The 142,794-nt window shown below is 44.0% G+C and overlaps 2 protein-coding genes across 4 annotated transcripts; both read left to right on the forward strand.

The window, feature by feature from the left end:
• The first annotated feature begins 24,097 nt into the window (after positions 1-24,097).
• On the forward strand, positions 24,098-55,651 carry IFNGR1 (interferon gamma receptor 1). Of its 2 annotated transcripts, none has more exons than XM_039529368.1 (7): positions 24,098-24,342; positions 44,748-44,862; positions 45,107-45,279; positions 47,590-47,723; positions 50,273-50,450; positions 51,357-51,472; positions 54,406-55,651. In XM_039529368.1, coding segments are annotated over exons 1-7 (1,236 nt in total). In that variant the 5' UTR covers positions 24,098-24,341; the 3' UTR covers positions 54,925-55,651. The 2 variants fall into 2 exon arrangements, with proteins under 2 accessions (XP_039385302.1, XP_039385301.1); XM_039529367.1 differs by lacking the exon at positions 24,098-24,342 and adding an exon at positions 30,058-30,311.
• A 139-nt stretch (positions 55,652-55,790) lies between these two features.
• IL22RA2 (interleukin 22 receptor subunit alpha 2) lies at positions 55,791-86,343 on the forward strand. Of its 2 annotated transcripts, XM_039529369.1 has the most exons (7): positions 55,791-56,030; positions 70,834-70,938; positions 71,739-71,877; positions 73,079-73,257; positions 76,050-76,219; positions 76,822-76,981; positions 85,049-86,343. In XM_039529369.1, exons 1-6 carry the CDS (start codon positions 56,015-56,017, stop codon positions 76,975-76,977), a joined length of 765 nt encoding a protein of 254 aa, XP_039385303.1. In that variant the 5' UTR covers positions 55,791-56,014; the 3' UTR covers positions 76,978-76,981; positions 85,049-86,343. The 2 variants fall into 2 exon arrangements, with proteins under 2 accessions (XP_039385303.1, XP_039385304.1); XM_039529370.1 differs by lacking the exon at positions 70,834-70,938.
• The last annotated feature ends 56,451 nt before the right edge of the window (positions 86,344-142,794 follow it).

Consider the following 142,794-nt stretch of genomic DNA (forward strand, 5'->3'; position numbering starts at 1 on the left):
TTCATTCTATTTACTCTCTCTAGTACAATACAATTATGTATTTTAAAATATTTGAAGTATTTTTCCTTTTTTGCATTGGCTTGTCTTGTAACTTGTTGATTTGTAGCTCCACACAGAAGTATTTCATAGATATTAAAAGCCCAAAGGGACCATTAGATCATGCAACCTGACCTCTTGTATATCAGAGCATACAATTACACCGGTTACCCCCACATAGAACAAAATTAACTTTTGTTTGTCTAATGCATATCTTCAAAAAAGCAGCCAGTCTTGATCTGAAGACATCAAGTGATAGAGAATCCACTACTTGGCTCTATATCTGGCAGCCATGTTTATGAAATATTTTTCTATCAACATTTGGATTTCTATATGTAACAGTTACATATCTGCTCATTCATTTCAACTGCAAATGTACAGCCACTTAGGCATAAGTCATTTTAATATTATACCCTGTTCTTCCACAACTTCTGTCTGTAAAGTGCTTTGAGGTAGTCAACAAATTTAACCCAAGAACAAGGAAGTGAGCATTGTTATGCTCATTTTGTAGATTAGGAAACTGAGAACAGAGAACATAAATGACTTGCTTGAGGTGACAGAGCCATAGGTCTCATGACTCCTCCTGACACCTAGTCCTATGCTTTAGCGACTGTCCATGTTCCCAATATAAAGTAACAAAATAAGTACTAGTTCGATACTTGTTTGTTTATTGCAAAATACACCACACTCCGTACAAATGGATCTAATAAAATCCTCCGTATTAATAAGTGCTACACATCGCTGTCTATGTGAGATACAACCATTGACAACTCTATAAATAGCAAACCTATTTTAAACCGAGGTCATCATTATGAAATGTGTGCTTAGCCTTTTAATTGGAGAACAGCAATTTCAACTGGAATGGGTATCTAGAACAATTGCTTATGAGAAACATGAACCCTAGCCCCCCCAAAACCAAGAGTAGGATTTAAATAAGGGTAAAATCAGCATTTTAAAGAATCCTTATTGAGGTTGCAGGAAAAAAACATCCTGATGTGTAGAAAGAATAGTAAATATGACAGGCGACCAGCTTGGCTTAACAGTGAAATCTTTGCTGATCTTAAACATAAAAAAGAAGCTTACAAGAAGTGGAGGATTGGACAAATGACCAGGAAGGAGTATAAAAATATTGCTCAGGCATGCAGGAGTGAAATCAGGAAGGCCAAATCACACTTGGAGTTGCAGCTAGCAAGGGATGTTAAGAGTAACAAGAAGGGTTTCTTCAAGTATGTTAGCAACAAGAAGAAAGTCAAGGAAAGTGTGGGCCCCTTACTGAATGAGGGAGGCAACCTAGTGACAGAGGATGTGGAAAAAACTAATGTACTCAATGCTTTTTTTAAGTATCAGAGGGGTAGCTGTGTTAGTCTGGATCTGTAAAAGCAGCAAAGAGTCCTGTGGCACCTTATAGACTAACAGACGTATTGGAGCATGAGCTTTCGTGGGTAAATACATGCATGCATCCGACGAAGTGGGTATTCACCCACGAAAGCTCATGCTCCAATATGCCTGTTAGTCTATAAAAGCAGCAAAGAGTCCTGTGGCACCTTAATGATTTTTGCGCCTCTGTCTTCACAAACAAGGTCAGCTCCCAGACTGCTGCACTGGGCAGCACAGTATGGGGAGAAGGTGACCAGTCCTCTGTGGAGAAAGAAGTGGTTCGGGGCTATTTAGAAAAACTGGACGAACACAAGTCCATGGGGCTAGATGCACTGTATCCAAGGGTGCTAAAGGAGTTGGCGGATGTGATTGCAGAGCCATTGGCCATTATCTTTGAAAACTCATGGCAATTGGGGGAGGTCCCAGATGACTGGAAAAAGGCTAATGTAGTTCCCATCTTTAAAAAAGGGAAGGAGGAGGATCCAAGGAACTACAAGCCAGTCAGCCTCACCTCAGTCCCTGGAAAAATCATGGAACAGGTCCTCAAGGAATCAATTCTGAAGCACTTAGAGGAGAGGAAAGTGATCAGGAACAGTCAGCATGGATTCACCAAGGGCAAGTCATGCCTGACTAACCTAATTGCCTCCTATGAGGAGATAAGTGGGTCTGTGGATGAGGGGAAAGCAGTGGATGTGTTATTCCTTGACTTTAGCAAAGCTTTTGATACGGTCTCCCACAGTATTCTTGCCAGCAACTTAAAGAAGTATGGGCTAGATGAATGGACTATAAGGTGGATAGAAAGCTGGCTAGATCGTTGGGCTCAACAGGTAATGATCAATGGCTCCATGTCTAGTTGGCAGCCGGTTTCAAGCAGAGTGCCCTGGGGCTGGTTTTGTTCAATGTCTTTATTAATGATCTGGAGGATGGCATGGACTTCACTCTCAGCAAGTTTGCAGATGACACTAAACCGGGAGGAGTGGTAGATACACTGGCGTGTAGGGATAGGCTACAGAGGGACCTAGACAAATTAGAGGATTGGGCCAAAAGAAACCTGATGAGGTTCAACAAGGACAAGTGCAGAGTCCTACACTTAGAACAGAAGAATCCCATTCACTGTTACAGACTAGGGACCGAATGGCTAGGAAGCAGTTCTTCAGAAAAGGACCTAGCGGTTACAGTGGATGAGAAGCTGGATATGAGTCAGCGTGCCCTTGTTGCCAAGAAGGCTAACTGCATTTTGAGCTGTATAAGTAGGGGCATTGCCAGCAGATCGAGGGACGTGAGCATTCCCCTCTATTTGACATTGGTGAGGCCTCATCTGGAGTACTGTGTCCAGTTTTGGGCCCTGCACTACAAGAAGGATGTGGGAAAATTGGAAAGAGTCCAGTGGAGGGCAACAAAATGATTAGGGGGCTGGAGCACATGACTTATGAGGAGAGGCTGAGGGAAGTGGGATTGTTTAGTCTGCAGAAGAGAAGAATGAGGGGGGATTTGATAGCTGCTTTCAACTACCCGAAAGGGGGTTCCAAAGAGGATGGATCTAGACTGTTCTCAGTGGTAGCAAATGACAGAACAAGGAGTAATGGTCTCAAGTTGCAGTGTGGGACGTTTAGGTTGGATATTAGGAAAAGCTTTTCACTAGGAGGGTGGTGAACCACTGGAATGGGTTACCTAGGGAGGTGGTGGAATCTCCTTCCTTAGATGTTTTAAGGTCAGGCTTGACAAAGCCCTGGCTGGGATGATTTAGTTGGGGATTGGTCCTGCTTTGAGCAGGAGGTTGGACTAGATGACCTCCTGAGGTCCCTTCCAACCCTGATATTCTATGATTCTATGATTTGCAGAAGTTTTCACTCATTGTGTGTGCCTCCTGTGAAGAGGCCAATTGGTGCAAACTGGAAAAAGGTTCATGATTGTGTGTTAACAAATCCTATCAGGCCTGACAAACTCAACACAACACAGCTTTCATGGTCTTCATCCATAAATAGTGTCTTGTTAGGTATCAGATGAAATCTGGCTTCACATTGGTCATTAACATCATTGTAACATGTATGTACTGACAATATTTTAAAAGTTGTCTATATAGTGAAAATACATCCCAAGAGTCTGTATCAAGGTATGAGTCACCAGCAGGGATAGGTTCTCTCAGATCAGGAGCATTTGTCCATCTATGTAATGCACAAATAAATGAAGCAATGTATTGTTTCACAATGGGCATCACATCTCCAGTTTGAACTGAATGCTAACAAAGAACAAACATGTGAAGTCAACAGGCACCAGATTAAACATTAGGGAGTCATCCTGACTCTGGGAACAAAGACAGTGAACTTTGGAAAATATAAATAACAAAAAGTCCATTTATTTCATTTCACTGAAGAACACCCGTGGTGAACATTTTGGTTCCTTGTTTCACTGAAAGCCAGCAAGCCTTGCAGAAAAAGCTTAGGTGACAGACTCTTTGAAACAAGGGATTGTAGCCTATTCAAGTTAAGTTTTAGGCGAATAAAAGCATGTAATATTTGTGTTTGTATTTGTCACCTATTGTTTGTATTACCCTTGCTCACCATCTCTTAAGATCTTAGTCTTCGTTAATAAACTTGTACTTGTTCTCACTATAAATAGATTACAGTGCTATGCTGTTATACTGGAGCTGATCGTTAAACAAACTGGTGTGTGCATGCCAATCCCTTGGGAGCATTGAATCTGGTAATTACTGAGAGTGTCCAAAACAGGGACTGGAGACTACAGAGGGCTGCTTTCAGAGAGACTCCGAGGCTGGGGTGCACCTATTGTTAACCTGCAACGCAAAGTAGGGGCTAGCAGAGGAGAATGCTTGCGTGGCTGAAAGCTGGCAGAGTCAGCACGTCAACACCCAGCTACTACAAGAAAGAGTCCCTCACGCTGGAGGCAGGGCCATAACGGGATGACTCACAGTCTTGGGCACCCTGAGAAAGTGGTCACACTTCCATTTTGGGGTTCAATGGGAATGGAAGGTCTTCAGAGCCTATGAAAATAAGACACAAAGCATCTCAGGTTAAGATAATGCAAAACTTGAGGCACGCAAAAGAGTGAATACTTCTGAAAAATATGGGTGTGTTATAAATATTGCTATAAAACAGGTGCAGTCTCCTCTCTGAACATCTATTCTTTAGCTATTCCCCATAGGGGAAAGGAGATAAAACTTCCCCCGACCCCAGCAGGGTCTTGGCTGCCACAGGTATAAAAAAAGTGATTCTTCATTTGGTATTGTATCTAATTTATCTAATGCCACATCAGAATTTCTAATATGTCACAAGTACATTCAATGAAATGTCTGCATGCAATGTAATAACCACAGGCACTGTATTCCAATACTCTCCAGACAGCCCCCTGATACTTCTCACCTTAGGAACTCTGTAAATTAGTTATGTCTATACTGCCAAAAAAAGGCATGCACTTAATTCAGGTTAGCTAACCCGCAGTTTAAAAAAGCAGAGAAAACACAACTCACTTTTTAAACTTAGGTTAAAGCTGAGCAGAGATCCTGGGGTTGAACGTGAATTGCTAACCTGAGTTAAAAGCCAAGTTAAGAACTTCCTCGCCCTGCCCACCAGAGGCCTCCACATTGACCTATGTCCTATAAACTCCACTGAGGGCCTCTCTTACATATTCCCTTGTTTACACAAAAAACTACATACAACTTTGTATCAAATCAATCAGCTGTCCTTGATTTGCAGCAAAAAAGAAAATATGTGGTGGTATTGCTTAGATAATACACTGTGCACCTTCCTTGAAAATGTGCTGTCCTTTAAGTTATGGTGTTGCAGGAGAGCAAGTCCATTTTTTAAGCTTGTTTCTTATATCTTTGGAAAATGTTTTTGCATATAATCTTAGCCACATAATGGCACTCAGTTACTATTCTGCTGGAAAGGTTATAAATGCCTAGATTAGATAATAATCCTAGTGAATGCCTGGAATAAGAGAATAATCAGTGCTTTTACGTTTCTCAAATATCCGCCATGCAGATATTTGTAAGCAGATTCATCTCATCTGCTCCTGTACTAAAGTTTGATTTTGACTTTCAGTATGGCATATGCAAGTAAATTTGAAGGGAAGTTGACAAATCTGGAAGTCAGAACTACAAGGTTTATTTTGGTCTGTGGATGTTAATGTGCAGATAGGAAGAACCACCAAGTTACCCTGCCAATATAAGTCTTAAGTCACGTGATTCTTATCTATTTCAAGACTATCCTAACATATGCAAACAAGGACAAGCAGAACGAAAGATACTATGTGCATGCCACAATCTCAGACAAACCTAGATTTGCGGTCAGAACACATAACTAAGAAGTTGGGATTTTTGTGAGGGTTTAAGTCCTTATTTTGAGGAACTGATATATTGTTCTCACGATCGAGAACACTTATCCAGCCAATTAAGCTGGTGAGAGTTGAGTCCGTCACCCTTTAAACTGTTGTAAAACTGTATTTAGGTGTAACTGCACATATCACTGATCATGTACACAATACGTGTTATAAGTGCAAATGAACACCACATCAGCAAAAATTCCTCCTTGGGTAAATGGTCTTTTACACTGCTGCATCATCCCATTGGCATGCTACTTCAAAGGTATTTCACATCACATACAAATGATTTGCAGGAAAGTCTTTGCCTTATGCAAACATTGCTTCACTTGTATAATTATTGTTTATCTGTATTACAGTAGAGCCTATAGATCTTATCGGAGGTCATAGGTCCATTCTGATATACATGTAAATAGTAAAAAGTAAGTCAGTATCAGTCTCAAAGAACTTAGCATATAAAGATTAGCATAGTAGCCATTAAAGAGATAAACATTAAAACAGATACTGATATCCAAAAATATGATTAGTATTGTCTCCATGGTTAGTTCTTCTCGCCTCCCCTGTATAACAAGTATTTGTTTCACCCAGATTGCATGCATATTATATATATATATATACACACACACACACACACACAGAGATTTGGTTTGCAAATCATGCCCTTAGTGATGCATGTTATAACAGAAAAAGGACATCCCTATAGAATACATCTATTTCTTCTCCTCTGCAAATTCTCAGACACTCTCCAAACCCTGTATGTGCTGAACATTTCAATTCTACTAATGTCCATCTTTGAATATTACAACTGACCTCTCTGACTCACAGTACCAGCACCATTCTTGCAATCTTTCATTTAAGCCTATGAGCTTTTTAAGATTTGCCCTGTGTTTTAGATACAGGGTGCTTTACACCAGGATGGCAATACGTGTTCCAGTTCTCTCATGAGCAAGCTCAATATACAGAAGTGTCTTTTACAACAAGCCCATTCTTTGGATAATAAAAGCCTGTACTCGATTCTCAAAAAGTCTGGCAAAATAGGGCCAGTGATTCTCACTTAGCTTTCAGAACAGCAGCAAACTTGTTGTTATAGCTTAAGCAAGACATTTCCCTGTCCATCATTTCTGTCTCTATAGTCTTCTTAGGGAAAAAAAGTTTTCACTTGGTCAACTCGGCTCAGACTTTTGCAACGAGTCCAGTCTTTTGCAACGAGTCCAGTCTTTTGGGAATCAAGTACATGATTTAAAATATAATGGGAGAGATTCTGTCACCCATTCAGACCCCTATGCACTGCTGTGTATGGCTTATAAGGGCTGGTAATGTACCATAACCGATCCCTAATGAAAGCACAACATAAGGACACTATAAGAGGCCCTGTGATACCCCTTCACAGCCCTAGGATGGCCTGCTGACAGCAGACTGAGGCAGGGAAGCATGGAAGCTGTGTGATTGAGGGGGTGAAGGGAAAGGGAGGGGAGCAAAGGACATTACTGAGTTCAACAGGGGTTGGGGGACATGACTCCAGGCAGGGAAGAGATATCCCAGCAGTTCCTAATGCTTCTTCTATGGCAGTTCCTGGGTGGCTGGTGCCCCATGCCCTGTGTTTTCCCTCCTGCAGTCCGGGTGTCTTCACCAGGACCCACAGTGGCTGGAAGCTGGTATTGAGCTGGGCTGGCTGGGGACATACACTGTCACCCTACATGGTCCCCACACACTAACCCTGGCCAGCATGGCCCCTACAACTGGCTAAGTGGAAAAAAAAAAGACAGGGAAAGGAAAGTTGTTCCTTCCTGCTCCCTGGTGGCCAACCCAATCCCATGCATCATGGAAATATGCTGGATCCCACTATCCATGAGATATTGGAGGGTTGGAAAACATCAGGGGTTGGGGGCAGAAACATACATCAGCATCTGCAATATTTCCACTGTGAGGGCACTAACCCTCACTACCTCCCTGGATAGAGAGCAGGCCTACAGCACATGGTGCTGCATGAGTTTTGAACTGCAAGTCAGCTCAGCAGAAGCCAGAAGGCAAAGCAGCCAGAAGCTGTTTTGGCCTCTCAAGTAGCCCAGAATCTGGAGGGCACAAGGTTGGCATAAAGCCACCTAGGCTGAACCTGTTGTACTATGCTTCCTGAAGATGAAGCACAGACCTCTAAACATTAGGTACAGTTCTAGGAGTCCTGCTTCCTCACCTATGACCACTGATACACTTGCAGCTTGGAGCTCCTGCTGTGGCCAGATGTGTTTTCACTGGCAAAGAGGGATCCCTTTATGAGAGGAAGTTTATTTCTGGTAATTTTTAGGTCAGGAGGTTTCCCCTGACATTCAGCTCAACTTTTTATTGTTTTGTTGTATTAAAAGAGGAACAATGGAGCATTTAATCTTCCTTCCTATCCTCCCTATTATACCATTGAACTTTGAAAAGAGAAAATATAATCTATACTTGGCCATCTTGTAAGTTATCATTTTGTGTCTGTTGAAGTTTGGCATGTTTGTGAAAGGTGCTTCTCTAAACCCTCAGAAACAGAGGCACTCAAAAACAAGATAGCAGTAGTACAAGTTTTCAGGTTCCAGATTCCATGCCCCAGAAGAGACATGAATCTAGGGTTGAGCATCTCAGTTGTTTCCGTGCCTATTCCACCTTTGGGTTCTCTGCTGGGAATGCCACTGAGGATACCAATTCTGAAAGACTTGGTGTTCATTAGGAACTGGAAAGAAGACCACTAACCATTTATGTAGAAAGACTTATCCAATAGGAACAAGTTTTGGTTACTAAGGGAGGCTGGATCCAAAACAAATTTTACTGTAACAGACAGTCAATTTATAGGCAAGCCACTCATGCCAAAAATTTGAAGTGTGTCCACTGGTTTGAGTGCCTCTGGTTTTTTAGGAGTTGCAAGAGTTCAGCACCTGTGAAATTCAGTTTCAAGGTTTCTCAGACTGGAAGCCAAAGCCTGAGGCAACCAAACCTAGTCAATACTTGAAAGTTTTCCCTTTACTGACTAAAGTAATGTGAATCCTGTCTTCATTGGAATATTCACACTGAAAAAGACTGGTAAAAAAAAATTAATTAAAAAAATCCTTAACCACCAAAAAGCCCTGAAACCCTGGCTTGTTTATGGAAGTGAAGTGAACATGAATGCGGCATGGTAGATGCATTAAGGCCAACATTATACTTGTCACTGCTATTTTGCAATACAAGACTGTTTTCTTTCAATAATGGAACATCTAATTAGAAGTTTTCCCCCAAAACTGGACTTGATGCTTTTTAGGCCCTTGAGACTTAGCAGTTCTTCAGTCTGTGAGCTCTAGACAAATCATTTTGGCAACTGAATGCTTAGTTTGGAAACAGGAAATTACTTACTTGCTGCCTACTGGAAAAGTAGTGAACAAAACAAAAAACGTTGTTAGAATAAGTTACCTTTATCCCTGAAGCTGCTCTCTCTCCCCCCTCTCTGGACAACACCACTCCCCATTTCCCAAATCGGTCTTGTTTATTTAGATAAGCTTGTCAGGGAATGGAATGTCACTATGTATGAAGCCCTGATTCTGGCTGAGGCCTCCAGGTGCTACTGTAATAAAACGATACCTTTTGCTAGATGAGGGAAGCATAGCAGCTTGTGGGTAGGATTTTTCAAAAGTGTCAGCAATGACCTAATCCTGTTGCCACTGAAGTGAACAATAAAACTAATAAAACAACCACTAAGTGTGTTGAGATCTCACCTTACATACTTTTTTTCTTCTACTTATATAGCACTGCAGCTTCCTCCCCATGTGTTTTTCTTTCTAATATTGGAGCTACCTGGCTCCAGTCTATGATCCACAATGCCAAGCCTTGTCTTCACTAGTGCCATCTCAGTTAAAACAAAAAACAGAACCCACATCCCTTATCAATAGGGCTATGGTGGTAAAACATTTTAGTGTAGACCAGGCCTAGAAGAAAAACTTCTCTCATGAAACTGTAGAAATACAGCAAAGAAAGGGTTATAAATTAAGGAAACAGTTTTTCCCACGACATTTCTATCAGTTCCTCATTTCTGCAACACAACAACAACAACAACCCCTTTTATTCCAGTTGAAACAAAGGAGTCCAGGGTAACCGAGTGGCCTATCCCTTTAAGGACCAGGGGGTCTGGGGCCAGCCAACACAGTTTGATTATCAGAAGGTCTCAGATGTTTCTATGAAGGGCTGAGAGAGCTCAGCTGGAGAGCCATTGCCACAGGGTGAAAGGCCTATGCAGCTGCTGTTGGTCAGTGTTTGGTGTTGCTTTGCAAGTTGGAGTTAACAAACCAAGTCCCTGGAAGAGCCTGAAAGAAACATGATGTGGTGCTAGTTTTTCCTGGGCTGGTGAGGGAGTCCACCAGCCTGCATCTGGTAGCGAATGCAGGCATGGGGTCAGCCCCTTAGAGGAAATTGAGGAAATAGAAGAGACAACAAAAACAGCCACAGAAGAGATGGAGTGGAAGTGATAGTGGGCATGGTTTGTCAGATGCCTTCCCTGATATGGGTGTTTTTTTTAGGGGAAGAGATGGTGGACATTCTATACTTGGTGGCAGTGGCCCAGCAGCAACAAGAGGAACCGCAGAAATAGATTCCAGCAGTCCTCTTGCAACTATTGGAAAGCCAAAACCAGCAACAGGAGGCAGAGTTTGCTGTTCAACAGCAGTGACAGGAGGCCCAACATCCGCAACAGGAGCTGTTCCTGAAGCAACGTGCTATAGGGAGTCTTGCTAGTCCTGGGAAGGCTAGTTCAGGCAGGCCTGGCCTGGGGTGGTGAAGTTGGAGCTTTCCTCCACACTTCTGAGTGTGTGCCTAGTGCTGCCAGCTGGTCCTGGTTTGGCACCATGTCTGATGAAAGAGGCCCAAGAGCATACCAAGTCTTCAGCAATGAGCAGCCTGGCTCATAGCCTGAAGTAAAAGCTGCCACTTAGCCAAACAGGACTGACTCCAGAGGCATATTGTCACTGATTCTGGGTTGAGCCATTTCCACTTGGAGTGTTCCTGTGTGTATAAGCTGGGCCAGTTGTTGCAGGACCTTGCTACCCATTGGTTATAACCGAGGGTAACTCTGTTGAGAGAATCATGCACCTGGTAGCTCTGAAACAATTCTTGTGGATCCTGCCTCTGGGAGCCCAAAGCTGGGAAAGGCATTTTTAGCCATCTTCCATGTACGAGGTGTTGCGTTGCATGCGGGCTGGATAAAGCATAATAACCAATATGATTGCAAGCTGAATTGTTTATTATTTATAATGCATTATATTATATAGGCTTTTTTATATTAGCAAATGTTAGACACACTAACATTATATTGCTGCTGATTGGTTTTTTGTTTGATACACATACTTTTATATGATCTAACTCCTCTATTCTTGTTGTCCTGCTGCTATAACTTTCCACCAAGGCAGCATAAAAATAATATAACCCCACACGAGGTACAAGAGAGAATGGAGGCCTACTTGGAGGCCAAGGGAGTTGAATGGCATGCCAGACCAAGAGTGTCCTACTAGGAAAGGCAAGAGGAGAAGATGCCCTGACCTGGGAAGATTGAGGCGGGACTCAAGGGGACAGAATCCTGGGTAGCCCTAGATGGAGTGTTTCAGAAGAACTACCATTCCCCAAACCTACGGGAATTTCCCCTGGGAAATGGCCAGGAAGTCCTGGTAGTAGATTACCAATGCAAAAAACCTGGGCACATTAAGAGTGTTCCTGTAAATGGAGTGCAGCTACATGGGGAACTATTTTAGCCAAGGGGAAAGACTGGAATCCCCTCCTAAGAGTTAATCCTATAACCAGTATGAGTGGCGTATCAGCTAACCATAGAGGAAGGACTCTGAGGTTTGCTTTGGATGTGGGATGGTGGGACACATATTAAAGGGGTGCCCTTTGAAGTCAGGCAGAAGGGTTTCATTCTGGCCCAGTGAGAGGGACTGTACTCAAAGACCAATACACCCAGGTAGGTGGAGTGCTGGGCTGACAAGGCCAGAGTAGAGGTTGTAGTCCAACCTTGCAACCCATAGACTTGAATTGCAAAATGCTTGCAGGAGCAGGATTTGGCTCTGCCCCAGGCAGATATGAGTGCTAAGGAGCAGAAGTTCAGATCTGAGACTGATCAATGTATGATGGGAACCCAGATGTCATCTCAAGGGAAATGGAATATAACATCAGTATGCCTGGGAACAAGTGATAGAAACACTGAAGGAGAGGTGCTACCTACTCTTGATGGTCTGTGAGCTTGAAGAGGAGCTGGAGCACATATGTGCACAGACCTGCAGCTCTGTGGCTGGAGGAGGTTCTGGGGAGAGGAGTGTAACACCATGTGTAACCAAGAAGTCCAGTGTAAGAGTATGCAGCCTGCCCCTTTAAGGACCTGGGGCCAGCCAACTCTGTTCACTTATCAGACATAGAAGGGGTCAGGTGTTCCCTAAAGGGCTGAAAGTTCAGCTGAGGGAGAGCTGCAGGAGGAAAGTTGGCTCCTCTGACTGGCCATGGAGCAGAGGAAGAGGTGCAAAGTAAAAGGCCTCTAGGCCCCTGCAGTCTAGGTTGGCATGGGGAAGAGTTTTGTTATGTATTTACTCTGAGAGGGCCCCGCTAGCCTGCAGATATGTCAAGTCTCACTCATTTGGGAGTGAGACTCAGACATTAGCATGCTATCTCATTCCCATACATTCCTAAGCTTGTCTCATGCTTATGTCTACACTGCAGGTGGGAGCAGCGAGCCTCCCAGCCCAGATGGACAGATTTACACTTGCTGGGCTCAAGCTAGCATGCTAAAAATAGCGGTGTGGCTGTTGCAGTTTGGACAGCAGCTCAGGCTCTGAAGCCCACCCCCAATCCCTTAGGCTTGAGAGCCTGAGCTGCAACATCCATTCTGCTACTTTTAGCACCTAGCCACAGAGACTTGGGCATAGCACTCAGTTTTTCCTGGGTTGGAGTTGTTCAATCATGTTGTGTCAGGTCCTTGAGCCAGTTAGTCCACACAGTGTACAGTACCTGGGCACTTAACTTCATGCATGTTTAAAGGCCTCAACCGAAGCCCCGTGTTAATGACACCCTTTGTCAATGAAACCTAGATGAGGCCCTCTGTGCATGTCTGTACATTTAGGAAATTTTCTATTGTGTGCGCTCAGTATAAAATGTATTAGTCTCATTTGTGAATTCCAGCTTTTACCCAATCAAGCAAATACACAACTATATTCATACCAAGTTTCAAATGTCAGACATTCATCAATAGCCTAACTTAAAAAAGGTGTAGGCAGAATTTTTCACTTAGAGGAAAATGTATTTTTCTTCATCTTACCATAACTCAAAAACAGATGAAGGGTTTTTTATGATGATTTGCTATGCAAAGAAAAATACTTCCAAAGAAAATATTCTTAGCAAGAAGTTACTTTAAAAAAAGCCTCAGTTTATTAGTAATCACATTATATTTTACCAGACTTTCATAATAGATACCTTTATGCAGTAGTCTTAAACATTTCTCTCTCTTTTCTATACCTTTCCTCTTTTATGATTTAGCACACGGTTGCGGGAAATATTTTTCCAGCTCAGTGGAATGACTCTATGGCAGGGGTCGGCAACCTTTCAGAAGTGGTGTGCCAAGTCTTCATTTATTCACTCTGATTTAAGGTTTCGCGTGCCAGTAATACATTTTAACGTTTTTGGAAGGTCTCTTTCCATAAGTCTATAATATATAACTGTAAAATCCTTGGGGCAGCCGGTGTAGGAAGCAATCACTTGAGGCCAGAGAGCAGGCAGCTAACCAAAACCTCCATTTTATTTACAGATATATAACTAAACTATTGTTGTATGTAAAGTAAATAAGCTTTTTAAAATGTTTAAGAAACTTCATTTAAAATTAAATTAAAATGCAGAGCTCCTCGGACCGGTGGCCAGGACCTGGGCAGTGTGAGTGCCACTGAAAATCAGCTTGCGTGCCACCTTCAGCACACGTGCCATAGGTTGCCGACCCCTGCTCTATTGGAACCAGGGTATTATTCTGGTTTCAACGAGTCTACCAACAGATCTACCAACTTCATCTCACAGTCCCTTGCCATCTCTACATAACTTAGGATCTTAAGTCCCTGAGCTACGCAGCTTATTTTCCTTTCTCATTCAAACGTGTATGATGTAGCACACAATGCAGCGTAAGACATGGTTTGGAATTCTTCAGATGGCACTCTGAAGCACACACAACTCAGTCAAACAGGAAACAGACAGTGAAATTCAATCTCTAGGTTATGTTAAGATAGGAAAACATGTGCCACTGATCCAGATAGAAGACCTCCGTATTCAAGATTCCACAACAGCAGTGTTGCTGGACAGAGACATCCAAAAATCGTGAGTCAGCCCACACAGAAATCATGATTTTTTTTAAAAAATAAGTGTTAGGTTCTTGCTATTTGTTTTCTGGGTTTTAGCTTTTCAGTTGTCCTTTTTAAAGCTGTGCAGCCACAAGAGCTAGAAAGTTTTTTGGTTGTTTGTTTTAATTAAAATCTGAAATTCTTGCAATCACTTGACTCCAGGAAGTGAATCTTGGGTTTAAGCAAGTCACCAAATATTGTGAAAAGAACAGGAGGACTTGTGGCACCTAAGTACCACTGGGGTTCTGTACTTCTATCAATGTACTGCTTGTGTCACTTGTGTTCTCATACAGAGCTCTACTTCTCCTTCCCCTCCCAGTGGAGCTATCCTGCAGGACCTAGGTTCCCCAGGGCTGGGTTCCTTCAGCCCCAGAACTGGATGAATACACACACACATATTAACAATATGTGTTAAGCAGCACTTTCAAGCTGCCACCCTTATATGCCCCTGGGCTCAATAGACTGGGCCAAGCAGCACTTTCAACACATGGAGTCCTGAAATTGGGGCTCTTAAACATCAGAGGGGAGCAAGGTTTGTGATCAGAGGGTCGAAATTTAAAACTTTTTTTTGTTGTTGGCCCAATTCCATTCTGTACAAACTGGGCTCATGAAATCCCTTGGAAATGGCAATATGCCCATAGAATTTAAACCAAATTGCTGGCATGAGCTTGTCACAATATGTGCCCTTTAATGGTATTACCCAGTCTGGGGGACCTTGCTGAGTCAGGTCATGTCCAGCTAAAGTCCAGTTCAGCGGTTCCCAGTTCATGAGGAATCATGTGATATTCTTGCTTGCTGGCGTGATCAGAGACAGCTATGGTTCATCTCCAGGTAACGGATGTGTCTGAGTTCCAATGACAATGACAACACATAGGGGCATGGTTGTTCCCCAAACAGCGGAGAAAACCAGGGCTACCCTGCACCTTCCACCACCCATAGAATCCATGCATGTGGCACAGCAATTTTACTTCCTGGGCTCCAGCTGGCAAGCACCTCCAGAGGTTCAGGGGGATCACACGTTCAGCATAGAGTCTGGACGGTATCAGACTCCAGACACTTATGTAGGGTGCTGGTGCACCAGTGGGATGCCATGGCTCGTGTTTGGGACCTGTGAGGGGGCAGAGAAGAGAGAACAAATTCCCACACTCCCCCCATAAATACTGGGAGAATCTGGGACCAATATTACAGCATGAACATGAAGCAGTGACCTACGTGAGGGTGACCATAATAAGTCAAGGCCTTCTCTGGACTTTTTCTGTCTCAGCATTGGGGTAGGCACTGACCAGCCCACTCGATACGTATTTTCCAAGGGCCCAAAGACGTTCCTTCTTGCTGGCCAAAAAGGGTGGCCAACAGGATGGAGAAGACAGTTATAATATTCCTGGAGGGTCCGGTGGTTTATCCTTCCATTCTTTGAGCTGCGAAGAATGAAATAATTTCCACCAGGGTTTCCCATTTTTTCCATTTGGGATTTCTACCTGACAAACACTGGGGCTGTCCCAATTCACAATAGAGCAGCGACCATCCCAGGTGTGTGTAAAGAGCTGCTTAGCAGTGACAGAGGCAGTGTTGGTTTTAGTAAGGATGGCTTCCACCCTCGATCTTTCTAAAACAAAGTCAATGGATTCATACACAGTTGAGAAATTTTGGCAGCTAGAAACTGAACCAAATTTCTCAGCACCTAAGTTGTTGCTTGCTATAGTCAAGGATTCATCCTGAGCTAACTCAGTTAATTCACTTCCACACCCTTCAGTTGCAGCAAACTGCTTGCAAAAGTTACCATGAGGTTTTATTCCTTCAGGAGCTTTTAGGCAACAATCCATTTCCCCCAGAAATTTTATCCTTTCCCTTTTCAGCTATGGGGTGCTCTACAGAAACATCTTTCTGAGCATCTTTCTGGGTTTCAGTCAGGGCTGGATTACCCAGTAAGCAGACTAAGCGCATGCTTAGGGCACCAGCAAAGCAGGGGGCACCAAAAAAAAAAGATTTTTTTTAAAAGTTATTTCAAAAAAAGCATCGAAGCAGTCATCATGGGAAAAATCAGAACTTCGTTAGACTTCCTTACACTCCACTACACACTCGTCCCCCATTTTTCTGTTCTCTTTTTATTACTTATCCCCACCTAAATCAGGGGAGTGTCCTACTAACGTAGATCGAAATAATGCAAGGAAATCAGAGACTGTAACTGATCATCCTACTCCTGGTGGTAAAACAGACATTGTTCTAGAAGGTGTGGATGTGTCAGAGACTGAACCTGCTCATGCTGTAAATAATAGGAGAAAAGATCCTGGTATGTGGATTGATTTCAGTACTAATGATGTAGCTTACTGGATAGACCATGGACCAAATGACTGTCAACACCACACTGGGCCATTTGAGAAATCATGTTGGACTTTTACCGATGGTAAACAAACAAGATATCGTCCCAAAAAATATTTTTCGGCATGAAAGCGAATGGTGAGAAATACACTGGAGAATGGCTACTGTATTCACCATCAACAGGGTCTGTGTACGGTTTTGTTTGCAAACTTTTTGCATATAAACCTTCAACATCCCGGTTTGCTGCAGATGGATTTAGTGGCTGGCGGAATACTGTTTTAATTAAACAACATGAAAATAGCACTACTCACAGAGATTCAGTGTTGACCTATTTAAATCAAAGACAGGACTTTGGATTGACACAAAAATTGGAAGAACAAATTAAAGGGGAGCGTGAATACTGGCAACATGTCTTGCAGCATGTTATAGCCGTTCTTCAAACGTTAGCTGAATGTGGTCTGCTTTTCCGGGGATCAAATGACACATTTGGATCATTGCAGAATGGAAATTTCTTGGGATTGTTGGAGCTTGTGGCTCAGTTTGACCCATTTTTAGCAGGCCATATCTCAAAATATGGGAATGCTGGCAAAGGTAACTCATCATACTTATCAAAGACAATATGTGATGAACTCATTGGGCTAATGAGTGACAAAGTTCGTTCAGCTATTGTGGATGAAATAAGTACTGCTGGGTACTTCAGTTTATCTGTCAACTCTACACCTGATCTTTCACATATTGATCGAGTATTGTACTAAGATATGTGTCTCCCACAGATGGAAAACCAGTTGAACGATTTATAACATTCCTCAATTTGAAAAGCCACACTGGTGAAGAAATGGCAAATGGGCAGTTCTTAAAACATATTTGGGCAATGATCATGTGTTGAAATCTCTTTCGAATACTCGCTGGGAGGCACATGCAGTGGCAATAAGTGCAATTCTGGAGTCCTACTCAAAGATTGTGGATGCATTAGAAAGTATAGCTGAAGACCAATCACAAAAGGGAGAAACTATACGAGAGGCAGAAAACATTGCAATCAAGATGCAAGAACTAGAGTCTGTATTCATGTTGACCATGTGGAATGAAATTTTACAACACTTTTAGCACATAAGTCAAGCTCGCCAAGAAAAAAAATTGGATTTGAAAACATGTGCAGACCTCTATCAATCATTAGCAGACCAATTAGACACTTTGAGGAATGATTTCAAAAGATTTGAAGACATATCAAAAGATATCTTGCCCAATACTAACTACAAAGAAGCCCAGTCCTGCAATGAATCAGGAAAAAACAAGCAAATGATAGCAGTGCAACAGAAACAGCATTGAATCCTAGAGACAAATTTCGCATATCTACTTACTATGCTATAATTGATACACTTGAAGCTCATATGAAGAGGAGAGGTGACGTATACAAAGAAGTATCAAGTAGATTTTCTTTTCTAAACAATATGGACTTATCTGACGAACAATATTCACAAGGTTCCCAAAAGCTAGTTGACTCATACCCTGTTGACTTGAACACGAATCTCTGTGGAGAAGTACAGCAGTTCCACTGGTATATGCGCACAAAGTTTAACGAAACAGGAAAAATTAAATTCAGTCACATTGATCTTCATGACACAATATTGAAAGACTGAATACAATGTGTATTTCCAAATGTAGAGATCGCACTATGTATTTTTGTAACATTGATGATTACTAACTGCTCCGCAGAATGGTCTTTTTCTCAGCTGAAAAGAATGAAAAACCCTGAGAGAACAACAATGTGTCAGGACAGACTTGATTCACTTTCTCTATTGCGTATGGAAATGGACATGCTTCGTCAAGTCAGCTTCAATGAACTTATCCAGAATTTTGCAATAAGAAAATCTATAAAGAAGCTATTTTAATTTCAGCATACATGTAAGTTTTCTGCCATTTCAAAAAATAAAATTTTATTTTACAGTATAGTATAGTTTTTATTTTTAATTACATATGCTGGGCACCATAATCTTTTCAGTGCTTAAGGCCTCTAAAAGTCTTAATCTGGCCCTGGTTTCAGCTGAGTCCAGAACGACTTCTGAGACAACTGACATATCCTTAATCAACATAAGCTGAGATGCACATTCTGTCTGCTCCTCAGACAGAAGATTGGAGATAAACTCTCCCCCAGCAGATAAACTGCCATTCTTAACATTCACAAAGTTTAGAATTTCCTCCCCTTTGTTCCCAGACAGGCATTTGGAGATTGGGGAAGCTCCCTCCATGGGCAAGTCATTACCCCCAACAGATGTAGACTTAGGAAAACTTCCTTTCTGGGTTTTAGTTGAGTCCAAAACCACATCTGGCACAACTAACAAATCCTCAGTCAGCATAAACTGAAGTACTTTCTGCCTGCTCCACAGACAAAACACTGAAGACATTTTCTCCCTCAGCAGTGAAATTGCTTTTTTGACTAGACAAACAGTTTGAACTTCCCTCCCCCTTGTCACAGATCACATGGCCGTTCACAGAAACACCGGGAGAGTGAGATGACTTCCTTAACAGGCAAATTGCCACTCCCAAGAGACAAACCATTGGAGACAGTTCCTCCCTCATACCCACTGAGCTGAACCTGTTTAGTGGTGGGTCTGCCTCCGGGGATCCACTGGGGATTTCTGTTTACTGATGCTCTGGTGTTCACTAGCAATTGGGCTGACATCCCTGGGTCGCCCCCTGTAGCCCTCACAGTGGGTCTCCCCCATATGTCATGCTGAAGTCTTGCGATCAGCTGAGGAGGCCCATGGGGAACTGGGCACCCCTACTGATCATCAGACTCCCTTGAAAGCCTACACTCAGAAGAGGGGGCAGGGATCTGGCTTTGACAGGCAGTGGGCATGGGAGATTCACTCTGTACAGAGGCAGTGGGGGACCTCCCTACATTAACTCCGTTCTCTGCCTGACCTGAGACAAAGCATTAATCAGGATGCTAGTGGCTGGCTATCATATTTTCCCATATCCTCCCCTAAATTCACCAGCTCCTTCCAAAATCATATTGCTAAGGGTCTCCTTGGGTCAGCGCTGTCCAGGGTTGTGGGAGGTAGAGGAATTAGGATTGGGAGGGCAACTGGCAGAGTAAGGACCATTATTTGTAAACGTGATAGCCTGCATGGGCTCTGAGGTAGTTTTTTTGCTGACTTGTCTTTAAGACACCAGTCTCTCGCAGCAAATCTCCTGCCTGTTTGAGTTTTGCCACTAGTTCACCCCAGGTTAGGCGTTCTAAATCCACAGTCCCCATGGTCACTTTTGTCTGAGAATTTAGTCCTGCATAAGTGCTCTGAACTAACTCGTGTCCCTGATACTGGAAAGTGATAATCCCATTCTCTTCTGCCTGGGGTAATGAATCAGAGAGAGCTGCCAGCATTTTCTTTCGAATTAGGTAAGCTTCTGGGGCCTCTCCTAGTTTCTGCTCTTCCGCTATATACAGTTTCTTAAGGGAGGACGCAGGCAGTAATATTTTAAGAGCACTTATCATCCATTCCCGGGGTCCAGTGGCAGTCCGCTCCCAAGAACCTATACCTATGTCTGGAGCATCTGCATCACAAGGAGAGGCGCATAACTGAGCCAACTGGGTTAAGTCCATGTCATCAGCAGAGGAGTACATTTGCCAAACACGGGCCAGCCATGCAACGGCAGTGTCATGGTTCAGTGGCCCCAATCTCTCAGCAATAGCCTTGGCTTGACTAGGAGACCAGCTTACTACATCTGTGACCAGCTCTGTTGTGGGAAAATCGGCTCCTGCAACTATGCGTTTAACTTCCCTTGTGGAAACAGGGGGCAACATTAGGCATGTGTGGCCAATCAGGGTTGAATGGGTTTTTGGGGACAGTATCAGGGGATATCTTTATTTTCCCAGGGGACTCCAAATCATAATCCTCTCTCAACTTTACAGATGTTACCACCCCCTTGTGTGCACTAAGTTGGGCACACAATTTACTAATCTTAGCCTCACACTTCTGATTGTCTGCTGCTGCCTTTGCTGCCCTGTTCTCTTCTGCCAAGAAGCGAGTTACTGCTCTTGCTTCTTCTAACAGAACTTGTGTGTGTGTTAACTATTTCTTATACTGTTCTGCATTCCTACTTGCCTTGTCTCTCTCCTCTTGTATATCTCTAAGTAGTCACCATCCTGAGCTTTTCTGCTATCAATTCACACACCCCTCTTTCTCACATTTGTTCAAATGCTGTTGTAACTGCTTTTTCTCAAGCTCCAGTTCCTGCCTTCCCTTTACCATTTCAACCATGTCCAGACATGTATAAAATAATGCCCATACAGCAGCTGCATCCTTTGCACTACCACGTGGCTTAAACTGGTTGTGCAGTATTGTTCAAAGCTCAGACGAGCTTCAGTCAGGGGATTCTCACCCTTAAAACACCCCATTTCCCAGGGGCATTTCCCCTTCTTCATTACCCATCTCGCTAACTTGTTGGTTTTCTCTTGTCTCAAGCAAGTAGCAAAAAGGTCTTTTTCAGCCATCTTTATTTTCTTATCTCACTAATGATCGCCACCAACAGCTCTTTCACTAGTCACAGTATTGCTCTAAAACCTTTACTTTTAAGGCACAACTCTTAACTACTTAATGCACAGGTCTACAGGTATTATAAGCACAATTCTTACCAGATATTCTATGAGAGAAGGACCTTGCTAAAGGGGCTCGGTCTGAAAAAGGAAAAGAAAGCTTGCTCAGGTCTGTGCCTCAGTTTCTCTACTCCACAGCAACTACTCAACAATTGCCACATGATTAGGATCACATGCTGCCCATGTTTCTCCACCAATTTGTTACCAGATTTGCCCATTACTATGGAGTACGCTCATTTATTAGAGTTACTCTTCTGGGGGAGTTCTGTAATATTATTAATGTACTACTTGTGTTTTCATACCGAGCTCTATTTCTCCCTTCTGCAAGTCCCCTCCCAATGGAGCTATCCTTCAGGACCTAGATTCCCCAGGGCTGGGTTCCTTCAGCCCCAGAACCAGATGAACAGACACACAGCAAGTCTGAGTGGACCAGGTCAATCAGCACTTCCAAGCTGCCATCCTTATATGCTCCTGGGTTCAATAGGCTGGGCCAAGCAGCACTTTCAAGCTACCACCCAGTATGTCACAGGCTCAGCACATCCATATTCCCACCAGGGCCGGTGCAACCTATTAGGCGACCTAGGTGGTCGCCTAGGGCGCTAGGATTTGGGGGGCGGCATTTTCTTCGGCAGCAACTGTGGCGGCCGGATCTTCGGCCGCCCTGGTCACCATCGGCATTTAGGCGGAGGGAGCTGGGGCAGGAGGGTGCAGGGAGGGCCAACTGCAGCAAGAAGGGAGGGGGTGGCAAGCAGGGGAACTCCCCGCCACAGCTCACCCCTGCTCCTGCTCCACCTCCACCCCAAGCACGCCGTCGCCGCTTCACTTCTCCCGCCGCAAGCCTGGGAGGCAGGAGAAGTGAAGCGGCAACGGCATGCTCAGGGTGCAGGCGGAGCAGGAATGAGCTGGGGCACGGGGGATGCGGGGAGCTGCCACAGGGGGGGCACCTCAGGGCAGAGGGGGGGAGCTGCCGTGGGGGGGAAGGGGCGCCTCAGGGCATGGGGCTCGGGGACGGGGGAGGGCGCAAGGTGGAAGTTTTGCCTAGGGCATGAAACATCCTTGGCAACAGCCCTGATCCCCACTTTCATATTACAATCGTACTGGACCCACTTGATGAGCAAACCCCACAGTATTTTTGGGCGCTACAGGGATCTTTAGCTTAAGTAAGAGAAGCATTGCTGCAGAGTAATGGGGAAGCTAAAAATACATCAGAGTAAAGTTCAGCGAGAGAGAAGCAACCAGCTTAACCATAAAAGTTATTTATTGAATAATAGTGATAACTACACAAGGAGGGCTAAACCAACATAACATACCTTATTAAAGGTTAACACCTGAGGTAGAAAAGAAAACAGAGAGGGAGAGGGAAGGATCTCGCCACTCCAGGAAGCTTGAACTGGTCAGAGTTCCCAGGTGATGGTGGTAGGTCAGGGTCCTGAGTGCTGGTGACAGGCAGAGTCCCCAACAAGATCAGTCAGGAGAAGATGAAATCCCCATGAAACTGATGCAGAGTTTGGATCCATGTATCAGAACACTTACTGGAGTGTGAATAGGGTTTTTTTGGTAGGGAAACAACAATGGTTCAAGGGAGAACACCAGATTTGTTTATGGGTAAACTGATGACTCAAGGGTTTTCTTTAGGCTAGACAATAGGAGCTGATCACTCTTGGCTATAGGTGGTGTTCCTTCCAGGGAACTCACAATGCAATTCGGCAGCTTCAGTATTTTGGATATCACTCAAGGATTCATTACTAGAATTGGTCTGATAACTGCTGAGCTAGGTGAGTGCAGATATAGGGTCCTTAACATCTGGAGCAGAGATCCCCCACGATGCAGGGCTTCCCTGCCTTTCTGGTCCCAGCGTTCAGTGCGGTTCTTGTCTTAGAATCTCTGTTCTCCATTCTGAATGCTAATGGAGATGCCTCCCTGTCCCATCTTTGATGCACATGGGGCTAGGGGAGTTGCCTTAATCTTGTCACCCTTGTCAGGGGGGAATCTAGGTGTGTCTCCCACCACCCTTCACTGCTTTCTGAATGTCTTTTCTGATCACTTTTGGTTCAAGCAGAGGCAGGGAGTGGAAGGGGGTGTCCTTTCATGAGTCAGACAGGCTGGATACTGCACCCCAGTTCCCCAAGAAGACAGCACTGACTGGTACCACTGGATAAATAATAATAGTTGACTGTAGTTAAGGTGGAATTGCTAACATGGTTTTAAATACCACTCTTGCTAGTGGTGATATTGCCTGAGGTAGCTCAGGGAATCCAGCCAAGCCACTTTCAGCCATGGTATTTTCCTTTTAATTGAGCCTTCTTAACAGAACACCTTACAGGCTCTTGCCTCAAGGTCTAAGCATAGTAATTGTATCCCCAAATCACTCTCTCTTCAGCAATAACCTCAATATTTCCTGGCTTTTACCTCACAACCTCAACAAGAAAGGGCTCTCTGTCTCTCCTCTTGTCCATTTGGCTTTCTAGAACAATTCCTCTCAGCCATAACTCCACTAACAGTCCATTGGGAGACCCACCTCAGGCCCCCTTAATTTTCTAGAGGAACTTACAACACCTCTGCTGCCCTTTTTTATAAGGGTTAGCTAATTATGAGCCACCCCTTTCTCAGGTGCAGAGGATGGGGCTACTTAGACAGCCAGGCTAGGATGGGCAGCAGGTATAAAAGGCCAGGGAAGGCCCTCTCCAAACAGGATATGGCACCTCTCTTTTTGGAGGTGTGCTGACCTGCTGCTTTTGGAGTTCTCTCTATATTAGAGCTATAGCCCCACCTGTGCTTCAGCCAGAGGCCCTACTCCCACTTGTCCTCTCTCCCTTTGGTTCTGCCTGTATTGCTCCTCTTCCTTCCCCTACTCTGCCTTTTCCCTAGAGGCTGTGTCCTCACTTTACCTGTTCTTTTCCCCACTCTGCATCTTCCCTAGAGGCACTCTCATTTATGGCTCTCCAGTCCCTCACCTGAGGACCCTCTGCCCACCAGGGGTGGAGAGGCACAAGTAGTGGGTGGGGCCTTCAGGGGAGGAGGCAGAGAGGCTGGAGCATAAGTAGGGGGCCTCAGGGGAGTAGGCAAGAGGGAGGGGGCCTTGGGGCAGAGTAGGGGGACATAGCTATGGTCCAGGCTCTGGTGGCCCCCCCTACTTCTAAGGAGCTTCTGGTGATTGTGCCTAGATTCCCCAAATGCAGGAGTCATGCAAGCCAGTTCCAGTCCTCTGATCCCTGGGAAATGATATTTTTTCAAATATGCCAACATAAGAGTTCCCCAGAGCATAGAGAAGATTGTGGCAATCACCATCTGGAAGTCTGGCATTCCTGATTGCTTCTAGTAAGTAGCTAACTGCTTTAGTGTTTGTTGGTTTTGTCGTCATGGAGAGGTGTACTGCTACAAAGAAGGTGCTGATACTCTGAGTCATAAAGGATGGCAATGCACAAGAGGTTATTGATGGATTTGCATGACTGGGATTCCTGAATTGAATTGGGACAATGATATGACATGTGCTTGTCAGAAGCTCAAATTGGTGATTAAAAACAGCAGAGAACATCCTTCCCCATAGACCGCTTATCTCCTGGTGACCGGCTGGAAATCTTTTGCAAGAGGGACACTGAAACTATAAAAAAGAGGAACAAACACCCCAAGTTTCCACTCTTTTTCTGTAAAACTGAAAGCATTTGGTGAGAAATCTTACTTGAATCTCATATAGTTTGTAAAGTCGTAGGAAATGTTTTGTCTTTATTTTTCTTGTAACCATTTCTGACTATGCCTCATTATTTGACTACAAAAAGAGAGATTTTGAGTACAATAAACTTGTTTCATTGTTTTAGCTATGTGTTTATCAGTGTGTTTAAATTGAAGTGTCTGGGAAACACCATTTGAGGTGACAAGCTGTGTGCATATTCTTTTAAAGAAATAACAGACTTGTATTGTCTAGGAGAGGGCTGGCAGTACAGGACATAGATTTCTGGGGAAAAATCTAAGACCTGGGGTGTGTTGGGGTCACCCTTCAGTATAACCCAGGCTGGTGAGAGCCAGCGTGCAGCCCAAGTGTGACTGGCAGGCTGCAATTACACACACACACACACACACACACACACACACACACACACACACACATATTCAGGGTGTGACTTGCATGCTGGAAGGCTGTTTGTGAGTGGAAGAGAGAAGCTACTTCAGCAAGGCACTGTAAGGTACCCAAGGTTACAGGGAAGGGATGACACAGCTGCTCATTAGTCTGGATTGTAACCTGGTATGTCACAAGGGGATGGAGTCATGTTCTACCTCTCCCTAACTTTGTGTTGGTCAGTGGGAGTTCCTCACCTACCCACTCAGTTTTTGTGATGCAATTGAATAAAGTAGCAAGTTCTAGTTTGCAGTCCTGTGAGTAAAGTGGTGGTGTTGTAATGAGCAGTCTGTCTACAAAACCGCACATCAGGCCTCTGTTTATAAACAGAAAGGGGCATTTCTCCAGGATCCACTTGATCACTGTTGCAGGTTCCCTAATATTAATGTGGGGTGATCTTGAAAGGTCCATGGTGCCAGGATCTTTCAATACTGACTCCTGTTTTCTTTAATGAAAAAGGGAACTTTTGCTCCTGAGACCTCCATGGACAGTAATGGTGGTGTGATTTTTCTCCCTCCACCCCTCTGTCATTCTAGGAAACCCATCTTACCCACTGCTTCCTTTGTTATAAAGCCTTTTACTGGATACTTGGATAGGAGAAAGAAGCTATACAACTATATGCTGAGCAGCTGCAAAATATAATGGAGTATGAGTCTGGAAGGTTGAAAGTGAGTGTAGAAATGGAGTGGTGATTGATGGATGTGTGGAGTTGCAGTGATTGATAGTAATTGTGTGTGTTAATGCTTGTAATGGGGTAATGTGTGGTTCAGGTGGGGTAGTGGTGTGGCGGGACTGGAGTGGGGCATGGAGGGGGTAGGGTAAAGGTATAGGCACTTTAGTTGTGTGTGTGTGTTAGACTGTTGTCCTGACTGTCACCACAGAGAAGAGAGGCAGAGAAGAGGCAAAGGCAAAAAAGCAAAGAGCAGCAAGAGCCCTCCTCACCCTCCCACAAGCTGCAAGCTGGCTGGGGACTGGAAGGGCATCACTACTTATATAAGCAGCCCTGAGAGGGCCTTGCAAAAAAAAATGCCAAATATCTTCTTTTCTTATTTTTAATTTCTATTACCTGCACATACTGCAAAATGCAATAAAAAAATATTGTAAAATTCTTGAACTCAAAGTTAAAGGGGTTAAGGCTGGCAGGCTACTACTAAACTGACAGTGCCTTATAATATCTATGCATTTTTAAATATACCTCATGAATTATGACGTAGTAAGAAAGCCTCAGCCATCGAAACAACTGTGAAAGTGAAGCTTATTTTTTTTTTCCCTTGTTCTGTAATAAATCAATAAACAAATGTATGTGTATGTGTTTGTTGTGTTTTTCCTGCAGTGCCTGCAGTGAGCTTGACTGAGGCTGAGGGGTGCTGTCAGGAGGAAGGGGTGAAGTCAGATGTGAAAGGATGACAGGATGAAGGAAAGAAAGAAGATAAATAAGGAATAAGGAAGGAAGGGGATGGGAGGGGGAGGGGGTTTGACATGACACTCATTCAGTCAGAGCAGCAGGTAAAAGTGGTGATGTTATCTGGGTTCCTCTCTGGCCCCAGTATGATCAAACATTTCTCAGGACCAGGATGACAAATTCCAAGAGAGATAGGGGGGGTGGGGTGGCAGTGCAGAAGCTTGCTTCAGTACAGTATTTTTTTTTTTCCCCCCAAAGTCTTTCCTACCCCCAAAAAATGGTGAGTGATTTTTTTGTTCACCAGTTAATTAAATATCAATGACACAACACACTTGGTGTTTCATTGTTTTTTCAGTCAGTCTGACTAGAGAGAAGAGTGAATATACAAGGGCTTGAAGAGAAAGGTATGATAAGACCCAGGATACTAGTTATAGAAATAAGTGTTGGATTATACTGATTGTCTTACTTCTCCTGTGTATTTTTAGTGTTCCTTTGTCATATGCTAGTAATTCTTTTTGAAAGCCTGATTTTTACTACTTTAAATCTCAACAACATTTAGCCCATACATTTGTTAGACTTGTAAGTAAAATTATATATATTTATTCTCCCTAATAGCATGGCTGCTATTTTTAATTTCCACTTTCCCAATTACGAGTAAGGAGACTATAAATGCAATAGGACAACCTCAAACATTTTACTGAACACTTCAGTTGAAATCCTGTCCCTGTTGAAGTCACCAGTAAAATTTCCATTGACTTCAACAGGACCAGGATTTTACTCCTTAGATTACAGTTCTCAGACTGTGGGTAGGGGTCGCCAGGACTGATGTCACACATGCTGGGGCCAAGGGCCAAAGCTGAAACTTTGGTCCCTCCTCCTGGGGTCATGTAGTAATTTGTTATCAGAATGGGGTTGCAGTGCAATGAAGTTTGAGAACCTCTGGATTAGAAGGAACTAAGAGAGCCCTTACCCTGAGACAATTATGAAAGAAAGGTCATTTTATGGACAACTCAAACTTTCATCAAATGCCCTGATCATGATTAGCTAATAGATGTGTATTGGATAGTGTAACAAAATCCATAGAAATTGGACCCAATTCTTCTCTTACTTACATGTGTCTTACACCACGGTAGATCCATTGACCTCAATGGGGTTACTTCCAACTTATAATGGTGCAAGTGAGAGAAGGGCTGGAGAGGTATGTGACAGGTTGGATCACAGAACCCTCCTTGGGAGCTGCCACCTGATGTGCCAAGACTACTTCTACCCCTGCCTTCCCTGCCCGTTTGGGGCCCCAGTACCCTGTCTCGCTGAGCCAGACACTCCTATCTGTTCTAAAAAAGACCCAGGGTCTGAATTACTTGCCCCAAAGCTGCAGGTTCACCTGAAAGCAGCTAACAGAAGTGTTCCTGTCTTTAACACTCAGATGCCCAACTCCCAATGGGGTCTAAACCCAAATAAATCCTTTTTACTCTCTATAAAGCTTATGCTGGGTAAACTCATAAATTGTTCGCCCTCTATAACACTGCTAGAGAGAGGTATAGCTGTTTGCTCCCCCAGCCATTAATACATACTCTGGGTCAATTAATAAGTAAAATGATTTTATTAAATACAGAAAGTAAGATTTAAGTGGTTCCAAGTGGTAACAGAACAAAGTAAGTCACCAAGCAAAATAAAATAAACAGTTCTATGTCTAATCAAACTCAATACAGATAAGATCCTCACCAGTTCCAGAATGCTCCCTTTTATAGACTAATCTCCTTTTAGCCTGGGTCCAGCAATCACTGCAGGTTTGGGGCAGATATGGGGGTGTGGAACTGATGTGGGGCTGGGAGGGCACAGAATTAACTAGTATTGACAGGTTGGTAAATGCTGGAAGCTTTGCACTGTCAGGTAGCATTTCATATACATTTGTGTAATTTTATATCATTTGGGTCTTCTGGCAAGAGCTCCTGCAGCAGGGCCTAAAATTGCTGTATGTCACTTTAAATTTCTTGTTACAGATTTGTGAGAGCACCCAACACCGTATTTATCACAGATAGTGAGGATGGGAAGGGGGGAGTTAAATCAGAAGAGAACAAAAAGCATGACTTAATTTAAAGAGAAATCATGATTTTGCAGGCCCTATTTGACACTGGTGAGGCCACATCTGGAGTACTGTGTCCAGTTTTGGGCCCCCCACTATAGAAAGGATGTGGACAAATTGGAGAGTGTCCAGTGGAGGGCCACAAAAATTATTAGGGGGGTGGGGCACATGACTTATGCAGAGAGGCTGAGGGAACTGGGTGTCTTTAGTCTGCAGAAAAGAGTGAGGGGGCTTTCAAATACCTGACGGGGTTCCAAAAAGGGTGATGCTAGGCTGTTCTCAGTGGTGGCAGATTGCAGAACAAGAAGCAATGGTCTCAAGTTGCAAGGGGACGGGGTCAGGGGTCTAGGTTGGATATTAGGAAAAACTGTTTCAGTAGGAGGGTGTACTGGAATGGGTTCCTAGAGAAGTGTTGGAATCTCCATCCTTAGAGGCTTTTAAGGCCCAGATTGACAAAGCCCTGGCTGGTATAATTTAGTTGGTGTTGAGCAGGGGGTTGGACTAAATATGGGCTGGGCACTAATATTCACAGGGGTGGCTACTCCATGAATTTTGTAAGTCATCACCGGCTGCACATTTCTACTATATTAATGGAGGAGGTGCGGGGTCTGGGAGGGAGTTTGGGTGCAGGAGGGGGTCTGACTTGGAGCAGAGGGTTAGGGTGCAGGAGGGGGTGCAAGCTCTGGCTGGGAGGTGCTTTCCAACAGCGCAGCAGGACTCAGGCAGGCTGCCTGCATGCCATGGCCCCATGCTGCTCCTGGAAGCAGCTGTAGCTGGCACAACTCTGCATGCCTCTTGGGGGGGGGGTGCAGTGGGGTCTCTGTGTGCTGCCTGCACCACCCCAGAAACCAGCCAATGGGAGCTGTGATGACAGTGCTGGGGACAAGGGCCGTGTACAGAGCTGCCTCCTCTTCTCTTCCCCAGGTATGCAGACATGCTAGCAGCAGCTGGCCGCTTCTGGGAACAGCAAGGGGCCACAGCACGCAGCCTGCCTGTGTCCTTGCACCACAGGACCTTTAGCGGCCCGGAGATAGCGAGGGGGCAGCCGAAGAGCCTGGTGGGCCCCATAGACATGTTAGCCGGGCTGCATCCTGCCTGCAGGCCGTATTTTTCCCACCCCTCGACTAGAGGCCGGACCTCCTGCGGTCTCCTCCACCCCAATGGTCTGTTTCTGTGAGGTGCTGGGTGGGTGGGACAGACGCATGACATGTGCACGTTTGGGGCTGCCGCGGGAGCGGTTATTCCTTGAGTGTTTGCGCTGGCGGAGCGCCCCCGTGACACGCGCTGGGCTGCAGGCAGCAGAGGGTTAAGCAAGCGGGCGGGCGGGCGCGCGCAGAGCCTGCCCCGCAATACGACAGCGCGGCGCGGAGAGGCGGCTGCAGTGCGGAGCCAGACAGGCTGCACTCCCCCGCCCTCCCCGCCCCTCCGCGCAGTCACGTGACCAGAACCGGGCGCGGCGCGGCGCGCTCCCCCTTCCTCGCCACTCTCAGCCGGGACGCGGAGGTGCTGCCGGGCCCTGGCTGCTGCGCTCGAGCCCAACTGCCCCGCGCGCCTTCTGCTGGCGCGGCCAGCGCCCCCTGCCCGAGCGAGGATGCGGCCTGTGGCGCCCGCGGCCGCGCTCCTCTGCCTCCTCCCTGTGCTGCTGCCCCGGAGCGCGGCCAGCTCCGGGGAACTCCCGGAAACAGGTACCGGGGGGCGAGGCGCTGCGGGGGAGGTGGGAGCAGTCACTGGCCAGCCCTTAAGAGTTCGGATATCGGACTCTTCTTCTCCCCTTCCCGCAAAGCGATGGGTAGAAAACCATGATATTTTAAAAAATCAGATGGTGGGTCTGCCTCTTCCCCCTGGACTCTGAGCCTGAAGGGGGCACTGGGCTCTGATTTCAGTCTCTTCTTCCCGAGCCACAAGCAGCTAGAAATGCACGCTTTGCTCTGTACAGGGGTCATTGGATTCTCCTGTAATCCCTGGACTCCAGAATCTGGGGCTTTAAGCAGCAGCAGTGCGGTGTTCTGAGGAAGGTTGTTGACATGGGGGGGCGGAGGCTGTGGGGGAAGGGAAAATAGTAGCAAGGGAATAGGGGAAGGAAGCTATGCTGGGGTGGCTGGGCAGGAGAGGGATGTGTTTTGGCAAAGGGGCTGTGGTTGAGGTAGGAGCTGGGGTAAGAGAGGACTGAGTGGTCATGGTGGGTTTTAGGACAGGATGAGAGGCTCTGTGTTGCAGATGTAGTGAAGACCAGGTTTTGCCCGTGGTGGGTATGTTAGGTCACAGAGGGCATGGTCTCGTGTGCGTGCCTATCTGAGTTCGAGGATGTGGAGGGTATAGCATGTTTGTTTCCTCCTTTTGTTCCCACTCTTTATCCCTATTCCTCCCCCCCCCCCCATGATTGTTCTGGTTTTGTTTGGATTTCCTGCCTAGGAAGAGTGTCTTGGATAGCATCATAGCACTGAGCTTTAGGATTCTTTTAAAAATAACTTGCCTCCAAATGGCTTCCTTTTTAGGAAGAACATTGGGCTGCAGTACAGTGGGGAACAGCAGCAACTGTGGATGGAGCCGTCCTGTCCATAGGAAGGACCGCGGCACCCTGTGCTTTGGGGGGTGCCGTGCTTCAGGATGCAGGGTCCAGGGTGGCTTAGAGGGTTAGCAGGGGGCCTTGTGCTGGCAGCCACGATGAACCTCCGCCCCCGCTCCACTCCTGGCATTGCTCAGGGAGGGGAGTGGAAGCCAGAAAGAGGCAGGGTGGAGCTTGGGAAGGGGTGGAGTGGGGGGTAGGCCCTGGGCTGGAGTGGGGTTGTCTCGTCTCGAGGCCTGCATTCCCCTAGGGATGGTCCTGACTGGGTGTTGCCAGAAGCCCAAAAAAATTGCCTGGTTGAGACTTGTCGTCTTGAGAGCACTGTATAATCAACATTTTAACAGGTTTTAAGAATGATTGATATGTGCTAGTGGAGATCAAAAAACACTTTTCTTTAAAAATGGTTCATACAAGTGTGTTCAGATGTGGTAGAAAATCTTGTCGAAGTGGTTTTGAAACCTGTCTAGCCTTAACTGCTTAAATGATGTTTAAATCATTGCAGTTGCACCTAATATTAAAGAATAGTTAGATCAGGCCTTGTTTATTATCTTTCCCATGAAAGGGTCTAAACACTGAGGCATATATGCAGGGGTGTGATTTGGAGGGGGGAAAGGTAGTGACACTCTTCCAGACTCTGCCCACCTACCTGACACTAATAATAGTCCATTATGTAGATCGGGGTAGGCAACCTATGGCACATGTGCCGAAGGCGGCACGTGAGCTGATTTTCAGTGGCACTCACACTGCCTGGGTCCTGGCCACTGGTCCAGGGGGCTCTGCATTTTAATTTATTTTTAAATGAAGCTTCTTAAACATTTTAAAACCTTATTTACTTTACATACAACAACAATTTAGTTATATATTATAGACTTATAGGAAGAGACCTTCTAAAAACGTTTAAATGTATTACTGGCACGCAAAACCTTAAATTAGAGTGAATAAATGAAGACTCGGCACACCACTTCTGAAAGGTTGCCGACCCCTGGTGTAGATGTTGATCTGCTTCCCCAAAGTGAGGTCTGAAAACATACACTGACTCTACTGATCTAAATATATTTTTGCAGTAACATATCAGCTGTGCATAGGTACAACATCAGAGACCTAAGTCATCAATGCGAACAGCCAAACTAATTTCCAGTCAGCACAGAATGAGTTGTAATGGGCTTCAGTTGCAAGAAGTTTAGGGACATATAAATCAAACTTGCCATGATGCTGGACTGGAGTAGGTGATCCGCTAGAATTGCCTTCTGGAACAAATGATTCTAAGATGTAATCTAGTTACAGGGTTTTTTTGTGTGTGTGTGCGCGTCCTCAACACCAAATTAGTCTCTCGGTTGTCAATCAATTTAGAATCCCCTTAATGTGACTTATGCAGTACATACAATAAAAATGCTGAATTGAGAAGGTGAAATTATAGAAAATATTGAGCATACATTGTAATCTTATAAAAAGGAAATGCACTACATTATCCTGATTTCCTTTTATTTCTGATGTTTAATATGAAAATTAAACCATATTTTAAAAATAAAGAAGTTAATAATCCTTTTTAAGGTTCCTGCACTAATTTTCTTAAATGTCTCATTTTGGATCAGTGCATCAACACTTATTTTGTTGAGCTCTTGATCACTCAATCTAGGGAGCATTAATTAAATACTTTCAGCTGCACTTAGTTAAATACTTGCATTGGATTTAGAAAGGGTAGTGAGTAGAAAAACTGTACTTTTGCCTGGTTTTGCTGAAAGAGGGAAAGGTGACATTTAAAATTCCATTGGATTTTCAGCATAATTTAGTGTTTGATTTAGACTCATTGCTATTGGTTACAGCATGTGTTGGGGTAGCACTATATTATGTGGCATATATATGGAATATTAAGGTATACTGTGTTACTTCTGAGTACTTCAAGAGCACACTTCACTGACAAATTATCCTTTCTGCTCAAAATGTGGTCAAAAGTACGTCAAGGTTACTTTCCTGTACAGTATTTTAAGTGCATATAAAATACACTCTAAACAATAAAACCCAGCTCCAGTAGGAATATTTTTATGTACACTTCTAAGATTGAAGGACAAAGTTCTGTAGTATTTGAGAACATGTGCCATAATCAAGTCTAATTTGCATTTGTCCTTAACATACATGGAAAAGAATTCTTTGAAACAGAGATGCACTGTTTACAGAGCCACAGAATCAATGCAGAGAGTTGTCTTTCTTCCTTCTCCCAGTCTTTCATACATGGTTGTGGTTCAGACACAAACTTCTTTGTAGCAACCTATACATCTACTATTATGTAAATAAAGCTAAAGAACAAATGACAGTAATGAAGCAATAGTTACAGAGTGGCATCCAGGTTTTACTCTTGAAATATTTCGGCTTATTTTCATTTTGTTCCTTTCTGCTTGTAAATGTTTGAAAACACCTGTTTTTACACACAGACTTTTCAATATTAATACTTCGATTAAACATATTTAAGATGATTTAATGGGTATGTATGTATGCTAAATGGCAGCTTTTTCAAGGCTGGTTCAGAAAGGCAAGATGGGATTTATATAATTCCAAGTGATAGAAGTATTTAATCAGTTGCATTTAACTATCACATACTTTTTAACTACACCTCTACCCGGATATAACACTGTCCTCGGGAGCCAAAAAATCTTACTGCATTTTAGGTGAAACCGTGTTATATCGAACTTGCTTTGATCCACTGGAGTGCACAGCCCTGCACCCCCCCAATCCCCCTGGAGCACTGCTTTACCGCCTTGTATCCGAATTCGTGTTATATCGGGTCGCGTTATATCGGGGTAGAGGTGTACTTCACCTACCTTCAGCTCACTAATCTATTTCCTACACTGCTTCTAACATTCCAAACTTCTGAGCTTCTTAAAAGACATTAACATTTCTAACAGAATGATTATTTTTAACTTTCTAAATGTGGAATTTCTCTTTCAAATTTACACCCACCAGATGTTAAGCACATGGTTACTTTTCAAAGGCAGTATCAAATTTGGCCTACCCAGACTCCTGTCATAATGATGGCTGGACCAAACTGGAGTGGCATTGGGACTCCAGAAGTTACAGTGCCTAGAGCAGGGAGGTGAGCCCAGCCAGCCCTGTTGTACAGTAGCCACAGGAGCTGCCACATAACCCTTTGAAGCATTCTGGCAACCCAGTTTTGGGCCCTGACCCACAGGTTGAAAAACACTGCTCTGCCTGTTTTGATAGGATAAGAAGCAGGAGAGAGAACAAATCTCTTCCATTCACCCCTCAGATGTACAGGCTGAAGAAACTTACAAGACACCTAGTAGCACAGGGACTTCACTAACTTATTTTTTTAAACACAATTGAACATTCAGTATGTAGATTTGAACACTTAACTGAATTGTGTTTAAACTAAGTTAGTTTCGTCCTCTTGCTACTGGTCTTATTCCATTTTGTCTTCAAACAAAATTCTTAAAATTATGTTGGCATCCAGAAAGATCATAGTGGCTTGTTACAGAAGGCAGACAATCTGTTCAGCTGTTGCTTCCCCTCTAAGGATTTCGGGGACAGAAAACTTGAATTCCTAACTTTGGATGTTTTTGATATATCCTTCCAAAATGTCTTCTCTCTTAAGTGTTAGAGATAAAGGACAGATCCCCTTGCTTCTCCTTTCCTCTAGTCATTAAAGACCGCCCTCACCCATATTTGTCTGGTTTTGAATGTATGTATTCTGGATTTTTTTTCTTCAGCAACACAATATTTTAACAAAACAAGCATGAATTTTTGAATTTAGTTAAACATTCAATTTCTTTAAAATTGGGTTTGTTTTTTAACTAAAATAGGTAAATGAAATAGTTAAAGAGAAAAAAATTAAATTGATGATGTCAGCTAGGTCAATATGAGAAAAATTAAAATATTGGCTTCTGCAGCTAACTCGGTCGTCTTCATCTTCATTTTCCTGTTTGTTCATAATCTGGAAAAGAAAAACAAGCTTTCCGGCTTTTTCAGGTCCCAAACAATTTCTCAATTTGGAATTAATTAGAATATTTTCTTCCTTTGGACTTTCTACACCAGCAGAAGAAGCTACAGCTGTTAAAAGTGAGATTATCACTTCAACAGTCTCTGAATCCAAAAGTGCCTAAGTGACTTCCTCCAGTTCACTGGTGTGACTTTCTTTAAAACATTATCAGCAAACATCTATTTCTTGAATGGCTCACCCTTAGCTCTGCAGTTTTTTATAGTTAGCATTTATGGAGGGATGATCACTGGATGTCCATGTCATAGCCAACTCCTCTTCTTCAGAAGTTAAGGTTTGACACTGGTACCGAATATTGAGAATATTTGCCTATACCATTCATTTTATTAATGCTTGTAATTTAACTCTGTCATTGCATATTTCTCTTCTTAAGATCTCACTCAGTTCCTTCCAAATTCCAACAGCGTCAGCAATAAAACAGCTATTTCCCTGCATTTTGTTCAAGGCTACAGACATAGGCTTCAGGGTACTCAGCACGTGTTCAACATTTCCTTAAGCCCAATGTTGAGAACTTTGGCTATGACAGTGCCATCTGTTTTTTCACGATTTTGTTCACAAACTGTCATCAGATTAGGCCAGTTCTTGATATAGTGCCTAAAACAGTCCACTACTGAGTTCCATTGCACATCTTGCGGGAGAGAGAGCTTGGTTCCTCCCAATTTTTTCAGAGCAGCTGCTGCAAAGTGATTGTTACAGAAGTATTTTGCAATTTCAACATCATTAGCCTTTATTTCTGGAACACTTAAGTCTTTGGCTAGGAGGTGCATCAAATGAGCACTGCAACCGTATGTTATTAGCTTGGGACTCTCTTCACTTCTAAATAATTTCTTCTCATCTTGGATTCATTTGCAGCATTGTCTATGACATGCATTTTTCCCCCCACAGTTTGTTATAGCTTTTACTGCTATTTCTTGTAAGTGTTCTGTTGTGTGTGCATTTCCTGATGTATCAGTTGTTTTTGCAAGGAAGACATTCCCTTCTTCTGTTGTCACACAAGCACATACAACAGGATCATTGTGCACATTGCTCCACCCATCAAGACTTGGGTTAACAATTTCACCCTCTACAACTTTTGCACACTGCTCAATTTCTCTTTCATACACTTTATCCAGCAATTTGCCTGTGACATCTGCTCTGTTGGGTGGACTGTATCCTGGTCTTAATGCCTGAACCATGTTAATGAAGTGTAGGTTCTCAGTCATATGGAAAGGAGAGTTTGTTGCATCAACAAACAGGCAATTTTTTCATCAATTACCCCTTTTTGTAATCTGCTGGTTCCTATGACAAACTTATCTACGGTTGTTTCTGGATGATGGAGATCTTTTTTCTTTTTGCTACAGGTGATATACTGTGGCTCTGTGACATATATGATGTGATTGAAACACTATCATTGGAAACTATAGAAAATGATGGTAATCTTGAAGGTGGATAGTCTTCAGAATCCTGTATGTTGAGGATGGATTCTCCTAAACAAATAAATCAATGCAGTTATTTAATTATTACTACCATACTGCTAATTTAGTCATTGCATTCACTGACACTTAGTACTACTTTAAAGGTGAAATTGTAAAAGGAAGATCTGCCTATTTCAGCTATTTATTTTTTTATCACAACTGCATCTAAAACGATAGTACCATAAAGTAACAACTATATTTTTTGCTCAAACATGAGAATTCAAGAATAGTACAGAAGGAAGACAGGCAGTCCTTAAGAAAGAAGTGTGAAATAGGGATGGTCTAGACAGTATTTGGTCCTGCCATGAGGGCAGGGGACTGGACTCAATGACCTCTCGAGGTCCCTTCCAGTCCTTGAATCTATGAAGAGCCTGCATGTTCAGACACGTTCCTTTCGTCATCTTCAACACAGCTTCCTCCTAAGAAGGAACACTTCTTACGATTAATTCAGGGAACTAGGTCTTACATTTCTTTGTTGCACTGTTTGCATTTTGCACGCATGTCTGTCTTACTCACAGGTAGAGAAACTTCATTAAAATATTCCCAAACTGAGTCTCTTTTATGGCCTGCTGCCATTATAGGTTTTCCTTTCTAGTGAGAGAATGCTGTGGTAGATCTCAAATCAATGAAGGCTACACTCAGACCTCAAGACTTCTGGAATATGCTGCTCAAACAGTTTAACTTTTGTTTCTACTGCCTGTCCCTCCCTTTTCACATTTATCTCCAGGCTTCTTCTCCTTGTCCAGATCTATTTCGCCCCCAACAATCTTCTATTCATTGAACTTTTTGAAACTTTGCTCTTTTAGAGAGAGGTAAGGGATTGACTCTGTGTACACAAATTTGTAGAGGGACAAGTAGGGTTGAGATCTGTTGTTTCTCACCTTCTATATATTTATTTATTTTAAAACATTTTTGCTGTTGTTAAGCATGTTATCTGTGGAGACACAAATCCACAGTTTGAGAACTGCAAAACTAAACATCTGATGGTATCTTCTAGACTGAGCACTGAGTCCCATTGGGTAGATAGAAAGATTAACCTAAATAATCTATACAGAAGCCCCTGGAACCCTATAAAATTGGGTCCCTAATCCATGAACTCTATTGGAACTCATTTACAAAACTTTCCTTAAACATTACATGAATATACTGTCTCATACTATAGAATTAGAATTTATAATTCCTATTCCATGATGAAATATCTGAGCTATAATGTATCTTAATTAAAACCATCTTTAGACTGCTTTTTTCCTCAAAAAGCATTTTATCATAAAAAATCAGATTTAAATAAAAAAAATCTGATTTAAAAGAAATATTTTTTTTTAAAGAAATCATTGGGGGGTTTTTATTCACCCTGTAGTACAGACACCTGTCCTTCAGTTAGATAAGTTTTACTTTTACTTAACATTATAAAAGATGTGAGTCTGGAAGAAGGAGAGAATTGGCCAGGGATGAGAGAGGCATTTCCACAGCTCTAAAATCCTATTTGTAAGCATTTGAATGGTTAACATTAAAGCTAAGAAAATAGTTATGAGAAGTCAAGAAATTCAGTGGCAAAGTGGGTCATGGTGTATATTTACACAGGATATGCAGTATGCCCCAGTATACTGCTGAATTTCCTGGCTTCTTCATGCTTAACTTCTCATGGTTAAACATGATTTTGCATCACAAATGTTGTTGCACTTTATGTGCATTTTATTTAGATTTAAGGTATTAATCGGAGGCTTTTATGTTTGAGTAACCACTGTGTCTGTAGCCAATATTTATTGGTGTCCCAGAATTGTGACTAGGCCAGCAGAGCAGGATGGGATATTGTAGAACAAAGAAATTTTTAATTATGTATTATCTGGGTGTGGAAATCGTATGGCGGGCCATGAATGCTCATGAAATTGGGGGTTGGGGACTCTGGCTGGGGGTGTGGGCTGTGGAGTGGGGCCAGAGATGAGGAGTTCAGGGTGTGGGAGGGGGCTGGGGGTTGGGATGCAGGGGGAGGGCTCTGGCTGCGATTGGGGCTGGGGATAAGGGGTTGGGGGTGCAGAAGGGTACTCCAGGCTGGGACCGAGGGGTTCGGAGGGCAGGAGGGGGATCTGGGCTGGGGCAAGGGTTTGGGGCACAGCAGGGGGTCAGGGTGCAGGCTCCTTGCAGCGCTTACCTCAAGCAGCTCCCAGAAGCTGCGGCATGTCCCCCCTCCGGCTCCTATACGGCGATGTGGCCAGGCAGCTCTGCACGCTGCCTCATCTGCAGGCGTCACCCCTGCATCTCCTATTGGCTACAGTTCCTGGCCAATGGGAGCTGTGGGGGGCAGCACTTTAGGCAGGGTCAGCATGCGGAGCCCCGGCTGCCCCTACGCATAGGAGCCAGACGGGGGGACATGCTGCTGCTTCTAGGAGCTGCGCAGAGCCACAGCATGCACAGAGCAGGGCAAGCCCTGAAACCTGCTCCACAGCTGGAGTGACGGAGGGGGGCAAGGCCCGGACTCAGCTCCCTGGTGGGAGCTCGAGGGCTGTATTAAAATGTCTGAAGGGCCGGATGCGGCCCCTGGCCCGTAGTTTGCCCACCCCTGGTCTATGCCCACTGCAGTACACTCTCCTTGAGAGCCTGGAAATGAATCCATGATTCCTGAGGGTCTCACCATTCCTCTGCTGTTGTCAGCAAATAGCAGGTTTCACAGATAGTAAAGTGTCTCATTCCCCTCTAGTGCTGGTCCCCATAGAAGAGGACAGCCTAGTACTGCTATCAGGTACTCCATTAGTTGAAGCAACAGAAGTCTCTACAATGGGCCTATGTTCTACCCATGCTGATGTCTCCCATGCAGGTGTCAGTGTAAAGTCTGCACTCAAATGTGAGGAAATGCCAGAATTAAGGTTACCTGCACAATCTTAATTCACCCTCCCTTGTGCATATAATAATATGTGATTATATAATTGAAGACATTTTTTTCCCACAGGATCCCTGCCTCATTCAATGCACAACAAGATAGACACACTCTGGAGATGTACATGTTCTTTAGTGAAGGTGACTGTAGGACCCCTTCTTCATTTGTTTCAGGAGTTGGAAGGTGGTGTGTAGTGAATGACGTAGAGAACTGCAGGTAGAGAGAGGATGGTCTCATGGTTAAGCCAATTGAATGCTACCCTGACGAACTGGATTCTATCCCTGCCTCTGCCTCAGAATTCTTGTATGATGCTGGGCAAGTCACCTAAACCAAACTTTGCACAGGTGGTCATAATTTTGTGTACCTCGTTTTCTGGATGCCTGACCTGAGGCCCTGGGTCTGACGTGCCGAGCATTCAGTAGCTGCAATTGTAGCTAATCAGAGTAGTGCTTTGAACGTATAAAATGCTATATAATCCAAAGCATTCAGAAAATCTGTTTCTAGATGTCTCAATTTGGACACCTAAAATTAATGGATACTTTTGATCTGAATCTTTGTGTCTCAATTCCCTATCTGTAAAATAGGAATAATATCCCTTCATTTCACAGGGGTGTCTAGATTGATTCATACATGTTTATGAAACAACCAGATACCATAGTGACAAGCACAATAGAAAGCCTTTGAGGGAACTAAAATTTCTGCCTTCAGAACAGAATTTGAACAATGGATGTAAACAAGGCCCAGGGAGCACATTAAAGAATGAGGAGAAAACAACACACTGAATAGTTGCTCATTAAGTGAACACCACAGTCCACTTAATGAGGCAGGGGGCTTGTGGAAAAAATAGTATATGATCATGTAATTAAAGACTGTACATGTATAAGGGGGCTGAATTAAGGTCTCACAGGCAGCCATAATTCTGGCATTTCCTAACTTTTCAGTGCTGGATTTTGCAACCTTAATATATTTAATGTAGTTTTATTTCTGTAATAGTATGTTAATTTGCATTTGTATTCTGCATGGCTTATTGCAGCAAGTATTGTATTTACTGTTAGGCATTTTAGAATAGATAAATACTTTGACACTTTTTTTTCTTGTGGTTGAGAATCTGCTGCTGTTTCCAATAACTGAAACGACACCTTGCGTGTGTTAGAGAATGACTAAACCACTTTCAAATCTTGCACATTGCACATGTTAAATCCTTGTGGTCTCATTCTTAAGATGAGGGAAATGTTTTTTACTTTCCCTTATTAGTATAACATGAAGCAAAGTCTAGGCTCTCTAACATACAGCCTCGTCTATCTGCTGTGTTTTATAAACAAAAACATAATCTGACAGAAGTCAGGTTTGAGTTATGGTCTATTATGACATCAGTTTTATATACAAAAACCTACCTTAAAATAAGATTGCAAAGTCCAAACATTTAAAAGTTAGAAAATGCCAGAAGTAAAATTTCCTATTCAACCTTAATTTGGCACCATTGTGTATATGTATTATGACAATCTCCAACTACATGATCACAAATGTTTGTTTTTACCATACGACCCTTACCTTAATCAGTGCACAGGATGGGTGGTGGTTGGCTTGAGGAAACTATCCAGTGTTACTCCTAGGCTTATAACTTAGGGTTTGGCCTCATGCTGTGTTTATTGAACACCATCCAAATGCTATGCTGGATACAGAATTATTAATTTCTAATGCCTAATTATTTTTCTGTAGTATTAATGATAATAGTATGAGTGTCTTATGAATGTATCTTCACAACTCCTCTGAGATAACTTATCCTCATTTTACAGATAAGGAACCTAGGCTACAATTTGAAAAAGCGTCCACTAATTATGGCTGCTTCCATGATTGGATACCTAACTTGAGAACTAGGGATCCATTTGTAGAGTATTCTGCGTTTTTAATAATTGTATATGTTCAAAGCAATGTACAGATACTAACCAACCACTGCCAACAGTATGAAGTAGATGGGTAAATATTATACCCATTTTTAAACACAAGGACACTAAAACAGATAGTGACTTGTGCAAAGCCACAGAGTGAGTCAGTGGTATAACCAGAATTGGAGCCCAGGACTTCCCAAATCCACATCTTGCTCCTAGGGGTGCTGAGCAGCTGCAGTTCCCATTGACTTTACTTGTAGTTGAGTGCTCAGCAACTCTGAAAACAAGGTCCCATGTCTCAAGTTGGGTACCCAGAAAATGAGGAATACAATGTGAAAATCTTCATTTAAGTGACTTACCCACTATCACATATGCAGTCTATGGCAAATGTGTAGATGGAACCCAGTTCTCCTGGGTGGCATTCAGTTGCCTTTGAAGGCAGTCCTTTCTCGTTCTGTAGTCCCTTAACTCATCCTCACTCTCTCCACACCTTGTAGTTCTAAAATGTCCTACAGACAGCTGCATTCACTATACAACCCTGATTCACTTGCTGAACACTTTCCAGGACTTCTAGGTCTCCAGCATAGACCTCCACCTCTTGAGCTAAAGCAATACCTGGTATCAGCAGTATGCTGTTATCTTATATGAATCAGCTACAACTAAAGGGTGATGGTACACATAGTTTGTCAGAGCTTACATGACTACTTTCCAGACTGCAGAAATATGTTGGAAATGAGAAATCCTGGGTTGTACTCTTAACTCTGGAGGGGAATATAGGCTTATGATTATAGAGAGCACAGCTAACTACATAACAAGTTTGCATATTCTGAAAAGCAGTGTGACTAAGTAGAAATGGTACGAGACACGTATTCTGGTCCTAGTTCTGCCTGAAATGACAGTATCCTCATTACCTTTAATAATAAAATGGGTGAAAAGCAAGGCTCCCTTAATTTAGGATTTATCACCCCATTCAGGGAGCATGTCCAGTGCTTTTGCTGTGATGTAGGGATCCCTATAGGCGGGACTATGCTGGAGATTAAACTTTGGAGATTTTAGAAGTCAGTCTCTAACAAGGTCCACTGAGCATGTGCAAATAGCATTTTTCAAAGGCTTATAACTCTGCTGAATTTGGGTGGATTTTCATGCTTAATGTAAATAAACTGAAGGAGAGGCACTCTTTATCAATTTTTCAGTTGTAGTAATGATAGGTATTACTTCTCAACCCACAGATGCTATAAACACTTCAAACAGATGTGAATTTTCCCCCCCAAGTTGGTGTCCCTCTTTAGAGGTGAGGGAGGGGGATCAAAAAGCATATAATTTTTGATCACTTGGGGCCAACATGCTTGTGGACAGGTCAGGTGCCTTTCTTTCTTTGCTTATGTTCTGGCTATCTGTTTCAGGTGAGCAGCGATACTTCTAAGAGAAACTCTTTACATCCTTTGTCTTGTAATCATTTAAGTGTCTACACATGGACAGAGCTTGAAAATCCACGTAGGAGGAAGTTTTCCTAAATAGGTGTCATCAACTTCTGCAGAATTTAAGTTGTTTGGGGTTTTTTCTTTTTAAAAAAAGGTTACCTCTCAAATCTGAACCCTATGGAAAACAGTTCAGTGTAACCTTTCTGTAGGTTTGTCTATGTGAGGAAAGGTGCACTATTTAAATTAAGGTGTGATTATTTTTTTAACCCATTTATGCCTGGTCTAAGCAGGTCTTGCACTGTTTTAACTAATAGTGTGGAGTTTTTTTAATGCTGATGTAGTTAAATCAGTGCAACTTTGTGTGGACATTTTTAAATCAATTTTAAACCTGTCTTCTACTGGTAACTTGCCCCTGTAAATTTACTAACAAGTTAAGTCAATTTAAACTTGCTAATATAGGGTTTTGTACGCACAGTTGTACTAAATTGCTTTAAAACTCTGTTAAATTGGTGCAACTTCTGTGTGAAAACAAGACCTACTCTGCTTATAACTCCAGTGTTGCTACTGCTCAAAGCTGTTAAAAGCTATAGCAGACTAACAATGAAAGTCTTGTCAGTTTTCACTGCTACTTTTCAGAACCCTGTAGACAGTAGTAACTTTGAAAAGAATCATGTTAGTTTCACTGCTTTTAGGAATTATGAGCTCAGAGTTAGAAACTGAAGCCATTCACTTAGCTGGGGACCCAAAAATGGAGGCCAGAAGATAGAATAGTGAAGACACAAACCCCTTGCAGCAGCCAAGAGGCTGAAAGGTGTAGAATAATGGGGATTCTACAATCATCTACACCAGTAGCTGATGTCTATGATTAGAGAAAGAAACAGTAAATGCTCCTCTTCACATCAGTTGGCAGCCTTTGAAGGTGGGTCCAGGAACAGCATCCAGGGCCGACTCCAGGCACCAGCCGAGCAAGCTCGTGCTTGGGGCGGCAGATTCTACGGGGCGGCATTCCGCCCAAACCTAGGGCAGCACGGCCATTTTTTTTTTTTTTTTTTGTTCGTTGCTCCGGCCACCCTGTAGGGAGCGGAGGAGGGGAGCACCCTGCAGCAAACTCGGCAGGGCAGCCCGCGTCCTTCCCTCCCCGCCCACCGGCAGGCAGTGTGGCGTGGCAGTTGAGGCCGTGGGGTGAGCACCCCGCTGAAGCGCTGGCCGCCCCTCTTCTCTCTTTCCCCCCTGCTCCCTCCCCCTCCCGCTCCTCTCCTCCACTAGACCGGGCGCGCACTCTGCAGCACAGGGAGTCCCCTTGCACCCTGGCTCCGGCCACCCTGTAGGGGTTCCCCCCCACCCCCGCTTTGCCGGCTGCGCCGTTTTTGTTTTGTTTCCCACCCCCCCGCTTTGCTGCTCCAGCCACGCCGTGTTGTCCCCTGTCGCGCCCCTCCCCCCCCCGCTTTGCTGCTCCAGACGTGCTATTTTTTTCCCTCTGTGTGAGTGGATGATTGGCAGTAGAGTGTATGTGTGTGTGTGTGGTGTCTGGATAATGAAATCCAGTATGGAGAGAGAGAGCGCGCCCCTTGAGTGGAGGCAGTGGAAGAAGAGACAGAATATATACTGGAGGTGGGTGAACGTAATATAGGAAAAGAGAGAAGAAAGAGAAACTCTGAGGCATTCAGCTCACTCTTGGACAAAAAGGATTAACTGCCTTTCTGTGTAAGAAGAACAGCAAATCAGTGTGCCAGGCTCTGCCCTGTTTGTATAGGCAGCAAGCAGAGTCTTATCTCTAATGACTTCTGAAGTAACTTCCAGTAAATGCATTGTCTTCTGAATACTTCAGGAAATATTGATGGCTGTTCTCATACATCACAAAAATCTACTCCATCAAGGTACTGATTGTTCTGTTTGATTTCTTTTTTTAGTGCCTCTGCCAACAAATGTTGTAATAGAATCCTTGAACTTCAAGACTGTATTGCGCTGGGATTACATGCGCATGCCTGAACCCCCTCACTTTATTGTGGAAATCCAACCTTATGAGTAAGTTTCCATGTCTTGCATTATAACTGTACCTTATTTTCTTTAAAAGGCATTCGTGTAGTGAGTCCTTTGATTTTGCCATATGTCCAGGAAAGTTTTATTTCTACACCGTGAAATTGTGCCGTCCCTATGGAATTCAGTATAAGTGTAAATGAAGACAGAATTTGTCTCCATTCTGACATCTGTATTGCATAATATATTGGCTGTAAAAATTACATTAATTACTCTTTAATCTATTTTACAGGCTAGGGAAATATAAGCCAGTCAGCACCTGCATGAACACAAATAAACATTATTGTGACCTCTCTAAGGAAATAGAAGATCCGATTCAGTCTCACTGGGCTAGAGTTAAAGCTTTCATTGGGTTAGAAGAGTCTGAGTATGTTGAGACCAAAGAATTTGTTCTGCGACGGGATGGTAAGTTTAAATGTAAACCTAAATTTTACATCCAGAAAACTGATTTGAGATCACTTAGATGAATTCATAGTATTTCTATTAAATTTAAAGATTAATATAAATATATTTCTGGTGCAATATTTGTATGTTTGGTTAGGAATATCATAGTAGTAACTTGGGGTTCCGGTTGAAAGATGGGCATAACAGTTGCTTAGGAGCACTCTTTATAGGTAGTTGCTTGTATGGGCCCCTCACTAATGTCTGAGCACCTTTCCAAATATTTTAAAGAGAGAAGTGGTGCTGGTGATGCACTCGGTGGCATGCTTTCCTTATTTTGCTACTATCCCAATGCCCCAATGTGGGGTAGGGAGACCACTGTTGTGTTTAGAAAGTACTGCCGCCTTAGACATCCCCGAAGTTGCTGTATTACAATGCTGAGTGAAGTGATCCCTATGCAATGTGGCTTCAGTTATCCATCTTCTGACCAACCAAAACTGTTACCTTGAAGCGGAAGGCCCCTGTAGTATGACTGCAGAGCATAATGTCCTGTGTTGAAAGTTATGCATTGCAGTCCTTATGCATATAACTATCTCTTTTTGGATTATCCAGATACATTTAATGTACTTTTTATAGTTGGATAACTAAGGATGTACTGCATATATAGTTTCCAATTATAAAATGTTTTGGGCCCATTCAGAATCAATAGCATTTCATTTAGATTTACACAAAAAAGGATGCATCTGCAGGGCCCTTGGCTTATATAAATTTTAAACTTTATATAATCTTTCCCTAAATTCTTTTAGTGTCCAATCCTTGCCTTAAACTTAGGTGTCTTGAGTTCTTAAACCTGTAGCCCATTAGGGTAGTTTCATCACATCCATTTCCAATGCCTAATTGCTTACATAAATTGATGCTACCTTTTTATGAGCAACTTTCTAGCCTGTTGTCCTGATAATTCCTGAGATTATTTTTCAAATTGAATAATCTTTGTTTTAGTATGGTGTTCTTGGATTCTGCATGATACTCGAATGAAATCTCATCAGTATACCTTATTTTGTGCTTTAGTCTCACGTATACATGATTTGTTTTGCTTTTCTAATTGCTGTCAAGCAGCTGAATTTTAAGGCCTTTTATATATGTGGGGAAAGTTACACTAAAATCAGGGATGGGCAACTGGCAGCCCTGGGCCACATCTGGCTCTCTGATTTGTTTTATTTGGCCTGCTAACCAGGGGCGTAACCCTAGGAGGGCCTGCGTCAGCTGTGTTAATACCCAGGCCCACCTAAATCTGAGCCTGAGGCAGCAGCTCTTCTCATGTCCAGAGTGAGGAAAGGGGCAAGAAGCTCTGCCAGCATGGAGCCAGAGGATGGCCAAAGGGGCGAGGCTCTTTCCACTGCCTAGAGGAGGTTGTTCCCTGGCACCTGGTGGAGGCAGCAGCTCTCCAGTTTTAGTAGGCTTGCTGCCTTCCTGGAAATCATGGAGCTGAATGTGGGCAGGCAGGTGTGGTTCACACAGCCCAGCACGGCAGTCTCAGTGGAGGATTTGCTGCTCTGGCACATGTTCTCACAGCAGCAGCCAGGTGAGCTGCCTCAGGACAGCAAGGACTGCTTCTTCCTTAACCACAACTGCTTTGTCTTCTGCTATATCCTGAAGCCGCTTTTTTTTTCCCCTCCTTTTCCATAATTAAAAGGCTTGTTGAAGAGTTTGTGGATTTTATGGCCCTTGGCTACGTTTAAATTGCCCATCCCAGTCATTTTTGTACCAGTGCAAACTCTTGGTGTGAATAAGTTTTGTTTGTTTTTGGTTTAAAAGTGGCTTGTTCCAGTTTAGCTTGTATCTCATCCTAGGTGATGTAGCTACACTTGGAGGGGGGAGTTACCCTTTAACCAAAATAAGAATGTGTAAGCACTTGTAAACAAGCATCACGACTGTCCAGTTGCCATAGGCTTTTTTCTGTTCAGTGCCTTAACCGTTGCCCATTTAGACCATTTGACACTTTTTTCAAACCTCATCCATATGTTACCATAGAAAAATGTAAAGTTTTATATGCCATCTGGCAGACATTTCTGCCCAGTGTCCTCACTGGTACTGCCCATTCTTGCTAGATTTATGCCCATCCAAAAAAATATATTCCCTTAACCAGAACTCAACTCCTATGCAGCATCCCTCCCATCAGGTGTGTAATCACTCTCATTATTCTGGCATGTCTTTGGAAACAATTTTTCCTCTTGAAAATGAATGATAAATGCCATATCTGTTAGCTCTACATTTGTCTTTGAATTCTGTATCAAAATTCTTCAACCCAATAGTGAAGGTACACCTTTGTTTCAGGAAAAATAGGACCACCAACTCTGAATGTCTCAATTGAGGAAGACCAAATCAGGGTTGAGATTCGCCCCCCACGCGCTGTTCGAAAATATAAGGACTTCACGTACAAGGTGTTTCTTTGGTCCAATGAAGAGCTGGTATGTTTTAAATTGAAAGTTTCAGATTGTATTTTGGCCTTTTTTACAAAAACGCTTCGTTTTATAAAGAGCATATTTTGATAAATAATAGGTTTTTATTACCTTAATTTCTCTTGGATGTGTGTGTAATTTTCTTTAAACAATTTTAAAACTACTAATGATGCAAAAGGGAATCCCTGAAATGTTGACTGTGGAACCTTAACCATAGCCCTGTCCTTTGAGTATCCATTGCAGTAATCTTTAATCATGGGTCACATGCCATTATTTCTGTAGGACCCCTGCTTTATTAAGTGTACCTTTTGGACACCTAAGCCATTTAGGGGTTTTTTTCACGTCCCTCATTATGATGATTTGAGAATGGAGGGAGATGATTTGAGAATGGAGGGAGCTGTTCAGTATTGGCTTTTATCCTCGTAGTTAAATGTGTTTGTCCACTAACTTGTTCACTGTATCCCACTTATCCTGTCCAAATAATCAGTCACCACTGTGGATTCAAAGTACATCCATTAATTTGTATGAATTTACTGCATGATAATGATACACAGAATTTGACCCCATATAAGGCAATATAAAAGAATATATGAAATGTTCTTCTGTACGTTGAGCTACCTCATTCACTGAACACCCTCCAGTCTGCTCTGCACACTGAATGAAGCAGCGGTCCTCGGGAAATGTTTTTGTATGATCCAAAAATCTGTGCCAATGCAAAATTGGGAGATTAGGGTTTTGTAAATGATCTTCCATCTTTTCATGTTCTCTGTATCTATAAATGTCTCCTGTCTGTGTGTTCCATTCTATGCATCCGAAGAAGTGAGCTATAGCTCACGAAAGCTCATGCTAAAATAAATTTGTTAGTCTTTAAGGTGCCACAAGTACTCCTGTTCTTTTTGCGGATACAGACTAACACGGCTGCTACTCTGAAACCTAAAAATTACTGTATTCTATGTAACATCTACATCCTTAATATCAAAATCAGTGCTCACCGGACAGTTTAAAGGCACATATCCAGTCTAGGGACCACCTCTGTGGAAGATTTAAAATGTATATCCTTATCAACTAAGCCACCAAATCAGAGGTGAGCAAACGACCACATCCAGCCCTCCAGAAACTTTAATCTGGCCTTCGAGCTCCTGCTGGGAAGTGGGGTCTGGGGCTTGCCCCCCTCTAGCCGGGGAGCGGGGTCGGGGTCTTGCCCCACTCTGCACGGCTCCCGAAAGCAGTGGCATGTCTCCCCTCCAGCTCCTATCCGTAGGGGCAGCCAGGGGTGGGGGAAGCGTGCGGAGCCCCCAGGTGCTGCCCCTGCAGCTCCCATTGGTCGAGAACCGCAGACAATGGGAGCTGCAGGGGTGGCACCTGCAGATAGGGCAGCGTGCAGACGCCTGGCCGCACCTCTGCATAGGAGCTGGAGGGGGGACATGCCGCTGTTTCTGGGAGCTGCCTGAGGTAAGTGCTGCCCAGAGCCTGTCCCCCTGACTCCCTCTCATGCCCCAACTCCCTGCCCCAACCCTGATTCCCCCTCCTGCTCTCCGAACCCCTCAGTCCCAGCCCAGAGCACCCTCCTGCACCCCCAACTCCTCAGCCCCACCCCAGAGCCCTCCCCCCCAGCTAGAGCCTTCATACCATCCCGCATCCCAACCCCACATTTTGTGAGCGTTCGTGGCCCGGCATACAGTTTCTGTACCCAGATGTGACCCTCGGGCCAAAAAGTTTGCTCACCCCTGTACTAATGCAATACAAAAAATCTTGCAACACTTTTTAAAATAGTAAATGAGAGCTTTGCTCTTAAAGAAAAAAACTAAGTCATTTATGCTCAGATTTTTTTTTTTAAAGGACGTTTATCTATAGGTGGAAACCAGTTCAGTCTGACAGGGGAATGTTTCTCAGTTTATAAGCAACTGAAAGAGCCTTAGAATGGAAATGTTTAAGCAATATTAGCTATTCTATCCCATCTGTAATTACTTCAAATTTTGCAAACTGGCTCAGTTCAAAATTGGATTTTTGTAAGTCCTCAAGGGACTTCAAAAATTGTGTTCAAAATATTGGTAACTTTATATATGCCCACTTTACTCCTTGAAATATGCTTTAATGTTGAAGGAGTGATTTCCAAGATATTGTGCTCTCTCTTTTGCTCAGTTAGGGTGGTGGGTGAGTCCCTGGGAGGGAGATCAGAAAACAGGCATGTTTCATCATAGGCTAACATTTTCATAAGCTCCTAAGTCCCATTTTCAAAAGTGTCTTAGGAGCATAAGTGGTGTTTGAACTTCAATGGGATTTAAGAGCCTAAGTTATTTAGATGCTCTTGAAAATTTTACCCATGGGCACTATGGTCTAATAGGAGTTCTTAGTAATGCTAGAAGTTAGAGCTGTTGCCTTGCAAGTAGCTGTTAGCTGAGATGTACAGCTTTTGCAGTGCACAAAGATGCAGGTCTGACACCCAGCACTTTAAAAGTTCTGGCACTGTAAGGTGACAATACTATCTTTACATATTGAGTCAATATTGTAAGTTCAAAATAATTAAGGGCCTGAATCTAAGTTTACTTTTCTTTCAGATTGAAGAGCGTGAAGCAGGGCCATGTAAGAAGCATTTATGTAGCATAGACATTCCATTTGTTTCTACTGTTTCCAGCTACTGTGTTTCAGCTCGAGGACGTTCATCGATTGTTTCAGATCGGGGATTTTCCCAGTCCAATAAAAGTTGCATTCATGTTCCTTTAAAACAGCCACTAGGTAAAGTAATATATAAAAATCTGATCCATATTTCTGAAGACTTAACTGGTAGTGTATTAACGTTGTCCAGCAGTCGTATGGCTGTCATTTCCTACTTGATTGGTACCAGAACTTGTTTCAGTTGCAGCTAGACAGTTGTGTACTTTACTGAATAAAAAATGGATCATTAAATTAGTTGTTGGAAGACAGACATTGGAATTGCACAAGTGATATTCAGTTGAAATTTATAACCAATAAAAATGTGTAGGATTTCCTGGGTTTAAGGTAACCAACCGTAAGCTTGTGATTAAAAATATAAAGCAAGTGTCTTTTTTTTTTCCCCCTCCTGAACTTGCTTGGTTTAATTAAAAATGAGGGAGGATGGCTAATCTTCCTTCCTATGTGTTTTCTCAACTCTGGGTTCTGAATTCTCCGGCCTTTGGGATTCTCTCATTTATAACTCCTGGGGCAGCCCCATCCTCCTCATTATACCAAACTGGGGCACACCTGGACTGGAACAGGAGAGCTGGGCCCAATTCTATTTAAGGGACCAACTCCACTGTTACCCCTATGTCTATAATCAATAGTTTTACAATTCTTGTGTTTCGGAGCACTTTGTTTTTTAAAAATATCAAGTTATTTATCCACATTGTAGCTTTTTCTGCTCTTTAGAGAGATTCAATTTGCTCATGCATTTCTTGTCTTCTTCATAATTAAAAAAAAAACAAAAAAACCCTAAAGCTGTTCTTAAAGAATTATCTTGGCCCAAACCATACGTTTAATTCCAAACTCTACGCTCAATTGTGAAAACCCTAATTTGTGGATTAAGTCACTGTAAAGATCCATTTCTGTTCTAAGATTTTTGTGAACGTCAGAGCAATGTCCTGTTTTCCAAACCTCTCACGCTATTTTTCTCTTACTTTCTAGATTTAAAAAATATTATTATAGGTGTTGCTGTTTTCATTGGCCTTGGACTGATTTTGGCCATGTATTATCTTTGCAAGCAACTAAAAGAGAGAAAAATTGAACTACCCAAGTCTTTGGTAAGTTTACAGTACTGTTCAGTAGCACACTTGGTGTCAGTCTGTTATTGTATAGCACATCTTAATATCTAACAAGCTTAGTCTTACAGCTAGTATTTTTATTGAAATACCTAGTGGGCAACATGTAGGAGAAAACAAACATCAGTAAACAAAACTGCATACTGTATAGCCACAATATTAACTAACTAAATAGCCTTTGTCACAATATCTGTATGGGTTCTTAAATTAAATCCTTTGCACTTGTTTCATCCTTCCACCATGATCTCATATGTGTTCTGAATCTATAAACCAGTAAGCTTTTTACTTCAACTTCAAACAATGCTTTGTATTTCCTTTAATACTAGAGTTCCTCCTTACTAATCAGTTTACTCCAGTAGGCCAGGTTCAAGTACTTAGTTTTCATAAAATAATTAACTTGTGTCTTAATTGCACTTATTCTTAGGTTACTGGAGGTGCTCTTGTGATGGGAGGAGTGGTGCTTAAGTTTGTTATGGGAGCTGGACTCCTTGAATTGCTAAATTCTTTTTGAAGTCACTGAGTCATATTTTATAAGGAACCTTTAGACTTATCTTCAGTAAATCTATCTGATGATATTAGTAAACCTCTGATTAAGGGAGGTGTTGTTTTTTTACCCTTCTACATACTTGTTTTATGGCAAGAGAAATAGGTAGGTCTATGGGTATATCTACACTGCAATTAGACACCTGTGGTTGGCCCATGCCAGGTGACTCAGGTTAAGGGGCTGTTTAAGTGTGGTGTAGATAGTCAGGAGCCTGGGCTCTAGCACCATACAAGTTCGGGAGAGTCATAGAGCTCGGTCTGCACCCCAAGCCCATGTCAACTGGCACAGGCCAGTCCGAGGTATCTAATTGCAGTGTGGATATACCATGTGTGTGTACCAGGGCTTGCTTTGTTCAAAAACTAACTGCGGAGACTAACTATTCCACTGTCAATTACAAAAGCCTTAGCTGCAAGAACCTCTCAGCATTTATAAAGAAGGCCTCTGTCACCATAGTTTCCATTGCTAACACGACTGTGTAATGTAGAGGCAGTGTAAAGAACTATACTATAACATAACACTGCAAACTCAAAAGAAGTCAGGATTAGATGATGATGATGATAGTGGTCTCTTCTGACCATCAAGATTAAGGCTCCCTTGCTCACTCATAGGCATAGTCTACTGTTAGGAAAAAATTGTAGAGATCTTTGACGCTGGTGCCAACTGCTAAAATGTTGGAAGCTGTAGGGTAGCTAGGATGCAGATGTTTTACCCATTATCACAGATGCACAATTTGTTCTCTTGTTGCTAAAAGCTTTTACAGAATTTAATTTCAGTTTAATTCCCATGGTTCATATTCAGGCTTAAATATGGAATTCTCTCTTTACCCTCCAATTATAAGAGATATTGGAGTTGGATTTGTAAGCTGCTCCAAGGAACTAAATGAATGTCAGAGCATAAAATATTTTAAGAATGAAGAGAGGAGCTTTGTGTTTACACATATCTCAATTCCTATTTCTATCTAGTGTGTATCTAGATCTTAACATCCAGTTTCCCAGTACCTGAGAGGGAGTTAACTGTAATTTGGTTCCAGAAGTTGAGACTTGAGTTTATGTTCATTCCAGGACCAAGATACTTTTAACCTGTTGGACTTCTAACTATTTTGTGTCTACCAAGAAGTAGCAATGTAAGATTCTCTTCATCACCCTCCCACCCTGGTACAAAAAAGTTATCGATTAACTGCAGCAGTTCATAACAACTTGGAGATACATGAACACTCCTATATTTTCTGTGACTGTCCTTTAGCAGCTTTTTACCCAGTAGCATGCTCAAAATGATCTGAAAGTGGCATGTGCAAAAAATAGATCCTGAATATTTGTCTCCATTAGAACAGAAAGAAGTGACAAATGTTTAGAGAGACACAGCTGCCAAAAAGGTGTCAGGGCTCATGACAGTTTAAAATTACATTGTTTTCCATCCCATATTCCTCAGTTTCTAGTCCCAAGAAATTAAGAGCCCTAAAGCACCCCTCAACTCCTCTTTTTTTCAGCAAGTTAAAATCAGCCAAAGCACTTCAGGTGCTCTTGCGGATTAATTTTCAAGGAGAAATATCACTTTTTAAATATACCTAATGATTATAAAAGGAATGTTTTAGGGCTCTAATGTTGTTGTAAGACTGTCTACACTACTGACCTTACAGCAGCATAGCTGTGCCGCTGTGAGGTCTACCATGTAGCCACTCTGTGCCTGCAGAAGAGAGCTCTCCTGCCAGCATAATTAAACCACCCTCAATGAGCTTGTTGTCGGCAGGAGAAGCCTAGCGCCGTCCACACCAGCACTTTTGCCAGTGAAACTTATGTTGGTCCGGAGGGCAGGTTTCCCATCCTGACCAACAAAAGTTGTACTGATAAAAGTGGTGGTGTAGACAAAGCCTAAATAACCTAAAGAGCCCAGCTTTCTGCCAGTGAAGTTGCTGGGCTGGAAGTTGGTGAAGAAAATGGCTAGTTTCAGGATTTGTCTTCCTTGTAGCTGAAGCTTGTAAGATTGCTTAAATAACAGGAAATATTCCTCCTACTCCTGCCTTTTCCTCCTCTTTTCTTCTCGTTTACATACCACTACCTCTTCTAGTCTAATGGGTGATGAAACCTTTTTTTAGATCCCTGCTAGGTGGTTGTGGAATTTGTGACATCTCATCTAAAAAGTCCAGCAAGTCTGTTGGTGTCAAAGCCATACACTCATGTCAACTGCTGATTTCTACTTAACTCCTATTTGAATTCAGATTTCCTGAAAGGAAAATGTAGTTAAATTATCATATGTATCCCTTTTAAAGCATTATTTTGTCTTGCCTCTAAATTTTGATTTATAGAGATGGTAAACAGTAAACTAAAACATGTAATTTATGTATAACTAAAAGTACCTCCTCTTTACTTTTAAGGTCGCTGTGATACGAAATCTGAACTCGCGCAACGTTTTAGAAACAAAACCGGAAGCAAAATATATCTCTGTCATAACCTCATCATCACCCAAGCCAATGTTTTCAGTGAGTGACGAGGTAAACTTGATAGACCAAGTAGACCAAGTTAAAGAAATAGGGACCCCTAATCCTGAAGACTGCAGTGAAGAAACAGACAGTGTCAGCTCCCAGGAGATATCAAACAAAACAGAAGAGATGTCTATCCATGAAAGCATTGCTGAAATTACCCCTGATGATGAAGAAAGCCCCAGAGTGAAAGAGAATTATTTTCATTCTAATAGTAGCCAAACGGAGTTAAATTGTATTCCTTCAGACCCAGAGCCTTCCAACACAGAGGTGCAAGAGTCCCTTATCCTAAAGAGCTGCAACAAGATTTCTGGTTATGACAAACCTCATGTACCAATGGATCTCCTCATAGATGTCGGTGAAGAGGAGTCTGTGATTGCATATAGGCATACTGATGAAGTGCATGAGTCATGAAGAGAATCATTGAAGACTACAAGGAGTCCCTTTTTGTGTGCACAACATAGACATTTAGAAGTTTATGATAAGCCCATTAGGACTAAGATGTTCAGTGTGACTTCTTAGAGCAGACTCTTAAAATTGAAGGGAACTCAAATGGAAACTGCAACTAGTGTTGTCTCTGACCGTGCGGAAAAGGGGGAAGTGACTGCAACATATTGGTTCTGCTGTGAAGGTGTATGTCTCACATTAAGCCACTAGGTGGTTTGCCTTTGACATTTTCCTTTAGGCTATTAAAGAACTATCTTTATACGAAAGGAAAGATTCTGCAGTATCTTCTAAATAAAGTCAACTGAAGAATCATCTATACACCATATCAGTTTGGGAATTCCCAATTCCATGGCCAAGAACAGATTATATTGGAGCCTGTTCTGGAGCTAGAAGTGCTGCATGGTGGGTCATAAATCTGTACATCTGCACTAATTGCAAGACAGTGTGCCACCCCTTCAGAATGCCCACGTTGTACATTTACACTTATTGACACAGCTATCTCTTGTGCTTATAGCTTTATCCATGGTTTGTATACAGAAGTCCTATTGTGCAGTCACATGTTATGCTCTGAGACACCTGTATGTTAGCATGCTACCTGACCCTAATTGCAAAAGACTGTTGTACTCTTAGCTGCACTATTTCTAAAGAAGCCAGACTATTAAGCAGCAGTTATTAAAAATGTTTAGCACTTTCCTCTAAAGCATTTTATCCTAATTCTTAAGATATATGTGGATTGCTAATAATTCCATTGCACTTTATGGAAATAATAACTGTTTTACTAGCAAATTGAAAATGCCCATTTAATAGAATTTTTTCATCTTCTTGAGACAACAGAATATTTTTTGGTAATTTGGTGTAGTTAATTAGATCCCCTGATGGAACTCTGAAGCATGAAGTTATCAAACTGAAGATGAAGAATTGAGATATAAAATCCAAACCTTTTATTACTGTTTAAAGGCCTGTGGACATGATGTGGAGACAGGATTTTATTGTGTTGCCAGACGTGTTTTAAAATGGATCCAAATGAAGCTAGGAAACAATACAGGAAAGACTGGAAATGTATAATTTTGCAGGTACATACTGTATTCAAAGTAATATTCATCTTTATTTAATGAGTGCATTGTGTAGAGGTATTTCATGTGTTTGAAAATGCTTAATTCTTGCCAAAATAGTTGCACTTTGGAGCAAACTGAATGTTTTAATGGGGAACCGTTAATGAACTTCACCAAAGAACAATAAATGTAAAGACAAATCTTTCACTGACATGAACACTCACAAGCAAGGAAATCCAGAGTTAATTTCCACAAGAATCACTGGATTAACCCCCTCCCCGCCCCCACCCAATCTCCTCAAGGGAAAAAGGGTATTTATCTGGTCTCAACTACCATAGCATCTGTATCTTGATCTTTTTTCCCCTTCTCAGCCTACAGGAAAAACAGTTGATCAGTTCACTTATGTGTTTGTGTAAAATCTGAGGAAAAGCCAAGCCAGATGTGAATTTTGCAATTAGGACTAATCCACAGACTAGCTAAATCAGTGGAAAGATTTCCATTTGCATGCCTGGCTTTTGGATCTGGCTCTTAATTCTACATGAAATGAGACTTCTGGTGACTTTCAGCTCTTGCAAGTGTGAATTCCATATTCTAGGTCTAGAAAGTTCTGTTCAGTATCCCTCAAGTTCCAGTAGAAGATAGGTGACCTGGTTGTAGAGGAGAGGCATTCTCAAGTTTTTTGTGCTACTGATATTGATGGCTTTGATTATCAGGACAGAAATTTTGAATTGGACTGTCTTCAGTAGGAAGCCAGTGAATGGAGTGGAACACAGTGAAGCATGATGTACTCCTGACAGTCTGTGTTGCTAAGCATTTGGACTGCTGCATTTTGTACCAAGTGACATTTGGGGGTGGTTATACCTAAAATATGAATTGTAATCCTCAAGCCTGGATTTCATAAATGTTTAGATCACTTAGGTCTGAGACTGACAGGTCGGGGAGCAATCTCCTGGCCAATTTTAGATAGAAATGGGCAGGAGCTGAAGATAAAGTACTTAGATTCTTTTAGTTTGCTTAGAAAAAGTTGGACACTAAGGATTAGTTTGCCAAATCATTAGTGTCAAGCAGTGGTTTCTCTGGAATCGGTCAGACTATTGCATATTTTAGGGTGGCTAGCAGATTTCCCTTTCCCTTTAGCTGGTGTCCCAGGAATTTGCTACTCCTTTTACCATGTAGGTAAGGCAGGAATCAGTCATAGGTGGTTCTGATTGGTGCCTACCTCTTAAAAAACAAACAAACAAAAAAAAAAAAAACCTCTTCTGTCAGGGGTGGGAAACCTTTTTTTCTATCAGGGCCATTGACCCACAGGAAAAAAAATCAGTCGTGGCCACACACAGCCCTGTGGTGGGGCACATAGCTTTGGGGCTTCCCTGAGGCTCTGGGATGGGGCCAGAAATGAGAGGTGCAGGAGGGGGCTCTGGGCTGGAGCAGGGGGTTGGGATGTGGGATGGGGTCAGGGCTCTGGCTGGGATGTGGGTTCTGGGGTGGAGCTGGGGATGAAGGGTTTGGGGTGCAGGAGAGGGCTCTGGGCTGGGGCAGGAGGTGGGGGTGTGGGGTCTGAGAGGGAGTTAGGGTGTGGGAGGAGGTTTTGACCTGGGGCAGGGGCTAAGGCCAGCAGGGCTAAGGCTGGCTCCCTGCCTACCCTGTCTCCATGCTGCTCATGGAAGCTGCCAGCGTGTCCGGCCCCTAAGCAGAGGTGCATGGTTCTCAGCCAATGGGAGCTGCGGAGCCGGCACTGGAGTTGGGGGGCCTCGCAGTTCCCTGATTGCCCCGCAGTTACATGCTAGCTGCTTCTGGGAGCTGTGTGGAGCCGCCCAGACTTTTAATGGCCTGGGAACCCTAGATTCCGGCCCACAGTGCAGAGATTTGCCACAGGCCGGATGAAATTAAGCAGTGGGCCGGATCCGGGCCGTAGGTTCCCCACCCCTGCTTTATGTGAATGGGCCAAATTCTTGAAAGGGGAGTTTTGGGGTTATAGTTTCAGTGGTCCGTGTGGATGAAATTCTGATTTCTCTTTGAAAGAAGATAATCCCTTGGCAACAAGACTTGCTGCCTTCCGGGGTTGTGTGGAAGTAATGTGGGTTTACAAACAATATGTCTACATCATCATCATCACTACACTTCAATTTAAAAAAACTCATGGCACTAAGTCTCAGAGCTCAGGTCAGCAGACTCAAGCTCATGGGGCTCAGGCTGCAGGGCTAAAAATTGCAATGTAAGACCTTCTGGCTCAGGCTGGAACCTGGGCTCTGAGAATTGGTGCTGCAAGTTTTTGATCACAGTGTAGACATAACACTGCAATTGTGTAGCCCAGCAAGCCCAAGTCAGCTGACCCGGGGCAGCTGTGGCTGGGCTGCAGATCTCTTACTGAAATGTGACATACCCTAAGTGACTTACGTTCTGAAAAGCTCTCTTGGCTTGGACTCTGTCACCTCTTTGCCAGAGAAATGGTATTTCATTGCCTCTTTGGCAGTTGTATCAGAGACTATGAGCTATTAGAAACTGGCTAAGACTGCATTTTCCTCCCCCCGCCCCCTTTTGGGCTGCACTCAGTGTGAAAAATTTTAGTCTGAACAGTAAACTTTGAGTTTGAACTAAAAATGAGATTTAGTTGATATTCTATTTCTAACTATAGTATTGTTACAGTTCTGTAGTACCACCAACTGCCATGTACTTTGGAAGCATTCAATTACATTTAGAATCTCATTGGTGAAATTTGTTTAACATTTAAATTTATGCCTTAAAATTTTTTTCTTGTAAGAAAGCAGTTTGGTTAGGTATCTATAGGTTCTTCTGTGCCACCCTTCACTATGGTATCAATAATAGTCTTAAAGTTTTAAAATCTAGCCTTAAAATCTTCATGTTGATGTTTTCCCTTTACCATCAGCAGAGTAAGAATGCTTCTATATTTGAGTGTCTAGTCTATATTTTAGTCTAGCCTCTTGTAGGCTGCAACACTTAGGGCTCATTTCAGTTAAGTTTAGTGTGTGAGTGCTGGGTGGTGGTGGTGGCTTGTGATATACACAAGGTCAGACTAGATCTAGTGGTCCCTTCTGTCCTTAAACTCTGACTCTAATATAAATACCTTCTACAGGCTTGCAAGATATTAGCTTCTTGGTGCCATATGGATTAGAGTTTCCATGTTCAGTTTTGCTTCAGGAACTTCTTACTTTCTCTATAAGGTAGTTAATGGCTGCTTCATATTCCTCTCACTCTGACCCCAAAGGTGTCTTAGAAATAAGAGTCCAAAGATTGTTCATTCTTTATAAGAAATCCCATGCCAATTGCATTCCAAACCATTGTTTTAATGGCTGTACTTTTAACTTTCTCCTAAACTACTTAGCACTTTCCTTTTGCATGGGCCTGGCTTCTTATCAATTGGATGGACAAGAAACATGTTTTTAAATGTTAAGCTTGTTACAAAACAATTTCTTTGTTTCAAATGAAATAAATATTGGTCGCATAGCCATTTCTGTTCATAGCAGTCAGGCCCTGCAACTACTATGCTTGGGGGAATTGTGCCCCACTGCATGCACAGAAACATGTATCCCCACAGATTCTCTTTGCTTCCCCACAGAAAAATGATTTCTGTGGGGAAGCAAAGAGAAGCTTCACCAGTGCTCACTCACCTCTCACCTGGCTGCTCCCACTGCCTGCCAGGGAGGTGTAAGTCACCGTGGGGGAGTGGGGATCTGGGGATGCCCTGGCTGCCCAGGGACATTAGTCCCAGCTGAGGGGGGCGGGCGGGGAGGAGGAGCAGTAGGATGGAGACTGAGTTCTCCCTCCCCTCTCCAGAGCAGCTGGGGCTGGGTTAGATCAACCGCTCCCTTTCCGCAGTACTCCTTCCTAGGCAGTCATTTCCCATTTTATATGTGTGCAACCGATTATTCCTTCCTAAGTGGAGTACTTTGCATTTATCCTTATTGAATTTCATCCTATTTACTTCAGACCATTTCTCCAGTTTGTCCAGATCGTTTTGAATTTTAATCCTATCATCCAAAGCACTTGCAACCCCTCCCAGCTTGGTATTGTCCGCAAACTTTGAGTGTACTTTCTGTGCCATATGTTCTGATACTTTTAAAAAGTAGTATTAAACTAATGTTTTGGTTGAAAGGCTTGTTTCCTTGCCATGGGGATAAATGCTCTTGTAAAAGCTCCATCATAAATAAACAATGTTTTAGTTAAAAAGTAGAATACATATGTTTAAAGATTATTGGATTTTCTTTAACCTTTTCAGGTGTTACTATGTAACAATGCTACCCTTTTTTACTGATGGATTTTAAAGCTTCTCACAGGATTTCTTCCAGAAACGACCCTTTAGGTTAAATAAACAGGTGAAGATTAAAGGCAGATTCAGATTTTAAATGCACCCTTTATAGGTCCAGCCATCCTCCCCCCCACCTTCAAAAAAAAATGAGGGGGGATCAGGTCTGAGATCCTGGTTTTGGCCCATCTCTGTGGAAGCAAGCTGCTACAGTGCAAATCAATGTGTGTCGTGTATGCTGTAGTCCAGCTTAGAGAAAACAGCTGCTATGTTCTGTCTTGGGTACTAATATGGCCACCAGCACCACAGTATCTGAGGGCCTTACAGTCTTTAATGTATTTATCACAATACCTCTTCGAGGTAAGGGAGCGCTGTTATCACCATGTTATGATGGGAGAATTGAAGTACAGAAAGAGTAAGTGACTTGCCCAAGGGGGGACACAATCTGGCAGAGCAAAGAACTGAACTCAGGTTTCTCAAGTTCTAAGCTAGTGCCTTGCCACTCCTCTCTTGAAAATTATCAAGACGCTTATGCAGCCCCATTGCAGCCTAGGAAGAATGCTGGGCTGCTTTGAAACTGCCAACCTGTTCCAGTTTCCTATTATGGATGAGCTTTAAACAAAGTGGTTTAAGTTGTCAGTAAAGTTGAGTGAAGATTGAAATTACATAAATAATAAACTACCAGTTTAAAGCATTGATGCTTTTTCTTAGGGACATGTATATTACAATATGGAACTTGCATTGGCTTGCAGAATTACTGTACAGTAGAACCTCAGAGTTATGAAACCTCAGGAATAGAGGTTGTTCGTAACTCTGAAATGTTCGTAACCCAACAAAACGTTATGGCTGTTCTTTCAAAAGTTTACATCTGAACACTGACTTAATACAGCTTTGAAACTTAACTATGTAGAAGAAAAATGCTTTTTCTTTTATTTTTTTATTAGTTTACATTTAACACAGTACTGTATTATATTTGGGGTGTTTTTGTTGTGGTCTCTGCTGCTCCCTGATTGTGTACTTCCAGTTCCAAAAGAGGGGTGTAGTTGACTGGTCAGTACATAACTCTGATGTTCATAACTCTGAGGTTCTACTGTGGTTTCAAGGAGACAAGGTGGGTGAGGTAATATCTTTTATTAGACCAACTTCTGATGCTGAAAGAGACAAGCTTTTGACCTTACACAAAGCTCTTCTTTTTTGCTCCTCCACAGTTTAGATGGTTATTAGGCAGAAGAACTTGGAACCCGGTAATAGAATTTTGATTTTGGGGGGCCATCCAACATCTAGTGTAAAACAAAACCTGTAATGTAAAGCTCTTACATTGCACCTCCCATGAAGATATAGTCTACTCATGATTAACACCTCTAGTTTAAAACTTCTGCTTTCAAAGCTGCCACTTCTGGTAATATGGAGTGAGCTATCTGTGGAGACACTTCCAGTATGATGAGTAATACAATTGCCTTAAGGTTTTGAATTCTTACGGGAGAGCAGTGCTTATGCAAGTTTCAGAGGTTGGGCAACTTAAATTCAGAAAACAGTATGTCCAAGCACAGATCTTCCTTGCGGCTGTTTGCAGTTAAATATTTATCCTTTCCATTCTCCAACTCAAAACTAACCAATTTTATGGCTGTATTAAAATGTAAAGCAAATTGAGTAACTGTAGTTATCCTAGAAACAGTTTAGGATGACTGAGGAAACGTTTTTGCTGGTTCATACTGTTCAGATTAGCACAGTAGTCTGCTTAAATAAAGATTAAAAATCAAGCTGCATACTATGTAATACTGAGTTGTTCCAGGATCTAAGCATACAGTTTGTGCATGTGTGTGTGTGGGGGGGGGGGGAGAGGAGTGTACATACAAAAACTCCAGCTGAGTGCAAGTTTCAGCCTACAAGAACTTTTAAGCCAAGTGTCAACCTCTGCCCCTTTCCCCTGGACAATTGTAAGGACCTCATACAGTGATTTAATTTGCAGGTTTGCAAATGGTGGTTGACTTAATTATTTGTATTAAGCACCTAGAAGCCCAGTCATGGACCTGGACCCCATTGTGCTAGTCATTGTACAAATGCAGAACAAAAAGATGGTCCCTGTCCTTAGATTGTAAGCTGCCGAGTAGAGCTGCATTTACTTAGCTTGCAAGCTCTTTCATACATGCTTCATCTTCAAGTATATGTTTGTCTGCTCTCTCATTACTGAGTGGAAGTTTTGCTGCAAGGCTCTGTGCAATATTTTGTTTGTAACCGGTCTGATACTGCAGAATTGTACCAGGTTGTATAAGGAGCCAGTCCCAAGCCCAAAAGCAGACTCAGCACTCCCGTACGGCGGCCTTTTAACGGTTGATGAAAGGTACAAAAGCGCCGCTCAGCAGCAGAAAAGCAGACACAATGCCAGATGTGGACCGCAGGGCGAGCCAGATCAAAGAATCCATCCAGCTTCCTTTCTGTCAGCTGTGCTCACAGGAAGAACGAGGAAGAGCCCTCTACCCAGGCTTGGACGTGTGGGAGGAGACCAAGAGCTTCTGAAGGCCTCTTTCCCAAGGGGAGGGGAGGAAGGTGCTGCTGTGAGGATAACTTGAAAGGGAGGGGGTGGCAGCAAAGAGGACAAGACCAGTGGGGGCAGACCAAGCACTACATAGGAGCTGTGAATGTGCTGCTGGGGGCTTTTGAGGAGGAAGGGAATGGAGTTCATTGATGAAGCCAGTTCCTTGTTCTTGTCCCCGCAAACTTTGGGGATAAAACAGGTCACAGAGAAGAATGTACTGCCCTCATACCTGACCTGTGGAGCGTCTGGCCTTCAAGTAAGTCTCTGCTTCCATCAGGCAGCGGTATAGTATTCTTCCTTCTACAAAGCCATCCTAGTTTGAACCAAATGATTCGTAGATTTTGGGCAGTTAAACAATTACTCAGTTTGACAATACTGTAAGTTAATAAACTTCTGACTTTCAGGATGCACAGTGAGACAAAGGGGCCATTTTACTGAAGAGGGGTGATTTAGCAAATTCACAACTTGTTAGTGGCTAAGGGCTATGGAACCCTTGTTGAATATGGCTCAGTTGATCAAGAATCGTCACTGTCATATGGTTGTGCAAGTTGCCGATGTTAAATGGCCAATGGGTGGTCTGCCATGTTTGTAGTGATGGTGAAATATGATCCATCCACCACCACCCCCATCTGCCATTCTTTGTTGCAGTCTGTCTGTGAAGGACAGAATGGGCATGGAGTCTCCCTCCCCTTAGGTTTGAGATATCTTGGTGCAGCAGTAATAGGAAGCTTGTGTGGCCACTGCTTGTGTTGTATCTATCCAGGCCTAAATGGAGAGGTCTCTTCACCACCACAATCACTCTGGCACTTTTTAAAAAGCGGAAGGAAGTTAATTCCGCCCTGAAATAAATTTGGTATCTCACATGAAATAAAGCAGATTTTTTTTTGTTGCTTACTAGTATTTTTGCATAATTTAAGGTTTCACATGATGCTAAATAAATATTTTAAATGAAAATAAGTAACTTATTTAATATATAATCCTTCACAGCTCCAACCTCCCTACCTTTTTCAAGCACCCACACTCTAGTCTATCGCCTTTGGCATTTGGGATTTAGAGCTGTAACTTACAAGTTAAGGCCCACATCTCTGACTGAGAAGCTGTGGATTTGCTCACTCTACAAAGTAGCTCAGTACTTGCTTTCCTGGAAACTTGCCTCCAATAAATCTTGTTGTGCAATACCTCTTCCCCAAACAGCTAGTGTACTCTCCTATCTTGGTCCCTGGGGCGTGGCAAAAGAATGGTAGAAGCAGAAAGTCCCTGTTGCTTGAAAAATGAATCCACTTTCTTTTCTTATTCACATACTGTTAAACCTCCTCCTCTGTATTGAACAGAACAGTCGATGACACCACTGCTGCTCTCAACAGCATTCCATAGGTTCTGTACCAAGGCGTATAATCCACATACTATCAAACTGCTTATCTTTGTATTTTTTTGATAAGGAGCTGGGCTCATACTTGTGTGGCCTTTGCAGGGAAGCTGTGCTGGTTGCGAGAAATGTTCATTGTAAACTAGGTTATCTGATTTCGAGCTCTGCCCTGCCACCACTTCCTTCAAATGTGTGTGCATAGCAAAAGTTAAATTGAGCCATGTGCAATCGGTTAATTCCAGACTTGTGTGTCATAGGTTTTCAAAGTAGGGCTTAATTGGGGAATTAAATAATGCAGAGTGTGGGTACAGATCCTTGCCAGGGGTGAATTTCACCCATAGTGAATAATTCCTCTTACAGTCTGGAAATGTATCTTATTCTACAGCAAGTCTGTGTTTTGGTAGTGTCAAAGGCGTAGTGCCTAAGGGGAACTCCAATCAGCTGCGTACGTGTGTGCGACCTTGTTTCTATCCAAGTCTGACAAAGGGGTTATGCTGTAATGCCAGCACTGACGTCTATATTTAGCCTCAAATAAAAGTACTTCTAAGGACCAGTAATCCACGTGTGCACTCATACTAAGTAAATAAGGGTGTATTTTTACTGTATCTGCACATTTATCACACTGCTGCTGCTTAATCCATTATTTGTCAAGTGCTTTGAAATAAAATGGGAGGAGTAGGATCTTAAGTCCAACTAATGCTTCCTTTTAAATTAATATGAGTATATTTAAAACATTTTCTGTAAAAGCCTGCAGGAAACATTCATATTTCTAGTTTTCAGTGACGCTTCACAATTTTCTTTTTCTCAAAAGGTTGGTTCTCCTATTTTCAAATTTTAATTTAAAATATACAGTATTGCCATACTCCTTAAATACTGTCATGTTACTTTTTTGACAAATGTAAGACCTAGATGTTGCATGAAATGTGTACACGTTTCATACAGATCAGAGGTCGATGGTGTGCTCATTGTGGAGCAGCGAGTACAGTCAGGCACCAGCCCTGGAAATTGGGGTCTCTGGGTGGTACTGGAATTTAATATGCATATTTTAATAAGATTTTTCAATAAACAGAAATAGTTAAACAGGTCAACATAATAGCTGCTGATCATTTTACAAATAAAGTTCAGTGTGAACTAGAACTTGTCCTGAACCATAGCACTAATCAGAACACCATGACTTGTGCATTCAGATAGGAACTTCTCTCTAGTAGAACTAGAATATGAACAAAAGGCTTTCGTAGGCCATCTGAGTGAAATCCTGGCCCCGGTGAAGTCAATGGAAGTTCTGCCATTGACCTCAACAGAAGCAGGATTTCACCCTCTCTGAAATACTGGTTTTGAATTATTTTATATTGGGGGGAGGAACTGAAGAATAAGAATGATCAGTGAAAAGCCACAGGGTTTTAAAACACATCACCCCACAGCTAAGCAGACAACATCATCAAGTTGTGTTGGTACAGATCAAAGTCTACAAGCACAGCCTGTGTTGAAGGGAGCATGGCTGTAAAATTCAGTGATTACATCAGTCTTGTTACTGGACTATGTAAAAGTTCCTTATTCCTGAATTTGAGCTCATAAAACATTATGAAATAATACCAGTTATTTCTAGGGAGGGGAACTGCTTAAAGGTCATCGTTTGAGAGGTGTGTCGGGCAAATCAAGAGATAAAAACAATTTCCCAGTCAGTGGCACCTGTACTGTTTGGGATCATGTTCTGCCCTTGCTGATTTTTCTTCTTTTCTTTCTGGATTTCAATCCTCATATTCCTATAATTCCTGGCCCACCAAATGGGCTGATAGACTAATTAGTCAGATTTCAGAGGGGTAGCCATGTTAGTCTGTATCAGCAAAAACAATGAGGAGTCCTTGTGGCAACTTAGAGACTAACAAATTTATTTGGGCATAAGCTTTCATGGGCTAGAGTCCACTTCATCAGATGCATGGAATGGAAAATACAGTAGCAGGTATAAATACACAGCACATGAAAAGATGGGAGTTGCTTTACCAAGTAGGAGGTCATTCTAACGAGACAATTCAATTAACAGTAGGATACCAAGGGCGGCAAAATCACTTTTGTAGTGGCAATGAGTGTGGCCCACTTCAAACAGTTGACAAGGTGGTCAGAGAGAGAAATCTCAATTTTTAACAATCTTCGATGCAAATTCTGCCCTGATGTACATTGGTACAACTTCGCTAAGGAAGTAGAACATGTCCCCACTTACACTGGAGCTGAATTGGGCCCCATATGTGGAAGCAGCTGCCAGTGGCTTTTTTACAGGTTACTTGTGTATTAAAGTATGGTCACAACTTCACATAGGACACTCATTCATTTATTTTTCATTAAAACCATTATTTGCAGCCAGATCCTGCGCTCTTTGAAGTTCATGGGTATTTTGCTGTTGATTTCAGTTGGACCAGGACTTTGTCCTTGCAGGACAGTCTGCATCCAGGCTAATGTTTCTGCACCTATGTAGTGGGTGTGCATTAGTTATATCTTTTTGAGAGGCATCACCAGGTGACACTGGTAACTAGTCTTGGCCGGGAGAGGGAGGTTAGAGTGAGCAAAGGGGGCCTCGTGGAAAGACATGCTCTATTGTTTTTAATTTTGTGTATAGGCAGCTTCAGGAGAGAGAGGGACTTGTGCAAGAAGCTGGAGAGCTTGGTCTCTGATTAGGGTCTGTTCCTGAGGCAGGCTTGGGCTTTAGGAACAGGACAATCAAGCCATTATGACTTAACTGCTTTTTTTTTTTTTCTCCTAAAGGTTCAGACAGCTGCAGTTTGTATAGAAGTTAGTGGGAGTTTTGGGTGCTTAGCACTTTTCTGCTATGTAAAGACATAAAGCAATTGTATTTTCACTCACCTCTCTCCAAAATTACATTCCAAAATGAATGTGTTAAATAGACCTGGAAATTCAAAGCATTCTGGACCCCAAACCAAGGCTTTCAAGCCAGATTACCTTTAAATAGCAAAGTGTTGTACATTGTGAAGAGCAGTTTTGTCATATTCTTTGACTTTGGATGGGTGAACAGCAAAGCAGAATAAGAAGTAAAAGCCTCTTCACAGCAGAGCAAGTGATAGCCCAAAACAGACAAGTGTGGCATTTTTGGTGGCCTCAGAATGGATATAAAACATTGTAGGTACTCAGCACTTCTGACCATCAGCTCATTTATTTAGGTGCCTACATATGGTCTTAAGATGCTAACTTTAGGCACCCAGTTTTTTTTTTGTTTTTTTTTATTTTATTTTAGCCTAGTTAGGATGGAGGGGCAGCCAGGCCAAACCTGAGCAGCATTGCGTCCCGGGCTGTTGGGTCCTTACGCCACTCGCTGAAGTTGGGCTTGGCCGCCCTCCATTATGAGAGACGGGCAACTGTGCCAAACCTGAGTAGTGTGGGGATGTGAGAATGTGGAGTGAGTGAAGCTGGGCAGCAGGGATCTGCCCTAGCCTGGGACAGGATTATTGGCCTGGCAGGCACTGCTAAGTGGCCAGGAAGGTCCTGGGGGCAGTGTATGAGAGGCTGGGGATGAGTTATTGGTGGGCTGTGGCTTGTGATGCTGAGGTGTTGGGCTGCAGAGAGCAGCATGGATTTCAGAGCTACTGCGGTGTGGGGGGACATTAGGATAAATGGGGGCTAGTGGAGAGTTGTGTTGGGGTATATGTGAGGTGGGAGGGGCATGCTGAAGTTGGTATGAGGCAGGGTCACTTTGCTGTCTAGTTGAGGAGGTCGGGGGGGGCAATTTCCATAGTGCACGGTGCCCAAAAATCCAGGCCTGCTTATTATAAAGCTTTATAACTCCACTGCAGGTTTTTCGCCTTCCTCTGCAGCATGGGGCACGGGTCACTTGCTGGAGGATTCTCTGCAGCTTGAGGTCTTCAAACCACAATTTGAGGACTTCAATAACTCAGACATAGGTTAAGGGTTTGTTACGGGAGAGGGTGGGTGAGATTCTGTGGCCTGCGTTGTGCAGGAGGTCAGACTAGATGATCATAATGGTCCCTTCTGACCTTAAAGTCTATAAGTCTATTCCAAGCCTAGAAGTGACACAGCTGCCAAGTCAAGAACAAGTGGCCGTGTTTAATTCAGAACAATGAAGATATTAACTTGGTTAGACCAAAAGTTATTTTTATGTAAGGCCCAAAAAAACAGTTACCTTCTCATAACTGTTGTTCTTCGAGATGTGTTGTTCATGTCCGTTCCGATCAGGTGTGCCCGCGCCGCATGCACTACAGCTGGAATATTTTTCCCTTAGCAGCATCCATAGGGTCGGACTGGGTGCCCCCATTGAGTTATGCCTTCATGGTGCCCAACATAGGGCCCTGCCAACCTGCCACCCCCTCAGTCCCTTCTTACCGCTGGCTAGCTGGAACAAACTGTTGCTCTTGCTTTGCGAGCAGTTTGGGCAGTGTCCACTCTTCATGTTTATAGTTTGTCATAGTTAGTAGTGTGCGTTAGTTAGGGCAGGTCTACACTAAGGGTGGGGGTCGAACTAGGGTATGCAAGTTCAGCTACGTGAATAGCGTAGCTGAACTCGAAGTACCCTAGTTCGAACTACTTACCCGTCCAGACGCCGCGGGATCGAAGTCTGCGGCTCCAAGGTCGACTCTGCCACCGCCGTTTGCAGTGGTGGAGTACCGGAGTCGACCGGAGCGCGCGGGGAGTTCGAACTATCGCGTCCAGATTAGACGCGATAGTTCAAACTCCGAGAAGTCGAACTCACCGCGTCGACCCGGCAGGTAAGTGTAGACTAGCCCTTAGTTAGTAGCAGTAGTTCGTAAGTTTCCTTTCGGGGGTTCCCCGCCAACCAATGCTCCCCCGGTACTGGGGTATGCCCTGCTCCCCAGAGTTCAAGCTCTGTGAGGACTGTGGAAAGTTTATGCCTAAGAGTGACCCACACTCTTCCTGTTTGCGGTGTCTCAGGGAGAGCCACCCGAAGGAGAGGTGCAGAAATTGCAAAGGGTTCTGCCCTAGGCAGGGGTGAAAGTAAGCCGGTACGCCATGCTGGACCCAACTGGCTTCCCCAGGCTGGCGATTTAAAGGGCCCGGGGCTCCCTGCAGCGGCCGGAGCCCAGGGCCCTTTAAATCGCCTCTGAGCCCCGCTGCCGGAGCCCTGGGGTAGCAGCGGCAGGGCTCCGGCTGTGATTTAAAGGGATCCGGGGCTCCAGCCACTGCGGGGAGCCCCAGGCCCTTTAAATCACCGACAGAGCCCTGCTGCTGCTACCCGGGGGCTCCAGCAGTGGGGCTCAGGCGGCGCTTTAAAGGGCCCAGGGCTCCCCACAGCAGCCGGAGCCTCCGGCCCTTTAAATCCCCACTGGAGCGCTGCTGCTGCTACCCCGGGGCTCCGGCAGCTGGGCTCGGGTGGCGATTTAAAGGGCCGGGTCTCCCCGCCATCGGAGCCTCAGGCCCTTTAAATCGCCGCCCGAGCCTGGCTGCCAGAGCCCTGGGATAGCAGAGGCAGGGCTCCGGTGATTTAAAGGGCCCAGAGCTCCACTGAAGTAGCGGTGGCCAGAGCCCTGGGCCCTTTAAATCGTCCCGGGGCCTTTAAATTATGATTTAAAGGCTCTGCCTCTCCCGGTTGAGGCCCCACCCCTGCCCAGGACTCCGGTAAGTACCTTTAACTTACTTTCATCCCTAGCCCTAGGACCTTAAAAGAAGGCTCAAGGTGCTTCTAATGGAGGCAGCAATCCGACCCGGAGTCGGCAGAACCCATGCCCACCACCTCCTCACCGGTGCGCACTGCTCCAGTGCCGACAGTCCGCGAGGCAGTGCCAAGGAAGGACCCCAAGGAGCAGGGCCGATGCAAGGAAGTTTCGTGCCCTAGGCGAAATTTTCACCTTGCGCCACCCCACCAACCAGCTAACCCTGCCCGTCTCCTGCCCTGCGGCAGCTAACCATGCCCCCACTGCAGCAGCTAACCCCGCCTGGGGAGCCCCCAACTCTGCGGCAGCTAATCCCACCCAGGGATCCCCCCCTCATGGAAGCTAGCACCGCTCAGAGAACCCTCCCCAGCTCTCCCCCGCTCCGCCTCCTCCACTGAGTAAGCTGGCGCTGCTCTAATTCTCCTCCCCTCCCAGGCTTGCGGTGCCGATTGGAGGAGAATTAGAGCGGGGGCTGTGTGCTCAGTGGAGGAGGCAGAGTGGAGGTGATCTGGGGCGGGGAGCGGTTCCCCTGTGCGCCCCCCATTACTGAAGGCGACCCTCCCCATGCTCGCCCCCCCCCCCGTCCCAGCTCACCTCCACTCCACCTCCTCACCTGAGCGGGCTTTTAGGCACCCTCAACCACTAGGCGCCCTAGGCAGCTGCCTAGTTCGCCTAGTGGTTGCACTGGCCCTGCCAAGGAGTCATAGTCTCTGGGCGGAGCTGTGGCAGTCCTATCTTCTCAGTCCCCGGTGCCCCGAAAAAAAAAGAGGCTGGAGAGGGGTCGCTCTCCCCCCTCCAAGCCCAAGGAGCCTGGGGCAGGGAGATCCAATTCAGGCCATGTCACCTCGGCCCCTCCACTTCCCAGGGTCTTGTCAACTCCTGTCCCACCCCAGGGCCCACACCTACCCTTGCTAATAGGCGTGTGGGTCTCCAACGAAAGGGGAACTAAATATGGAACAATGATACTTATGAACGACACACACTTCCTTTTTAAAGTAGTGATACATTTGGTTATATATGACCAGGAGCTACAGAGATGCTCTCCATCCATGCAGCTGCTCTTCTAACCATGCTGATTAAACACTACCCCCTGTACTCATTGATACATTTGCTTTGGACTGGTGTAACTGGTAAGTATACACTTCTAGTTCTTTTGATGTGAAGGCAATGTTGGGTTTCCTTAATGAATCTGGACAAATGACTCAGACAGGATCTCTAGGTGTTTTCACAAATGTATAAAGTTTTGTCATTTCCAAATGTTAGTTGGTTTTATTGTCTGTCAAGGTTCTGAATTAGAAGCTAAGATAAATGTGTCCCATTAAAAATCATTTTATAGCTGTATTATCAGTCACTTTAACTAATGTGTTTTCGTTCATTCTGTTATAATGCTAGTGTCAGAGCCAGAATAGGTAGTCAGCTGTATCACTGAAAGAGGGAAATTGGATGCTTCTGAAGCTTGTTAACTGGTTCAGATTAGCATGAAAATTGTTGCCATCTGACAAATTTTCAGTTTATGTGGCATAAACTGGTAAATTCCAGATCACTTTTTACTGGACAGGAGTTGACATCACAAACTACCACAACAAATGGAACTCTGATTGACCATTAAGATGTTAATATTTTGAACAGGCATGCAGAGCCTCTCATCCATAGCATGTTTATGGGCACTGCATAAATAATAAATAGTAACAATAATAATCCCTATCGTTTATGGTTGAGACATGTGGGTGGGATGGCATTGGGGAAACTAGAAACTGCTGATGTGAATTGACTTAAAATGCTTCAATTTTCTAGGATGTCAATATGCCCCTTTTTCTGTAAAAGAAAATAATACCAAAAATTACAGAACTAAAGTAGTTAAATTGTATGTGTCTAAAACAAATGCTTTCTATCCTTTAGTACTTATTATTTGCAGTTTCTTTTCCTTTAGTTTCAGGAAATCGAGAATTGCAGGAATTAATTAAACCACAAAAGGTCGAATTTCACTCATTAAACTTCAACAATACTTTGCATTGGCAGCCTGGGAGGGCTGCCACAGGTGACATCATCTACTTTGTGCAGTACAAAGTGTAAGTACAGTGAGGAACTCCCAGCTCCTGCTTGTCTTTGTCTGTGATAGCTGGGCTGAGAAGTAGAACTGAGCAAGAACTGATTTTTTCCAGTTTACTGTCAGTTCCAAAAAGTCAGGAACAAAAATTGTTTTGGGTTGACCCAAAGGAAATGCTTAGCAAAACTGAAAAGTCAAAGAAAAATTAATTTTGGGCCAAACAAAGTGTCTTGTTTTAATTTTGAGCTTTTCAAATGGCTTTATTATTATTTATTAGTAAAGTAGTGTGCAATTTTGAAACAGTCTTTTTGAATGCAAAAATGTTCAAATGAAACATTTTGACTTAAAAAAAAGTGTTGTTTTTTCCCCTTCATGACCATTCAATGAAATTGACAAGAATTCACAAAATGTTTCATTGTTGCTGAATCTGCATTTTTTCACTGAAAAACTTCACTCTTCTCTTTCCTATGTTCAGGGAACGGCCAGGCTCTGCTACCTCAAAAGAGGCGACTTAGTCAATGGCTACAAGTACCACAAAAGATGATGTCCAGTAACTCCCTGCAATGTGCTGAGCATCTTCATCACTCATTGTCTCTGGGGTGGAATGTGCTATCTCACTGGCCCACATTTTCAAAAGCAACTTGTAATCTTGGGTGCCTCAGTCTTTGGTTGTCCGGTTTTTGAGACACCTTAAAGGGGGTTGGTTATTAGATATACTGAGCTCCTGCCCTCTGGCATATCACGTAGTGTCCCACATGGAGGCACCTTAAATCACTAGTCACTTTTGAAACCTTAAGCCACAGTGCCTGGCAATTGGAAGTGAGAAACAAGACTTCATTTGCTGATTGGAAATGCAGGAAGGCTTAGATGGGCAGTTTGACATTTTGCCTCCATGGAAAAATATCTAGTAGGCCACAGCTAGCACCCCTTATCTAGAGGGGAAAAGTGCCATAGGTTTTTAATGAGAGGAAATGGTCAGCACTTCAATTTTATGTCTCCTTTAGAGAAATGCAGTAATACACTTTGGAAAGCACCTATGACATCATTTTTTCCTGCAATCAACTGGATGAAAAAGCTACTTGCCATGGCAGATCTGAGGATCTGGTGTTTGGGTGCAGCTCAGCAACTGGATATGGAACTATAACATCAGAACCTGCACAACCTTAAACCAATGGTCAGAAATTACCGAAGTCTAAACCTTCTCTCCCTCTCCCTCTCCACAGGTATGGGCAAAGCCTATGGAAAAATAAAGAAGAATGTTGGGGTATTCGTGAAGTTTTTTGTGACCTAACACATCAGACATCTGATATCAGAGAACCTTATTATGGCAGAGTGAAATCTGTTTCAGCTGGAGTCCATTCAGATTGGAACACCAGCAGCAGATTTACTCCATGGAGGGAAAGTAAGACTGAAAGTGTTTAGACATTCTGTATACAGGAATATGGTTTTTTTTTTCTAGGGATGTCTGTTTTTTCCCCACAACTTGTAATTTTGAATAGTCGCTTTATAACTAAAAGTTTAACAAAAGAAAAATTACGATTACATTGCAGACCAAGTTAACATTGTGGTCCTTAAATCTAAGGGTATACCTTTTGTTTCACGTGATGATCCTTTTTGTTCTGAATGCACATTTGTACCCACAGAATGGGTTGATAGAGGTCTATGCTCTATTGCTTGTGACCGTAATTGTTTGTAGCCTCGGTACTGTAGTCATAGTTGACAGCAAACACAAAAGTGCTGGTGCAAAATTAGAGGCCTTACTGAAGATGCTATCTACAAGGCTAAATGCTTGTCATCTTTAGCCTTCTACAGGTTTCTATGGTAAGAGATCAAAGGGGTAGCCGTGTTAGTCTGGATCTGTAAAAGCAGCAAAGAGTCCTGTGGCACCTTATAGACTAACAGACGTATTGGAGCATGAGCTTTCGTGGGTGAATACCCACTTCGTCGGATGCATGTAGTCGAAGTGGGTATTCACCCACGAAAGCTCATGCTCCAAAACGTCTGTTAGTCTATAAGGTGCCACAGGGCTCTTTGCTGATTTTATGGTAAGAGAATACACATTGTCAAATTGGTTCTCCTCCACGTTGCTGGCTTATTGATCTCCGAGTATGTTAATACCATGAGAAGGATGGGGAAGTTCCTTTTTCTGCCTAAAGAGTGAATTTAGCAAAACTGTGCTGTGTGCTAGCTGGCAGTGGGTACACTTTGTGCTTGTGGAAGATGCCAACTTCCCTAAAGACTGGACTATATATAACTACCGCTAGCCCGAGCCTACTCACATTCAATGCTTCTGTCTAGCGTGCATTGCTGAGGAAATAGTGAAAATGTTCAACTGCTTGGGGGGAGGAAAGATTCCTAGGTGGCTCTGAACTATGAAGGTCAGTAAAATTCAGTTGCTTTAGCATGCAGGATAAAACAGCTGTGTAGTATTGCTGTACAGTACACACATGCAATCTGCATCAGCTGGTAGGCGGAAGATATGCTAGCTAAATCAGAGTGTGGCAGATGAGCAACAAAAAGGTGTACGAGTCCCAGAGTGAAGCACGTGTTATCCAGACGTCAGGTGTCAGAACCTTATTCAGAAACAGAGCATTCATAGTCAGACATCTAGGTCTCAGGAATCAGCCATTCTCAAGAAAATTGCTATTACAAAACAAATACATTATACAAAATTCCACTTAGCTTGAGTACACACGAGTACTAATTAGATGCCTATACATAACTGAGAAACCAGAGCAGGCTGACTCTCTTTAGCTTAAGAAATGGGTATCCTCAAGATAACTAAATGGCCTGGAGCTGGAATGAGCATTCTCATTAGCATTCAACACCCCGGCCAGGTCTGGACAAAGGATCGAGAAAGCTGAGAGTAACGGGGGGGAAATGTGTCCTCCTTAAATTATGGAAAAAAGTAAAGAATTATAGGCTGCATGGGAATGTCTACACCAGCACCTGTCACGTGGAAATTCAGTGCTTTCAAGAGCACAGTACATCTTTCACTGAAGGAACAGTCTGTAAAGCTTGGTGTATAGCTGTGATCACCACCCTTTACTGCACTGAAGTCTCTTCTATGTCCTGTTTCCTAATTGCATGCTGAACTTTCTTGCTAATGCATTTCCTCCTACTTGGGGCCAGGGGAACAAGTTTGAAGGGACATTCATAGCAGATGAACCTTTGTTTTGGCACAGGAGTTTACAGCTTGTATTTAGAAGTTGGCAAAATGTGTATATGTGTAACTTTTTCTTTTGATGGTATATATCCTAGTGATATATACAGAGAAGCAGCAACAGAAGAGGTGATGGCATGCTTTTCCAGCTCGCTTTTGATTGGTACAGTTGATCTGGTGGATCTGTGAGAGTCAGACTTTTAACAATCCTCATTACAGTGTAAGGGACTGAGGTTTTCCTTAACCATTTTCTTGAGATCGAGACTAAGCTTTGTCACAGAGACTAGTATTTTATGACAGTAGCTGGGGTGATGGAACATGTTCACCTGTCTCACTTTCAGGGGTGGTGGAACAATTTTTACAGTGGGGGTTGCTGAGAGCCACTGAACCAGCTGTAAACTCTGTATATAATGGAAGCCATTTCAAGCCAAGGGATGCTACAGCACCTCCAGCACCCTTGCTCACCCTCCCCCTCCTACTCCACTCACCCACCCAGAAAAGAAATAACATTGGGTTGATTCTGCCTTCCCATGTCACTGGGAATCGCACAAGATTTACCCCGTAGCTATTTAAAAACCCAAATGTTTTTCAAATATGTCAAAAGCTCCTGTCCTCACTGAGGACTATGTCCATGGCAAGACAGATGTTTTTAAGGTAGCCATTTTGAGTAATCCAAACACACAGACAATTCTGAAAGTCTTAGCTCATGAAAATTCCCTTTTGCTTACAACAAATATACCTTGTGAACAGCAACATGGAATTTTACCAAACTTTCACAAGTTTTCATCTTTTGAGTTGATATTTCTCATGTTTGTAAATCAAAACTTTGGACTATTTAAAAAAACAACAACCTTAAAAGCAACCCATCAGCTCTAAGTACCGCTTTACTAGCATGATGCCACAATACAAAGATAGTAACATTACAAATTAAATTATTTGGTCTGTTTTTTCCCCAATGGCTTACAATTCAGGACTGTGAGGTAAGCATTAATCAGTTATAATTATTTTCATATTTTTGTTTATTACTCTAGCAAAGATAGGCCCTCCATCAGTAAATGTGACTCCTAGAAACAAATCCATACAATTAAAGCTCCAGGCGCCAAATTCACCTTATACAAGGAGAAGAGGCAGCAAGATACCAATGACAAACTATTATGATCTATTATATCGAGTGTTTCTAATCAACAACATGCTAAATGAAGTAAGTGCACGTTCACGTACACATTGTACGTCTAAAAATTGAATTACATAAGCCTGTGCAAATCCTTCCTGTTTTAACAGAGCCGGCGCTAGACATAAGCAGACTAAGCAATTGCTTAGGGCCCCGAGCAGCTCAAGGGGGCCCCCATTCGCTTTCTCATTTAACGTGAATTATTTAACCAGTTTATTAGTATGTGAGAGTGCAAAAATATTTCTGTGTAGGGCCCTCAGTGGGCTAGCGCAGCCTCTGTTTACAATTGAATTAACTCTCCCGATTTGCTTGTGTATAACTAAATTAATCTAGAGGTTTTAGAAAATAATTCATGACTTTATCATTGTATCACAACTGTTATCCTATCCCTTTGTTAGTGTGTTTCAGCTCTTCTTTATCATGCTTAAATGAGCTCTCCGGGGCGGGGCTCTGTCTTTCTAGGTTTTTTAGATGCTACAAGCTAATCAATTATTTTATTTACATACTGTTGTTGGCTCACCGCACATCCTAAACATGGCTGTACAATGCTGCTGTCCTTAACAAAGCCGGGCCATAGAAATACTTATTACAGGAGCATACTGATTGTGATTCCCCCCTCCCCCGATATGCAGAAAAACAAAATACTGGCGTATGAAGGAACAGACAAAGTTGTTAAAATAGAAGACTTGAAACCTGAAGTCAGCTACTGCGTTGTGGTTACAACCTACTTGCCAGTGCTGGACCGCAGCAGTGTGTACAGCAGTAAGAAATGCACGGTACCCCTATGACATGGTAAGTAAACAAATGAGAAGCTGCATGGGATCCCAGAAGCTAGAGATGGGAAAGACCTACCGGACTACCTAGTCCATGTCCTTGTCAACACAAGATAGAACAAAATGTCATGTGAAACTGCTACTGTATTTGAAACTCAGGCAATATACCCAGAGCTTTCACACACTTCTCTCAAACCTGTGTTGATGTCACAATTGTACGGGAAGCCAAAGCAGAAGAAATATGGTAGGTACAGGACGTTTAATTAGTTGCTTGTTGACATTAGTGCTTAGATCACCACAGTATCTGCTTTAGGAAAAACCCTCATATAAAGAGATCAGGAATGCCCCTTATTTCCCTGTGTTTAAATATAGATACACAGTATTATTTCCATCAGCTTTGATGGCCTGGAAGTAACAAATAACTCAGACCTGTAACTTAGGGTATGTCTACACTTGCAGATTTTTTGTGCTGTAAGTTTCCCTGGTGATCCGGAACCAGTGAAAGTAAAGCACTGGTTTGTTTACTCACTAAATTTCTCAGGCTTCAGAGAGTGTTTACATTCCATCGGGATGAGAGCAGTGCTCCAGGGCAGCTATCCCCCAGTGCAGCTCTCTCAATAGGTCTTGTGGGAAGAGGGGGTGAGCAAAAGGCATTCTGGGTCCCTACTCAGTGGCCCATGATGCACTGCTGCTTATCCCAGCAGCCCCATTACCTCCTTGTTTCTTAACCCCCTGCTGTCTGGCCTCTTTCCCTGCCACATCTACATGCAGGAATGGATCCTGCACTGCTGTCCACTACTTTGATAGCTGTCACTTGCACATCGCGTGAGGCAGTGCAGCTGTTTTTAAACTTGCAAAGAGAGCTGCAGTCAGAGATGCCTGATGAGCTGCCCGAAATGGAAATAAGTAACATGCAATTGCTTTTGGCATTAACTGAGGAGCTGAGCACTGTGGAACGGCGTTTTTGGGCTAGGGAAACTAGCTCGGAGTGGTGGGATCGTATCGTTATGCATGTCTGGGATGATGACCAGTGGCTTCAAAACTTTCGGCTGCAGAGAGCCACCTTCATGGAACTGGGTGCTGAGCTTTCCCCAGCCCTGCGTTGCCAGGACACCAGACTGTGAGCCCCACTCACTGTAGAGAAGCTTGTGGCAATCGCATTGTGGAAGCTGGCTACTCCAGACAGCTACCGGTCAGTTGCAAACCAGTTTGGAGTGGGGAGATCGACCGTTGCTGCCATGATAACTCAAGTGTGCAAGGCCATTAATCGTGTCCTACTGCGCTAGACCATGAGTCTTGGTAATGTGCATGACATTTTGGATGTATCATAGGTCTCACCCCCACTTGGAGCTGTTGGGTTCCAATGTGGGGACCTGACTTGGTTTCCCTCTAAACTAAAATCCTAGTTTAGATCTAGTAAGCTGCCACCACTCAATCAGGAAATGTGGATTGAGACACAGTCCTTCCCCAAAATCCTAGGGGATTCCAAGAGCCCCAAATCCATGGAGTTCTTACACCCAGGAGAAATAAACCATTCCCCCTGCTTCCTCCCCCATCCCTTTTTCTAGGAGAGATACCGGGATCTAACTACAGAGGGATACCTCCCCCTTCTCCTTCCCTGAGAATCCACCCAAGGAAAGACCAAACAAGTCCTTAATAGAAAAGAATTTATTAAAGAATAAAAAGAAAGTAACTTGTCTCTGTAATCCAAGATAGAACAATACAGGGTTTAAATTTATCAATCTCTGGAGAGAATCTCCCCTCCCCCTTTCTTTCTCAGTGAAAGCAAAGTAACAGCAAACAGGAATAAAGAATTTCCTTCAGCAAAACACACAATTGCAAATGTAGAAATTTAAATTATAAGACTAATTTGCCTTTCTAATTAATACTTACTATTGAATAGTAGAAACTACTCCAGGAGAACTTGGAGACATGACTGACCTCTCTTAGATCCAAAGAGAGTTCTCTAACAAAGAACACAGACAAAGGCTTCCCTCCACAGAGATTTGAAATTATCTCATCTCTGATTGGTCCTCTGGTCAGGTGGTCATCAGGTACTGCACGTTAACCCTTTCCAGGTAAAAGAGACCTTAACCCTGATCTATCTGTTTATTTATGACACGCCCCCCAAATCGCAGACAGTGGGGGAACCACACTGGCGGTGATTTCCTTCTAGAACTTTAAAATAAACAGATTAACAAAACACATGCACTATTACATATACTACTAAGTATGTAAACAACAAGGTATTTGACATTGAAGAACACTTTTTATGCATTTGACCGGACATACTTGGCAACATCCTTGCCCATTCCCTCCCAGTGGAAGGACTTCCCCAACCTGTCCTTGGTTCTGTTCACCCCAGAATGACCACTGGGATGTCGTGGCCCAAGCTTAAGAGCTTGTCCCGGTACTTAGTTGGAACTACCAACTGTTTTTAGGATGCTGGCCTTTCTGGTGTCCACCAGAAAGAATCTTGTTGTATAAAAGTCCTTGTTTTACAACAACTGGGATCGATTAGAAGAGCTGAGAGGCGGTGGGTTGCTCCGTGCCGCCACCCAAGCTGTCTTAAGGCTGTCATCGGCTTCCTGCTCAGTCTGGAACTGTTTCCTTGAAGCTGGAGACACTAGTTCCTCTTTAGACTGTGGACTTGGGCTTGGTCCCTCTGGAAGCGATGTAGGTGATGAGGTTGTTTCCATTGACTGTGGACCGCTCTCCACTGGTGCACTGGGTGATATTTTAGGCTCTGGCTGAGCCTCTTGGGTAGGGTTGTTTGCTGCTTCTGCCAGTTCAGGCTCGTTGGCGCCCCCTGGCGGTGGAGTTGCAAGCGCTGGTGTCAGTGCTGGCGCTGGCTCTGCCGCTGGTTGCTCTTCCAGTTCCAGTCCTGGGACTGGATGTACTATGGCTGCTGTAGTTGTTGGCATGGGATCCGGTTCCACCACCTTGGTCTGGGTCTCTGGTAACACAGACCGGGTCCTGGTGGATGGCTCAGGAACAGGGATGGGAGTGCCTGCTTGTTTGGCCTGGCTGCGGGTGACCACTCCCCCGTTCTTGGCCAGCTGCACATGGTTGGCCAAGTCTTCCCCCAGTAGCATGGGGATGGAATAATTGTCATAGACAGTAAAAGTCCACTTTCCTGACCAGTCCTTGTACTGGTCTTCAGGGATGCTGTACCCATGGCAGGTCCTTTTAAAATTTTTCAAGAAGGCCTGAGTGTCCTCACCTGCCATGTAGGTGGGAAATTTCTTGGGATGGGGAACAGTGCCTGGAGAAGGACTGTTAGGGTTGGCTGGAACATGTGGGTTAGCTCTTGCTAATCCCAGGGCCTGCTGGTGGGCCTCCCTCTGGAGCTCCAACGCCCTCCTGTGGTCAGCTTCTGTGGCTTGTTGCTTCTCCAGCTCTCTCTTGTGGTTAGCTGTTTGATTGGTACATATGTCTTTGTGCTTTCTGGTGCTGGCCACACCCCTCTGCAGTCAGTGAACTGGTTCCCCCAATTCCTAACCCTTTCTATTCCCGGAGAGATTGAATAGAAAAGAAACAAAAACTTTTCCATTTGCAAATGTGTATGTAGCTGCTGTTTGCTGATATACTGAGAAGACCAAAAAAAAAAAAAACTGGTTTGTCCTGTTTCTAGCACTTGCTAAGTACCTCACAGTGGAAAAACTTACATCTCTTTCCTAGCTGTTTTTAAGCAGACAGAAAGAAAAAAGGAGAAAAAAGAAAAGAAGAAGAAAAAAAAATCTTTTCCTAACACAGCCCGTTAGAAAACCTTATTTCCCTCAGCTAAACCCAGCTGAAAATCTGTTTTGTTTTTTTTGTTTGTTTGTTTTTTGGAAACAATCTCCCCCTCCTGGCTTCCAAGAAGGTAGAAAACCGGTTTTGCAACTCTCTCTTACAATTGCCAAGTACCCTCTCAGCAGGGTGTTTCTTGTAACAAAAGCCTGGTTAGAAAAACTAATTCCCTCCAGCCAAACTTGCTGAAGATTCCTTTTAACCCTGAAAAACTGCTTTAAAACTCCCTTTTCCTCAAGCTGCCTGTCCAAGCAACCCAAAAGAAAAACTGCTTCCAACAAAGCCTGCTGGAAACTCAATTCCCTCCAGCCAACCTGGCTGAAGATTCCTTCTAACAATACCAGTTAGAAACTGAATACTTGTAAACTCTCTCTTCTCTCAGGTTGCTTTCCTGCTCTAGAAGAAGAGAATAGCTCCCTTCAGCTTAGCCCAGCTGAAAAAACTCCTTCTAACAAAGCCAGTTAGAAAACCTTGTCTGTTTGCCTTTGGGGTATCTCTCCCTCCTAACCTGCAGTCCTGCTTTAGGAGAAGAGAATAGCAATGGCTCTTTGGTTCAGAAAAAATCCTCACCGCTGCCCACTATGTCATAGGTCTCACCCCCACTTGGAGCTGTTGGGTTCCAATGTGGGGACCTGACTTGGTTTCCCTCTAAACTAAAATCCTAGTTTAGATCTAGTAAGCTGCCACCGCTCAATCAGGAAATGTGGATTGAGACACAGTCCTTCCCCAAAATCCTAGGGGATTCCAAGAGCCCCAAATCCATGGAGTTCTTACACCCAGGAGAAATAAACCATTCCCCCTGTTTCCTCCCCCCTCCCTTTTTCTAGGAGAGATACCGGGATCTAACTACAGAGGGATACCTCCCCCTTCTCCTTCCCTGAGAATCCACCCAAGGAAAGATCAAACAAGTCCTTAATAGAAAAGAATTTATTAAAGAATAAAAAGCAAGTAACTTGTCTCTGTAATCCAAGATAGAACAATACAGGGTTTAAACTTATCAATCTCTGGAGAGAATCCACCCTCCCCCTTTCTTTCTCAGTGAAAGCAAAGTAACAGCAAACAGGAATAAAGAATTTCCTTCAGCAAAACACACAATTGCAAATGTAGAAATTAAATTATAAGACTAATTCGCCTTTCTAATTAATACTTACTATTGAATAGTAGAAACTACTCCAGGAGAACTTGGAGACATGACTGACCTCTCTTAGATCCAAAGAGAGTTCTCTAACAAAGAACACAGACAAAGGCTTCCCTCCACAGAGATTTGAAATTATCTCGTCTCTGGTCAGGTGGTCATCAGGTACTGCATGTTAACCCTTTCCAGGTAAAAGAGACCTTAACCCTGATCTATCTGTTTGTTTATGACAGGATGGCTTTGCAGAAATGGGCTTCCCTAACTGTGGTGGGGCGATAGATGGTACGCACATCCCTATTGTTGCCCCGGCCCACCTTGGCACTGAGTATATAAATCGTAAGGGGTACTTCTCCATGGTTTTGCAGGCGCTAGTGGATCACTGTGGGTGTTTCACTGATATTAATGCTGGATGGTCCGGAAAGGTGCATGACACACGTATCTTTAAAAACACTGGCCTGTACAGAAAGCTGCAAGCGGGGACTTTCTTTCCAGACCAGCAGCTCACCATTGGGGATGTGGAAATGCCCATTGCGATCCTGGGAGGCCCAGCTTACCCATTGATGCCGTGGCTCATGAAGCCATACACTGGAAACCCAGATGCCAGTAAGGGATGTTTCAACAACAGGCTGAGTAGTGCAGAAGCGCGCTGTCGAATGTGCATTTGTCTGTTTGAAAGCGCGCTGGAGATGTTTGTACAGTAGACTGGAAATGAGTGGGGAAAATATTCCCATGGTTATTGTGGCATGCTGTACTTTACATAACATTTGTGAGGGGAAGGGTTAAAGGTTTACTCGTACATGAAAGGAGCCTGGAGGCCGAACGCCTGGCTGCTGAGTTTCAGCAGCCAGATACCAGGCCTATTAGAGGGGCATGACATGTGGCAGTTAGGATCCAGGATGCCTTGGGGGAAAAGTTGGAAAATGAAAATCGTTAAACTTTGCTGTTGTGCTTGGGAAAGGAATTGTTAACAGCATGTGCTGTGCTACATGGCGGTTCTCTCTGTAATTTCAGTGAGGATGAAATGCTAGTTGACTTGTAGCTGTGATGACAGGTACAGAAATTTGAACACACAAATAAAGTTTGCTTCTTTTTGAAAAATGTGTGCTTTTATTTAAAAAACAGAGAACTCCACATGCACATATATCAATCCTGAGTGATGGTGGGGAACAGGGTGGAGTGCCCGTATACCTCACAGCTATGTATAACTCCAGCTGTGGTTTGACGAGCTGTCTGGGGGTGTGGATTGTTGAGGAATGGAAAAATTTGCAGCGAGCCTATAAGAATGTGCAGTGGGAGTTTGGGGAGTGCATGCAGAATTCTATCCCATTTGCTACAAGGGCAGGGGCGGGCACGAATCCGGTCACTCTGTGGTGTAATGAGAGAATGCAACAGATCTGTCTGATGCTCCAGAATGTTGATTAGCCTCTCCGTGGCGTCCCCCTGGAAAGCATTATTCTCTTTTCAGTCTTGGTTCTCTCTCTCTTTCCACTTTGTCATGGTTTCTCTCCATTTATTTTTATCACGTGTCTCCGCTTGGGAGTGCTGAATCACCTCACAAAACATGTCTGCCTAGTGCACCTTGGCTGCTTTCTTATGCGTCGCAGATGGTCTGCACATTATGCGACTACCCAGCAGGCCAGAGACAATGCAGCCTTTGGAAGAGCAGTACTCCAGTCAATGGACAGCTCCGATCCCACCTCCTGAACTTGGCTTGGGAGTCACCTGACTGGACATGAACAAGCACTCGAAGAAGGAAAAACGGTTATTCACTTTTTGTAACTGTTCTTCGAGATGTGTTGTTCATGTCCATTCCAATACCCACCTTCCTACCACTCTGTCGGAGTAGCCAGCAAGAGGGAAATGAAAGGGTGGGGGGTCGGCAGGGCTCTATATTGACCGCCATGAAGGCGCGACTCCAGGAGGCGCCCAGGCCAACCCGATGGATGCTGCTAAGGGAAAAATCTTCCAGCCATTGTGCACACACCTGATTGGAATAGACATGAACAACACATCTCAAAGAACAAGTTACGAGAAGTGAGTAACTGGGGTTTTTTTTTGCACTTTAAATGGCAAGTGTAGACATGCCCTTAGTGATTGTAAAGCTCTGGCACAATGAAGGGCTATAAAAGTTGTTTGTTGTTCAGGGATTTACAAAGCTCCACCCAAACTTCTAACAGTAGTTAGTGTCTGGGCCCTCCTATGGAACACTTCATACTTTATGTTCTCATTTGTTATATTTCCAAGCCATGTGCTTTATAGGCATCAACTATCAAACTTTCCTTTGCCTAATCTAAAGTGGAGAACAAACTCAATGACTTTATCTGAAAAACCACAGCAGTAAATCTGTTTTATCCATTTATATGGCCTCCCACCACAGCATGTCGGTGCTTCACAAATGTTAGCGACAGGGAATTCGTATTAATCCCATTTGACAGGAGCTGTGGCAGAGAGAGATTCAAGGCCTGATCCCAAGTGCACTCAAGTCACTTTCATCAATTGGCTTTGGATCCTGCCTTATATGATTTGCTCAAGGTCACACAGGAAAGGTGTGGAAGTGCCAGGAACTGAACACATATACTCTAAGTGCCATGACAGTGCCTTAACCCCAAGGCTGTCCTTCTTGTCAGTTTCATGTTAGACTGCAGAGTGATAGTCTTCTCAGAAAATTCAGTCAGTGGCATTTTCTACAGAGGCAAATGTGGTACTGAAGAATTTGCTTTCAGTGATGGAGTAGCTGCTTCTATCTGAAAAGCTCCAGCTGTTCTAGGCTGGCATCTTGCGTCACTTGCAGTCTCAGAACTGTTCGGGGGGAAGTTCTGCATACAAAGGAATGCAGGATCTAGGTCCGTGTTGCCATTATCTTTTAGCGACTTACTCTTCCCCTTGAATTGTTATATTATTATGTGGGGTCAGACCAAAGGTCCATCTAGCCCAGTATCCTGTCTTCTGACAACAGCCAATGCCAGGTGCCCCATTGCGAATGAACAGAACAGGTAATCATCAAGTGATCCATCCCCTGTTGCCCATTCCCAGCTTCTGGCAAACAGAGGCTAGGGATAACTGAACACATTGCAAAAAGGGTTAGCTCAGTATCATAAGGGTTGTTGTGTATTTGGCTACCAGTGCTCTGGTGACTTTTCCATTCTTTTTTACTCCCAGCATTACAGATAACAGTGGAAGAGGATACACTCAGTGCTTCCTTCTCTACCGGCTCTAGTGGTCAAGCGGACTCTCCTGTATTTTTGAACATTTGCAAGTCTACATTCAAATGCCTTTAAAATAACCAATGGACTCTGATGCTTCACCAAATCAAATTAATGTAACATTAAGCATGGGAAATAAAATCTTTACTTATCACATCTTAAAACGTATTCAACTTATACATTCTTGCCATGTACAGCATAAATCATTTCATTAGAAACCTTTTAATATGTTTGAGATCCTCTGGCGGTTGAAAATATGCAGGAGGATCATATCTAGAATTCGTTTTTCTTTGAGTCTTGGAATTAAAAAAAAATTCAATTCTTTATTTCTATATCTACACTACACACCACAAGCAGCAGCGTGTAGATAGTTACATGCTGCAGTAACAGGCTCGGGGAGCGGGGAAAGGCTTCAGCAGCTCAGCACTGCCAGAGCTGTTCACTGTAGGGAGGAAAGGCTCTGGATGGTGGGACACAGCAAGGAAACCCCTGTGATGTTACACCCCATCTTCTTCACAGTAATATTATTATGATGTGATTATGGCATAACTATGATGTATTTTATATAAGATAGGTCATGTAAGGTATCATTGGAAAGGTTATGATTTACTGAATCTGATTATCCTATTAGTATGCATGTATCATTTTTGTATCTGAAGTTAGGAATATTGACCATGTCTCTGTATTACAAATATGTTTACACCTGGAGAGTGCCCAGTAGGCAGAATGCACTCAGTCTAGATGGCTGGCTGGGAAGGACCATTAGAGAAAACAACAGGTCTTAGAAGAGGCTAATCTCCTACTGGGAGGCCTTCCTACGGACACTAAACAGCTTCTGAGTCATGGCTGCTATGACATTACAGGGGCACGTGGCCAGATCACCTGGTACTGGACTCCATCTTGGAATACCAATGTTTTTCCACTGACTGGGCATGGGATCCAACCTTGGAGACAAAGGATTCCCACCCTATACAAACGCTATATAAGGCAGAGGAGTGACATCATCATGGTTCTTCACTGACTCCCTGCCCAGAAGAGACTCTTGGAAACACCTGAGGAACAAAGACTGTACTGGGGGAAGTGCTGGACCCAGGCTAGAGGGATTTCTGGGGGTTTTAAGCTGCAAGCAAATGCAGCTTGCACCTCAAGAGCCTGCAGCCACCTTAAATCATCATTTTGGGTGAGAATTTGCTACTTATATCCAATCTCTTTAGTATATTAAGTTTAGATTGTGTTTTTGTTTATTTGTTAGGTAACCTGCTTTGATCTGTTTGCTGTTCCTTACAATCTCTTCTGTAGTTAATAAATTTGCTTTTGCTTTATCACAAACCAGTGTGTGGCAGTTATAACTTGGGACAAAAAGCTGTTGTATATTCTCTCTCCACATTGAGGGAGGGGGCGAATTTCATGTGCTTACACTGTACAGATCTTTGTGCTGCAGAAGACGGTATAATTTTGGGTTTACGCCCCCAAGGGGGGGTGTGCACTTGAGTAGCTGGGTAGTTCCTTAGCTGAAGCCTTCCCATGCAGAGCTGATCTCAGCATCTGTATGTAGCTACATGTAAAGGGAGCCCAGGTTGGTGGGTCAGTTGGGCTCAGTGGTACCCCAGTTGCAGGTGACACCCTGGGAGGAACCCATCACAACCCTCCCCCCCGAGCCTTTCCCCTCTGTCATAGACATTTCCCACTGCTGGAGTCTTTCCCTGCAGCAGGGAAGGGCTCCAGCGGTGGGAGGCAGCAGGACACTATTTGGCTAAACATAGCAGTACAGACAGAGGCACAGCTTGGCTGAGTAGAGAGCCAGGTAGGGCACCTAGCCAGGTGCAGCCCCACATCCTTTAGGTGTGTCTGTACTTGCCTAAGCCATGCCTCAACTTCTACACTGTTGTTTATTACCGGGGCTAGGGGGATTACACGTGTATGTGCACTACACGCCACCAAAAGAAGGGTGCTGTGGAGTTGCTACTCCTGGGGCAATGCTACGCTAAAAAATAAAAAATTGTGCATATTTCATTTGTTAAAAGAATACAATATCGCACCAGTTTCAAATATTTTGCTAATTTACTTCAAAATACTTGTCAACAACTATGTCACCAATATAGACGACAACACAAAAAGATTCCCCCAGGAACAGGAAGTTAAAGAAACCCCTATGACAACCCAAGTGCAGTTGGTGGGTGCTGGAGAGGGCTGCATGGGGTCCCACAGAGCCCAGACACCCACACCCCTCTTTCCCCCAGAACCCAGCCGCAAGGCACCCCCCAGAGCCCAGATGCCTGCACCCTCTTGCCCCCCAGAGCCTAGCCATAGGTCACCCTGAGAGCCCAAACACCTACACCCTCTCACCCAGAGCCCAGCCACGGGGCACCCCCAGGCCCACGCACCCCCTTCCCTCCAAAGCCCAGTCATGGGGCACCCCCAGAGCCCATGCAACCTCCTCCCCCACTAGAGTCCCAGCCACAGGGCACCCCAAAAGCCCACGCACCCCTCTCCCTTCCCAGAGCCCATGCATCCCCTCCCTGCCAGATCAGCCATGGGGCACACCCAGACACCCATACCTTCCTCCCCTCAGAGGCTTTACTCCCACCAGCTTCTTCACTGTCCAACCAGGGATGCGGTGCACTGCGGCCCTGCCTTTCCTCACCCTTTGCCACAGCTGGGTCTCCTGGGCCCTCTCCCATCCCCGGGCAGATGAGGATCAAGCCAGGCAACCAGAATGTGCAGTCTCCATCCCCGCCGGGCTGGGTGCTCTGCTCACTGTGAGCTGGAGAGCTGGACTCTGTGAAGTCCAGCAGCCCCTAGTGGCTGCCAGCAGCTCTGCAGCCCCAATTCTGCGGGGGGAAACATGACATTCTGCATTGCGCAATGGCACAGAATTCCCCAGGAGTAAACAGTTGCATCCTAGCAGAACAATGTAAATAACAAAATACAACCTCTAGAGGAAAATGTGTGCTGTTTTTAAAAACACACCGGGTATGTCTACACTTCATGCTTTCTTTGGCAGCATGTAGCATACTACCCCCCACTCCCAGTTCAGGCATAAATAGCAGTAAATCCAGCAAGGCACCGCTCAGGCAAGCAAAGAGACACCTGCAGGATGTGAGTATGTACCCGGGTTGGTACCCTTCATGGCTCTTTACTCACCCAAGCAGGGCCTCCCTCTCTACACTGCTTTTTTTAGCAGTGTTGTCCCCCACTGCCTGAGCCTTCCCCTTCCACAGGGAAAGGCTCTGGCAGGGGGGTGGTTTCCCCACTTCCTCCCCCACCCCCTTCAAGCCTTTCTTCTGCACAATGAAAGGTTCCAGCAGTGGGGAGCTGCTGAAGCCTTTTCCCACTGCTGGAGTCTTTCACTGACAGCATGTGGAGGTGCACACAGCAGTGTGGATGCAGCTTGCTTTTCGCGGTAGCATGTACCTCCACATACACTACACACTGCCAACACTGGTGTGTAGTGCAGGGGTAGCCACACAGTCTCCCTTTCTCTTACCTCCCAAGGCAGTGTTCTGCCTTCAAAGCTCAGGTGTAACTTTGGCTATGTCTACACTACCATGGTAAGTCAACCTATGCTACACAACTCCAGCCACGTGAATAACATAGCTGGAGTCGATGTACCTTAGGTTGAGTTACTGCAGGATCTACACTGCAGGGGGTTGATGGGAGACACTCTCCCATCGACTTACCTTACTCTTCTCATTGGGGGTAGAGTACAGGGGTCGACCGGAGAGCGATCTTCTGTCAATTTGTCAGGCGTTCACTAGACCTGCTAAACTGACCACCGATGGATCGATCTCAGCGCATCAATCCCGGCTGTAGTGTAGACATAGCGTTTGTGTTAGCAAAGCCAACCTATGACTGGGTAGGAGCTAAGTGACCAAACCCACTGAAATGTGAGCTAATCCAAAAGTCATAAAGGAACCGCCCCCTCGTTCTATAAATGACAGCTAGGTAGGACAAAGAGGATGTTTGTAAAGGTGGGTGAGACTCATGGTAAACCAGCATCTGAATCACCATCCACAAGACTTGCTTCCTCTCAGTCTAAGAAATCAGTTTCTATTGATCTTCATGCTCAGCAGGGAAAAAGATTTCCAGCCTTGAATCTCACTCAATGCCCGTTAGGTGCAGTGGGGGTGGAGAAGGGAAGTGACTTGCAGTTCTGTGAAAACTGCAACAAAGGAGCTTCTATCTAATCCCCCACTGCATCACCAGTTACCGTAAATTAGATGAAAGGAATTGGCAGCAAGGTATCACGTAAAACTGATATAAAATGGTTCATTATTAATGTATCCGGTTACTCAACCACATTTACATAAGAGTTATAATTTAAAGTGAATTGGTTCAGTCTGAACAATACAATCCAAATGTATAAAAATGTGAAATTTTTTCATGTTATATTTAGCATTTATATTGTACTGGTCCATGTATGTACAAAGCACCATCCAAACCTTGATTGAGCCATCCTGGAAGATATTGTATTTAGATTTTAAAAAAATATCTGTCAGAGGTAATCCATCTAGGCTAGGATCGGGCCAAGGTGGCACGTGTCAAGGCTAGAGAAAAGGATGATGCACATGGGTGGCAGGTATAATAGGCAAGGGGAGGCGGTGCCTCCCCTAGCACAGCCGTCCCTGCTGCCCAACACCTGGATTGTGGTACCCTTTGTCAAAGTCAGACTCGGGACTCACAATTTGTCAGACCACTCTGTTTTATTAGCACAGCGCTCTGCTAATACACCCAGATAATGTGAGTACCATGCAAGACACACACTATCTTATTTATACAGCTAAAAAGGCGCAAACTTAACAAGATAACAAAGGAAGTAGAATCTGATAAGTTTACCTGGGCTAGACATGCATATCTTATTTCCTTACTAACTATTATCGCTCTCCTGTTAATGTTCCACTATTAGCTTAAGTGGACTCATTGTTTATGTCTTAATGTATCTTTTTCCTGACACCTGTATTTCAACATTCCTTATTTCTGCTTAAAGGTACATACAGCTTTTCTTTAATCCATTCTTATTTTTACAATATAATTCATTCTACTTTCACACCTGCCCCCGTCCTGCCTCTTCCCCTCCCTGCTCTGATCCTTCCTGGAGGCTCCCACAGCCTGCTGCTGCTGCTTCTGCTGCCTGGTGAGTCTTCCTTCTCTCCTCTCTTCCACTCCACCCTCTTCCATTTAGGAGGCTTCTGCAGCTGCTGGCACATCCCTCTTCCTCACCCCCCATCCCTGCGAGGCGCGGTGTGTGCATGTGTGAGGATGGGAGCGGCGGGGAGAGAGTGAGGAGCGGAAGGGATTCCTGAGTAACTTTACAAAGTGGAAAAGCCTTCCAGACCTAGGGTGACCAGACGTCCCAGTTTTATTGGGACTGTCCCGATATTTACTTGTTTGTCCCATGTCCAGACCGATGTTCGGTTGGGATGAGAATTGTCCTGGTATTTTGCCCTCCAGCGCACAGGTGGCAGGGGCTCATGCCCCCAACTCAGCCCTGGCCCCACCCCGACTCTGCCCCCTCCCTGCCCCATTGGATCCCTCCCCAAATCCCTGCCCTGGCCCCACCTCTTCCCCAAGCACACCGCATTCCACCTCCTCCCCACTCCCTCCCAGGCTTGCACGAATCAGCTGTATGGCGGCACAAGCACTGGCAGGGGAGGGAGGAGAAGCAGGACGTGGCAGCCCACTCAGGGGAGGCGGAGGTGAGCTGGTGCGCTGGGGGGTGGGGCGGGCAGCTGCCGGTGGGTGCTCAGCCCTCACCAATTTTTCCTATGCTCCGGTGGCTTTTTTTCTTTTTTTTTGCTCCGCTGGTGACCCCCGCCCCGTGTCCCAATATTTCATGTCTCTCATCTGGTCACCCTATCCAGACCAGAGACCTAATAGCAGCTCACTGAAACTGTTAAATGGTGTTATTACCACTTAAATGGCCCTTTAATTGGCATTTGCCAATCCCCAGGAAGCCTTTTGGCCACATTCAGCAGGTTTTTATATTGTAGGAAAAATATGTTATGGGGTTAAAAACAGTTTCCAAGAGAGCCATCAGTTATTCTCTGTACCAGGCAGAAGTATTTTTCACTAAGCTCGCTCAAGGAGGAGCTGACATAACCAGTGAGTTTATTTCTTGATCTAGTGGTTTTATTCAAACCCAGTTTAAGTAAACGAGTCAGGCAGGGAATTCCATGTTAGAAAGGCGATTAAACTACTGCCCTAATGCAGGCTGTCAATGACAAACACTTTTTCAAAAGGAGAGATTAGGCTTCAGGTTGGTGCAGGTAGCCTGGCTTTTTGTCTCCCTCTAGACAGCACACACCAAACTCCCTGCCATGCAGAGGAGCATCTATCTGGCAATTGAGCAATACCTGTTCAGTTCCCTTGGAGAATGTTATTAGTGCTTTAAGGTGAAAAGGGGGACGGGTCTCACGGGGGGGGGGGAGCAGCGGCAGGGTGAGGAGATGGCGAGCAAGCTACACAGAAGTTGTGGGGGTCTCATGGCGGGCAGGGGGGTGAGAAGGCAAGCAGCAGTTGGGCGAGCAGAATTGGGCAGGGGAAGAGGTGAGCGGAGGGGGGACCTCACAAGGGGGGTGAACAGGTGAGCAGCAAGTCAGCAATGGGCAGAGGCAGAGCCTGGGGCAGAGCAGGGGTGGAGTGGGGCTGTGGTGGAAGAGGCAGGGCCAGGGGCTCGCCTCCCCAAGGGGAAGTTTCATCCACCACCCATGATGATGCAGTAACTGAGATGATGAGAGTCTGAAGGAGAGTTTTAGCTGTGTGCCATATCTTAGAGATGTTCTGCAGAAAGAGTTTGCAAGATTTAGACACATTATTTGTGTATTAATTTTGTTCAAATTCCAAAAATAGAAATCATACATTAAAAAATCTACTTGATCCTGGTATAAGGCTGTCTGTCATTTTTTTCCACTGAAATGACCTCCCATACTTTACTTTTCCATACCACTAATACTGGGGTCTCTCTCCTTTTCCAAAAACCAGCTATTACACCTCTGGCTGCTGGTAGCAATTGACTCATGAAGTATCAGTAACCAATTAGTACATCATAGAGAGTTCGAACACTGATTTTCATTATATGCATACCTAGTTCTTTGATTAATTGATTTGAAGCTGTCTAGCTCTGCACACACGGCTAATCTATATCTCCATGTCTTTTCTACCACTGTTCCCCTCATTTCTTCCAATTGTTTTACACCTACAGGCTGCACTAGTTCTTAAATTAAACTGAGATCTTGGGGCAGCAAGGTCTCTAATGAAGTGTTTCTACAGCACCTGGCACAATGGAGGTCTCAGTTCCGATGGGACCATCTGGGTGCTAATATAATGTTTGTGCAAATAATAATGGTTGTCTAATAAAAAGTGTAGGTTTATTATTAACCATCTCTGGTCCATCCTATCTACTCGTATAGGCCCTTCTACAAATTTCCTGTAAGGGCACTTTGCAAGAGTCAAAAACATATCTATGAAGTACAATGTTTTGAGACTTTTTGTCCCCTTCCATTGATATTTCTTGCCGGCATACAAGACTCTCTACATCTGTCGCGCTTGATCTAAGATGAACAATAATTCTAGTGTGAAATCTGAAAAACAGACTTGCTGCTTTTAAACCAAACACACTGGTAGAAGCCTCTAGGCACTACAGCAATATAACTGATTAATTATAACACATAGCCATAGTGGCCTCTTGAGAGATGGGGATTCATGCAGTTTAGAGACCTATCTATGGTATCTGGATGGGAAGTCTGTGATAGGATCATGCAACCAGGCTATCCAGAAAGCAATGGCTACTTCATCCACCCCTATCCCCTTTCCCCCAGGCTATGTTAAGCATGATCAAGTTATGCTAGATATTTCTTACATGCCAAATCTTTCCTGCTCTTATATAAAAATATAGGTATATTTCACATCTGCTACCAACATGAAGGCTACTAAGATAGCCTTTTCACCAAGTTCCATCAGTCATTTTCACCTCAGTCGCAGAGACAAACTCTTGGCCATTTCAGCTTCAAGAGCAACTGACCAGATTGTTGCCAGTGGTTGGGTTCAGTAGAAACACTCTCACAATGGGAATGTACCTCTTCAGCTGCTCCATGTTAAGCAGCAGGACAAGAACAGCAATGTAGATATTCATAACCAAACCCACCAGCCACCTCCATCCACAGTGTCACGGCTTTGGCAGCTTTCTTGTTATGGGCACATTATTAGGATGGAAGCCCAATGAATTACAAAGTGCATTGACTAAGGAATACAAGTCGGCAATCAGGTGGGAGCTAAAAGCTTTGGTAACGCCACAAGATCACCAATGACAGACAAACTGAATATCTAGCCAGACTGTATTAAGGACCTAACTAGAGGCAGATCCGCGTGATGCTCTATCTCGAAGGAGGCCTTGATTTGGGATTTGCCTTGATGATGGTATTCATTTGTATTGAACAGATCCCATAGTGCTAAAGGCCATAGGCCCCTATGCATGTAGGTAGGTAGGTAGATAGTCAAACACAGGATCCTTTCTCCAAAGAGCATACAGTCTTAAAAATTACACTAGTACCTAAAGTGTTCAGGGCTGAGTAGAAATGGAGTAAGGATTTTGGATATGGCCCTAATAAGAAGTTGGAAATATCAGGTTAGAAAAAAAAAATTTTTTGTTGAACATTAAAATCGCGTTAGCAGACTAGAAATGAAGAGGTTTGGCCAGCAATACTTACACTGTAACCAAGAGTCACTTCCTTAACTATAAGGCAGGTTTACTGAAAGTTGAAACAGTATTTGCAAGGACTTCTTCCAGTCTGAGAATGCCATTATTTATGGTCACCAACCCTGTAATGCCCTGCAAAAGGCAAAGTTCTCCTTCCATTTGTAATGTACATTTCCTTCCATCTCCACTCTAAAAAGCACTTGTGGGACAGTGTTTGGTAAAATTGCTGGCGGCATATTCCCCCCCACCCCCAAACAATGATAATGATACAGTCCCATGATGCACTCTGTGGCAGATGCAGTGAGTCAGGCTCATGCAGAGACATGCACTATGCAGTTCCTGGAACCAACCAAGTGAATCTTGCACACTGCTTTAAGATGTCCCCCAGAAAGTTTTGGTAAAATTCTCATTTACTTACGACTCGTCTACACTAAAAAATTAAATCTACTTTATCTAATTCGACCTTGAGCTGCCGAATTAATTAAGTCATTTGTGCATGGCCACATCATGCTCATTGTCTCGATGGAGTGTGTCCTCACTAGCAGTGCCTGCATTGATGCACAAAGCAGTGCATTGTGGGTAGCTATCCCAAAGTGCAACTTGCCGCAGTGTGTTTTGGGAAGTTTGTGCACAGCCTCATGGGACCAAAACATTGCCACAAGGGAGAATGGGAGCAATGTGTCGGCATCCCATGATGCACTGTGCTCCCTCCTTCATATGAACGGCAAACAACCCAGTGGTTTTCACACCTTAAAACTGCCGTGTATACACCATAACCCCAGAAGCATGGAGCCTGCCCAGTTGTGCACTCTTGCTGTGAGCATCTCAAACCTCATGCCTTCTCCTGCTGTTTTTCTAGAGCCGAAGTAGGGTCTGCTGCATGGAACATAGCGATGACCTGCTGCAACCCATTGAAAAAAACAATTTACAGTTGCTGCTGGCAGTCACAGAGCAGCTGCACTCTGTTGAGGGAGGGCGCGCTGTTTCTGGTCCCATGAAACAAGCACTGACTGGTGGGACTGCATCGTTTTGCAGGTATGAGATGACGAGCAGTGGCTGCAGAACTTTCAAATGTGGAAGGCCACCTTCCAGGAACTTTCTGCAGAGCTTTCCCCTGCCCTGCAGTTCAGCAACACAAAAACGAGAGCTTCTCTGACAGTGGAGAAGCGAGTGGCGATCACTATTTGGAAGCTTGCAACGCCAAACAGTTACCGGTCAGCGGGGAATCAATTTGGAGCAGGTAAATCAACTGTGGGCGCTGCTGTGCTCCAAGTGTGCAGGGCCATTAATCGACTTCAGCTAGTCTTAATCGACTTCAGTGAGTTTGAGAAATGTGCAGGACATAGTGGATGGTTTTGGCACAAAGGGGTTCCTTAATTGTGGTGGGGTGATAGATGGCATGCATATCCCCATCTTGGCACCAAAGAGTACATAAACTGAAAGGGATACTTTTCAATGGTGCTGCAAGCACTGATGGATCACAGGGGGCTTTTCATAGACATCAACGTAGGAAGGTCGGGAAAGGTTCATGGCGCACACATCATTAGGAACTCAGGTATGTTAAAAAAGCTGCAATCCAGGACTTTCTTTCCAGACCACAGAATGAACATTGATGATGTTGAGATGCCTATAGTTATCCTGGGGGACCCAGCCTACCCCTTGCTCCCATGGCTCATGAAGCCATAAACCAGCCATCTGGACAGTAGTAAGGAACGGTTCAACTATAGGCTCAACAAGTGCAGAATAGTGGTTGAATGTGCCTTTGGTTGATTGAAAGGGCGCTGGAGAAGTCTAATAACCAGGTTGGACTTTAGTGAGGAGACCATCCCCATGGTTATAGCTGCCTGCTGTGTGCTCCAAAATATCTGTCGGGAAAAAAGGGGGGGGATTTTCTGCAGGGGTGGGCAGTTGAGACAGATCACATGGCAGCCATTTTTGAGCAGCCAGACACCAGGGCAATAAGAAGAGCACAGCAAGGGGCGCTGCGTATCCGCAAGGCTTTGAAATAATAATGAATCACAGTAACGTGAGCTGCTTGTCTGCATTGTGCTTTCCCAAACCTTCACCTGGTTTGTATCATTGTCCCTGTGAAGCCAACCCCCCGCCAAGCCCACTGCTTCTACTCAATAAAGAACATTTATTTCTCGAATCTATTTACTTTATTTAACAAACATCCGTAAAGAGGGAAAACAGAAAAAAAAATAACCTTGGGGAAAAGGGGTTGTAAAGTTGAAATAGGAGAAACATTTTCAACTGTGTAACATAACACCGCATTCCAGACCATCAAAGGTCTGTGAATGGGAAGCTTCTGTTCCTTGTACCCTCCCCCTGAGTTAAGTGAAAGGGATAATGGACTTTTCTTCCACGCCTCATGGAACACTTGGGGAAGGGTGATTCTGCGCCAGGCGATGCTGGCTAGCTGTCCACCATGGTCTGCAAAGGGACTCTACCCTACTGCTTCTGTTCCTGCAGTTCAACCAGATGCCTCAACATATCTGATTGGTCCCTCATAATCCGAAGCATCTCATCCTGCACTGCATGCTCTCGCTCATTGGAAGCTTTCTTACTCTCCACGTCTAACTTCTCGAACAGTGAAATCCTCCACGCTTTCAACTCTGTGTCAGCTGTTCCAGAGGCATTCATTATCTGTCCTCCCGCATTCTCTTTCTCCTCCTTCTAATCAGCGAAAGTCTGCTTTCAGGTGTTGATGACACGCTGAAGAACACATTTTCAGCTGTGAGTCATGGAAAAAAATAAAGGAGCCATTGTACAGGAATAAAATGTCTCCTATAAGGAATAAGCAAGGCCGTTTTCATTTAAAAAAAAAAAAAGTATTACACTAGGTGCAAGCCATAACATAATCAGAATCCGCAACTGTTTAGCTACTCCAGCCATGGTGAGCAGGCCCCCCCAGGTCATGGGTGACCGCACTTTTAATGAAGTTTATGGCAGGCTCATGGCAGGAGCAAAGGTCAATGGCCTTTCCCCATAGCACCATGGGAAGCTGTTTACAAATGGGGGGGAGGGATGTTTTCACTACCAAATTGCGGAATCTCTCATGGGGGCCCCAGTCCCCTATCAGTCAGTTTAAACTACTTGATGACCCATGCCGAGCACAGTAAAGGCACATTAGTGACCGTGTGGTTTGACGATGCGGAATGTGTGGAGGAGTGGGTCTACATGCCCTTTTTCTTTTCTTGTAAGAGCACTTTTAATGAGAACTTCCCCCATTTCCCCTAGGCAACCCTATGTGATATCAGTCTCCCGAGGGTAACAGAGGCAGAAAGGAAGGAGATGCTGCAAGTGGCTGGATATAGACCTGGTCCTTATGCTACTATGCTGTGTACTGCAATGATGCCAGAAGAATTGATTCAGGAGTTGCATGGGAAAGTGTCCTATCATGGTGGAAGAAATAAAATGGCCCTGCCCAGAAATCTTGTGCAAAGGATTGCAGAGCACACCTCCATGAAAGTTTCCTAGAGATAGCTATTGAGGATCCCTGGGCTATCCCAGTCCACATAAACAGTCCTTTCCAGGGGCCACCCTCTGTGTAGCTGGAGCGGCCTCTTGTAAGCAGAGAACCACATCACCTCGCTTTTTCTTCACAGTAAACATGCAATGACACCAAATATGTGTGTGCCTGCTAAAATTTAATTGGACTTTGATTGTAACAGTATACTCACCAGAGGTGCCTTCCCAGCATCACGGTTGGCCACCATCATGTCCTGCAACCCACAGGACTCCAGGGTTAAAAATATTTCCTGGCTCTCAGGGAGACTGGATCCACCGCTTGCCTGTCTCCCATCCTCCTCCTCATCCACCTTGTTGTCCCTAGACTCACGCACCTGTGAGGTGTCCACGTTGCTGGTAGGGTCACCCCTGAGAATCGCATGCAGCTCGTTGTAGAACCAGCATGTGTGGGGTTCAGCACCAGAATGACTGTTCGCCTCCCTTGCCTTCTGGTACGCTTGGCGAAGTTCTTTTATTTTCACACAGCACTGCTGTGTGTCCCTCGTGTAGCCCTTCTCCCCCATTCCACGAATGATCTCTGCATAGATGTCAGCATTTCTGCTGCTGGACTGGAGCTCTGCCTGCACAGACTCTTCTCCCCACACAGCGATGAGATCCACCACCTCCTGTGCAGAACAGGCTGGAGCCTGTTTGGGGCGTGTAGGCTCCATGATCAGCTGTGCTCAAGCTGGCATGCTCCCAATGCTGATCAAACAGGAAATGGGAAATCCAAAATTCCTGGGGCTTTAGCAGGGGAGGGGCTGTTTCCTGTGTGCCTGGCTGCAGTGCAACAGAGTTACGAATGATCTCCAGAGCGGTCACAGATGAGCATTGTGGGACACCACCTGGAGGCTAATTAAGTCGAATTCCACAACACTGCATCTGCACTACCTCACAGTCAACCCATGAAAATTGAACAAAGTGCTACTCCTCTCGCAGAAGTGAATTACAGAAGTCGACATTAGAGGTGATTTAGGCCAGCATAAAAGACCCAGTAGTGCAGACACATACATTAACAGGTCAACTTAAGAAGGCTTCCTTCAAGCTCACTTTTTAGTGTAGGCCAGGCCTTAGTGCCTTATGCCCCCTTATCAAATCCTTCTGCTTTTGCTCTTCAGGATGATTACCCCAGGCTATGGCCTGGAAGTACAACTGCTTCTTCTTCTTGGCCAGCACTGCAAATGCACCGCAGGATTACTGGCTTGTGTGCTGTGGCTGCCCTTTCCTATATGTGGGTGTAGGAAGAATGCCCACAATGTCAATTATCAGAGGGGTAGCCGTGTTAGTCTGGTTCTGTAGAAGCAGCAAAGAATCCTGTGGCACCTTATAGACTAACAGAAGTTTTGCAGCATGAGCTTTCGTGGGTGAATACCCACTTCTTCGGATGCAAGCAGTGTCAATATTTGTGTGGATCCATCTACCACTACTACATCTGCACCTGATCTGCTTGCTGCATGGACCCCTCTGATTTTGTAATCTTAGGTATTTCTACAGCATGAATTACTTCAGTTTCTGCCAATTGTTAAAATCTCCATCAAAATAATTCTGGGAAAATTTACAAACATCCTCTGTTTCAGGGAATATCAGTGAAATGGCTCCTCGTCTCGAGGCATCTAAATGAGGTGTGTGGATGGGATGAGGTAGCATTACAAAAAAACTTAGCATTGTACCCCCAAGCTACAAGCCTTTTTGGCACAGCTCTTTGAATTTTATGGAATATTCGTAGTGTTAGGCATGTCCTGTTTCAAACACCTTACCTGACTATTTGTCCAAACCCTTTAACTCAGCAATGCAACTGAACATCTTGGTGATGTGAAATAAATATTTAGACTTTTAGGATTTTATACAAATTGAGCACTCATAAGCACTCCTCTAATGTTAAGGACAAAACCAGAAAAGGAACAATAAAGGACATTTCCTTTCTATGTGTTACCCTAATACTCTTACAGAGTTCAGCAACAGTGCATCTCATCTCATTGTATAAGACAACGCCTCCTTGTTTTCACTGTCAGCCAGTGCTGCATTATTTAAAAATAGGGGACTTAAGAATAAGGCTCTGAAAACTCTGATAGAGTGACAGCAATAGACCAGATGCTCAGCTTTATAAATTAAGAGATTATGTATAGCCAGCTGTACCATATAAATGCTCTGTTTTTATACTGTGCCATGATCCTTAGTGTTTATCATATGGTCTAGCATCTGGTCAATCCTGTCCACACCTCCCATATATCTATTCTTATGAGGCATGGACTTGGGGTTTATTTACATGCACAACTTTACCTCAGCTGGTAACTGTTCCTATGGTCTCATCTTGTGTTGTGAGGTGATGCTATGTTTTTTGCATCACAGCTATCAGTTCCTTAAAGTTGCAAGCAGACGTTCCATGGAGCAGGATATAGTGGGGTGACTCATTGCAGACAGAGGTTTTTCAGTGGGGCTCACTGTTGTCTCACACTATGCTTTGAACAAAGAAATGCAGCTGTCAAAATTGCTTTAAAAAAAATGAGAGCCAGAGTTTGCCACAAAGAAAGCAGGATACAAACCAATAATGTTTGTGCACAGATGTCGAGAGACAGAAGTGGTACCTGTATTCATCTTTCAGAAAATTTACAGCATCGCGTGGAATTCATGTTCAGAGATTTTTTGTCATTCGATTCCCCACAGAAGCAGTGTGACAACTTAATTCTACATAGAATTGCCATGTCTTGCAATTTTATTGTGAGTCTCATCATATTTGGTGGTTCTCTTAAAGCTTGGCTCCTGGAGACATACGATTATGTCAGAATCTTTGCTTTCATTTAAAAAAAGTCTCTAGCCCTCATGATAGCAGAGAAAAGCTCAAACAGGTTACCCCCATAAATGCTCTAAAACAGTGGTCACCAACCGGTCAATCGCAATCTCCAGCTGCGCAGTGTGGCTGCCTTTAAGACAGGCTCCCTGCCTGCCCCGGCCCCACGCCGCTCCTGGAAGTGGCCAGCACGGTCCCGTGGCCCCGGGAGCAGGGGTCTCCCTTGCACACTGCTCCTGCCTGTAAGCACCGCCCCTGCAGTTCACATTGGCCGGGAATGGGGAGCTGTGGCCAATGGGAGCTGCGGGGGTGGTGCCCGCAGAGAGGGGCAGTGCACTGAGCCATGTGCCACCTTCCCCCCCCCCCGGGGCTGCAGGGGCGTGTTGGCCCTTTCCAGGAGTGGCATGGGGCCAAGGTAGACAGGGAGCCTGCCTTAGTGGCAGCCACACTGCACTGCCAACTGGGAGCCGCTGGAGGTAACTGCTGCCCGGCAGGAGGCCACCCACCAAGTCCCAGCCCTGAGCCCCCTCCCAGAGTCAGCACCCCATACTCCCTCCTGCACCCCAAACCCCAGCCCCAGCCCAGAGCCCCCTCCCACACTGTGAACCCCTTTGGCTCCAGCCCAGAGCCTCCACCCCATCCCGAACCCCAGGAGGAGAGCGAGTGATGGGGGTGCAGGGGAGTGAGTGGGGCAGGGCCTCAGGGAAGGGGTGGGGTAGATCTTGATTTGCCCTTAAATTTGAAAAGTGATCTTGGGCATAAATAGGATACTTTGTATGTCTCCACTGCAATTGGGAGGTGTGAATGCAGTATGTGCAGGCATTCCCATGCTAGCTCACTAAAAACAACAATGTAGCGGTGGTGGCATGGACTAGCTGCCAAAGTGATTCTGGGTACCGACTTGGGTGGCTGGCCCATGCTGTCATGGTTACGCTGTTATTTTTAACAAACGAGCTTGATCAAAGCTAGATCACGTATGTCTTCTTCATGTGCTGCAACTGCACCTCCTGATTACAGTGTAAACATACCCATAGAATAAGTAAATGGCCTAAAGTGTACTCCTGAGGGAATTCTGCATCAAAAAAATTAAAATTCTGTGCACAATATTTTAAAATTCTGCATATTTTATTTGTCAAAATAACACAATATAATCATGCCAGTTTCAATTATTTGGTAATTTATTTCAAAATATCTGTCAGCAAGTATGTCTGTAACAATACAGACAACAACAAAAAAGATTCAGGAAACGTTTTTTGACTGCTGCTGCTGGCTGTTGTGGCGCCACAGAGGCCTCTGGTGGGTGAAAGGTAGAACTGCAGCACTTCTCAGGCAGAATATATTTTCTGGGAGGGGAAAAATCTGTACTGGACATGAATTCTTCATGTGCGCAATGGTGCAGAATTCCCGCAGGAATAAGAGTAGGAGACATGTAAACACCACAGTAAACAGATCTCAGGCCTAGTAAGGATACCCAGTTTGAAAATACAAGTTGTACCTGATTTTTGGCTCTCTTCTAATGATATTTTTTTTTATTTCAATAAACTTGAAATTTCCTTTTGTATCCCTTTACTCAGATTGGCATATTGGGGTTTTGTAGGTGTGAAACGAGAGAAGATCATAGTGGGGTCAGTTGTGCCTGCTGCTGCAATTCTGCTTGTAATCTGGCTTTCAGAATTTCTTGTAAACATTACAAGTATACTTCAGACCCCAAAGCACCAATTCCCACTACACTGGTTAGTAAAGCTTTTGTGATGTAATCACTAAGGTCCAGTCAGGTTCCATCTTGCCATGAGTGCTAACATTTAATTTATCTTCAGTCCAAAGTGTGAAATTATCAAACACAATTGACCTCTAAACAGCCCCAAGTGAAAATGTGTTTTATGTTTACAATCCAGTCCAAATGCTGTTGCCAAGAAAAAGCCATATCTTTTTGGAAGTTAACAACTGGGTCAAGCAGAAGTAAAGGAGAGTAAAGGAAGGGACTAGAATTCAGCAGATCTGGATTCTATTTCTGATTCTGCCACTAACTTACAAAATGATGTTGGGTCCATCACTTAATCTCTGCTTTATTTTCCCCAGCTGTAAAGCAAGTCGCACAACAATTATGCAAATGGTAGGTGCTGTGTGCAACAATAGCCCAGCTTTCTGAATCATTCAAAATGCAAAATAATGGAAACGCAGAAGAACAGGCAGACATTCTCGCCAAATAGTAGTAGTAACAGTTAGTATTACAAACTGTTGGGTATAATACCCAATTCCTTCAGTGTTTAAACAGCTGCTACATCCTTACAAGAACTCAAGCTTGTGAGGTAGGTGGAGAATTTTTTTTAGATAGATAGATCTCTATAGCTGAGATCCAGTGAGGGAAAGCTCCACTACTGTTGTATGGAAAACATAGGAAGAATCTACTGGATCTACTATTGGTTAGGGGAAGAGGTTTCATCCCTTCCCCATGGTTCCCTTGGACTGGCTATACAAGTGTAAGGGGGCTGCAAACTAGTTACATGACCCCCCCAGGTAACTTCCCTCAGGGTGGGAGCATCCTAAGCAGGGACTGAGCAGGCCACAGTCTCTGATGCAGGGGGCATGCTGGGAGTGATAAAGAGTGAGCCTAAGCCTATGCCTCATCTATACCTTAGACAAGGTGGGTGCAGTAATATCTTTTCTTGGACCAACTTCTGTTGGTGGAAGACAAACTTTTGAGATTACACAGAGCTCTTCTTCAGGTCTCTGTAGCTCAAAAGCTTCTCTCTTTCACCAACAGAAGTTGGCCTAATAAAAGATATTACTTCACTGTGAAATACCAGGGTGCTATCAAGGAGCAATGGGGGCTGTGTCATCCCTGCCCTGCAATCTTTGGTGCCTTACAATGCCTTGCCGCTATAACCTCCAACCTGGACTGCTCACAAACCGCTTCCAGCGTGCAGGTCACTCCCAGATGTGTTTGTGTGTAACTGCCACCTACTAGTCATACCCTTGCTCTCACCACCCTTGATTATGTGGTGGGGGACCTATCCCCAATACACTCCCAGTCCCAGATTTTCCTCAAGAAATGTATATCTTGTACTGTCCTGCCCTCTCCTGGACAGTCCAAATATATTAAGTCCATTATTCCTTAAATAGTTACCCGGACACTTCAACTTAAACACACTGGATTTGCTAAAACAATAAAACAGTTTATTAACTACAAAGAGAGAGATTTTAAGTAAGTACAAGTAATGAGGCATAAGAGTTAGAAATGTTACAATAAAAATAAAGATAAAATGCTTATTAGTGCCTAACAAACTATATTAGATTCAAGCAAAGTTTTTCACCACATGCTTCTAGCACCATTAGTGACCAAACTCTTCAGGTCAGGACCAGTCCTGCAGAGTCCAACCACTGTTTCCTTTGCCTTCTCAGGTGAGATGGGCAGGGAAAGAGAGAGAAGGGTGCCTCAGGGTTTTTGCCCCTTCTTTTTATACTTTTTTAGTCCCTCTTTGAAAAATATTTCCAGCTGAGAACCAGGAGCCAGGAAGTCTGCTGGAGGAAGGATTTTCCCTGTTGCGCTTTTGAACCTTTGGGAGTTTTCTTTGTTTTTTCCCTTTCCCCTTTGTGCTGGATAACTCTATTTACTGCTTAAATGCAAATTAAGACAAGCATACACTCCTTTGTTCAAGACAGGTGGGTTTGACCAGTTTGGTGTAACATGGTGTAACATGTACTTTTAACATTATATAGGGGTAATTTATAACTTTATGCATAAAGCTGCCCCACACATTTTACCATGATGTTACTGATCAGCAAGTTATGAGTTTTCAAGTGATAACATACAGGCATACCCTGTACAATGATTACTACAACAGTGTATGGGGTGGGAACACATGGGTGTATTCCGCCATACTCACCCACCCTTGTCTCTCTAATATCACTGCAAACACCTCTTCCTTACCTTCCCAACAGTCCACAGAGATCATTGCAGCGGCAAGTAGAGGCAGACTCTTAGGGTCCTCTAATCTGTGCTGGAGTCTAAACAAGCTACCACTAACCCCTGGATAGAGGCAGCACATTCCCTTTCCCATTCCCTCACGCAGGCTCAGCACTGGCATAGGGATAAACCCATTCCACCCTTCACCCCATCCCATAGCTACTGAACTGCTTTGCTGCATATAACTTGGATTCTGGTTTCTTGCTGACATTTAAGAAAAATAAAAGTCTTGCTGTCCTAAGTTTTCATGATTTAAAGCTGAAATTGATAGAAATAAACAGAGGGGTGTGGAATATGCTGGAAGATTAGGCTGAGTACAGGAGTTGTCCCCTCAATATTTCACACATCCAACCCAGAATCTGAACCCAAACGCAATGACAAGCACAAGCTCTGTTTCTCTCCCTCCTCCCCCATTCATTTTTCCCAATCTTTTGCAAGTTCATATGCTGAGGAATTCCTCGTTACAGTTGAATGATTAGTTCATTGCAATAATTTAGGGATATATTTCTAGACTCTGAACCTGTCACGGGATGTGCATGGATACATCATATTCCAAGACTGGGGCCTTAATGAATTTTTTTTTACCCCATTCTTTATTTCTCTGAAGGAAAAAAATCACAAGAATTTGTTTCAGTGAAAAATTTTCTATTACACATTTTTTCCTGATCAGTAATGATTACACTATGTTTCTTTAGAGATGTACGTTTTCACTCAATAGATATGGCTATTCCTCCATACATGGGACAACAAGGCGGCAGACTCTAGTCTGACCCAAACCAATACATCCTGAGGCTTCTGAACAAGCCATTTAACTATCAAGAGAATAGCCCAGCTAAGCAATATGCAGAATAAGAGTGACACTCTGTGGCAAAACAGTAGTAGTCCAGATTCGTAATCCTTTCTCTTTCTGTTGCACAGCAGTGGTATAGTAGTATCTCATTTGCTACAATTATTTATTATTATTCGTGTGTTAAACACAAATCCAGGGCCAAGATTTCAGATCTGCAGTTTAGCCTCACTAAGCCGGCCCATATGAGATTTTGGGGAAGAGGGGTATTCTGACTTTAGAATTTCTCTAGGTTGAGGACAGGAGGAGAAAAATTCAAGAGACCACAAAGAGAAAGAGCTTGTCTTTTTGTTCCTTCCAGTTTTGAAAAAATTGAAATTGTTCGTCGTCCCCTTGAAGCAAAAAACGTTACCGTGATGATGGCATTTGGAACAGATACATTTCAACAGCCCAGAACAACAAAAAAAGTCTGTATCAATTCTAGCCACAGAAAGTCAGAGCCAGAAGAATATTCTGTTCTGCACCAGGAGCTGAAAAACCCCAGATGCCATGCTACCAGAGGGCATGCTTGAGTGCTGCCAAACCCTGGTTTGCATCAGACACAAGCCAGAGGATGTTGTGCTGCTTTCGGAAGAAACAGCTGAATACACTGCAATGTATGCCAGCCTGAGTGACCCAGATGATGTATCTTTTCTGGATCTACCACAGTTCTAGTGTGAAAGCCACGTGTCACCCATGCCAAAACAGAAGGTGCTTTTCAGAAGGATTCATTAGAACACATATCTGGCTTCTTTTTAATATTTTGAGCATTAGGACCAAAGTTCAAATTCCAGTTAAGATTTTTTTATTTTCTGAACTTTCAGCCTGAGCAGTAAAATAACTAGAAAACATTATCAATATGATCATTATATTTCTCCAGTATGACTCTGATCAATGGTTGCAGACAAGATTGATCCAAAGCCTCTCTACCTTCAAAGCAAATTACCTTTAAGGCAAATGATAAAACATTCACACTCATCCATAGATTTATACCGCTAATTTTCCCTGTAGCACAAGTTTAGAGAGCCTTTTAATTCCCTTCCCCAGTCACATTCAAACTTACTGGCAGAGGAAAGTGATTCATCCCAGCCAGAAGAATCAGTTGACCTATTAATTACATTACAAAAGATGACCTAATAATTACATCTTTCTTTTCAAGCACATTTTTTCACCAGATTCATCACACAAACTTAAAGAGGACATTATTGCACAATGACTTGTGGCATTACAAATATAATGACCTCCTTCATGTGGGTCAACAAAAGGTTTTGAACCCAAGATCTTCAGCATTTGACCACAAACCTTTATCACTTAAATTATTCCTTTAGCTTAAGCATTAGCAGGCAGCAGTAGTAGACTGTTACCTTCCATGTAGACCGATAACTAAAGGGGGACATGACACGTGCCTTGTCACTGTGTTACACAAGATCTCCCACACCACCACCTTGTAAAGTAAAACCCCATAAAGTAGTCCCTTTTTATATATACTGTTTAAGGCAAAAAGAAAGTAGCCCCATAATACAAAACTCCCACTAATTTCAGTGGGAGGGTCACACATGGAGTAACTGCAGAACTAGGAAGAGCCAATAAACCAAAATTTGCAACCCAGATGAAATAATCAGACAATGAGACAGATCACAGAGCAAGGAAATGCTAGACTTCACATACTGATGTTATCTTGTTCCTCTAACGTCCTCTGTCTGTTACTAAAACCGGACCAAATAAGTTACTTGTTATTGTTTTCCTTTCTGAATACATAAATCCTGAAGAGTGAGTAAACAGGATCAGTTCTCTTCCAGTAATTATGCAGGGTCAAATTCCACTCTCATTTTCACCCATGGACTCACACGGGACAAATTTAGCTCTGGTGTAAGTGCACATAACTGCTAAAGCCAATGGACCTCATTACACCATGGGCTCTATTTGTCCTACTGATTTTAACAGTGTTGCATTTTCTCAGGTACTTCACTATCTTCTCATCCCTAGAAATTACTCCTCCAGCTCACGTTTAAGCCCCCATCTGTGAGGAAGGTTGCACTGCTGCTGTTTATGCTATACCTCTTCTGTGGTTAAATGAAGAAAGAATGACACTATCCTGGCTGCCAGATCAGTACCTTTCACAAGTACTAAATTCTCTCTCATGCATGTAAAAGCCCACAAGAACATCAGCAAAAGCTATCCCTTCCCGGTAAGAAAATACTAACATCTTTATCATAGTTGGTAGGCTTAATGGGCAAGGGTTGATGCTTTCAAAATCAAATGGAGGGAATAGCAGCCCACGTCTGCTGGACCAGCTGAGCTGGACCCAGTGCAAGTCTAGGGGACAGGGCAAAATATTGTACTGGTTTAGTTTAAATCCCTTCCAAAGTGACATAGTCTAAAGCAAAAAAAGTCCTGGTACACCAGAATAAGTGTGCTCATGTGGGAGTTGTACTAGTGTAATTGTATCAGTTTAAGTTTGCACAGTAGCTGATGCATTTTTTTGTAACTCCCTAATGGTGGGGGCAGCAGGCACTAGCCCCTAGGCAAGCTAGAGCAGCCTTTCTGTGACTTGGTTTCCCCATCTGTAAAATAGGGATAATACTTCTAGCCCTGTTTGTAGAGAGCATTGACAAAAAGTGGTGTGTAAGAGCTAAGTGCGGTTGTGAACTCACTTGAAACACAAAATTCCCTAGATGGAATGGACAAAGTGTATAGATGTGTTAAAATTGTTGTGCACTGTATAAAAAGGAAAAAAAGTTTATATATTACAAAAAATGATGCAAAGCAAACTTGTGAAGGTCTCAGTGTCCTTCAGAACATAGGTCTGGAGGCTACGCTACCTTTATGAATTAGGAATAAAACTTACGAACTAGCCACTCCTCCACACAAGGAGGTGACACATCCTACAATATAGTGTGTTCGCGTAACATCTATTTTTCTGATTACAACTGTATCCACCCAAATAGCAAGTACTGGACTGTCAGATTTAATCATTCAGAAAAGTTGAACAAGGCTAATTCAGGAGGAAGTATCTGTGCCTCCGGCATGTTGTGTTTTGACAGAAGCAGAGACTTGCACAAGTCTGCATCTCAGCAGCATCTATGACACATTGCTGTTGTCGCTCTTTATACTCTGCACACTCATTTAATGATACCCTACGGCCTGTATAATTTTTCTGCTGTGTAGGGGAGATATTTAATATGGGGTGCTGGAACAATTTGTATAGTGGGGGTGCTGAGAGCCACTGAACCAAATTGTAAACCCTGTATATGATGGAAACCACTTCAAACCAGGGCGTGTGGCTGCATCCCCACCACCCCTATTCCAGAACCTATGCATTTAATAGTAGGAAAATAAGTTTAATTTAAAAAAGAAAAAAAACCCTGCTTTCTGCTGAGGTAGAAAATACCAATTTGTTTGCGCTTCACAAGGCCAGCAAAAATGGAGTTTTACCAGCAGCAGCAATTTTTCACAAAACTGCAGTTTTAAACAGTTAATACATGGAGATTCATACCAGGCTTGCCATACTAGCTTCTGAAAAAAAACAAAAAAACAAACACACAGGAGTACTTGTGACACCATAGAGACTAACAAATTTATCTGAGCATAAGCTTTCGTGGGCTACAGCCCACTTCATCGGATGCATAGAATGGAACATACAGTAAGAAGATATATATATATATATATATATATATATATATACACACACATACAGAGAACATGAAAAGGTGGGAGTTGCCCTACCAACTCTAAGAGGCTAATTAATTAAGATGCCTCTTAGGCTATGGCTACACTTAGCGCTGCACAGCGCTGCCGTGGGAGCGCTGTCGCGGCAGCGCTTTGAAGCGCGAGTGTGGTCGGAGCGCCAGCTCTGGGACAGAGCTCTCCCAGCACTGTCCGTACTCCACCTCCCTATGGGGATTAACGTACAGCGCTGGGAGCCATGCTCCCAGCGCTGGGGCTCTGATCACACTGGCGCTTTGCAGCACCGCAACTTGCAGTGCTGGAGCGGGTGTTTTTTCACACCCTGCTGCAGCGCTGCAAATCTCTAAGTGTAGCCAAGACCTTAGAGTTGGTAGGGCAACTCCCACCTTTTCATGTTCTCTGTATGTGTGTGTATATATCTCTCTCTTCTTACTGTATGTTCCATTCTATGCATCCGATGAAGTGGGCTGTAGCCCACAAAAGCTTATGCTCAAATAAATTTGTTAGTCTCTAAGGTGCCACAAGTACTCCTGTTCTTTTTGCGGATACAGACTAACACGGCTGCTACTCTGCAACCTGGAAAAAAGAAGTGTACAGGATTTTTTATTTAGTTATATTTTTGATATAAGCTTTTATCTAGAGCTAGACTTTTCCCATGCCACTATGTTCACAGAAAGTGCATTGAGGAAGCAACATTTTGGCTACTTCTGAACTTCATAATCAATCTTATTCGGTTTCCTTTCTCACTGTCTTATGGTACACTACTAATTTCCCCTAAATACTGAATAGTTATGACTTTGCTTCTCTAAGAGCTGTGCTGTCTACAGAAAAAAGTAATGTGCAGAATGTTACACAAAAGATACATAAAATATGCTCTCTCCTGAAGATTTTACTTTATTTTTCTGTTCAGTTTTCTTAATCCAAAATAAAATACATTAAGACTCGAATTGTTTGTTCCGTGTATACAGAGGAATATAATATTTCACTAAGGAGGAAGTTTATATTGCTAAGACTTTGGGCTCAACTTTCAAGGGTATTTAGGCACTTAAAATGTGCCTAAGTACATGGTGAATTTTTCTAAAGCACCTAAGAAAGTTAGGCTCTTTTGAAAATCCCAGTAGGTGCCTAACTGCATCTTTAGATGCATAAATATCTTTAAAACTTTGCCCCTCGTCACTTTAGCCTGGATATAAAAGGCTAAAACTCTGAATGTTACGTGACTTTTTTTGTTGTGCTCTCTTATGTGAGTTCTTTGGAACAATCAGTAGCTGGGAGTGATAAAGTTGTTTGTATGATTTAATAAAATTCAGACACCAAAATAATGAAATAATGTACTCAGACAAATGATCCTTGTCCAGTGACTATATACATAAGAGACACCACTATCATACTGTTACTTACAGGAAAACAAGCAATTCTCTGTATTATTCCCGGAACACGGTGGGATACTTCCACTCAGCTAGCACAACCCACTGCCAAACTCTCCTTTCTACATAATGATGTAAACAGCATTCCTTTAGCTTGACATTCCACATAAGAAAAGCCCAGCTATAAAATAATCCCACAAAATTAACAATAAAAAGTTTGGGATTTTTAAAATCTTTATTAACGTGCATGTTTTCTTTGATCACATTATAAATCTGTCTAAGAGCTGAGGTAAAATTTTCAAAGGAATCTAAGTGACATAGGAGCCTAAGGGTATGTCTGTACTGCCATTAGACACCCGTGGCTGTCCTGCACCAGCTGACTTGGGCTTGAGGCACCGCAGCTAAGGGGCTGTTTAACTGCATTGTAGACTTTGGGGCTTGGGCTGCAGACCAAGGTCTGGGACCCTCCCACTTTGCAGAGACCAGAGCCTGGGCTCCAGCCCAAGCCTGAATAGCTACACCACAATTAAACAGCCCCTTCCCCCCAAACCTGAGTCAGCTGGTACAGGCCAGCCACAGGTTTTTAATTGCAGGGTAAATATACCCTAAGTTCCATTTTTAAAAGTGACTTAGGACCCAGCTACTCAGAGGTATTTAGGTACCTAACGGAGTTAGGTGTTTAAATATCTTTAACAATCTGGGTCTTAGGAGCCCAAGTCTCATTGAAAGTTAATAGGGTTCTACGTCACTTAGGCTTTTTAAATGTGTTATGTCTGATCTACAGTTCCTGATCTTAAATATTTATAACTGTACTGAGCAGTATAAACTGAGCAGGTTTGGATGGCTTGGTTTCATGACTCCCAAATTTCTGGTTTTGTGAGCAAAATGTAAGATTAAAAAAAGAAACAAACTAGTTCACAAATAGACGTGAATCCTTAACAGCAGGATACATATATGGAGAGATGGGCGGGAGGAGAGTAGAGACAGATTTCACTTGTGCGTGAAGCTCTAAAAGAGATCAGACTAGGCTAATGTTCACAACATGGAAAAATACAAGGAAGCTGTTGAGACCTGTAGCTTGAATTCAAGAGAAAATGGTAAAAATTCCATAGACATTTCAAATGTGGTACGTTATCCCATCTAAACAATCATTTTAAAAACAGAACTCTGGATTATATAATTACATCCTATAATTTACTTTGAACTCCTACATATAGCCAGAAAGTGGGTACAGCAGCTTCACAAGCTTCCTTGTAACTGTGACTGAATCCTGACTTGGAACAATCCCACTGAGGGATGAGAGCACTTCAGTCATCATGCCCATACAGATTTCGGCCTCCTTGAGAGCAAAAGCTTGTCTACATGGGCAAGTTATACCAGCATCAGCGAGTGAATTTAAATGGATAGTTACACTAGTACAACTTGCCTGTGGGCATACTTATTGTGGTGTAAGAGGACTTTTTTTGGTTTAGCCTACATCACTTTGGAAGGGATTTAAATTAAACCCATACAAGCCACTCTTATTCTGGATTAAGCATCTCCACACAGGGAATTATACCAGCATAGCTATTATTATACTGGTATAATTGGCAAAACTTCCACATGTAGCCAAGCTCTGAGCAATAATCTTTTGTTTGCTTATACAGACGTACCCCATAAGCAGCAACTATCAGGAAACGTTTTGAGGATGAGACCCACTAGACTATAGGTGCACTTTGCCTACTAGGGAAGTGGCGGAAGCCCTAGTGCTTGATGGTGACAAAGCCCTGGAGACTGTTAGGTAAGGGATCATAAAATCTGTATGGTGTCATGTGGTTGGCAGGAAGTGGGGATGACAATATTGAAAATGAGTGAATAACTATACTTGGGGCCTGCTCCTAATTTCCATTGAAGTCAACAGGAGAACTCCCATCATTCCTATCTGCTGGGCAACTGCTATGTATTGGTAGCGTACAACGAGAGGGGAAAGTATGGAAGGCATTGCAACTGTGAGGAGGCTTGAGCTAAGGTAGCTCAGATTGATATATTGGTTTTGGCTGCTGTTTGAAAAACCATGATAGCATCAACCAACCAGGTATTCTCATATTTCTTAGCATGGCTCAGGATTCTGGCAGTAGAAATCAATGCGATTGTAATTTCTGTAGGTAGGCAGATGGTAAGACAACACACAAAGAATTATAATAATCAGTGTGCGATGTTGCTAAGACATGAATTAATGCTTCCAAAGGCATAAAATCTAGGATTTTATAGAGATTAACTACTTTATGGACCCACACTGCAAACATGTGCTCATCAAAGTTACCAGAACTCCGTCAAGCACTTGGCTGATTTGTATCACCTGACCTTCTGGGCTGACCTGATAAAGTCACCAACTCAGCTCCCTCCAACAGATTTATTTCAGTAAGAAATCCCTCAAAACTAATGCTCACTAGTCCATGTTTTAATGGGATCAAAAGTCTTCTAAAAATAGTTAATCATATGGGATGGGAATTGTGCTGCCCCTTTAAGACTAGATGCAGTGAGGAGGAAAGGAGAATAATAATTCAGTTCCTTCCAACTTGCCAGCTCATCACAGTTTAGGACGTGAAACAATGCTACAGTGGAGCAGGAAAAGTGGAGATAGGAAGTAGGCAGCAAGTAGCATCAAGATTATTATTTATTAAGCTCCAACAGTAAGTTACACTGTGTACAAGACCAGAAGAAGAGCTCTGTATAAGCTCGAAAGCTTGTCTCTCTCACCAACAGAAGCTGGTCAAATGAAAGATATTGCCCACCTACCTCGCCTCTCTACAAGATGCAGACATTCCTTGCCCAAAATGCTTTACAATCTACACAAACCAGAACCAGAGTAAGCAAGCACTGGGGAGTCTAGAGGAGGAAATGAGTAAATTAATTTTATTAGCATTATTATGAGAATTCACATTATCAATAACATTGTATTAGAAGGGCAATGTTAATACCATATTTGAGCTGCTCTGGCCTTGAAGCATAGTAAAATAGGCTGAAAAGCTGGGAGATAGTGCAGACAACTGCTATAGTTGTGAGCTTGAGAGAGTGGGACACTGCAGCACAAAGAAAGTGCTGATCAGCAGCATTTACTAGGATTAACATGGAGTGAAAAACATAGGAGGAATGGATGGATAAGAGGACTGGCAGCAGGACACAGATCTTTTTATTTCTGAGGTGCTGGTTCAAATTCAGCCCATGTCCATAATAACCAAAAGTGGTCATGAAATTTGATGGCAGTCTGGGCTATGCGAAGAAACAAGGTCTCAAGTCCAGCTCCAAAATGAAGAGAGGTCCACAGCAAAAAGCCACTTCTGCAGCCGGCACCTTTGGTAACTTTGTCAGCAATTTCTGCCAGTGGGCTCCAGGACTTAACGCTGTCCACATCACCTAGAGATGGTCTCTTCTGGGTAGAACTGAGAGCCCATGGAAGAGAGTTGGGATTCTGTATACCGTCTCTGTGAATAAACGGAGCACTTCAGTCACAATCCAGCAACCTTCAAAGATGCTAAGCATCCACAAGCATGATTGTCCTCTAAATAGCAGGCTAGTTATTTAGGCACCCATGTTGCCTTTAACCTCTGTGTACAATTCCCCATTTGCAAAATGTGGTTAAATAAAACGCATACATACGTGAAGTTCTTTGAGATCTTGGCATGGAAAGTATCACTGTTTATTATTTGTATTTAATAATGCAAGGTCAGCATGGTAGTAGTATCAACGAGGGGTTAGGCATTCTACATACACAGAACAGCAAGACAATTTCTGCCACAGAGAGTTTGCATATAAGTGTAAAATACTGTGATGCTCAAGTATTTCTTTTCTAAAAGAAGCCAGTCAGGATGATATAAGAAAACCTTAAAGCATCCATGATTAAATCTCTCTAATGATATTAAAAAGAGGTACAAAACCAGAGCCCATGGAGTTCCAAAGCAGTGACAGCCCATGCCTAGCAAGAAAGACTTTTGGAATCATCAATCCCATGAAAAGTCATAGTGAGCTATGGGAGAATTGGAAGAAGCCAAGTCTGACAACTGGAAAAACAGAGGAGACACATAGCCGGAGTATAATAGAGGAGGAGTTCAGCAAGCCCTAACACTAAATTCATAGACTTTAAAGGTGAGAAGGGACTACCGTGATCTAGTCTGACCTCCTGCAAATTGCAAGCCACAGAACCTTGCCCACTCACTCCTGTAAAAGACCCATAAGCTCTGGCTGAGTTACTGAGGTCCTCAACTCATTATTTAAAAATGTCAAGTTACAGAGAGAATCTGCCATTTACACTGATTTAAACCTGCAAGTGATCCATTCTCTATGCTGCAAAGGAAGGCAAAAAAAAACAACAAAAAAACCCCAGGGTCTCAGTCAACCTGACCCAGTGGAAAATTCCTTCCTGACCCCAAATATGGCGATCAGTTAGACCCTGAGCAGGTGGGCAGCCAGACACGTAGGAAAGAATTCTCTGGAGTAACTCAGAGCCCTCCCCATCTAGTGTCCCATCACAGTCTTGAATCCTAAAGTTTGCCACAAACTGTAACTGGCAGCATATGTCCATGACCCTAAAGAGCATCAGAAACATTGTATTAGAATGTATTGAGAGAATCATATGCATACATTTACAGAACATGTGCTGTATTGTAAAGAGAAAATGCAAACTGAAAAGCTTGTGAGTTTTTTTCCCCCATCCTATGCTGATTTCATGATGCAGGATGTCTCCTCAGAGGCAGGGGCGGCTCTAGAAAGTAGGCTGCCCCAAGCAGCGCGGAGCGCTGCGCCGCCCTGCCCCGGTCCCGCGGCGGGTCCCCTCTTCCCGCGGCTCCAGTTGAGCTCCTGCCGACGTGCCTGCGGCAGGTCCACTGGAGCCCGGGACGAGCGGACCTGCCGCAGTCATGCCTGCGGGAGCTCAACCGGAGCCGCGGGAAGAGGGGACCCGCCGCAGTCTTGCCTGCGGCAGGTCCGCTCGTCCCGGGCTCCGGTGGACCTGCCGCCGGCATGCCGGCGGGAGCTCCACCGGAGCCAAATGCCGCCCCCCCGGGAAACGGCCGCCCCAAGCGCCTGCTTGGCGCGCTGGGGTCTAGAGCCGCCCCTGCTCAGAGGCCAGTATAATTCACCTTATCTCCTGCCTGCATAACTGTTTGCAGGCAGTCTTGGAAAATATGGCAAGGCATGATTCCCAAGGCAGCGAGATCATTCAGCACTTCCTTTCATTTCTATGTTAGAGTTTAACGCTGCCTCCCACAGTCATTTGTGGTAACTTGTTAAGCTTCTGATTTTTGTGTGCACAAAACAGAAGTTAACTTGGCACTTTAAGTCCTTAAGGTGGCTACTGTAGTTTCCGCACACAATTCCTTGGCTCAGAGACAGGGAAGTGTGCTTCAGAACCTGATGACTGTCAAAACTTACCGTTTTAGTACTTTTTTGTATACAAGAAAATTAATGGTAAGCAAATGTCATGCTTCAGGGCATTAAACTGATCATAAGTAAGATCAGGAAAAAATTTCCCCTCCCACTATGCACTAGTATTGCACAACTGGCCAAGTCATTTAGGGGGACTATTTTGCTTTCCTCTGAAGCATCACATATAGGGTAATGCAGAAGGCAGGCTACCAAATTTGAACAGCTAATGACCTAATCCGTTATGCTAAAGCCAATGGAGTAACACTATTAGTTCAGATTAAATCATTTTTTTCCCCAAGAGCTCAGGACAATAACCAGAGAAGTGCTAAACTGGTTGATTTATTGGTTTCATGTAAAAAGGTCAAACTAAGGAGACAAATCATTGGAGTATTTTGCCCCTATACATTTAAGGTCGGAGGTAATTTTAAGGCTCAAAAGAAAAGCTAGTAACAGATTACTCTTCAGCTAGTTTGTTTTTAAAGTGTGCTTTGACACTGAAAAATCACTCTGAAAATGGCATTAAGGGGTACAGAGTGCCTTGTTCTTCAATTATTTACTCTGTTCAAGAACAGAAAAATGGGTTTTGCTAACTGCCAGCTCCAACATCACATATTCAACCTGAACTGAAGGTCAAACTATGCACTTTCTGTATTACAACATCACCATGCGATACATCTTGTTCTCTGTTGGGCTGCACAGGTGAACTGAGGGCAGAATGCAGGCCCGTAATTTGAATGTAGCTAAGAATTCTGTTAAGTGAGTCAGAATACAATCTAATTTACTCATTCAGAAGGAAAAAGTAGTAAACACTTTTGTCCCTTACACAGGCAGGCACGACTCTCAGTGCACATAAGATACAGATCTGTTGAGCAGGAAGGTGACACTTTTACAGTCACAGAACTGTACTTTAAGGTCTAGGTGATTTTAGTATCATATATACACACGCACAAGTATTTTCTGCAAACTGTGAAACACAGACACACAAAAGAAGCCAAACCACCACATCTGAGTTCCTTCCTGCAGGAGAGTCACCTTTTGACAGCAAGATAAATGGCCTGGCAGCTGTGTACATTCTCCAGAGCGCCTGCTTGTTTAGTCTCCTGATTAATGGTGAATGCTATACTTAGTCTAATTTATCTCTTGCAAGCCTTTATAGGTTGTTCAGAACCTAAAGTAAAGTTTATGTGCAGATGCACCCAGCCAATAAAACGATGCCATATTGAAAATGACCATAGTTTAATTTCAAAGTGAGTCCCTAAGAGACTAATTGCTTAGGGATGCAGTATCTCAGTTTACCATAGTTTTAAGTTCCCATTACACATTCACTGGCAGCCCACAAGCGAGTTATAACATTGTAGTAAAACAGCCATCGTAGAAATGTGAGAGAACAGTGACATCCAGTTGTTAGTTAGGTGAACTTGACTATCTTAGAGAGACATAATAAAAAGCAGACAGATGGGACACTGATAGAGTGGAGGGAATTTATCACCAAAATGTTCTTATTCCTATGAAGACACTTATGACCAAGGTAAGAGACAGTGGCCTTGACCATGTGATCACCCTAAATCTTCATAGTGAACAGCTCCCTCCCTATTTCCCCCTGACACCCCAGGAAAGCAAATCTAACCCAGCTGGAAATGTGTGCACAGGAGAAGGTCAGTGCATCACAAGGCAGGGCTTCTCCCCAGCTTGCTAAGGACTTGCTGCCACTCCCACAGACTCTTTTAGGCAGGTGTATTGTCCAAACTTCAAACAAACAAACCAACCAGCTCTTCCACTCACCCATCACAATTTAGGCTCTCGCTGTCTCCCCTCTCAGGAGACCCTAACAGCTCTGCTGCTCTTCAGCTTCCTTACTAAACCTACCAAACCACAAACAACTATTCCTCTCACTCTTCTGACCTTTTATAGCACCAGGTGCACTCTTTAAAACCAAATTTGGGTCAGCTGACCAATCACAGGGTGCACTGGCCTTACACCCTCTTAAAGGGCCAGTGGCACATGGTGACACAGAGCATTGGCTAACTTCCTCAAAGATGACAAAGGGGATAGGGCAACTGATGAGCAGGGTCCATGGGGCACTTGGGGAGGCAGAGGGTGGGAGTTCTCTTGGATATTTGGGCTCCACACACCTGCAGGGACTGATCTAACACAAACCCTTGCATAGAACCCAGTATGTGTATAGTCCACATGAACTGAACACCCAAAAGTTTCCTGTCACTTTCCAACACGATACCAACACAATTTTCTGAGAGAGAATATCTAGCTTGATATACTATTATTTTTCAAGAACTACAACTAGTTCTCCATTAGCACAAAATGGCTGGTAAAGACTTGAGTTCAAGAACATGGTTTCTGTAAAGGGAAATCGTGTCTTACTAATCTATTAGAGTTCTTTGAAGGGGTCAACAAACATGTGGACAAGGGGGATCCGGTGGACATAGTGTACTTATCAGAGGGGTAGCCGTGTTAGTCTGGTTCTGTAGAAGCAGCAAAGAATCCTGTGGCACCTTATAGACTAACAGACGTTTTGCAGCATGAGCTTTCGTGGGTGAATACCCACTTCTTCGGATGCAAGCAGTGGAAAAAATAGTGTACTTAGATTTCCAGAAAGCCTTTGACAAGGTCCCTCACCAAAGGCTCTTACGTAAATTAAGCTGTCATGGGATAAAAGGGAAGGTCCTTTCATGGATTGAGAACTGGTTAAAGAACAGGGAACAAAGGGTAGGAATTAATGGTAAATTCTCAGAATGGAGAGGGGTAACTAGTGGTGTTCCCCAAGGGTCAGTCCTCGGACCAATCCTATTCAATTTATTCATAAATTATCTGGAGAAAGGGGTAAACAGTGAGGTGGCAAAGTTTGCAGATGATACTAAACTACTCAAGATAGTTAAGACCAAAGCAGATTGTGAAGAACTTCAAAAAGATCTCACAAAACTAAGTGATTGGGCAACAAAATGGCAAATGAAATTTAATGTGGATAAATGTAAAGTAATGCACATTGGAAAAAATAACCCCAACTATACATACAACATGATGGGGGCTAATTTAGCTACAACGAGTCAGGAAAAAGATCTTGGCGTCATCGTGGATAGTTCTCTGAAGATGTCCATGCAGTGTGCAGAGGATGTTAGGCATCATTAAAAAGGGGATAGAGAATAAGACAGAGAATATATTATTGCCTTTATATAAATCAATGGTACACCCACATCTTGAATACTGCGTACAGATGTGGTCTCCTCATCTCAAAAAAGATATACTGGCACTAGAAAAGGTTCAGAGAAGGGCAACTAAAATGATTAGGGGGATTGGAATGGGTCCCATATGAGGAGAGATTAAAGAGGCTATGACTTTTCAGCTTGAAAAAGAGGAGACTAAGGGGGGATATGATAGAGGTATATAAAATCATGAATGATGTGGAGAAAGTAGATAAGGAAAAGTTATTTACTTATTCCCATAATACAAGAACTAGGGGTCACCAAATGAAATTAATGGGCAGCAGGTTTAAAACAAGTAAAAGGAAGTTCTTCTTCACGCAGCGCACAGTCAACTTGTGGAACTCCTTACCTGAGGAGGTTGTGAAGGCTAGGACTATAACAGCGTTTAAAAGAGAACTGGATAAATTCATGGAGGTTAAGTCCTTTAATGGCAAGGTGGTCCGGTGCCAAGATAGGGATATGCATTCCATCTATCGCCCCACCACAGTTAGGGAAACCCATTGCAGCAAAGCCATCCACTATGACCTGCACATTTCCCAGAGTCACTACCCTTGATAGCAGAATGCAATCATGCATTGGCTAGTTGAATCACAGCAGTCTCCACAGTAGATTTGCCCACTCCAAATTGATTTCCCACTGACCGGTAGCAGTCAGGCGTTTCAAGCTTCCACAGGGCTATTGCCACTCACTTCTCAACAGTCAGGGCAGCTCTCATCTTGATATTCCTGCGCTTCAAGGCAGGGGAAAGCAACTCACAGAGTTCCAGGAAGTGGCCTTACACATGCGAAAGTTTCGCAGCCACTGGGAATCATTCCATACCTACAACACTATGTGGTCCCACCTGTCTGTGCTTGTTTGCCGGGCCCAGAATCGGCATTCCACTGTATCAACCAGCCCCACTGCCACCATGACGTCCCAAATGACACATACCGTGCTTTCAGGAACATCTGTGTCCATGTCCTCATCATAATCGTCCTCCTGCTGCCATCTTTTAGCCAGGTTCTGCACATACTGCAGTATAATGCACGAGGTGTTTCCAATGCTCGCAACAGCAGCGGTGAGCTGAGCAGGCTCCATTCTTGCCGTGCTATGGCATCTGCATGGGTAATCCAGGCAAAAAGGCATGAAATGATTGTCTGCAGTTGCTTTTACAGAGGGATGGAGGGAGGGGAAAGTGACGACATGTACCCAAAACCACCTGCAACAATATTTTTGCCCCACCAGGCATTGGGGGTTTAACCCATAATTCCAATGGGCAGTGGAGACTGCGAGAACTGTGGGATAGCTTCCCACAGAGTGCACTGTTCCGTGATTTGATGCTAGCCACGGTAGTGAGGACGCATTCCGCCAACTTAATGCACTTAGTGGGAACATACACAATTGACTGTATAAAATCAATTTCTAAAAATCGACGTCTATAAAATCGACTTAATCTCGTAGTGTAGACATACCCTTAGGAGCCTACATTTCTTTGAAAGTCAATGGGAGTTAGGCACCTAAATACCTTTGTGGTTCTGGGCTTAAGTTACTTTTGAGAAGGGTATTTTGGCTTCTAAGTCACTTACACACTTCTGAAAATTTTACCCCTTATCAGCAAAACTGCTATATTGTTACAGTCTTCACACAGTTTCAGTTATATTCTTTTTCTTGGTTACTAAACCGCTGTATAAAGATACTGTGCTCTCTTAAATAGATGCCATATATGCCACTCAGAGGTTAAAGAGGAGAAAAGCAATTTGTTATTTATATGGTGCTAAACTATTTCCATTCTTTTTAATGGATGTTTCAAACATCCCAAAGGGTTTTTAGCAGTTTCCAAGATTTTCCTCTGGTCACTATTAAGTACTGTAGCTTAATACTATGTTGAACTGAAAATCAATGTTATTTTTCATTGCGTTCTCAAGGAAAATGATTGATCTAGTGAATATCAACATTTATTTTATAGCTTTCATCCTAAAGGATCCTAAAGAGTTGTACAAACTATGAGTTCTGACAAGCGCTGTGAGAAACCACACGCAAGTGGGTGTACGATACGAGGCAACATTTTAAATGGCTAGCCTCTTTCTTTCAGGCACAGTTTGCAGTATGCCAATATTTATGCACACAAAATGGAATGATGAGTGTTTATTTGAGTAGTTACGTATCAGTAACTAATTACCTTTTCAAAGGCACAAATCATTTTTGTAGTTCAACATGGTAGTTCTATGTGGCCAAGACTTTCAGAGGTGACTAGTGATTTTGGGTGCCTCCATTTTTTGGATAATTAACTTGAGACACACCAAAAGGGCCTGATTTTCATAATTTGGGAGCTCAGCATAACTGAAAATCAGGTCCCTTTAAGGTGTCTCCAGTCAGACATCTAAAAATGAAGCACTCAAAATTATTAGTCACTTTTGAAAATATTGGCCGCAACTGCTAAGATCTGTATCTGCAGTTCATTTGCGAGTGCAAATTGTGCCCACAAATAGGGAGACCAGGCCTAAACCCAGTTTAAAATGTACCAATCGGTTACTACTAAAACTAGGAATAACTTGCATAGGAAACTGTCCATAGGGACCCTAGCTAGGCCTAGGGTCAGAGGGTATGTCTACATGGGAATAAAAACCTCACAGCATGATCAGCTGACTCGGGCTAACAGGGCTCATGCTCCAGGGCTAAAAATTGCCATACAGGTATTCAGGCTTGGGCTGGAGCCCAATCTCTGGGACCAGAGCCCAAACTGTGGGACCCTCCACCTTCACAGATTTCTAGAGCTTGGAATCCAGCCCAAGCCCGAACATCTACATAGCAATTTTTCAGTCCTGAAGCATGAGCTCTGTCAGCTCGACAACTGACCTGCACCAGCGGCAGGTTTTTTATCCCTGCGTAGACAAAGTCTAAGGCACATAAACATGTAACTTCTAGGTCAGTCTGTTGAGTTTGAAAGGCAGCTTATACATTGGGCTCCTGCTGGTCAGACCTGTTTAAGTTATTGACTGTATTCAAATTTATTTTACAAAATGCCTATCCTATGGCTCTAGGTGCACATACAGTAACTAATTATACAATAAGGACAAAAATCCACAGAGTAATGGGTTGCTCAGCTGACCTAGCCCCTTTTCATAAAATTGCCAAAGCAAAAATGATTGCTTTGCCCAACCACTCACTCTCTCCTACCACACAAACCCAGCCCCCAGCCACAGCCAGCAAAAAGAAATGCAACTTTCAATGCATCCTGGAGATCAATAAATTCAGGCTCTTCCAGACCAAGAGTGGTGATGGGATGGTGGTTGGAGAGATGTTCTGCTGCTGGTAGTGGTGGTTGTTTCTTGTTGGGAGGGTGTGTTTTGGTTTGGTTTACTGTTTGTTTGTTTGTTTGTTTGGAGCATTTGTTGTTGGTCTGATTTCTGAGGACTTGGCAAATTGAATCCCATCAGGGATTGGCAAATTTGCTCTCCTGAAAAAGGCGCTGAACAGTTCCATTAGTAGTGGGTCTTTATGGGCTTCAACCGTATCACAGGTGATGACTTGAAGATTTCTCAGGGCTTTTTGTGCTTCACTGAGCGTGATGGTCCCAAGCTTAGTCACGGTTGGTGGCATGATTAATCTCTTTCTGTCTGGTTCAAGATTTTCTGTCTCAGTGAGTTCACCTTGTATTTGGTGTGGTCAGTGCTTGGATCAGATATTAGTTTATGAAGTCTAGGTTGACTAGCCACTACACTATTCAATATAGCTCTGCAGCTGTGATTTTGCAGCTGGGGAGGATGAAGATGTTATTTTCATTTCCTTTACTGTAGTGGTATAGTCCTATGAGTGATAATGACAGACAGATTCAAATGAAGTTTCACCACATCTGCCCACGCACATCTTCTGATGCAGTCCATCAATGAATCATGACTGTCTGTAAGGGCGAGTGACGGGGGCGAGGGAGGGAGAGAAGAGGGGCGAGCGGGGGGACAGGGTGTTGGGGAGAAGGGGCTCCAGAGGGTCAGTGCAGTGTGAGGGCAGGGTCACAGTTCAGGCACTGGTGCCTCCCCTGCCCCACACACACTTTTAGGGAGCTTCCACCGCTCCTGATCCGCTTAGTCAATGTACAGGGAGGGGGCAACTTTGGGCAAAGGCATTAACAGCTCTGATCACCACGGGCTTATAATGCTCCTCCAGCTCATCAGTACAATCCTTAAATTGGGCAGCTTGTTTTTCCTAGGGATTACTGAAAGCTTGGTGGATTCACTAGCTTCACTGGTGGAAGAAAGGCCCAGATCTTCACCTAGATGAGGAGAATGTGCTGACCGCAATCTTCATGTGAGGTGGTGTTTGTCCAGCTAGCTGGAAGAAGAGGGGCATTGCCTTTTTAAAAGCTTCTTATGTTAGGTGAGGAGAAGAGGAACATTTACCGGAATGAACAGGAAGGGCAGGAAGTAGTTGGGACCAGGGCAAGAGAAGGTCACTGCATTGCCCTTCCTGCTGACGGGAAGACTGCAGGGGTATTTCTATCCCATACAGCCTGGAGAGGCCCTCTTTTTCCAGGATTGGGCTGGCACCAGCCCCCATCCATCCATCCATCCATGAACTTGGCAACAGGGTCAGGTTCCCTTTTGATTCCCTGTGGGCATTATGCTAGTTGCCCTTTTCTTTGGGGGGCTGGGAAGAAATTTTTCCCTCACTGCTAGATTGGCCAAGGCAGAGTGGGGTTTTCACCTTCCCCACAGGAGGTCTGGGACCCAGCACGGTGGAGTAGGGGGAATTAGCCTATATAATGTTGCAACTTAAGTGGGTAGCACTTGTGGCAGATGTCCAGAGCAGGTGCTCGGTGTGGAAGGGATATAGTTATGGTAAAATTGATTGGAAAAGGATTTAAAGGAAAATATCCCTTATGGGAGTGGAGAAAGGGGGGAATGGGGCTCCTACATGTCGTACAACAGGGAGCTGACCCCCCTCCTTCTCCTATCCCCCCCTAAAAGAGCTCATGAAGGGGGTTTGGGGGCTCCTACATATGGAAAAGTAGGAGCTTATCCCTCTCCTTTATTCATCTCATGCAAAGGAAAGCAGTAGGGTCCCAATACGTTATGTGGAAATGATTAAAGAAGGAATGATGGACACTTTGTTGCCTGGTACTCCGAGGTATTTTAACTGAATAAAGTTGCAGCCTAATTAAACCACATCCATTGCCTCCTGTCTTTCTTCCATTGTGGCCAGACAACGATATGTTGGTTTGTCTCCAATGTCCACTCACTGGCTGAACATCAGTGCTGTTAGTGTATCCGGTTACGTCTGTGTTGGTCTAAAGAGAGCCTGTGTGGGCTGCTACACCAGCAAGATAAGTGTCTCTACAAAGTCAGATCATGAATGATACTTGGATGGGGGCCAACCATGCAGTTTTTAGCAAAAGCTTGAAACTGCTGGGGGTAGAGCATTTTTAGGGACCCTCCTTGGCAAACCTGGAGGTGTTGACTTTCAGAGCATGGCGCAAGGCCCAGCTATCAGGGGTGGCTCTAGGTATTTTGCCGCCCCAAGCACGGCAGGCAGGCTGCCTTCAGCGGCTTGCCTGTGGGAGGTCCCCCGTCCCGCGGATTCGGCGGGACCAGCAGACCCTCCACAGGCATGCCGCTGAAGGCAACCTGCCTGCTGCCCTCGCGGCGACCGGCAGAGACCCCCCCGTGGCTTGCCACCCCAGGCACACGCTTGGCGTGCTGGTGCCTGGAGCCGCCCCTGCCAGCTGTTTACTCAGGTGATAGCTTAATGGCATATTGGTGAAGGTTTATTTCTGTTTATAGCTGAATATGAGGAAGAAATTTTAGTTTGTGTTGATATTGGTCTAATAAATGTATTATAAATACAACAAACAAATAACTAACAATAAATATATGTACACAGGCCACAAGAAAATGCAGTGGACACTTTTTAAAATATCTTAGAATGATTCAGCTCTACTTTTCTTAGGAATACAATGAAAAATAACCTTGGTTCAGTCCATGGTAAGCAATGACAGTCTCCTTAGCACCAAAGAGGAAAAAGAAACCAGGTAAATTCTGTGAAGTAAACTTTCTTAGAGAGATCTGTTAATGTGTTTTCTATATTCTAGTCTGAGTTCATATATTTAGAAAATTTTAACATCTGATCCACTTATTCTGCTGTAACTGAAAGTGAACACAGGACTATGTCTATACCAAATAGCTGGAATTTTATGATTTCTAAGGTATATTTCCAACAGATGATAAAAGTGTCTTGGATAAACAAGATGATGAAGGAGCTGTTGTTAAACTGAATCTAACAGCATTTGAAGAACAACCTTTAAACTCATGACTAGAGAAACCTGAATCAATCACATTTCTTGGCCAAGACCGAGAACAATTTTGGTTGGCCCTATTCAGCTTTCTTTCTGAAAGCTCTGAAGGATTCATACTTTGGGAGCGGGCGGGGAAGCTTAATTAAACTCACTGGCATCTGAAATCATATTTGTTCCAGTGTGACGTCTATTGCTGGCAAGAGTCATGCCAGAATGCATCACCTAAAGGATCAAACTAATATTTTTCCTTTGAATTTTCCTTAGCATATTTTCTTCTTTCCTCAGTTTGGTACCATTGAACTAATCTCATGTTAGCATAAACATTGATGGCAGCAAGACCAACATGTTCAAGCCATCTCTCCCTCTGTAGGGGGCAGCACTAAATGAGGTGACAAATACCAGTGCCTGCCTAGCAATAAGTTCACATTCAAACCAATATTCTGCTGCAGTGAGCCCTACGGCCATTTATCCCTTGTCCACTCCAGCAAGATCCAGTAACCTGTGCTTGAAGTTTTAACCTGATTGGCAGGATAAAGATTTAGTGCCAGAGAACTGGCAAGTTTGCAAAGTACATGAACAAGTAAGCAGTTATCACTGTTATAATAATATAAAACAAGCCAGTGTGAGAACAAAAGCCTAACTCTGAATTTATTCCTTAGGGATTAAAGGAGAAGGGTGGCCCAATGGGTTTGGGAGCAATATGGCATCTGGTTCCAAGACCATCAAAGACTGGATATCAGAGATGCTGAAGCAGGGGGCAGTCTGTATTGCCCTTGAGCTCCCGCTATGGTTGGTCAGCAAAAAGGTGGTGATGCCATCATTAGATGATGCCAGACAGTCTTATACGAGACTGTACGTTGATAGAGTTTGGGATATGTAGGATAAGCAGAATTTTTCCCAGTACATCCATTTAGCTTCCTACTGTATTAGGCTTAGACTTAGGTGTTTTATTTTATTTTGTTTGGCAATTTACTTTGTTCTGTCTGTTATTACTTGGAACCACTTAAATCCTACTTTCTGTATTTAATAAAATCACTTTTTACTTATTAATTAACCCAGAGTATGTATTAATACCGGGGGGAGATGGATGGACAGCTGTGCATATCTCTCTATCGGTGTTATAGAGAGTGAACAATGTATGACTTTATCCTGTATAAGCTTTATACAAAGTAAAATTGGTGGGGTTTGGACCCCATTGGGAGCTGGGTATCTGTGCGCTGGAGACAGGAGCACTTCTTAAGCCGTTTTCACTTAAGCCTGCAGCTTGTGGGGGGATGTAGTTTAGACTTGGATCCACTCTCTCTCCACAATTCTATTTCAAAACCAGCCAGATTATTTTTTTAAGCACAAAAAAACAATATTAAATAGGTGTTGTCTTATTTCGTTACTTTACAAAGGTCCAGATTTTGTGGCAGCTTTTTTCTGATTTACAGTATAACATTGCCATTCCTGTGTATATATTTTTTAAATTAGGCACTAGATTGCTTCCATGTACTTTTAATTACATTTTTTAAACATTTGCCTAAGAGATGAGTTTTGCAAAGTTGGCTTAGATTTTTGGCATCTCTCCGAGTTCTCCAATTGCTTCCAAATTCCTGCATTGTGCTGACTTAAACCATCTGGCTGTGTTTGATGCGATTTGGATTGAATCTGAGAATTTCATTTACATTTCTAATTTAAAGTGTTTCCAGCAGCATGCATGGGTTTTCATCTTCTGAAAGCATCTTTCCATTTAATGAATTTTATTTGGAAGAGAAAAGTGTTATCAACTCTCTTGTAAATTTTTACCTTAATTGCCTGGCATACAAATTTACACAGAACATGAGGGAAGAGTGCAGTAAAAGTAATAAAACAAATCATATCATGCTTTATTCATTTGGTTATTTTGTCTTCATAAACATTATCTGTAATAATATCTGTTCAATCCTTATAGTTTATGCTTTTCGTTCTTTTTTTTTCAGCACATTCCCATAAATAGTGACAAACACATTTTCACAATTCTGGTATAAACAGAAGACCAGATCCTGCGTACCTTACTCAGGCAGAATTTCCAGTAGTAGTTTTGCTCAAGTCAGAAGTGAAGAATTAGAGCATATACACGCTCTCTCTCTCTCTCTCTCTCTATATATATATATATACACACACACACATAATGTACATACACTGTTCAATATGAGACAGTTATAGTTCAGTGGAGAAAAAACAACTTAAACACAGAGTTACGGTTGTTTGGTGGTATGTTGTCTCCTTGCAGAATTTTTAGCTGAGTAAAACTCAAACTTCTGAAAACCAGAAAATGCAAATTTAACTCTGCCTCTTTCAGCAATACCCCAATATACCCTGTTAACACATATACCTTTACTCTGACAACCCCACAGTTGCTGAAATGAACAAGCTCTTCACCTCCTTCTACAAGCCATTCACTCTCACCCACAAGATTCCAGCTAACACTGTTAAAGGACATAAAGAAAAAAGCCTAGCAATCAGCACACTGACCCAACTGACACACACACACCCCAACACTCCTCACCCTCCTTTCCCTCCCCCCACACACACATATCAACTGCATCCCACCAGCCCTGCTTCGGCACACCTCCACAGACTCCAGCCATGCCCCTGACTGCACTCCCACCTCCAATCTAGCCCCCAATGTTGCCATGACTAGGCATTGCCAAGGCCTACTCACTGCAAGCAGGAAACACAGCATCTCCCTGCAGTCTTCATTCCCTGATATACAAATGTGTCTATTGCCGTTACTCCCCCCTCCTATAATCTGACTCACATGGAGTGCCAGGGCCTGGTGCAAGAAACAACTAGGGTTACAGTGGAATATGTTGGGGTGCAGGAAGGCTGAGGTGCAGGGTGATTGCCAGAGCTGGGAATGCAGGAGGCTGAGATGCAAGGTGGGAGGGATACACTGGGTTGGGTGCACTGGCAGAGCAAGGGAGTTGGGATGCAGGATTGGGTGCACTGACAGAGTTGTGGTGTGTAGGCAAGCTGGGGTTCACTGGCAGACCTGTGGAAGGCAGAGGGGTTGGGGTGCACTGGTGGAGCTGGGGGTGCAGGAAGGTTAGAAAGGTTCGGGTGCAGGGTGGTTGGGATGCACTGTCAAAGCAGGGGTACATTGGCAGAGTTGGGGATTCAGGGGGTTGGGTTACAGGGTGGTTTGGGTGCACTGGCAGAGTTGGAGATGCAGAGGAGTTGGGGTGCACTGGCAGAGTTGGGGGCCACGCCTCCCTCACCTGAGCCCCCTTCTCTTGCCTCCCCATACATCCCCATTTATCCCCCTCCCCACAACTCCCACCTCTAGCTGTAGCCCCAAACCCTCTACCTCTATTCCTTCACGCCTCCATTTTCTAATACCCTTCCCAGGAAGCATTCCAGGCCTAATTTTTTCCCCAAAAAGACTTTGACAACGTTTGATTACAGGTACGCGATATACCTTGATTTTAGCAAAGCTTTTGATATGGTCTCCCACAGTATTCTTGCCAGCAAGTTAAAAAAGTATGGATTGGATGAATTGGCTATAAGGTAGATAGAAACCTAGTTAGATCGTCGGGCTCCACAGGTAGTGATCAATGGCTCGAAAGTCTAGTTGGCAGCCAGTATCAAGTGGAGTGTCCCAGGGGTCAGTCCTGGGGACAGTTCTGTTCAACATCTTCATTAATGATCTGGATGATGGGATGAATTGCACTCTCAGCAAGTTTGCGGATGACACTAAGCTTGAGGGAGAGGTAGATGCTGGAGAGTAGGGATATGGTCCAGAGTGACCTAGACAAATTGGATGATTGGGCCAAAAGAAATCTGATGAGGTTCAACAAGAACAAGTGCAGAGTCCTGCACTTAGGACGAAGAATCCAATGCACTGCTACAGGCTGGCCAAGCAGCAGTTCTGCAGAAAAGGACCTGGGGATTACAGTGGACGAGAAGCTGGATATGAGTCGAAGTTGTGCCCTTGTAGCCAAGAAGGCTAACAGCATAGTGGGCTGCATTAGTAGAAGCATTGCCAGCAGATCAAGGGAAGGGATTATTCCCTTCTATTTGGCACTGGTGAAGCCACATCTGCAGTACTGAGCCCAGTTTTGGGCCCCTCACTACAGAAGGGACGTAGACAAATTGGAGAGAATCCAGCAGAGGGCAACGAAAATGACGAGGGGGCTGGGGCACGTGACTTATGAGGAGAGGATGGGCATTGGGCATTTTTAGTCTGCAAAGGAGAAGAGTGAGAAGGGATTTGATAGCAACCTTCAACTACCTGAAGGGGGATTCCAAAGAGGATGGAGCTAGGCTGTTTTTAGTGGTGACAGATGACAGAACAAGGAGCAATGGTCTCAAGTTGCAGTGGGGGGAGGTCTAGGTTGGATATTAGGAAAAACTATTTTACTAGGAGAGTGGTGAAGCATTGAAATGGGTTACCTAGGGAGGTGGTGAAATCTCCAACCTTAGACGTTTTTAAGGCCCCTTGACAAAGCCCTGGCTGGGATGATTTAGTTGGGGTTGGTCCTGCTTTGAGCAGGGGGCTGAGCTAGATGATCTCCTGAAGTCTCTTCCAACCCTAATCTTCTATGATTCCCCCAAAATAAAACTCTCACCTATGACTCAAATTGTAGAACCCTCCAGCCACTCAGTGCAAAACTCCTTTTGTCTTAGGTAGGGCTTGTCATTAACTTATCATTAATTATGTTAATTAAAGAGTGAGTTCACCACCATCAATCTCAACGAGGCATGTGATTCATCGAGTCATTAGTACCTCTCAGTTTAACAGTACAAGGCAGCAAAAAGAAACTAGATTGGGGGGGTGTTATAATTTAGGAACCCCTCAATCAAATGACCACAAACTAGTGTCATTAATGCAACTCCATGCCTCCATGAGGCATATCAAATTTCAAAGCAATCTGATTAACTGTTCAGATTTCAGAGCACTTCCAAGAGTTGAGCTTTAAAGCCTATAAAATGGCAGGAATGGAAACCCTCTAGCCATTTTTCTGTATTCGCACGAGCACAGTGTAAAAAGTGTACATTTCCTTAAATTCCGTTCTCAGTTTGGGTCCCCCAAATATTTAGTGGATGCCATGCACTACCTTAGGTAAAACTCAACAAGTGAGACCATTTTGACCTAGATCACATCAATAGCATGACCTCTAGCTCTGTGCTAGCAAAAAGAAAACAAAAAAAAACCACCTAGAAACTTTTTGAAAATCAGCAATTTTTTTCAGGACTTATATCTTCAGAAATCCTGGCTCAAATGACTAAAAGAGTCAATAACTCTGCCCTGCACCCTCCTGAGGCACACCAAATTTCAAAGAAGTCTAAGTGTGTTGATTTTAGAGGACTCAGGGAACTTAAAACACTGCACTGGCACAGCTGCGCTGCTGTAGCACTTTCGTGAAGATGCTCCTACACCAATGGGAGAGAGCTCTCCTGTCAGCGTAATTAATCCACCTCTCCGAGAGGCAGTAGCTATGTCGACAGGAAAAGCTCTCGACAAGTGATACCATTTTGACCCACATCACCCCAAGCGAATTTTCACACCCCGAGTGACATAGTCATACCAACATAGGTCTGTAGAGTAGACCTGGCCTCAGAAAGATGGACCTTGAACTAGATGTTGTGATGCAACCTTAACCATAGTGGCACTGCCACACCACTGTAATATGAAACATGACCTAATTTTGATTGGCTCTTGCACAAGCAGAGGAAGGGTATGAGAAGCTTCCTGCTCTCCCACATTCCTGTAGTCCTAATGCCAGGCCACTCATTAGCACAATCCTCTGCTCAGAGTGGTACAGCCCCAGAAGTCACACACTCCTTAACAGAATAGACTCACTGGGGAGCAGGCTGTACCATGTGTGGGAGTCCGGCTCTGCACACCCCTTTAGTTAAAGAGCCAGTCTAGCCCTTTGTGAACAGGCAGAGAATTAATCTTTCACTTCTTCATCCACCAGTACCAAATGCATGTTATTGGGAAAGACTGAAAACTCTTTCCCACATCTGTTTAATGAAGGCAAAAGAGTACTTGATAGATACATCTTACAAACACAACAACAAGAATGGAACATTAGGCAACAAATCTAGGGCTGGGAGCTACTGAAAAATGATCTGGTATAATTATCCTAAACTGTGATTTAATTTCTTCAGGTCTGTGAATAACCCCTTCATATTTGCAACCACTCCCTTGAGAGAACAGGAGAGTTATTCAGCCAATTTAGTGTAAATCATCTTTTAACAGCAGCAACTACAGTTATTGGCCAGGTTATGATCTCAGCTCTTTGTTGCATAATAAATCTGGAGTGAAGCTACAGAAGTCAGTGGAATTACTTGTTGTCAATGAGAAAGGAATTTGGCCCACAATACTTCAATGGGTTCTTCTGTTAGATATCTGTTCAGTCCTCTTGCATCATCTCCAAGATGTGTGTGGGGGGGTGTATATATATTTTACATTTAATATTACATTTAGTCTTGAGAAAAGATGACTGAGGGGGAACCTGATAACAGCCTTCAAATATGTTAAGGGCTGTTATAAAGAGGACGGTGATCAACTGATCTCCATGTCCACTGAAGGTAGGACAAGAAGTGATGGTAAATCTGCACCAAGGCAGATTTAGGTTAGAAAAAATTCGGAGGTTCTCAAACTTCATTGCACCACGACCCCCTTCTGACAAAAATTTCTACACAAGAGGGGGGACCGAAGCCTGAGCCCGCCCAAGCCACACTGCCCCAGGTTGGGGGGCCAAAGCCTGAGTCCCACCGCTCCAGGCGGGTGGTGGGGAGGCAAAGCTGAAGCCCAAAGATTTCAGCCCCAGGCAAGGGGGCCTGTAACATGAGCCCCGCCGCCAAGGGCTGAAGCCCTTGGGCTTCGGCTTTGGCCCCGGGTGGTGGGGCTCATGCTTCAGCCCCAGGTCCCAGTGAGCCTAAGCCAGCCCTGGCAACCCCATTAAAATGGGGTCCCAACACACTTTGGGGTCCTGACCCACAGTTTAGGAACCACTGGGTAAGATATTAGGAAAACTCTCTAACTGGAAAGGTAGTCAAGATCTAGAATAGGCTTCGAAGGGAGGTTGGGGAGGTTTTAAGAACAGGTTGGATGGTCTAGATTTATTTGGTCTGTCTCAGCTCAGGTGACTGGACTAGATGCCCTCATGAGGTCCCTTCTAGCCCTACATTTTTATGATTCTATGATTGCAGGTAGGTCAAAGTGTCCATTTTTAGTTCAGGGAGGGATTTCCAGAAACAGGTAGGCAGAACTAAAACACCTCGCATGAAATCCTGTCTCAACTGAAGTAAATGGGCATTTTGCCAATGCCATTGACTTAAATGGGACCAGAATTACACCCCTCATTCCTACAGACTTACCAGCAACTCTGTTTCTCCTGTATACAAAGCTTACACACATTCCACCAATATCCCTGCCAGCTTTAGGAAGCCATAACTATGAAAATATTTTTCAGCATTTCTTTGTCCATCACAAGTTTTATCATTATATTCATTTCACCCAAAGTACAAATAAATATATAACCAAATGGTTAGGATCTGTGTCCCGTAGGGCCTGCATTATGCCATAAAGTCCCCCGGTTAGTCATCCAACAATTCTATGTTCCCTGTAATCTTTCATTCCAATCTCTGGAGATGATATTGGTTCTTGCAGCCTGAGTCAATCTTTTCTTTTGTTAGTAAATAAAAATGTCAGCTGAAAGTACAGTATTTAAATAAGTCTGTTTTATAGCGCTTATATGCCCCCGCAATTATTAAAACAATTCCATTTTGTTGTGGTTGTTGTTATTGATGGTGCGGTAGTGCCCAAAATGAATTTATTAATAAATACCTGCTCGAAAGCTATAAGCCCCTATGCACCTGTTCTTAACATCACATGAAAACCCTGGTGAGGATGTTAGGTTGTAATAGATTTATTTGTAAAAATTTATTATTTTAAGCCATCTTCCAAAAATAAAGATTTTTTCCCAGCCCAGAAATTTTAAACATTTCATCTCTCAGTTTGAATGACAATTGTAACACTGGACACAGTGGATAATGATCAGTTATGTCACAGGGGTATAGGGTAAAATTTTCATGTGCACCCACGCCTCATTTTTTAAAAATGACATTGGATCCTAAGACTCACTGAAAGTCAATGGGACATAGGGGCCTAAGTCACTTATGAAAATGGGATTTAGGGTCCTAAGACACTTAGGCACTTTTGAAAGTTTTACCCATAGTCTTTTGTAGCCCTGGCCATGTCAGATGACTGGGGACAGGAAATAAAGATTCATCTTTTAGTACTACTCCTGTGTGTCTCACCCTTATTACAAAACTAATGTATCAAATCACAGCTGGGGAGGTTATAGGAAATTACTGTTCTATTTGTGACTGCACAGTCTCTGATGAATCTGTCTCCCAATCTAATTAAAAATTTAGCTGAGCTCCTTAATATTTAAAAATGTGGGGATGGCCAGACCTTCCATTTCTTCTGCTGCTCTAATAATTCATATGTGTATTTTACTTTAGGGATGAGCCAAACCAACACACCCACCCCAAATATTGGCAGGATTTAGATTTCCAGCTCATAACCAACTTTCTGCAGCTTGGGATCATCTCCATTTTATTCCAACTCCCCAAACTCCAAACTAGTCTAAAATGGGGATTTGTATAATTAACTCCCTTGCAAGAGTAAAACCTGTAGGAGACGAGTTGGGGGAAGAAACTCGTTAAGATTATCCCTCTGGCATTCCCCCAATTCAAAAAACCTCCAGCATCACCTGTCTGCCACCAGCCACTTGTCAGTCTGGATCCCTCTCAGCCAGAGTGCAGCCTACAGCATGTTGTGTTGGAGGATCTTCTCCTATCCATAGGCAAGGGAGCTACATCATTTCTATAGCTTGCTGGACCTCTCTATGGCATTTGATACCACTGATCACCAAATACTCCTGTCCTGAAATGGCTCAAGTCCTTCCTCTACACCCAGAGAGTCGTGATGAGCAGTTATTCTGCTACAAATCCAACAAGGCTCCCTGCCATGTCCAGCAAGATTCATTCCTGTGCTCCATCTCGTTCAATGTCTGTGTGAAACCATGGTGAGGAGCTGGTTAGAAAACACGGCTTTATTTGCCAGCAACCCACAGATTATCCCCAACTCTCTCCCAATGCCAAGGACAGATCAGCACCTGGATGACAAGCAGCTGGCTCAGGCTGAACCCAGGCAGAATGGGGTGAGGCTGGTAGGAACAGGAGAACATTTCAGAGAACTCACCACCTCTAAAATATCCTCCACTACTGAAGACAATTGCCCATGGAATGTAAAGTCCGTTTGCACCTCAATGTCTTTTTGGACTCCTTAGTGCTTTTGGTCCCCCAATAGCTATAGCTGCTGAAAATGGCCGCTTGCAGATGGTCTGAAAGCTAAGCCCTCTTCCTAACCAGCACTGATTAGTCACAGCACTCCATACTTTGGTGACCCGCCTCCTCCAGGCTTAGTTACTGCGATTCATTATACCTAAGAATTCAGCTGCACACTTCCAACTAGAGTAAAACACAGCAGCCCATCTACTTAGTAAGAAGAGTGCCTGTGAACACATTACCCTGGTGTTCCTCAATCTACATTGCCTCCTTCTTTAATACAGAGCCTAATCTGAGGTCTCTGTTCAAACATTCAAAGCCCTCCATGGGATCAGCTCAAGCTACTCAATGGACCAGCTCGCCCCCTATGACTATGACCTCCTTCAACAGCTACATTTCACTAGAACAATGAAACTGCTGGCCAATAGGGGAGGCCTGTGAGTGCTGGAGACTGAACTTTAATGGTCACTGGACCCAGACTATGGAACTCGGACCCACAAGACATGAGACTGATCACATACCTCTAGACATTCAGAACCAAATGCAAAACCCTTTTCTTCAGCTTAGTTTTCCCTCAACAGTTCTCTGTGCATTCACACACACACACACACACAGAGTCAACCTTGCCCCTTTTAACTACCTATCAGCCACCTATTCAATTTTTCCCTCCAAGTGTTAAAAGGAGAGTGAGTGAGCTTTTTTTAAACAAATAATTGTTATTGTTATTTTTAATTACATGGGAGGTAGTCAGATACAGCATTGATGAAGGTGATTTAATTCCAATCTAGATAGATAAATAAGCTAAACAACCTGGACTCACTTCTTGCACTGAGACCTATACAACAGCCACTCCAGAGGGGGAAAAAAAACAGATTATGAATACAATATAGCATTCATCATGATACACAAAATAAAACTGAATTACTAAGCAATTTAAATTTAACATAGCATAACCACACAATCTTTCAACTTGACTGTATTTACTTGCGATCAAAATAAAACAATTTTTGATCACAATCTGGTGAGGAAGCAAAGGAGCGTCTAACTCAGCAGGAATAACGTGACAGTCAGCACAGAGCGATTTGAGAAATAAAGACATGCTTATCATGAGAATATAGGAAGGACTATAATGGCATAGATAAATGATTCATCTAGTCTATACTGGTCCATCCTGTTAGATGCATCCACAAACAGCTAATGCTAGACAATTCAGAGGCAGCAATTCAGACATCAGACTATGCCACATTGGGAAATACTGGTGATGGGGGCGGTTCTAGAGGCATCCCTCTTAATTAATATGCCAACTAGCATAACTGTAGATGTTGTTTCTGTTTATATATAAATGCCTCATCTTTTTCCAAAGACAACAGTTGTGTGTGTGTTGAGGGCTTCATCTCAATGGATTTTGGTTTTCTGGGCTTCTCTTCACCTCTGCAAGGCAATTGCTGGAATGACTCACTACTCTCCCCTCTCCTCCGCTAAGCCATTGGTAGGGTCCTACCAAATTCACAGCCATGAAAATGGCACCACGGACTGTGAAATCTGGTCTTTTGTGTGTTTTTACCCTCTGCTACATAGATTTCACCGGGGAGACTAGTGTTCCTCAAATTGGGGGTCCTCACCCAAAGGGGAGTTGCAGGGGTGTCATTAGGTTATTTTAAGGGGGTCGTGGTATTGCCACCCTTACTTCTGCACTATGTTCAGACCTGGGCGGCCAGAGAGCAATGGCTGTTGGCCGGGCATCCAGCTCTGAAGGCAGTGCCCGGCCAGCAGCAGCGCAGAAGGGTAGCGGTACCACAACCTCCCCCTACAATAACCTTGCGACCTCCCTTTCCCAAATGCCTTTTTGGGTCAGGACCCCTACAATTACAACACCATGAAATTTCAAATTAAAATAGCTAAAATCATGACATTTACAAATGTTAAAACCCTATGAGACCATGAAATTGACCAAAACGGACTGTGAATTTGGTAAGGCCTTAGGCATTGGGGTTCCTGATCATCACTCACCTGACTGTTGTTCGGAGAACTGCTGTCTGTTTCTGGGATGCAAACCACTGTGCTTCTTCGATTCTAATACAATTAAAAGTGACAGCACTGCAATTTTTCCATGGTGCATGGAAGCAGCCAAAGCTGTCCACACATCCTAGGATCAATGCAATCACGCATGGTCTTCCTTTATCCATGGCATCCCTTTCCCAGCCAAAGTGCTAGGGCTGGAAGTACAGGTATAAAATAGTTGTTGTTTTTCTTAAGTAGGAAGAAAATGAACCCCTTGTAGTGAGGGGTTGTTGGTTAGTGGCAGAAGCTTCCCAGTGAATGAAGGGGAGGAGGAAGATTGAAAAGAAACAAATTGCTGCCTAGGCAGTTATTTTATATATATAAGATCAGCGCAGATATCAACTCCTCTTGCTGGCTAAATCCTCTCTAGTCTGGACTCCATTTGACTTCCACTGAAGTTCAAATTAACTATAAGAGATTCCCTTAGTGCTTTTTTTTTTATGTTGCTACTATTAAGTTCCTGGATTTCAAAATTTACATTACAGCCATTCTGAGTGGCACTGGCACTTGATTTCATGATAAGGACTAGGAAGGAGGAAGAGATTACTTGGAGAGGAAAAAAAGAGCTCAAACATAACACAAGAATGGGCATACTGAGTCAGACCAAAGGTCCATCTAGTCCAGTATCCTGTCTTCTGACAGTGGCCAATGCCAGGTGCCCCAGAGGGAATGAACAGAACAGGTAATCATCAAGTGATCCATCCCCTGTTGCTCATTCCCAGCTTCTGGCAATCAGAGACTATGGACACCATCCCTGCTCATCCTGGCTAATGGACACCATCCCTGACTATGGACACCATCCCTGCTCATCCTGGCTAATTTATCTAGTTCTTTTTTTTAACCCTGTTATAGTTTTGGCCTTCACAACATCCTCTAAATAAGAGTTCCACAGGTTGACCGTGTGTTGTGTGAAGAAATACTTCCTTTTGTTTGTTTTATACCTGCTATTAGTTTAATTTGGTGACCCCTAGTTCTTGTGTTATGAGAAGGAGTAAATAACACTTCTTATTTACTTTCTTCACACCAGTCATGATTTTACAGACCTCAATCAGATTCCCCCTTAGTCGTCTCTTTTTCAAGATGAAAAGTCCTTATCTTGTTAATCTCTCCTCATATGGAAGTGGTTCCATACCCCTAATCATTTTTCTTGCCCTTTTCTGAACGTTTTCAGGGTTTTTGAGATGGGGTAACCACATCTGCACACAGTATTCAAGGTGTGGGCGTACCATGCATTTATATAGAGGCAACATGATATTTTCTGTCTTATTATCTATCTCTTTCTTTACGGTTCCCAACATTTTGTTTGCTTTTTTGACTGCCACTGCACATTGAGTGGATGTTTTCAGAGAACTATACACAATGACTCTAATATCTCTCTCTTGAGTGGTAACAGCTAATTTAGACCCCATCACTGATCCCTGACCCTCTTGGCTAATAGCCACTGATAGTTGTATCCGCCATATAAAACAGCAGCCAACATAACGGAAGAAAAATGAAAGGAATGTCAAATGCAATAGGGAAATCTGCTTTAATGTTCTAAAAAGCTACCTTAATTTCTTCTGCCTCCTGGGAGTAATTGCAAAACATATAATGTCTCAAGGGGCACTTCTAATAAGGAAGATTGTGTTTTCCCCCTTTCTCTAAGGCAGAGGTGGCAACCTATGGCCTGCTGCTTCATTTCATCCGGCCTGTGGCACGAGCAACAACTCACCTCACTGCAGGGGGAAGCTGGGGTTACCAGGCTATTAAAAGTCTGGTCAACTCCGCACAGTTCCCGGAAGTGACCGGCATGTCCCTCCAGCCCCTAGGAGCAGGGGTGGTCAGGGAAGCTCCACGTGCTTCCCCTACCCCCAGTGACAGCTCCGCAGCTCCCATTGGCTGGGAACCGCGGCCAATGGGAGCTGTGGAGGCAGCGCCTGTGGGTGCACGCAGCGTGCACCACGCAAAGCCCCCTGGCCAGGGGCTGGATATGTTGGCCGCTTCTGGGAGCACCATGGAGCCAGGGCAGGCAGGGAACCTATCTTAACTCCGCTGTGCAACCGACTGGGAGCTGCCTGAGGTAAGTGCCGCCCGGCAGGAACCCATACCCCAAACACCCTGCCCCAGATCAGAACCCCCTCCCGTACTCCAAACCCCTTGGCCCCAGCCCGGAGCCCCCCCTGCACCCCAAAACCCTCATCCCCAGCCCCAGCCCAGAGCTCACACCCCCTCCCACAGCCAGAGCCCTCACCCCCGTCCCACACCCCAACCCCCTGCCCCAGCCCAGAGCCCCTTACCACACCCTCAACTCCTCATTTCTGGCCCCACCTCAGAGCCTAGGGAAAGCCCCAAGCTCTGCCCCGCCCCACCGCGGGACTGTGTGTGGCCTGCAACTGATTTTTTCTGTGCATCAGTGGCCCCAGATAGAAAAAAGGTTCCTCACCCCAGCTCTAAGGCATCTGGCATTGACCGTTGTCAGAAGCAGAGACCATTTTTCTGTGCTGGTAGGGCAGCTCCTATGTTCTTATGCTAAACTGGTAGTCGGAGTGCACAAAGTTTGACAGATCTCCATTTGATTGTGTGCATATGCACCACACTATATAGAAAGGAGAGAATAAATGAAAGAAAATTCACAAATGAAATTGCTTTTTATGGGTGTTTTCATCACAATTGTCCTCTCATTTGGGGCTGTTCAGTCATAAGTAATTTTACAGCAACGGAATTTTCAGCCTTTGAGAAGGGACACATAGTAAGAACATCCAGAGCGAGAGAGGAGACATGACCAGCTGTGTGATTTGTATGGGCACCAAGATGCAGACTCCTGGATGAGGGATTCTCAAATGGCAGTGAGTTTCCTCACAGTCCAAACTTTCTGCTCGAGGCAAGATTACAGCATTTGGCCCTTAAAAAGTGTGAGACTCCAGTGTGTGTGCTTGTGTCACCTGCGTCTAAGGCAAGTTCCAGATTAACCTTATTATAAGTGTAACTCTTCTGCCTGTCTGAGTTGGCAGCAACAAGGGCTGGGTTCAGTATCTAGGGGTTCCGTTTCAATAACGCAATGCAAAACCGGCTCGAGCCCCCACCCAGTGACCTGGGACAATTATATACCATTACCCCTGGGCGCCTCTCAGAGGCAATACTTCCCCTCTCACAAGCACAGAGTCCGAGTGTAGCAAAATCCTTTCAATAAAGGAGGGAAACAATGCGGCATTATGTTGGGGAAACACCACAAACAGGATTCATAACACAAACCATGAGCAAAAGACCCACCCCCAAGTAAGTTTGGCAGTATCCTTTTTCCCTCAGGGTCTTAAGTCCAACAACCAAAATCCCAGAAGTCCAACAACACAAAAAGTCTCTGTCCCTGGTCAGTGCAGCTCCAGAGTTCAAAAGTTTATCTGCAGAGTTTTACACACACATCCCCAGCCCGGGTGGAAATGGGGGGGAGCGTGAGAAAGGGGCACACAGGGCGTTAAGGGGCACCTTACGTGGTCCCAGGCTGACTGCTCTGCCGCTCCATGGGGTTTTGCTGCAGCCTTCACCACGAGCTGCTCCACTCCACCAGCCACCCTGTGAGCCCCTCCAGCTGTCCCACGAACCGCTCCGCTCTGCCATGCTTCACTCCACTCATCATCCCATAGGCCGCTCCAACCGTCCCGCAAACTGCTCCACTCCACTCCACTCGCTGTCCCATGAGCCGCTCCAACCATCCTGCAAACTGATCAGCTCTACTCCGCTCGCCGTCCCATGGGCTGCTCCAACCGTCCCACAAACTGCTCCACTCTGCTAGCCGCTTAGCAATATATCTTCAGGCTCCCCCACTAGTTACAGGGGCAGCTCTAGGCATTTTGCCACCCCAAGCACGGCAGGCAGGCTGCCTCCGGCAGCTTGCCTGTGGGAGGTCTGCCAAAGCCGCGGGACCAGCGGACCCTCTGCAGGCAAGCCGCCGAAGGCAGCCTGCCTGCCGCCCTTGCGGCGACCGGCAGAGCGCCCCCCTGCGGCTTGCCACCCCAAGCGTGCTGGGGCCTGGAGATGCCCCTGACTAGTTAACACAGCACTCAGTGATTTCAGGTCCTAGTGATTTCTGCTTGTAATAGGGGAGCCCCACTGCTGGTGCACCATTGGCCCAAAGTGAATTCAGCATAGCAGCCTGTAGCTAGAATATTAATAGAATCAAAATTAGCTCTGCTATTCAACAGTGGAGAGAGGAGGCAGTGCAATCAGTGTTCAATCCCTAAAGGGGGCCCATACCATCAGGTACAAATACCTACCCCCAACCTCTCTCAATTCACAGGGTTTTGGAACCCATGTCCCTTGTCTAGCGAGTGCTACTTAGGTGATGGTGAGTCCCTCTGTCATAAAACAGTTCCACTGGCCTTGAGTCACATAATCAGGGTAACAACACTTTATTCTTCCTGCCCCAATAACAGAGAAACTGGGGATCCCACAGCAGCCAAAGTGACCATTTGGGTGGCTGTTGGCTCATGCTAGGCAGGGTGGGTGTGCTTATGCAAACAAGACCAGCCCCTGAAGTTCTTTTCCACAACTCACCACAATTCACCACCAGCTGTCAGGGTAGAGCTCATCCTGACTCTGCTTACATAAGTAGCACAGCCTATTATTAAAGTTGCCTGACACTTCTAATTAAAAGATTCTGTTTTCAGTTCTTTACAACATAGCCAAATATTAACTGTTTGGGCTGAAATTTTCCTTGCTGGGTGTCTGCCTGAGACTGAACTTTTTTTTGGATTTTAGCCAAAATGGCTCAGGCATTTCCAAGAACAAAACCAGGGGAAAATATGTTGTTTTAGCCATTTTTTAAAAAATTCTAGCAATCTTTTCTTTGACTAGCTCTAGGTCAGGGGTTCTCAAACTGGGAGTCAGGACCCCTCAGGGGGTCACGAGGGGCCATGAGCTGTTAGCCTCCGCCCCAAGCCCCACTTTGCCTGCAGTATTTATAACAGTATTAAATATATTAAAAAGTGTTTTCAATTTATAGGGGGGGAGTCGCACTCAGAGTCTTGCTATGTGAAAGGGGTCATCAGTACAAAAGTTTGAGAACCACTGCTCTAGTGGCCTCATGATTTGGAGAATGGATTTAAATTGTGGTAAGTGGGTATCCTTTTGTCATCCATGTGAAAATCTGCTCAAATCTGGCCAAGTTCTAAGCCTTGAAAAACTGCAGTTTGCATGTGCTCAGTAAAGAATTCTTAGATTTTAACAACTAAATTCCCGGAAGACTCCATCCACTCTGGCCATGCTCCAGCAAGGGGCTCAGCGGGATTTTCCCTGCAATTGCAGCTCTGGGCTGCTGTGAGCCATGCCCACTCCTGTTCCAGGAACCTGAATTGTGAGCACGAAGCACGTCTCCCATGCTTTCAGTGACACTGTGGCCCCCCCACACACACACACACATATACGCTGGGCCCAGAAATTGAGAGGAAGAAGCTGCCTGGTATAAATGCAAAGAAGACAAGAACCAGATTTGCAAGGGGGAGAAATACAGATTGAGACATGTAAAAGCCTGGGGGTGATGAGACTGGGGGTGGAGGAGAAGGAACTGAGACTGGGAGTTGGGGTGGGAGTCTGGGACTGGCTGGGCAAGGAGACTAGAAGACACCAGGAGTGAAAGAATCAGATTCAACAGGAAGTTTAGGCAGAGAGATTGAGACTGAGAGCCCATGAGGAATGTGGGTGGGACGGGAGAGCAACTGGAGGTTCAGTTTGGGGAAAGAGTTTGATTGGTAGAGCCCTGCACGGATACAAAAAAATGTGTATCCACATCTGATCCACAAACATTGTCTGTGGATATCCACATTCGCGGATGCCTGCAGATATCCATGGATTTTCAGGGCTCTACTTACCATGGCCGGGCTGAGGCTTCCCCTGCTGGAGCCCGGTCAGGGAGAGCTACGCAGGGAGCTGTGGGGAACCCACACAGAGTCACGGACCCTCCACCTGCCCTCAGCCAGCGGGGACCCTGGAGGCAGGGATATGGCCAGGGGCTGCTTTCAGCCACCACCCTGCCATGCACCACAGGCAGGTGGAGGGACCCACGCTCCCCGCAGCTGCCAGCGTGGCTCTCCCCGACCTGACTCCGGATATCCGCGGATATAAAGCAGATACCCACGGATTTGCAGGGCTCTATAGATTAGATGGCACACTGGCAGTGGGGAACTGGGTATGGCTGAGCCAGGAGACTGGGACTGGAAGTGGGGGGAGACTGGGATGGGGAGTCTAGCTTTTGCCAAGAAAGGAGACTGGGACTGTGATGAAAAACCTAAGGAGTGGAGACTAGGACCAGCTAAGTGAGGAAAACATGCCTGGAATGAATAGCAAGGGATGGGGAAGAGACAGGACTGAGACAGGGACAGGTTAGAGGGAATGGGCAAAAGCGTCTGTGCCCACTAGAGCACACTCCCCTCCAGAACCTGGAATAGAACCAACATTCCTGGCTCTCACCACTCCTCTCTGTCAGCAAATATCTACAAAACCCACTGGCAACGTCTCCCATCTCCCTCTAATGCTGATACCAATAGAGGATGACAACACACTGCCTTCAGTTACTCCATTAGCTCAAGTGGCAATAGTCTGTACAGTGGA

The sequence above is a fragment of the Mauremys reevesii genome, linkage group 3, assembly GCF_016161935.1.
Source record: "Mauremys reevesii isolate NIE-2019 linkage group 3, ASM1616193v1, whole genome shotgun sequence".
NCBI classification, from domain to species: domain Eukaryota; kingdom Metazoa; phylum Chordata; order Testudines; family Geoemydidae; genus Mauremys; species Mauremys reevesii.

Bases quoted from the DNA above. Each gene is read 5' to 3' on its own strand.
- IFNGR1 (XM_039529367.1), top strand. From the start codon at position 30,218: ATGCGGCCTGTGGCGCCCGCGGCCGCGCTCCTCTGCCTCCTCCCTGTG. The intron at 44,863-45,106 runs GTAAGTTTCCAT...TCTATTTTACAG, and splicing joins GTGGAAATCCAACCTTATGA to GCTAGGGAAATATAAGCCAG. The intron at 47,724-50,272 runs GTATGTTTTAAA...CTTTTCTTTCAG, and splicing joins TTTGGTCCAATGAAGAGCTG to ATTGAAGAGCGTGAAGCAGG.
- IL22RA2 (XM_039529369.1), top strand. The intron at 70,939-71,738 runs GTAAGTATACAC...CTTTTCCTTTAG, and splicing joins GCTTTGGACTGGTGTAACTG to TTTCAGGAAATCGAGAATTG. The intron at 73,258-76,049 runs GTAAGACTGAAA...TTATTACTCTAG, and splicing joins ATTTACTCCATGGAGGGAAA to CAAAGATAGGCCCTCCATCA.